Raw genomic sequence first — 144179 nt, 5'->3', positions numbered from 1 at the left:
TGTGAATAGATATCAATCCAACTCAAGACAAGAGCACTAGACTGCTGTAAAGAACATACTAAAATACCCACTTCTAATTTGACCTATATTGATAGAAAGTCTACACTTGAATACATCTTTATGTTTGGATCTTATATAGTAAGAAAACTATTCCATGACAAAGGCCAAGCACATTGCCATAAGTGAAACTTTCAAGGAAGCAATATGGAAGAAGAAATTCGTTTAAGTTCTATGGGAGATTGTTGGTAGAGGAGACATTTATAAATGGGGGCAAAACTAGAAAGTTACACATAACCTAGACTTAATTATGATATTGCACTAAGTAGTGGACTGGGTTGCCTTTGATGTGCCAACCAGTGAGATTCATCATGGGGTAGCAAAGGTGAATAGGGGTTTCCAATTAATAAAATCATGTCTTCGCTTTGGTTTATTCCTCCTTTTTCATAAGTGTAGCTCTCGAGGCCCTAGGGGAAAGGATCCAAAAGGGGTTTAACTCCTATTTGGAAAGGGAATCTTTGACCCAACGTCAGTTGTCAGGAGGACACTACTAGGGGTTCGCCATGTGTCACGTGAGATCTCCCTAGGATGAAGTATTATTTCGTCTAAGGATTCTCATGATGCACGTGCACTACTTCATTTTGTGGGCCCCCTATGTTGCCATGGCATGGATGACATCAAAGCTAATCTGATGTGTTAAACTAATTGCTCCATCATCGGCTGGTTGTTTCATCGCGAGTAGTTTTGCCTTGTTGTAGACGCACGATGATTCTTAAGTGCATCGCAGGTCTGTGACAAGTTATGGGCTCATTGCAAATTCGTGAATGCTTCTATGTCATCATGGGTGTTTTTGTGGTTTTGATTTGATACCTTTATTGCAACCATAGGCGTAGTGAACCAACCACATGTATTCACATCTGGGCATGTTGGGGCAATTTGGAAAATTACTTGAATAGGTGATCATAGTGATAGGATTAACACTTTTGTCAGACAAAGTGAATATCAAGCTTTGCACTCTCTCTGATGGAAACCTAAATACATTTATATATTATTATATTATTATTTTATGAAAAATGTTTGCAAAATGTTTTAATCCTAAGGGATCCATCTGGGTAAAGAGTGTAATATTGTATCTTGTAATTTGGGGAGAGGTCATTCCTATAGGCAATGGTCTGATGATTATAGGCTGAGAGGTTAAGTATAAGAGACCATTACAACGATGATTACTTGATGGGCTTTATCTCATATAAATCCATTATCCTTGGGTCTTCATGGGGTGGGTAAATCCAATGATCATTTTCATGTAAATCTTGGGTCCAGACTTGGCCCATGCTGATTGGCTCAAGGGTTCATTGCCCTGAGCTGTGAATTCGGTCTAACCTTTTTCAGAAGTGGGGCCAAACCCTCATGGACTTGTGTGAGACACTTGTGGGTTCCCATGCCATACAATATCATGCCCAGAGTGAGCATGAAACACTTAGGAACATGAGCCATTAAAGAAAATGTGACAAACGCCCATTACTAATGAGATTAGTTAAGTTGTCACATATAATTTGGGTCGAAACTAGGCATGGTTCTAGGTATGGAGCACATGTTCTCTTAAGAGGACAATGCTTACCTATTAAAAGAGTCTAGATCCAAATTAGATTTGGATAATCACCTAATTAGATTATGAGATTGCTTCATATAAAGGGGTTAAGAGGAAGAGGGTAAACAGAACTTGTTCTGTTCACTCTCTTGCTCTCTCATCTTCTTTCTTCTCTCCCAGAAACCCTACCACGACTTAGCCATTGCAATAACTAAATTTTATTAGTTTTTTCTACCGTGTTTTTGCAAGAAAAACGTTGGAGAAATCAGTCTCACAAATCAAGTCAATCCAATCGTGGATTCTATATCAGGTACAATTAGTTTTAATTTTAGTTTCAAATTTAGTTGATTCAATGCAAGATCGATCCAGAAATTTCAGATTTCAAAATCCAGTTCCCGAGTTGGGTTAGAAAATTTTTGAAATTCGGCCAGCCAATAAACTTGGTTCGATTGTCCATATTTTGGATTCTAACCCATCCAACAATGATGAATATTGTCTTGTTGGTAAAAATGCAAAGTTAAACTCCAATAGTTTAGACAATAATATTGAAAGGAAAATTGTCTAAAATTCACCATAAACTTTATGCATTTCTCTTAAACTCACCATAACTTTTCATAACATCTAGGGAATCCATGTAAGTAATTTGATGTTAAACAGACTAACAGGTTGTTAATAGATTACCACTTTACCCTTAGTTGTATTCTAACTTAACCCTCTGTCTCAATCTCTACGCCTCTGCCCTTTTCTATCTCCATTTCTCTACCTCAATCTTTTCATCTTTGGTTCTACTCCGATAAGCACAAGTGTCATTCCCAGCCATGTATTCATATTTGTAGCGGCCACCACTGTCAATTTTTGCTAATGAGTTGTAGATGAAGTTTTTTGTTGTCATCGTCGAAGTTGCTTTCTCAATCAATAGAAACATTGCCATGAATTTGAGCAAAGGAAGCATCACCAGAGTTGCAAATGAAGTTTGCTACTGTCTTCACTGAAGTCGCTTTCTCAATCGATGGAAACACCACCTTGAATATTTTGCAAAGGAAAACATTGCCGGAGTTGTAGATCAAGTTTGCTGCACCATCAACTTCGGTGACTCGTGGATGGTAAGTGGTAGGGTTGCTTAACTCGGTTACAGTAGAAGTAGAAATTTGAAAACTGAAGTCCCGACGTGCACAACACAACAAACTACATACCAATTGTTCAAACTTCAAAGTTCAAACATCATTGACCGTATCAATTAAAAAAAATCTTTGTAGAAAAGTTTATACAAAAAGCATCTGGTCTATGGTCATTACTCATTACATATATTCTTTCCTAAATTATTTGTTAATTACTCTTCACCTCTTCTTGTTGTTGTTACCCTAATTCCTAATCCTAGTCCTTCCTTATGCATGTAGTAGAGATTAAGAAGCAAGAGCTACACTTGATGAACTACCATTCTATTTCATTAGATTCAATTAAAACACAAAATCCAGTAAGGCACAAAAAGAAGATGACTGAGTGGTTGCAATCACCATGGACTTTGATCGGTGGTCGGTTAATCCTAGTACTTCCTTATGTATGTAGTAGAGATTGAGAAGCAAGAGCTACACTTGATGGACTACCATTCTATTCCATTAGATTCAATTAAAACACAAAATCCAGTAAGGCACAAAAAGAAGATGACTGAGTGGTTGCAATCACCATGGACTTTGATCGGTGGTCGGTTAAGTCGCTGAAGGTCCGAAGAGGACAGTAGGGAAGAGAGAAGATGAGGGGAATAATGGTTATAGAGGATGGTGGAAAAAGAGCAAAGAAGGGAGTGTGAGAGAGGGAGAGACAAAGTGAGAGAGATCCCCTCTAAGAAACCCTAAGGTCAAGGTTATATGGTCGTACCTGACATGAGAGAGAGTTGCTCTCCTTTTATAAATGGGATCCTAAGGCTATTAGGAGAAAATCCCAAAGAGACATTTCTCTATTAGGAAATGATATCTTTATCATCATGTCAGCTATTAAGCAAATCCATTAAGGTTTCACCATGTGTCTAACGAGACTCTCTAGGGATAGAGTTTTCTTTCCCTAAGGATTCTCGCATAGCATGAGTCGCCTACACCCCTTCATGGGTTCTCTCGCAACCACATGTCGGGACTTTCGATCGGCTAATGTGTTTGAATGTCTCTGTAAGATATCTTTGGAGTATTTAGTCACGGCTTGCCACGATTGTGCAAAATGCAAGTTGCCTGTGAACATATATTATCGGCTTTAGCTTTGTTAATCGTTCGCCACAGTGTGAGCTGCTATTCTATGCTCATTGTAGGATGTTGGTAATGTATAGAGTTGTGATATCATTCTGTACCCATCGCTGTTCTCTGGGCCTACCCACCATTTGTTATAGCATGGTCTACCATGTCATGTCCATCACAAGGCACTAGTAGCGTGTTTGGTTTGTCTCAAATGGGTGATGTCATTTTATGTCCATCACAAGTCTCAGGTGACACTCGTTCATGACTGGTCCCAGGATGCATTTTGTGCCCATCACAAGTCCTAAATGGCTCTTTGTGCTCATCACAAGTGTGTAAGCATTATATCATTTTGATAAAGTGTCTTTGTGCCATTATAGAGGTATCCTAGTTGGGATTTCTCCGTATGGTTTTCTTTTAACACTGGTTTTATCTTTCATGTGACCAGATATGGCAAGAATATTCATATTCCAAGTGACCCTAGCCGTGCTTTTATGTAGTTTTCATGAGGCATTCAGTCTCAGATGCACTCCATCCACTTCTAGCATGCACAGAGCACCAAATAAGATGGAGCAATAATCAAAATCCAAGCAAAGATTAGGCCAATGTACAAATGAAAATGTTGTCCCTCAAACAAATTTTAAAATCTCAATAAAAGGAAAGCCAATAGCTTCGAGATCAATTATCAAGTACAACAACAAAATTATTATGGATAAATTCCTCTAGTGTTTGGGAGAATGTATCAGAGTTTCAACGGTTGGTCCTACCAGTTACATCAACAGCCTCTTTGTTTCCGTCCTTCAAATCATTTTCATTTTACGCAAAGTTCTTGAAGTCGGAGAAGTGTGGTGACCGCGTTGTATGAACCCATGGGTTCACGGGATGTGTGAACCCGCCAATCACAAATGGCCACGTTGTCCGAGCGAGTAAAAGGTAACAAAAAATAAAAACAAAAAAACCAAATTTCCCTCCCTCCATTTTTTTTCATTCTCCTCCACCGAACTTAGCACAGCAGCATCCACCGACGCCCTCACTCCACATTAGCATATGTAAATGTAGAAGCCATCGAGCCTGAGAATGGACGTTGGATGATATGCCTCTCGCCGCCAGTGGCTTCTGCGTTCACGAATGCTGGTATGGAGTGAGGGCGTCCGTGAATGCTGTCGTGCTAGGATCAACGAAGGAGAATGAAAAAACTGAAGGGAGGGAGTTCAAAATGAGGACAGGTGAACTCTAGTTTTTGTCTTTTTGTGTTGACGACCAAAGTCTCGTTAACATTACCCTTTACTTGCCTCGACGACGTGGCCGTTTCTGGTTGGTGAGTTCACGCATCCGGCGGACTCGTAGAGTTGGCACCGGTACCGATGTTGTATCTTGAATTTCTTGGGGATAAAAAACTTCCTCGTCTTAAAGCTCCAAATTTTCCTACATTCTCTGTAAATCAAGGTGTTACAATGGTGGATTTTGACCTTATAACGGTGTTTTTTTTTTTACATTTTTGTAATTTTTGCAACTTTTACATTTTGCCTTTTCTATAATTTTTTACAATGTTCTATTAGCTTCTGCATTTAAGCATCTTCTCCAAAATTTTCCATTTTCTTATTTTGATTGAAATATATATTTTTTGAAATTTTTTATCATTTGATGTGTTTTATGCATTTTTTTGTCATTGAATGTATTTTCTATGATTTTAACTTTTTTGGTTATACATATTATATTTTAATCATTCTGTATTTTTTTGGCATTAGCTGAAATATATAGTTTTTATTTTTATCATTTTTATGTATTTTATGCAATTTTCCTGAAATTTCTAGCAATTTTCCTATATTTTGTGCAACTTTTTTTTATTTTTTTACAATTTCTCTTTTATACTTTAATTTATTTTTTATTATTTCCTAAGTTTTTTTTTTTTGCAATTTTTAATGTTTTACACTATATGTACAAGGTAGTTGGGCACTTAAGGGCATTTTCATAAAAATATGTTTAATAAGGTTAACTAGCCATTCAGGGCAGTTTGGTCATGAAAATTGCATTTATGCTCGTGTGTACAATTTTTGTCGATGAACACTAAAATTATGTTTGGTTTGAAGGAAAGAGTAGAGAAATGAAGGGAAAGGCAAAGAAACATTTACAAACTTTGTATAGGTTTTCATATTTTTCCCTTCCTTTCCCTACAGTTTCCTTCTAACCAAACAATACCTATAGTGCTTTAAGGGATGGTGAGTTTTGGAAAACAAAAGCTTAGTGACATGGGGTTATGATCTTATGAAAAGTCATGATGAATTCAAGAGAAATGTTGAAAAATCATGGTGCCATTCAAGGGCAGTTTTATCATGAAAATTGCATTTATTTTGATGTGGACAACTTCGACCAGTGAATACTAACAATGATCTAACGAATGGTAAATTTTAAGAAACAAAAGCTCAATGACATTGGGGTTCCCTTAATACTATGAAAAGTTATGATGAATTGAAGAGAAATGCTGAAAAGTCATGGTCAATTTTGGACAATTTCATCTATGAGATTTGAATTAGATAGACTAAGAGTTATAAGACGTGAAGATGAAAATGGTTTAAGCGGCATCAATGAAAACAAACACCAAAAGAGGAATTGGGATTTATTCCTCATCAAACACACCTCACACCGACCTCACAGCCACATACGACCTTCCATAGGAAACATCTTCCCATAAATAATAAATGCAAATATGGAAAATGTTACTAGTGTGTGGCTAAGATATATTGTAAGGTCGGTGTGAGGAGAAGATCCGGACTCCCAAAAGAGAGACAAAAACATCTACCTACGTATTCTTTTCGTTTTTTATTCAGGATTGATTTGATAAAAAAAATAAGATTTCCCCCAGTCCATCCAACATTAGCATATGCTGTAAACGTCACCGAATTTCAATGGAAGAAACTTCATACTTTCTTGCTTTATGCCCAAGGTAAATTGAGAGAATTTGGATATCCTTTTCGTAATTTCATCTTTCTTATGGTGGAGCCCAGATCTACATCCAGATGGGAGAATGGTGATTTTAAACGTTTATGTAACGGCTGTATGTGAATAAAAAGCCATTTTTATATAAAGCACGTGCTTACCTGCGAGTGACATTCATCTGGGATCTCGTTGGGATGGGGAATCTCGATAGATTCCAATCCCAAGGTAAGTAACTCGTGCTTATGAGAGCACATGCTTTTCTGACTCTTCCAATTAAGAAAGCGAAATATTTTTTTGTGTAACGTGCAGAAGGATTGAAATTTATAGCCGTTGGTAATGCAACGGCTATTTTCTTTTGATTGAACTGGGATATAGCGTCTTGGGTTTCTCTGTTGTCCTCAAATCGAAAGATACCTCATACAACAACAATCTACTCTCGCGGCTGAAGCAAACTCTCTTCCAAAGTTTTGTTGATTCCAAGTTTCAACTGAGATAGAGAGAAAATAGAGCAAGATGAACGATTTGATGACCAAATCCTTTCTCAGCTATGTGGATTTGAAGAAAGAAGCCATGAAAGATCTGGAAGCCGGCAACCTCGACATGGAGATGGCAGCGACGGCGACCCAAAATCAAATAGACCATAACCTCGCCCAGTTCTTGGAAGAGGCCGAGATGGTGAAGAAGGAGATCGGTTTCATCAGAGACGTCCTTGGTCGGCTGCAGCAAGCCAACGAAGAGAGCAAGTGCCTCCACAAGCCGGAGGCCCTTAAAGCCCTACGCATCCGGACCAACGCCGATATCGTGACCGTGCTTAAGAAGGCGAGGAGCATAAAGTCTCAGCTCGAGGACATGGACCGCGCCAACGCTGCCAATAGGAGGCTCTCTGGCTACAGAGAAGGGACGCCGGTGGACCGCACAAGGACTTCGGTCACCAACGGGCTGCGGAAGAAGCTGAAGGAGCTGATGATGGACTTCCAGGAGCTGAGGCAGCGGATGATGGCGGAGTATAAGGAGACGGTGGGCCGCCGGTATTTCACGGTAACAGGGGAGTACCCGGAGGAAGAGGTGATAGAGAAGATTATATCAAGTGACGGAGGAACGGGAGGGGAGGAGCTGCTGCAGAGGGCGGTGCAGGAGCACGGGAGGGGGAAGGTTCTTGAGACGGTCTTGGAGATACAAGACAGGCACGACGCGGCGAAGGAGATTGAGAAGAGCCTGCTTGAGCTGCACCAGGTGTTCCTGGACATGGCGGTGATGGTGGAAGCTCAGGGGGAGCAGATGGACGACATCCAACACCATGTCATGAATGCTGCTGAGTATGTGAAGGGCGGGACGCGCGACCTCAGGACTGCCAAGAACTATCAGAAGAGCAGCAGGAAGTGGATGTGTGTGGGGTTGATTCTGCTCCTTATTCTCATCCTATTGGTCGCCATCCCCATCGCCACCAGTTTCAGTCATTCCTAAAAGGCTAAAAAAGAATCTTTATTTTTAAGGCTGTTCTTTCTATTGATTTGTTTATTTTTGTTTTTCTTTTTGGGATGGGGGAGGGGGAGGCGTTTCTCCTGTTCCTTCATCCATTCTGACCCCTGTGTATGAGCGTCAACTGTCCTTCTCTATCTTTTGTTTGTGAAGTGAATTACCAAATTCGCTTTAAGTTCTGTCTCTTCCAGATCAACCAAGGAAAATTGAAAGTTTATCAACCTAGAACACCTACAAAAAAAAAAAAAAAAACGAAGTCTTGCGGCTATAATCAGCTGAACACAGTTCGGCTAATAAGAAAAAGAAACCAAAGAAGCATGTTCAGTGATCAATGATTCAATGTGGACCTGATTTCTGGAATGCAAACCGTGAGAATTTGAAATTCGGGTACCTGTGATTTTTGGAGTGCAAACCTGACAATTTGAAATTGGGGTACCGACATCTCTCTGTAAGAGGTCAAATCTGGCCAGAGTGTATTTATCCAGTCCGATATCCCCATTTGCTATACCTTGCCTTCACGATCAATTTGATCAATTTGAACTAAACTAACCCCTTAAAACCACGTTGGACATTTTTATCTCTGTTTGCTTGAATCAGATGCAAATTCAGTTTTTCATTGCATTCTTATCCAATCAAAACCTTGCACTTTGTGTCTCAGTTTTGCTTCCATTTGAAGATGCAAATTTGAATCGTTTCTCTTCATATAAAGCGGGGCCACTTTATTTCTATTTTTTTTTTTTTTATTTCTTGGGGTGTTTTGGAAATAAGAAAGCTACAGGACCTGTTCCCGATGGCCCAACCCTGCCGTGGTTCCGGCTTAGACATATTATTATGCTCGGGCTTGGGCCCTATTATCTAAGCCCGACTCAATTTCGGGTCGGGCTTGGGATTTCACATTAAAGCCCCAGCCCATGAAAAATATAATAATATACATATCCTAAATTTCTAACCCTAACTTCTTTCGTTCGATAGTCTCCCCCCTATTTTTTTGTTCGAACCTGGAAGAACTTGGAAGGTTTCTTCAGCAACCGGCGGTAACTGGTATCATCTTATTCTACAAGCAGCAATTGGAGAGCGGCAGACGGTATCATCTCTCCAGCAAGGTCCCATACTCCCAATCTCTGATTTTCCCATTCTCCCATACTCGGGCATGAGTACATTATGTTGATAACATGTGAAAGCCCAGTTTGGCCCATGAACAAGTCTACTTCCTATGTTTGATTTGTTGGATGGGATGGGAAAAATGTGGGATAATGGATCCCAATTTTGGGATGTCTAATCCCATCATTTTGGTGAGAAACAATTGGGAATTGAGGGGTAAACTTTTTTAAAATTAAGAGTTAATATTAGACCCTTGACCCATTAATAAATTATTAATCATTTAATAACATACTAATAAAATAATTAAATTATAAGTAAATAGTAAAAATGTTATATTAATTAAAAATAATTTAATAACTAATTAATATTTCAAAAAATATTAAAATTGTTATGTAAGTCATAAAATAATAATAATAAAATACAAACTAATAAAAACCAACTCATAATAGTTCAACAAGGATGGTGTCTCAAAAAAATTGTTACAAGTAGCAGTTAAAGAGTTAAAAACAAAAGAGACTAAGGTGGTGTTTGGAACCGTGAGCGTTTATTGAATAAACAGTCATATAGGCGCCACTTCATCATTTCCCCATTTTGTGGATCTGTATTTATAGAGAATTGCAAAAGCAAGCATTGATTTATGTGCATGCCTACCGTTAGGGGAAACTTCATTTTAATGATTCCTCCAATGGCGCCTAATTGTTAATAAACAGATCATTATTGTTTTTCTTGGTTTTACATACAAATAAAATACAAACCTTTAGCGAATAAACCACGCAGGTTCCAAACACATACTAAATTACAACTACAAAACACAAACTAAATTACAACTAATATGAAATAGTCTTGAAGTTCTCTACGATGTAAAGGTTTCTGTACTTTTTCCTTCAAACCAAATACAGCCTAAGCAGACCTCCTAATTCATTTCCCTTTTCCTTTTTTGTCATTCCTTTTTGAAGAACGTAGAGCTCAAAGATTTCATTGTTAATCATTTCTATAGAGTCAGCATTCGGCAATTCATTTTCTTTAATGGCATCCATATGGATCTCTAAATTGTTGAATCTTACATCTAACCCCCCTATTACTCTATCATGCATGGCATAGAGACTCATATTGAGAAAGAGCTGAGATATCGAGAAATATCATTAGATGGTTGGCTGTTGGGACGAAGATGGGATGCTTCTGAAATCAGGATTCCTGTTGCCAGATGCTCTCGACCATGTTGACTTTGATTCCAAAGGTGATGGATCCATTCCTTAGTTGAAGACTTGTTTCTCTTCTTAGAGGTTTCTCTTTCCTCTCCAGGATGCCTTAAGAAAGGAGAATTTACATCTGTACCCCACAGCAGTGTCTCAAACGCTCTACAGCATATTCCAATTATGTATTGAAAATATTTTTCATTGACAATTTTGAGAGATATTCTCAATGCACGCATGTGCATGTGGTGCGCATGATGTAATCTCAATAAAGGAATGAACTACTTGTTTCAGAATTGCTAGGTTTATGGACACTATCGAATGAGTTGTTGAAATTAACCTAGTCTAGGCATGGCTTTATGAAGTTTATAGCTTGTGATGAAGTGGTTGATTACTTTGAATTTATCGGCTGATTGCTTTAACCAATAGTTGACGAAAATTTTGGAAATCGACCATGCGTGAATACTTCAAACATTTGAGAACAATATTTTTAATTCATCATCACAATGGCTTTGAAGGATTCCTTGAGGGCAATGCTTTGTGAGCTATGATCAAAACAACTGTGATGACGATTAACAAAGCCTGTTATCTGCTTGAGTTTGGGTCCCTGCTTGTCTTCTGAAACCCATTTAACAGTTGGGTCCTTAGGATTTCTTCTGAAAATAACAGGTGTATGCAACATGATCCATCTTACAACAATAAGTGCAAGTTGGTTTTATTTATCTCAAGGTTAAGGCCTTTACAAACTTTGTTTTATGAAATCCATTATTTTTGGTGATAGGAGTAGCCTATGCCTTTTATATGAGTTCGCATCCCCATCCCACCGTGCCTCGCCCATACAACGTGCAACTGTTCAGTTGCATGCGGTGGGACGTATCTGCGTGCGGGGCTAATGGAAGGATGTTAGCCCCACCCGTTAGCCTCAAAATGATCTCAAAAGGGCAAACTGCGGGCTTCTCCCATATTCCCACCCCTGAACCGCAAATCGGAGGCTCTGACCCCGTTTTAGCCTGAGCTCAGATCTCCGCCCCCATCTCCGACACCGGCGATTGCTCCGGTCACCGGGCGAGTTATAACCCTCGTTTCATTAAACCTTCCCTGGATCTCTTCCTGAATATTGGAAGCTTGGGAGTCATCGAAAAGCAAAAAGGAGCCATCCAAGATTGCAAGGAATTGCACCAAATTACAATGAGTTCTCTACAGAAATCCTTGTCCCGGATTCTTTCTGGTGACACCCGAAAACTATCCGACGCTAGAGCATTCCTCAGTGCGTCTCTCACCAACAAAAACACTTGTTTGGAAGGCCTTGATTCTGCGACGGGTCCTCTCAAGTCAGTTATAGTCCAGTCCATGCCAGTGTCTATAGACACATTAGTAATTCACTTTCAATGTTGCCGAAGCAGGAGCTCAAAAAGAAACGGAAGGTTCTAACCGTCGTCTCATGGGTTTTCCGGCGTGCAACTGCACAAGTGTCAGTCGCACGTTGTGTGAGGCGAGGCGCGGTAGAGCGGAGATGCGAACTCGTTTTATATCTTGTCTCGGCCTGTCTTCCTAAAGATTGTTCTAACCTTTTATGTATAATGGAAGACTTTTTGACATTTCTAGGAGGGTCCCTATGACTTTTTTATTTTATGAATTCGATTTTTGCGGCTATGGGACCATGTGATGCCTGAGATTTGTAATATAGTAAATATATAAAATTAAGTTGTAGTCGTAATTAAATTAATCTAAGATTAACATTTTAGTTGTAATTAAATTAATCTAAGCCACAGTTTGAGATTTAAGACTTTAGGTTAGGTTTTGATTAATTCCCAACTTGACTCAACCCCCATGTTGTACTTTTAAGAGCAATGCAACATTCATAATTAGATTGAATCAATGTGATCTGTATAAACCCATGCATAATATATTATTTTTGGGTTTTAAACTATTTTTATATAAAAATTATTAATATTGAAGCCAAAGGAGCTATGGGTGATGAGATACCTCCATAGTGTAGCCTAATGAACTAAATAATAAATAAAAGATCTCGGACTAAATTTTGATAGTATATTAATAGTTTTTAAGGCTGTCTGGCCTAACCTGGTTCACACCCCACGTGTAATAATATTTGTTTGGGCCAAGGAGAAGGACATGCTTGCCCATGTTAATTGTAAAACTATTATTTTATTAAATTAAAATTTTTATTTAATTTCAGTTTATTAATATATATATATATATATATATATGCTTATATATTAATATAAAAATTATTATCTAAATATATATATGTATATAACTTTCAGGTCGAGCTTAGGGTTTGCTTAGCTTAAGCCCTACATGCTAGGACTATCAATGAACTCCAAAGTTCAATACCCGATTTGACTTTGAATTCGACTATCCTAAATTTGGATGTTATAACTTGCATTTGATCAATAATTGGATTAGATGTAGATTTAACCCCATCTGATCCAATTAAAATCTGGGTTCAATAAAAATTATTATTTTATGTACACATAGAGATATTATGTATGATTATATAAATTTTATAATAGATGAATTTAATATTTTATAATTATATACATTTATTATACATATATACCTTAAAAGTGATTAGTTTTTTTTTAAATATTTTTAAACTTTTTGTCATTCTAACACAATAAGATGCGTGCATATTAAATTCGAATATGATCTAAAATCCGACATAATAAAATGGATGCAAATGCATATCTAGAGATTTCATAATTGAATGTAGATTCACATGTAGTTGGATCCAATTTGAATATGATTGATTTATATCCCTATTGCCCATATTATGTGTGGGTTTTGTGCATATTTAAGCTAGAACTAGCTTAGAAAAAAAAAATGTAGTTTCTTAAGCTTATAAATTTGTATTCTAATAAGGTTGGGCTATGTTATAAATAATCATCCCTAAGTAGAAGGTTTATTTTATTTCTTCTAATAAATTTTTTACTTTCTAACATTAATTTTAACGGCAAATCTCTTAAACTACCCCTATTGTTCACAAAATTGATAAACTGTATCCTTACTGCATATATATTGTCTTAAGCTACCATTAAGTTTTCATTGTCATTCATTTTCCGTCACACTCCGTTCACATGTGACATCACGTGAGTGGTAATTATTATAAAATTTCTAAAATACCCTTATTGTTCACTGTCACTGTTGGAAGTTGCAACAGTGGCAGAACTCCCTGGAACTGTTGCAACTCGAAGAGGGCATCGGCACCCCCTTCCCCTCTTCGTTCTCCCTATTTTCTTCTTCTTCCTCTACCCCCTCCCAAATCTACAAATTCCAACCATTTTCTTGATTGAAAGAGATCTAGCTTTGCATTTTCTCCAATGTTTTGAACTTCTTTTTGAGCTATTGAACATGTGAATTAGGGCTTTTCATGTTAAATTTGTTAGACAGTTTTGTATGCCCTTAGCTTCAATCAAAATCGATGTACTTTATGAGTTTATTGTAAATGAATAAAAGTACATATGATTCATGTTCCCTTGGTATGTTTCTGTTTAATACCCTTAAACTGGACACTTATTGAGACTCGTGTTAGTTTAGAATGTTCACAGCCAGTGGGTCAGTCTGGGGAGACCTATCTTGACAAGGCTGACACTGTGGTGCCACCAAATCGGTTGGGGTGGCTTGTCTCAGCTACCGGGTGAGACCCTAGGCACATACAGTGTGGAATTAATTGAATCTTTGAATTGGACCAGATTTCCAGTATTGCCCTGGACCTTGGAGATTGATGGGCAAAACTAGAAAGTTACACCCGACCCCTAAACTCGATTATGATACTGCACTAGGTGTCGGATCGGTCTGTTTTTGATGTACCAATCAGTGAGATCCTTAGCGGGGGTCAAAACCTGGGTATGTTGGACAATCCGAGAATTCATCTGAGTGGGTGATCATAGTGACAGGATCAGCCCCTTTGTCAGACAAAAGTAATGATCGGGGATGCACTCTCACTGTTGGAAACCAAGACTGCCGGCAGCTGATTTCAACCGTTGAGATTTGTTTTGCAAAATATATTTTATATGAGATATAAAAGTATATACATTATGGTTTCTAAAATGTTTGCAAAAAGGTTTTAATTCCCGGGATCCATATAAGTAGAGAGTGCAACACTGTTCCTTGCAGCCAAGGGAGAGGTCCTCTCTTGTCGGGCAGTGTATGATCATTAAGGGCTGAGAGGTTAAGTGTAAGACCATTGAGGATAATACCTGATGGACTAATCTTGCATCTGCCCACAGTCCCTGGGTGTTACAAGGTGGCTTGGCCCAGGGACCACTTAGGGTAAGTGTTGGGCCCATAGAGCTCATTCGATGGGTTTCAGTGGGTGCACTGTCTTTAACAGTGTATTCGACCAGGCCTTGTAACAAAGGCTGGGCCGAACCCATGTGGTTGATGTGTAGATCAATGCTTGGGTCTCACGCCATACAAGGAAGCCCAACTGGGCAGCAGTTAGGAAGATTAAGTGAGCACATAAGCTTGATGGGCCTAAAGCCCATTTCGAATTGGGCTATTTGTTTAGTTAATTAAAGGGGCGAATTCTGAGATGGATTAGCAGATAGGATAGGGTCTTAATCCTATCCACTCAGAGAGTCCAGATCTGAATGTGATTTAGATCTAGAAACCTCCTAATGGGATTAGGATAGAGCTAATCTAATCTGCAGATAAGATAAGGGTTTATCCTTATCACTAGAAGAGAAGGCTGATCCAAATATGATTTGGATAAGCACCTCCTGATGGGATTAGAAGCTGATCTTTTAATTTAACAAAAAGAAGGAAGGGGGCGGCAGCCTATAGATAGACCAACAAGAGATACATCAGATCCCTTTTTAGTGCTGAAATCAAGAAGAGAGAATTCTACACCCTGCGAATACTCTCTTGCCGCCTCCCTGTTCTTGCCGCCCTGTTTGCCAGTTCGATCTCCAGTTGTGGGAGAAGTCAAAATTGGATCTTGACATCAGTTCTTTGAGAAAGGATTGAAAAGGAAGTTGTGCTCACGTACCATTCTACTGATTCTTGTGAAGGACAGAGTTCTTGGGGAAGAACACTACTGATTCTGCTCCATCCTGCACTGCGTCATCTTCAGTGGGAGCAGTCTTTGGATCATTCCTTGGGCGTGAACACCTTCGTTGGGAGATATTACTTCTCCGTATCAGGTATTATTCTCTCCCATTCCTTTTGGTTCAGATCTGGTTCAGTTTAAGGTTCAAGATTGATCCTTGAAAATATGATTTTCTAAATAGGGAATGTGATTCCCAGTTGAAGGGAGAGAAAAATTTTTGAAATTTGCCCCTTATTCTGCAATCTTTGGGCGTCCATGGGATGGATCTCTCATCCCTTCAAAATTAATATATTTTTCTTACTTCTCATCTATATATAAAATATACAATATGTAGTTTTACTTACTTTTTGTTGTTTTAGTTATCTATTTATGGGTCTTGCAATGCCTCTACTTTTATTTAGAATTTTCTTTCATTTACTTCATTTTAGGATTTTTATGGCTTCTCTGTATGCATTCTGATTCTCTTGATTGCATGGTTTCAGCCCAAAGGCAGACAAGGTCCAGAAGATGGGAAGATTCTTGAACCCCTTAATGGCGTTTCTATTGTTGTGCTCCTGGGTAGCCATAGCAAAAGCATATTACCTCAAATATAAAGACCCTCAACAGCCACTGAATGTTTGGGTCGAGGATCTTTTGAGCAGGATGACTTTAGAGGAGAAAATCAAGCAGATGACGCAGATTGAGTAAAGCATTGCTTCTGCCAAAGTGATGAAGAACTACTTGATTGGTAAAACACCGATAATCTACTTTTGCCATTAATGAAACCAAAATATTTTGAAGTAATCCGTGCTCTGTTTGGGTTAGGAAGTGTACTAAGTGGTGGAGGGAGTGTGCTAGTCTAGTTTTGTTTGATGCTAGAACTAGTTAGATTTAGTAGCTAGATTAGAACCGAAGCCACAATATTCGATGCGTTAAGGGGCGTCACCATTGAAACCTAACCAACCCATCTACAGTAGACTAGCCTCAGCTAGGGGTTTTTCATCAGTTGGGTTTTATTTTGAAAATTTAATGAATAGTGAAGGGCAAATTCAATATTTTATTTTTTCCATTAGTGTTTATCGGCATGTCAATTGTTAGAAAACTTAAGGGTAGCTTAACACAATATGTAAACAATAAGGGTACAGTTTGTCAATTTTGTGAACATTAGGAGTAGTTTAAGAGATTTACCCTAATTTTAATTATCATATTAATATTAGTTGTTTTTAAATAGAATTGAAATGTATTTTAATTTTTAACTTATAAATTACTAATTTTTAATAATTACCAAAAAAATGCTAAAATTTAATATTTTTATTAACTTTAGTAATTTTTTTATTAATTTTAGTTATTAGGTTCCAAATTATAATTTGCTAACATCAATTAACTTTTTAAATCTTAAACTTTACTCTTGGTGGAGGGGTTGCTACTGTAAATTTTATTAAACCATAGAAAAAAGAGACCTATAAAGGGGAACATAAAAACTTTACCCCTCTAAAAAGCTATACAAGAATAAAAGGTCTAAAGCTCCTTCTTCATGAACATGGTAACGAATAAAAGGAATACTTGTATCATCATCCCCTTGTTTCTTACAAATAGACAAAAGGAGATCCTCTAAATAATTATAGGTTGTCTTTTTAGTTCCTGGATCTCATTATTCCAATGGCACAATACCCAAGGGCAACTACATAAATCTTTACAAATGTCAAGTAGAACTTTAAAGTCAGCCTCGACTTGGAATTTAGTAAACCCCATTGCAGCCATCAAATTAAAATTAAATAGAATTTGAATATAAAAAAAATAAATGGAATTTTAGATGAGAGTAAAGTGATATTTGTTTACAAGCTAGGTTGGGCCAGCACTAATTTTGAAATTTGTGGGCCTGATGTGGATTTGACCAAACTAAAATGATCACCCGTAAGAAAATTGCTTTTGGGGTTATTAGATTAATGAGGATAGGAGAGAGGACAAAATACAAAAGGAAAAGGGGAATGTGTAAATGAATTTTAAGGAATTTAATGGTGTAATTAAGAGGAGAGAAAATTAGTGGAGTTGATTATTGGAGTAAAGTTAACAGAATGATTAATGAGAAGAGATAATCAAAGGAGTTAATGAGAAAGTGGAGAGAGAGTAAATGTGGCCAGATGGAAATCTTTAAAGGCTTTAAGTTGATTTGCTATTTGAGTAATTTTGTTCAGTTTTAAAAATAAAAATTCAAAAACCACAAAATAGATAAACGGTAGGGGTGCAAGAGAGTCGCATTGAGAGATAGAGAGAGATTGGATGGCATTTTGGCACTTCTAAGAATGTCCTCCTTGTATACTCTTAGAGTGAGACATTCCTTAGTGGTTTCTTGAAAGGATGCTTTGTCATTATCTATTCTTAATTCTTCAAATTCACCTATCATAGATGAAAATTGAGGAATTAAGAGTATTGTTTTCACCCTTCAATTCATGGGTCATTTCGGTTTGGTTTCATGGCGGAACTTGGAACCTACCCTATAGAGGGTCAATTCTGGCATTGTCAGTTTTGGGGTCAGTTCCAGGGTCTTCTCGTTGAACTGTTCTTTCTTTACCCTCCCCCATAAAAAAAAATGAAATGTTCTTTAAAAACTTGATTTTTAATAAAATATAATATATAATTTAAAACTCATATTATCTTTATCCATTAAATTGAGTAATTTAATATATAGATTATTATAATATATTATATATGGTTCTAAAGTTATCATTAAAATTGAAATTTTATAAATATTACTTTTTATTTACTTATTATATACATTCAAATATTTAAATGAAAACAAATGATCAAATCACTTAAATAACTTAATGGTCAAATTAAGGCCCATTCATGGGATCAATTTGAATAAGATAAATTCCACTGACTTTAAAACCGGCCTAGGCGGGGGTCAATTTGGGTAGATAGCTATACCCTACTTTTGTTGTAAGACAGTGAATATATATTTAAAAGTAAAAAAATAAAACCTCACTAGTATGCATGATGGAACTCACAGTAAATGACAAAACGAATGCCTTGGCATAATAAAGTATCACATAAATGAAACTTGGTTGATTCAGCCTCGCAAAGTCATGGCTAAGCTACTTTGTCAATGCCTCGAAAAGTCAAGGTATCCCAATCTCCTGAGTTCCTCGTGAAGTCATGTTAGTGAAATCTTGCGAGTTTCCTCGCGATGCCATGTTAATCTAACCTTGTGAGTTGCCTCGCAAAGTCACAACATCTTAACCTCACAAGTTACTTTGCAAAGCCATGATGATCTCGCCTTGCAAGAACAAGCTATTCTACCCTCACGAAGTTGTACCTACTTCATCGGCTCCGCGAGGCACTCAAAATCAAATGTATGTATATGTCCTATGAGGCAAGTTAAACATCAAATAGAAAGTTAGGGAGTTAAAATGAAAGTACGGTGGGTAGGGGTGATCATTTCACCCCGGCCTGGCCCGGCATGGAAATTTTGGGTTTGGGCCTGGGTTTTGTGTTCAGGTTCAGCCTGGGCCCGAGCCCATATCAAGCCCACAAATTTTAGGGTTAGGCTTGGGCTTAATACTTCAAACCCGTTTTGGGTTTGGCCCAGCCTGCATATATTTAAACTTATACATTTTGTATATATATATATATATATATATATATATATATATATTTATAAATATTATAACATGACGCATATAATTTATATTATATGTAATATTTTATATTATATATATATATATATAAAATAAAAGTTTATATGCATGTTATGTCATTTAATATAAAATATTATAGATATATAATGTTTTATATATGAAAGACATTGGCCCAGAATGAGGCCCGGCCCGTGTAGACTTGGGCTAGGGCTTATGTTACAGGCCCGGAACCCCATGATCACCCTTAACAGTGGGAGTCATGTTGAGGGTGTTAAATGCGTGATCGACGCCTCAAGGAAACCACAACTGGTTGTACCTAAGTGTTGTACTAATACACATTACCCTTGAGAAGACCAAAGATCCTTCTCTAACAACATTGTGATCTTTTTGTTTTCTGAAACCATGGTTTTTAAAAACGAACCAGAAATAGAATCGGTCAGGGCCCTGACCGGTTTCCGGTTAAGTGATTCAATCGTTCGGGTTGAACGGTTTGACTCGTGATGTCATGAATAAATTAAAAAAAATACATTTATAAATAATAAAAAATAGCATAAAATTAAATTAAAAACAGAAAAATTACAAAAAATATATATATAGAAATATAAATCTATCTAAATAAAAAACAATACAGTACCAAACACACACAAAAAGATACACTTTTTGTTTTATATTTACTCTTTTAGTTTAATTGAATCGGATTTTAACAGGATATTCCAATACATAAACAAATCAAATTTGAATCTATATTTTACATCTCCTTCAGATATAGGATTGATTTCAGACCTCCGAGATTTTTGTTGGATCAGTTTCAGATAATGCCCCTATCCAAATTTGATCCATCAATTTGCAGCACTAAAACGGTAAAACCAAGTTCTGAGATTATCAGAAGTCACGTACAAAAATTAGAAAGAGCACTTTCAGCCTTATCAATAACAAAGATACATTTTAGTAAACAAAAAAAAAAGAAAAAAATTACAAAGATACATGATATTTGCCTTGCAAGTTTTTATAAATGATAATTAACAAAAGGCGAGTCCAAATTAAAAAAACATTAATAACTGTGATGGTCCTGACGCTGAAGATCTAATTTCATAATCACAGTACTGTGAAAATATCTTGAAGAAAAGAAACCAAGGTAATAGTAACCAATTGATTCCACAACCAAGATAATTTCAGAAACTCTACCTTGAGTAGATATAGAATGCCGCTACAAGCCTGCAAGTGCTGCTCCAACTTGCAGACAGTGGGCTTGGTCGCCAATGCCCAATGCCGAGTGCTAAGTGCTGCTGCAAACTTGCTAGACAGCCACTACAAGCTCGTCGTCCACTGCTGCAAGTGCTGGCTGCCACAACTCTTACTACTACCTACAAGTATTGGCCGCCGCAATTCTAAATACTGTGAACTCACCATCGCCGGTCACCGTCGGTTAGTGTGTATCGCCACTGGACGCTGGAGTGCTGGCCGCCGCAGGTGGTCAGTAGGGTGTGAGGGTTGAGAGGAGGGAACTCAGGAAGGGTTAGAACTTCTAACCCTAAAGTTAAAGGGAGTAAGGGATTCCTTCAAACTAGGTTGGGGATATAGAGGTATTTTATTTTTTGTTTCTTTTTATTTAAAACATTGAAAACAAAAATACTAACCTGCAAACCACTGCTCGGGTTGAACGGTTTAGCGGTCCGACCGCTCGGGTCAGTGGTTTTCTGACCTTTTCAACAGTTTTTAGAAATTTTTGATTTTTAGAAAAACTGAACCCAGGGGGCTGACCAGTTACCGGTTCTTCTGGTCCGACCATCAGGTCTGTTCCGATTTTGAAAATCATGTTTGAAACAACATTGTGATCTTGAGGGACTTATGTCCTGAAGGGCGTAATAAATGAGATTTGTCTTTGGGTGTAACGTGAATTGAGGAATATTCTGGAATTTTGGCTTTATGCACATAGTGTTGCTCCCTTCTATAAACTAGTAAAAGTGCATGCGCGTTGCACATGGCAATATCAAATGATGATGATGATAATAGTCAGCAACCAAATGACTTTACTCGTAGGATCATTAACCTATTTAACTAGGAAAATAAACTATGATTAAGACATTAATTCATTATTTTTTTTCTTTTATTTTAGCCATTTTTATATTTACTAAGAATTATTCTTATTTTTCAAACATATTCTTGATGGTAGAAGACGTAGAGTGGGTTTTAACATTTGATGGCAGTAGTACCAACTCCTCCATAGGAGTCGGAGTCACATTGACTTCGCCTGTCAGACAAACTAGAGACCTGGAAGTAACCTACGAGCATTAGAACAGGGCCAAGAATAGAAATGCCGATGCCCTAGCCGCCTTAGGATCTAAGATACAACCAAGTGATAAACCAATCACCACAACAATTCAAATGTAGTGCGAGCCATCAACAGAAAGATTGGGGCACTGGGTTGCGACAAAGGATGATGTCAAGGAAGATGATTGGAGATATGGCACAATAGAAAAATTAAGTAACCCACGAAAACAATGCAAGATAGCAAGATACTTTTGAGGTTCCAACTGTCGAACCGAATACTATATCATAGAATGCCAAATGGAGTATGGGCAAGGTGCCTAGGACCCAAGGAAGCAATAGTAGTATTGAAAGATAGCCATGAAGCCTATTGTAGAGACATAACAAAGACATTGTACCAGAGGTTACAGAGGTTGGGGTACTATTGGCCAAAGATGAAGGCAGATTCAGCTAAGATGCAAAATGATTGTGAGAAGTGGGTACCAGAGGTAGATAAGAATGAATGTCTGATGGTAGGCGATGTGGGTTGGAGAGGCATGTATATAAACTACATCCAAAATGGTATTACACTAGTCGACCCAATGTTACAAAGAAAAATTTTGACCAAGGTTAAAAGATTTTACTTGCAAGATGGAGTGCTCTATAGGAAGTCCCACACAGGGAAGCCTCTGTGCTGCCTAGCTGGTGAGGGAGTGGAAGAAGCGTTAAATGTAGCCCATAGCTCCGAACTAGCCCTACGCCAAGGACAGATGGCCTTGCACAGCCATATCCTACACTTAGGATTCTATTGGCCAACCATGTTAAAAGGCACCCAAAAACATGTGCGCAGGTGTCGCACATGCCAAGTACATGGCCAGCGAATACACCGACCAACCAATGACCTCCACCTTGTTATGACACCATGGCCTTTCCATACTATGGGTAGACTTGATAAGTAAGATAGACTCGTCCTCTAGAGGGTATTGCTTCATCATTGTGGCCACTGATTATTTCACAAAATGGGCAAAGGTCATACCATTAAGGAGGATCTGCGCAAAAATGTAGTGAATTTTTTTAGGCACACATAGTCCACAGGTTTAGGGTCCCGATGAGGATAGTCATGGATAACGAGTTATCTATCAAGAATCAAGAAGTCCGAGATTTATTGGGTAGTACGAAGCACGACTAGGAACATCAACAACTTACTACCCTCAAGGGAATAGGCAGGCAGAGGTAACTAACAAAACCTTGTTGAGACACTCTGGGCTTTTTGCACAATGATTAGGAATAGTATACAGGAAACTCCATATTCTTTAGTCTACGACCAAGAAGCAATCTTACCAATAAAAATACTAATGGTGTGTACTAGAGTAACTTATGTGATGGGAAAGCATTTTCAGATAGACGATATGAAATAGTTGCTTAGTAACAAACTAGAGTGTATAGAAGAAGGCAGAGAGAAATCACTACAAAGCAAATAAAATACAAACAACTCATGGCCTCTAAATTTAACAAACTAGTAAAGCCTCGCAAGTTCAAAGAAGGGGACAAAGTGCTGAAGATGGCACTTCCTAACTAGGTCGGACTGTATATCATCAAAGAAGCACACCCGATTAGATATTATGTATTAAAAGACATAAACACAAATGAACAAGATGAGATTGTGAATGGGCATAGGCTGAAATTGTACAATGAATAATACGTATATTTGATATGTATAGGAGACTCATTTTTTTATCCCAAACGTATGAGCCTATTATGTTTCCTTTAGAAATTATTTAATTCTTGTCTGCTAATTATGCAATTTGACTGTAAATTATATTGATTTACTAACCATGCTCTGTGATTATACGACTAGTGCAATGACATATTCCCTGGCAACCTCAGAAAGGCCTTGGAAACCCCGAGTAAGATGACATATTCCTTGGCAACCCAAGAAGGCCTTGGCAAACCCAAGTGTGATAACATATTCCCTAGAAACCCCATGAAGGCCTTGGCAACCCCAAGTGTGATGACATATTCCCTAGCAACCCCAAGTGCGATGACATATCCCTTGGTAACACCAAGAAGGCCTTGGCAATCTCAAGAGCGATGACATAATCCATGGCAACCCCAAGTGCGATGACATATTCCATAGCAACCCCAAGTGCAATTATATATTCCCTAGCAACTCCGAGAAGGCCTTGGCAGACCTATGAGTGATTTTGCATACCATGGAACCCCTAGGAGTAACAGTACATGACCTGGCAACCCTAAGAAGGCCTTGGAAAACCCCAAGTGCGATGACACACCCTAGCCACCCCAGAAAGGCCCTAGCAGCCCCATGAGCGATCTTACACCCAAACACTCCCATGAGCAGCAGTACATAGCCTAGCATATCTAGGAGAGCCTTGGAAACCTCGAGTATGATAACATACCTTGGTAACCCCATGGTAGACCTGACACCCCAAGAGCGACTTTATATACCCTGATATCCATAGGAAATGATTCTACTTGATTGGGTACCCCCAAAAGAGTCTTGGTAACCCAAAGCGCTAGCTCATAACCAGGCAATCTAGGAAGATCCCATATAACCCCAAGTGTGGACTAAAGAAACCTTGATAATTCTAAGAGATTCACATCAAACCGAAGCTATGGATTCTTAATCATAGTCCTATATAACCTCAGATATAATTAGACAGCCTTATTTTAATCGCAGTTGGAAACAAAATATAGATCGAAAAGCTTGCTATGATAAGTACATGCATACCAGTAAGACACTACACTTGACACTACCATAACAAAGTAGGCAGTCTTTTCTATCACTTAATTAGTCCTTCAACAACTAATCAAGCAACTATGTATCCAGCATAAAACTTCACTATAGTTTGTGATACCTTCGCATGTCACAATTGATACCTCACAAAATCCTATACGTTATACGAAAACTTTTCAAGCATCTCTGAATCATATGGTTATTAACAGCACTGAGTGGTCATTTTGGCATGCCAATGACCTCAGACTCACAATCCCGGCACATACATATATCAACAAAAAGGAATCCATGCCAGGCAAATCATTAGTCAGAAATAAATGACCAAAATAAGCCAATGGGGGGCTTATGCCACAACGTAAGCCCATGATCACTTTGACATGGAGCTTACTAAGCCGAACACAGGCTTACTATGGAACCTAACACTCAGTGTAGAAATCACGCAATGATCCACGCATTATCAAGAACTTACCACGCATAACTCACATAAAACGAGACTATGACAAAATCACAATAAAAGGGGCAATAACAAAGATACATTAACAAGATAACATAACAAGCTCATAAGAGAAATGATTTCCATTAATAATTAACATTTACAAAGCAATACAAAACAAAACACAAATATCCTATTCCTCAAACCACTCTTTCCTCATTAAAGTTATCTTCTCCAAACTTTCCTATTGTGCCTGAACTTCCATAATCTCCTTATTCTCTTCTCGAAGTTGTGACAATGCCTTCTGATGTCGAGCAGCCTCATCAAGTAGAGTCACCACCTTCTCTTCAATCTTGGAGATATACACCTCAATGACCTTCAAACGCTTACGGAGGTCATCTAAAGCTGGCGCAGTTAATGGGCTAGACTCCTTATACCTGACCTTCCAAAAAATATGGGCCATGTGGATTACACAATCTTGAATCATTTCAAAACCCATCATGGCAAAAGATACTCAAGTCTTCAGCCAACGCGTGAAAAGAGACCATGACAGCGTGTCGACTGACTAAGACATCACATAGTTCATGAAACCGACCATAGTATTCAGAGAAGCGCTCATGACCACGAGAGGAAACTTGGTAGCATGAAGACAACCCTTTTGAATAATTAGAAACACCGTCTGCAACACTATGAGAAACAATATACTGCTCTTGCCTACAGACACCTTTTACGACAACGGGGTCTGACACAACAAAGCCAATAGACACCATGTCTTCCCTCTAATAATGGTCCATCAAATCCTGTTGCACCACTACGAGCTCCATGGAAATATCTAGATCGTCACTCAAAGGGGCAAACACACCATCCTCTGTAGAATGGACATTCGTATCTGGCCCTTTTTCAACGTCACCCTCTTCGATCACTGCCAGAGACCCATGAGATAATTGAACTTCCCCCCATGCCGAATCAAAAGGAATAAAGCCCTAGTCTAATACTTCAAGAGGTCCAGGGGGTCTGATAACAGGGGCATCATCAAACTCAACACCCTCCTGTGGTGGACCAATCGAAGACTCAGGCACCTCAATCGGGCATTACTTCAAATTGCCACCACTGCCAACCACACCCTCCCCTATAGTTTCAAGGAAGATAGCCCCCAACTCTGTAGCCCAACGTTGGATAAGGGGCATGATAGGAACAAGGGACAGAGTTGAACGACACATGAAAAGAACAAAAGTTTGAAACAAACAAAGACACATAACGATCATGTACCAATAAAATGTGCATACCTCAACATTGCTAACACAACCATCGGCTAACTGCAGACCTATGAAACCGAGATGGTCGTCATTTGCTTCCACCCTTTTCAAAATGAAATACTGCAAACAACCAAACATGACTAGACATACAATCAATAAACAACAAACAACATATGAACCGTACAATAAATGCTTACTAGCCTAGAAGTCTTTGACTCTTTTCTCTGAATACAAGGAGTTATTTTCTTAACCCGCCGACCTGCGATGGGAACTACAACAACAACGGTCGACAGCACAATAACCCTTGATTGCACCAACTCCACATCGGTCCTCTACTCCATTTTAGGTGAAGGTTCAATACCCCTCTATACAGCCTCTTCGTAGACACGCTCGACTGATTGGCTCCTTGCGATACCGTCGCTATTGGTATCTCGTACCTCAACATGAGAGGTTTCCACATCCAACACTACCATAGAGCCATTGGTGGGCCATACTACCGATGGAAAATAAGAGCGGGCCAACCTCGCTTCTTATTTACAATGGGGCGGCTGCTCTTCCCTTCCTCAACTACAAGTTGCTTACCCTTAGAATCAGTACCCAAGTGACATTGCCTTTCTGTAGCATCCTATGCCACTAACGCGCCTTGGGAGCCACGAACCTCAAAAGAGACTCCTTCACCTTGTTCAACGACATGACCTGGTGGAGGGGCCATCATATGTCGAGGGCGGGGCTCTATCACCATAAACATCTGTAGGCCAACAAAAAGCGAACACAGGTAGCCCAAGCGAATGTAACTACACACCTCTATACACTCGTGGTGGCGCTGCCAGAAGACATCCTCTCTACTTGATTACAAAAACTAGGAACCCATGCTATTATAGCCAAACTAGTGAAGGAGACGATCAGGCTGATATGTTGTCACTTGTGCCTCCCCGTCACGATTTAGGTAAGCAACCACACCAGGCCACAAAATTAACTGCACAGCTTGAACAATGGGGTTATCAGCATCCACTGCACATTATTGATCACCGCCCTCGGGAATGCTAACTCCAACGCAGAAAGGCATGGCATGGCGGACAGGGTGAGTATACGGATGAGGAATAAAACTGTCTTGAGAAGTAGGCTTCAACTCTATCTCACCAATGCTAAACCACTTCTCTCTCTTAGCGTTGAGCCACCGCTTTCCATGACAAATGTCAAGTGACACATCCTCATAATCATCACCCTCCAATGTAGCCATACTAATGGGTAGTTGTGACAGTCACCGATGAGTGATGCTTAGCTGGAAGTGCTCGCAAAGAAACATGAAGAGAAAAATGGGTAAACACATAAGAGTGACGCTTACAACTTGGGTCCATGATTTAATGAATAACATCATCTATTTGTTTGTACAAATACCCAAGAAACATCGAAGCCAATAGAAGTTGATGGCCACTGGCTTCCAAAATCACAGAAAGAACCAGGACAATATGAATTTCACCCCTAGAGCCCTTAGATTCACCGTTAAACTTATCTGATACCAATCTAGTGGCCCTGATCAACACCCATTTACACCTTAACAATTAGATCAGACACAACCATCAAATCCAAGACCTTCCAAAACACATACCCATAAAATTTCAACTCAAGATTCCCCCATTTACCCCCTCATTAAACAAAGATTCCATTTCAACCTCTCTCGCTACCCTAAAACACTCAGTACCCAGATTCCCTTCATCTTAGCACATCTGAACTGATGAAATTGTGCCATCAAGCTCCAGATATATCAAAACACCTGCCCATGAACTTTCAACCCCAGATTCCCCCAATTACACTTCCATCAAACCAAGATTCCATTTTGTAACATCCCATTGACCCAAGTTTCTTATGATCTTGACCCTCCAAGACTAATCAGACTTCGCCATCAGACCCCGGACATCTCCAAATACCCACCTGTAAATTTTTAGCCCAAAACACCTTTTTTTGCCACTTGATCACACAAAGATTCTATTTTGAGCTCCTAAATTAACTGAATTACGCCCCTTTCCATATCTGCCCAATCCCCTGGCCTAGTTGGGCCAATCTGACCCCACCACCAATCAACTTGTAATGTCCAAAAATGCACCTATGAAAATTCAGCCAAAAATACACTCATTTACCCATCCATCTAAAAAGATTGTATTTCAGCCAATCTTGCTAGCTCACTCATACAAAATACACTCATTGACCCCTTTTCCCCAAAATTATTAAATTACCCCCCTAAATTTCCCTAAAATTATGAAATTACCCTTAACCTTACCTATAAATAAATGTCCAACTCTTTAATTCGGGGCAATTGACTACACCCTCTTCCCCCTCTTGACTGAATAGAGCGGCGACAAGGAAGAGAAGAGGTGGATCTGAACCCATCTTCGGCTTCTATTGACTCACAATATCTCTTATCTCCCACTCTCTTTCTCTCTCTCTCATGGTTTTCTTCTCCTTCTTTCTTCTTCTTCCTCTTCTTCTTCCGCCGAATCCATTCTAAGAAACCAATGGCACTGTTCATATCCTTCTTCATCCGAACCCAAAAGTACAACGACGACGGTAAGGAAAACCTCCCCTACCACTGAATCTTCCTCCTTTTCTCTCTCTTCCTTCATCTATATCTGTATTGAAAATACTGTCCATTGCCTTCCGGCGAAAAGCAGTGGCGAACAAATTCCCCTCCAATTGCCCCTTCTCACTCTATAAAACTCCCTCTCTCCTTCTCAGTCTATAAATCTCCCTCTCCCCTTTTCTCTCTGTAAAACCCCCTTTATAGAAATTTCATAAGGGCTGACAACTTAAACGATGTCATAGGAAAATGAAAAGAATGATTTCCAGCCACCCGCCAATGTACAACCAAAAAATACTGATTGTTACACAATTACGCTATTGTCCCTAAGGAAAAGGTGGGACTCTTGGAAACCAAATTTAAAACAATGCCACATCACCATAACACATAGCGGCCAACCCAATCAGAGAACCACAAATCCCGAAATACATGCGATCCACTAAGCAAGAATGCGAATTAATAGTTACACATGAAGCACGACGAAGAACACGCTACCAACAACTCTTCATCAAAATATAGCATTATGAGAAGAGGAAAAGAGAAGCCACCCTCTAACAGATCCCCCCCCAGAAACCAAACCACACATAACCCATTTGGGAACCGAGCTACCTCACCAATACACAGGGGGGCTAAAACTACCACCCCAGATACATAAGTGCTCACAACGTTTCCCGATAGAAAGCACTTCTGCCAAAAGATGAGGGGCTGAGAACTAAACTATAGCAAAAAATGTCTTAAATGCTTCCTATCGAGAAACAGGGGAATACACAAAACTCAATTTCAACAATCATGAACTCCAAATAACGGACCTCAAGAACCAGAATAACTAGGAGTGCGCACACAATGCCAAAACCCAAAGACGAGCCCAAAAGTAGTTTTCCCCCGCACATTGGCCATGATAATCCAAACAATACTAGAATGCATCAACCATAGGAATACTTATTGATAAGAATATTCTTGCCAATATGGAGGGGGGTTAATCCACCAAATCAAAACATATCACCACAATGTACCATTCCCACAAAACGGGAATGCTTACACAACCCAACCAAGTGAGTACATGAACTTGGCGATAGCATAACAAATAGGGATGGATTCGAACCGATCCAAGCCGAATAGTATGAGGCTCGGGCTCGATTCGAGCTAGAACCTTGAGCTCGAGCTCAGCTTGAGTCAAAAAGTTGTAACCTCGAGCTCTGCTCGGCTCAAGCTCGATTTGAGAAAAAATATTTTATAAAAATAAAAATTATATATAAAAAATATTTTTTATTTAATATTTAAAATATAAATTATAATAATTAGTTATTATTATATATAAAAATAAAAATATTATTTTTTATAATTATATATATATAAGGTAAGGAATATGATAGTACCCCCCTAAATTAGCGAGGTGTCATAGAGCGGCTTAAGATTCTAAGGTAAGGAATATGGCGGTGCCCCCCATTGTCACTGCTAAAGGGCCACTGCCAAACGTCAACATCGATGAGATTGCTGCGTGTGCATGGAGAAAAGGAAATGTTTGGCATTCATCCCCTAAGGGCAAATTCTTTGGACCTGAAGAAGTTATAAATATATTTTAATTAATACTTGAGTATTCTTTTTTGTAGGCTTTTGTGAATATACACTTTTATCCAATGCTGTAACTAAAGCTCAAGTGTCAATTCTTCATATTTTTGTTAAACTTTTTTCTGAATATTTTTTATCCAATTATTTCTAAAGTGAAAAAAGCATGGTGGGTAATTTATTTTTTATCCAATTAAATTGCTTTATCATTATGTTTTGTTTATAGTTTCTTCTTTTATTTGCATTGATTCAACAACTTTATGTGGAATCACTTTGGCTGTTCGGGAAAAACAGCCTGGGGTGTTTTGGGAGTGTTTTCACATGACAGGTTAGCAATTTCAGGTCTTTAATTATTTGTCTAAAACAGCCAAAGTTTTTTCACTTTGTGTTGCTAGCATACCGGAGCTGTTGCATGACAAATTGTAATCGTTGTTGTCATTTAACTTGACTTATTTTCATCGTCATGGACGTCTTAATCATGGTTTTCAAAAATCGGATGGTCGGATTGGAAAAATTGAAAATCGGTTATTATTTTTTTCTCAAAATTGGATTTTTGTTAAAAAAATATTGATTTGATTAGCAAATCATTGATTCGGACGATTAAACCATTTGAATCGTTCAACAATTTTGACCAAGACTTTTAAACATTGATTCGGTTTGAACGATTGAACCGTTTGACCCAAAAACCGGATCCCTTACCGGTTCATTGTCCAATTCGATTTTAAAAACCTTGATCTTAATACCTCTCTTACAACTATCTTAAAAGGATTTACTATTATAATAATATATCATATAGTAAAATACAGTTTCATTAACAACTTTTTTGTTCCATTTACAATACAATTAATAAAAATGGATAACCACGAGAGCAAAAATGGACATTGGGATGTATATCCGGCCACAACAATCTGATACCAGATTTTGGAACTCAAGTATCCAGTCAGATTAGGATTCTTGAAAACAACCAAATCTAAAACCACTATATAAGAAGTTGAAGATTTATGAAAGTCTATTATGTTTCCGACATTTTTCATGCTAGCATTTTACCATCGCGCACGAGGAATCAAAACGTTTCAATTATTTGTTTACTTTGTTTGTGTATAAAAACAGTCCAAGATTACTGATGGCTGGTTAAATATTCTGTTATTGACCTTTTGCTTGGTTAGCATTCTTTTAATGACCTTTCCATCATAAAACATGAGCTTTGATCCAACCATTATTAATAATTGGGTGGACAACTTTACCAATATGACAAAAAAAAAAAACAGATTCTCTACTTTTTGAAAAAGCATATTAAATTCTTTAACTTGATAATAATACATGATTTAATAATACAAAAATAACCATGTGCTAATTTATAAGTTTAAATTTTAGCAAAAGACTTATATGTTCAAAATGATAATAATAATAATAGTAGTAGTGTTTAAACCATTTTTTACTACTATCCATGTTCTTTTTGGTCTACCCCGGACTCTTCTATCCCCTTTCAATTATTGTTAGTTATTCATAGTTTAATAAATAATAATAAATCATTAATTAAAATAACAAAATCCACTTAAGCTAATATCATTACTAAGAACTCCTTTGGGAAGGCTGTTACATTGGTTTATTAAGTTGCATTGATTGAGTTACTTAGGAGGAATTCCCTAAGAAAAAATTAATTTGTAAAAGAAATCATAGTTTTATGACTAACATGGCCAAGTCTGTCTGTCCCGGGTCTAAACAAATATTATTATGCTTAGGGTATGGGCTGAGTTGGGCCAAACAATCTTAAAAACTGTTAATACATTATCAAAATTTTGCTCAAGATATTTTACTTTTTTAGTTCATTGATCTAAACAATGGGGGTAGCCCATCCCCTATAGCTTCTTTAGCAACAATATTAATAAATTTTATCTAAAAATAGTTAAAAGCAAAAAGTAATGCATGCATATGTTGTACTCAGTTTGGTTCAATCCAATTACAAATGTCACATTGCTCTTAGATGGTGAAACTTGGGCAAGTTGGGTCAGGTTGAGGGTCAACTCAAGCTCAACCTTAAGTCTTAAGCCTCGATATCGGGCTTAGATTAATTTAATTAAGACTATAACCTAATTTTATATATTTACTAATATATAAGTATTTTAAATATTTAAGTAATATTTATAACAAATTGTAACATTTAATCATTAATAAGATAAAATATATAAAATAGAACACTAACAAATAATATGAAAAATAGTCATTTTATTAAATAATTAGCAATTTTATTAAAAAAATAATGTAATTAATTTGAATGACTAAACTATTAAATTATTTTTATAATAAATTAGTAAAATAAAGATTACTTGTTTTAAACAACATTGCATCTTTTATAATAGTTATTAGTTTCTGTTATTTTATTTTCCCTTGACAAATCCTCTCCATTGCATGGGTCCCACTAGTGTGATATATAAATGTGGTGGTCTCCTTGAAGTCGAAGAAAGGCTTAGAGTTTTTAGGCAAAAAGAGTAGGCTATAAGGATCTGTTGACAGAGTTGTGTTCCTTTTATGATCCATTGTTTCTCTTTTTTATAAGGAGAGATCCCAAGGTCTTGAGGGGAAAGAGCCAAAAGGGGTTTGATTCCTATTTCGAAAGGGGATCTTCAATTCGGTGTTAGTTGACAAAGGGGCACTACTAGGGGTTTGTCATGTATCTCATGAGATCTTTCTAAGACGAAATTTCCTTTCATATGAGGATTCTCATACTACACGTATGTTACTTCCCTTTGCGGGTCTCCTGTAGTGACGTGGTGCGGGTGACATAAGAGATAATTTGACCTGTTTTTGTTTGGACCTTCTAGATGTCTTATTACATGCGATTTTGGTTTGATGGTACATGTTTTCATCCATCACAAGACTGTGATGGCTTTGAGTGCATCGCAGTTTTGTGACGAGTTATGGACTCGTTGCAGACCTACGCCAACTTGTGTTTTGCCAATGGTGTTTCTGTGTGTAGGTGTGATACATTCATTACAATCACAATCAATATAGACAACATGTAATTATAATAAGAAGACTATCGAATTTATTCTTGGTATGAAATGAGGTTAAAATCTGTTATTGGTATGAAAAGCATGGATGACAAAATAACACTACATCATAAGTATCGCATAATCTTAACACCACTAAATTTTCTCAAAGTAGGGGGTTGACTTATACTTTCCTACCTCCCAATCAGATGGCATCTATGGCTGAAATGAGAAGAACAAAGAATTGCATATAAGCTCTCAAAAGTTTTGGAATAAAACTTGTAGATTAGGGTTGGGGAAGACAGAAAGGTTAAGAAAGAGAGAGGGGGAACGTGAAGTTTTAGAAAATGATATAAAAAATTATATAAATAATGAAAGAAATATTTTTAGTAAATTATTGCACATGGGAAGAACGCCACACGTTTAAAGAACAAGTGGCAAGACTACAGCAGATTCCGACTCTCATATGATGATTGATGAGTGATAAAAGGCATTAAAAAAGAGCAGACGAACAATAAAAGAAAGACGGTTGCTCCGCATTTTAAGCTCATGTAAGATGGAGGACGGTTTGTGCACTATTGCCACTCTTGCTAGAAATCACTTCGATGCAGTTTTGGATATTAAAACTTATAAATTGGGCTTTACCGCAAGACGGAAGCCCATAATTTAGTTGTGAATTTCTCAAATTTTCTTATCCCAATAAGTCCCGTCCATGCGCGATGAACCTGAGGAATATCATTCAAAGACTGTGAGCTCAAAGAGGATTGTTTACAAACATATTTATCAAGAAGAAGCAAATCAGGGTACAGATCCTAAGTCTTCCGGTGAAAGTTGTAAGTTACCTTCCTCGTTTGCGTTTATTTGGTATGGTGATTTGTGGGGACGTCCTACCCCCGTCTTGTGTAATAAAAAAAGACCGCTACTCCGCTGCAGAAGCCCAGCTCTGTTACTGGTTACCGCGAAGCAGGATATCCCCATATGGACGTAGAAACACCACCTCCATGCCCAAAGGAGCCTCCGAAAATCCACCGCCTCGACCAGTCGGTCGTCAACAGGATTGCCGCCGGGGAGGTCATTCAACGCCCCGTCTCCGCCGTCAAGGAGCTAGTAGAGAATAGCCTCGATGCTTCTGCCACCTCCATCAGTGTCGTTGTTAAGGACGGAGGTCTCAAGTTCATCCAAGTCTCCGATGACGGCCATGGAATCCGGGTAAGAAAACGCGATAAGCCTACATTTTCTCTGTTCCAATGGAAACGACAGAAGCACATAGAGATAGGTGGAAAGATTCTGGGTTTAGGTTCTTCTTTCTTCGTTTAGTTCTTTCTGTGAGTTTTGAGTTTTTTCTCATTTTATTTGATTCATTGTTTCCTTAGTATGAAGACTTGCCAATACTCTGCGAAAGGCACACCACGTCGAAGCTATCGGCATTCGAGGACTTAGAGACTATAAAATCAATGGGATTTAGGGGAGAGGCATTGGCCAGCATGACGTATGTTGGCCATGTTACAGTGACGACGATAACAGAAGGCCAGTTGCATGGTTACAGGTGCGTGTTTAATGGAAAAGAAACTCAAACTAGTTTGTTTGGTACTCAATGTCGGGTTAACTAGTGATGAACAAGCTGGATGCTGGAACTATTTTACTTTTTTTTTCTTTGTTAATTGGTTATTTTGATTATTTAGGCTTTTGAGTGCTATTTAGGGTATCTTATAGAGATGGTTCCATGGAGCATGAACCTAAAGCTTGTGCTGCTGTTAAAGGGACTCAGATAATGGTAAGACGATCGGGCTGTACTGTACCAGATACCCCCAAATATAAAACTAAAGTCTGAAGTTTTTATGTGCGTAATATTTGCTTTAATTTCTCTATTTGATTAGTTTTTTTCGCTTTCAGATTGAGAATCTATTCTATAACATGAGCGCTAGGAGGAAAACGTTGCAGAATTCTGCAGATGATTATTCGAAGATAGTAGATTTGATAAGCCGGTTTGCAATTCATCACATAAATGTTGGCTTTTCTTGCAGAAAGGTTGGTATCTGAGCTTTGATCCATCCCTTAGTCATTTAGTTGTATTTTTTTTATAGAAAAATGAAATTTATTGAAAAAATGAAGTACATTGATGGAAAGGTGTTAAGGAAACACCTTAAAGCAAATAAAAACCATGTAACAGAACAATATTTGGCATTTCAATTGTTTCTCGAAACCTGTCTCCAAACTCTGATCTAGAAGTCTGAGCATAATCTGGAAGGACCAGCATTCAGTCTATAATCTTTTTACCAATGCTAGCCACAACCCTTTCAATCATCCAACATTTGTCTTCAAACATCCTTCTGCTTTTCTTCCAAATTCACCAATAAACTGCAAAAGTACAAATGAAGTACAACTCTAGAAGATTTTGGATTTCTTACTTCCCTGAATCTTTGGCTACATAGAGAAAATTTCTTCTGGTGACAACGGCTGAAAACATCTCACTCGTAAAAGAGAAGAACAAAACCTCCAAATAAAATCAACCACCCTTAATGATGCAAAAAATGTCTTACATCCTTCTCTTCTCTAAGACGCATGAGACACATGCTTGCTAAGTTAATTCCTCTGCTCTTTAAATAATCTGCTATCAAAATATTGTCAATCGTTTACTGGCTAAGCAAAACTTCTCAAACAAATGCTTGTCAGGGGCAAATGTCTCTGTATAATCAATTCCATAAGTTTGAGAGATATCCTTGGCTATCAATTTCGCTTTGTACCTTTCTACCGACCATGAGCCCAATGTTTAACAGAGGATACCTAGTTACACCCTACAGGTTCTTTACCTTCAGGAAGGTCAACCAACCCCCAAGTGTTGTTCTTGTGAAGAGCATTGATTTCCTCCAGCATAGCATTCTTCCACTCAAGAGTTTTTAGATCCTTTGCAACAAATTTAGGGATAGAAACACTAGAAATAGTAGATAAGAAAGTACAATAAAAAGGAAACAGGTTTTTACAAATAATGAAATGGCTGATGGGGTGCTTAGTAGTGTATGAATGGGCGCCTTTATGAATGGCAATGGGAACATCAAGGTCATAGTTAGGATTACAAAGAGAGATAACACCTGGCTCAATGGGACATGCACTACTCTTCAGGCTTGCCTCTTGAGAGTCCACTGGTTCAGGTGGTGCGGTCTTAGGCAAATCTGTATATGGTGATGTGAGTTGGCCCTTTTGGCAATGAGGATGTGAACAAGATTACATGTACTGAACAGGGGAACAAGTGGTAGCATGATGAGGAGGTGCAAGAGATTTAGATGTCAGAGTTTCAAAAATAGGAAGAGGAAGCTGAACTTGTCTCTTCTCAAGGTTACTATTCTTCCCCTGAGGAGAGGTATTAAAGAAAGGTTGAGACACAACAAAGGGCACATCCATTGATATGTAGACACACTAGGAAGAGGGATCATAACATTTTTTTTTTTGATTGGAAACAGAATAATCAAAAGGTACAACAAGAGGTTGTGGATATAAACAAGAAAATATCATTATAGCCCATCCACCCATTTAAGTTACATCAAAGCCCAGAGTTTGCCAATACATCAGCCAAGGTATTAGCTGACCTTTGTACCCACTAGATTTTTGTTTGTAATTATAATTACTTTGAAAAATATTTAAACCATCTAATTTCGTTCTTGAAACACCATGCTACCTAGCTTATGACCACCATAGAATAGCCTTTAATAATCAATCTTTCAGCATCCATCTCCTTGACTTTTTGTAACTTCAAAACTTGCTGCCAATATCTCTGCCCTTATTGAATCTCCTTCTCCTATGAGACCTGAATACAGTGCTAGGATACTTCTGTTCTCATCCCTTATTGCACCTTCAATACCCAAGGGCCTAGGATTACCCCTACTCCCGTCAACGTTCAGCTTCCGCCACCTCCTACAGTCCTACTTGGGGATGCCTATTCCTTTATGACTTTTGACTTTATAGAGGATGAAACCGTAACTCTCCCCACTGTCTAAGTATATCATCAAGGGTGTAATGAGAAAACAAATCCAATGTCCTCACCCATTGTGTGACAAACTCTTAGTGCAATAGTTTCAACTACTGCTCTTGTGCACTTCCACATGACTTACCTCTTTTCTTTGAACATCGTAGTAGTGAAGCTGGGGCATCAAACAACCTATACAAACTAAAAGGAGGATCCAACCTGCAACCACAAAGAGCTGGAAACCAATTCCAAATAGAATAGGGAGATTAGTAGGTGATATGGTGTCTCACCATTCAATTTGCACATGATACACCGGTTAGGAGATAATTGCCAGCTGGGTCAATTTCTTTTTGCAACATGTCACAAGTTTGATACTTCCATGGAAAACTTCCCAACATTGATTTTGGGAGGTGTAGGAGTATACCAAACCTCCTTCACAGGAAAGGACCCAAGCAGGGGGAGACCTTGACCAACATCAAAAGAAGAGCTACAAGGAAAACTTCCAAAAGAGTTAGAAACCCAATTGGGTGTGTTTTCAGAAATGAGGAGGGTGTGGCAATTGGTCTCTTTTTGAGGCCAATTGGAATGGGTGATTCTCTCAGAGCTGAGTTTCAGCTGTTATCGAAGGAACTCAAAGGGCAATCGAACTGAACATCACCAAATTGGTCATAGAGGGTGACTCTAAATTGGTAGTGGATTAGCTGAAAAATGATACTGCTAATTTACAGCAATGAGAAGAGGAAATTCAATTGGTTAACTAAGAATATTGAGGTGAAGAGATGAGTTGGGTTAAAAGAAGTGCTAATTCCTTTGCTGATGGGTTAGCTAAACAAGGGGCAACTAGGGACTTTTTATTCTGGGCTATCTTGTAAATTTTTCTCTTGTTTTCTTGTCTGAATAGGTGAGATAAGAGAGTTTATCTCCCTTTTATTGTGCCCTTGTACCATTTCTCTCTAATCTTAATGAAACATGTGAGTTATTGATAAAAATAAAGGGAAAAACAAGATGGTGTGGAAAAGATAGTGGTAACTGGAGTCCAAGTAGGCAAATTGCTGGGGGTCTCCATGTTAGGTGGGGAAGAGTTTGTGAGAGAAATGTTTTGGGAATTGGAAATGAAATATCCTATGTGTGAGGAAAGCTCTGATGGAGAGTCTTGAGAATTGGGAGGGTGCATATAGGGTCGAATTTCAAATCAAAGATGTGGGGGGTGAGTTTTTTTTGGGTTTGGAGTTTATCATGGGTATTGGTATATTGGTTTTAATTTATTAAGGGTTGGGGATGAAATTTGTACTCTAAAGGGGTCTTGGAAGTTTTTGAGATAAAAGGTAAAGTATTTCAATAACAGAAGACTGAAAAAAGATCCAGCCTTGCCCACTGAGGAACTGAGCAAGGAAAAGCTTTGTACAACTCAGAAAAACCAAAAAAGAACATCATACAAAAAGATTTCTATTACCAAAAGGTAAAGGTGTCTTGGAAGTTTCTTTGTTACGAGTGTTGAGCTTTTTCTTTCTGTCGTGGCCTCATGGGTGATATCTTATCACCCTACTTGTAACCTTTTTTCTCTTTGATAAAATTTTTCTTTTTTATTTTTATTACCAAAAAAATAAAAGCACTCCTAACAACATTATGGAAATTGATTTCTATTTAATGCCTCATTTTGACCATTCTTTCCATTTCTTGTTTTTCTTTTTAATTTTTCCCTACTTAGCATGGTGCTGCCAGACCTGATGTTCACACAGTTGCTACATCCTCAAGAATTGATGCGATCAGATCTGTTTACGGAGTTGTGGTTGCTCGTGACCTAATGAGCATAACTGCTGCAGAGAATGACCCATCTAGACCAGTGTTTGAGATGAATGGGTTTATCTCCAATTCAAATTACAGTGCGAAGAAGATAACTATGGTTCTTTTTATCAATGGTTAGTTTATCTGGATGATTTTACAAATCAACATTTTTCTCTATTCTGTTGATCTTTATCTGTTGTACTTTGGTTGCAATGTACTGGGTGCATATGAATGTTGAATTTGAATGATTCATTTGTTCGTTCTCTCCATGTCTGTTTTTCTCATTTTGTGTTTATGTGTGTGAGGGGGGGGGGGTTAGTCCACTTCCTTTTATATATAGCAATAGTTATATACATCTTTAATATAAGAATATTATTTGTTCCATCTTTAATATTATTTGTGTTGCTGATCAAAAGAGAGAGAGAGAGAGAGAGAGAGAGAGAGAGAGAGAGAGAGAGAGAGTTTGGGGCAATCAAGAAGTGAGACCCCTGTCTCTTCCATTGTTATATATAGCTATGTGGAGATTTACAAATAAAACCTTGATTAGTAGAGGATTCATCATCACCATTATCATCATCCATGCCTAATCCCTTATCCCAACTATATGGGGTTGGCTACATGAATCCTGTTTCATCCATCTGTTCTATTTAGAACCATATCCACTGTTAAATTATTAGTGCTTAAATCATTTCTTACTATTTCTACCCATGTCCTTTTTGGTCTACCCGAACTCTTTTGGCCCCTTCCTCATTAGTAGAGGATTTAGAAGAGAAAATTAAATTACTGCCCTTGATAAGTGATGACAAATGAGACAACTTTTCAACAGTCCCCCTCAAATGTCCTTGGTAGAAGATAGGAACATAATGTTTATAGCAATGTGGGGCTGCATGGACCAAGCCAAGACATCACCACAAGATTTTCTTTCTGCCACTTAAGGTGGTATAGAGGATCATCTAACTGGGCTTTTTTTTTCTCCCTCACAGTGAGGTACCCTAGCTTCCCTTCTCCACCAATATTGTAATTTTAGTGATTGTGACCGCTCAGAAAAATTGTTTCCATCAAGTTTAGCTGTAGTGATTTGGAAATGTAGGCTATCAATAGACTCTATAGAGAACCTTGAGGCATTCTTTAAGACTTGAACTTGGAACAATAAGCCATCAAGCCAAAAATAGGGCAAAATTAGCACTGGGACTAGAGGACAGCACCAAGAACAATCACCAAATCACCAACCAGTTAAAGACAACACTCATTCATAAAAAAAAAGCCAGTTAGGGACAACACAATGAAGTCACCATCTGATGTGTATAGAGGTGTACAGAGACTATGGATTTGACATCCGGAAAGTTGGGAAGATGGAAGAGAGAATGAGGGTGCTGAATGCAAGTCTGGTAGGGAGGTTCATAGGTTTGGATTTGGATATGGAGAAGGTTGAGGCATGGGCGAGTCTTGAATGGGGAAAAGTGAAGGTAATGGGTGTCAGAAAGTTGAATGGAGGATTGTTCCTATTCATGTTTCACAACAGAGAAATGGTGGGAAGGATTTTGAAGTTAGAATCATCGGTGGAAAGGGTGTTCGAATGTTTGATCTCTGACTTGGATGGTGATTTCTGGAAACAGGTGCGTTAAGTAATTTTTTTTTTTTTTTTTGGAGAGAAGGTAAAGTAAAGATTTGTATTAAAGTATGCTGTAGACACAAAGTACAAGCGTTAACAGATCAACCATGTACAGCCAGGAACTGAACTATACATCAGGATTCAGAAAAAGATTCCCAAAAATTTCAATGAAGAAACATCAAAAAACAAGATTCAAAAAAAGAAAAAAACTGATCAGCTTATCTGATTAACCAAAAAGAATGTTGTTTTCAAAATACTGGTTGCGTGGAATTCTTCTAAACAGATCTGTAGCTGAAAGCCAGGAATGGGTTGAAGCCATGATCTGATGCACCACCTTGTCCAAAGCCCAGCTTTCTTTCTCAAAAATCCTTCTATTTCTCTCCTTCCACAGTCTTCAGCAAAATGGCGTGGGAGATTGTGCTCCACAAAAGCTTCCCTTTTTAATTTAAACCCAACAGGTGCATTAAGCAATGGAAGAAGGGTGGTGTGGATTGACGTAATCGGGATCCCACTTCCTGCCTGGAGCATACTCATGTTCAAACTGATTGGTGATTGTTGTGGGAAGTTGATATGGCAGGATTGCTGGTTGAGGTGGAAGAAATCTCAATCATTCTGAACAGTTTAGAGTTGCAGTCTGCTTGGGAAAGATATGAGTTAAGATTAGTGGTAGAAGGTGAGGACGGAACATTTCTGAGTTCGTTAAAGGCAAGTAAGTGTAGAGAATTTGACTTGGATTCAAAGGAGGAAGAGTTGGTGTGCAAGAACCAGAAAAACAGAGCAAAGGAAGGGGAGTTGAAGGGTCAGATGCAAGAAGAAGATGAAGGTGAGGTGGAGGCTTGAAGGGCAAAAATGGAATTTTAGGGGGGAGCGAGGGAGTCAAAGATGGAAGACATGGGGGGGGGGGAGAAGGTGGGGGTAAAGTAAAAAGACTTAAGCGATGAACATAGACCGAAGGGGCTGGGGGTTTTTAAATGGAGGGGCATAGTTGGGAAAAAATTGAAATAATTGGGTAGTTTGAGAAATTCAAAGAAAAGGTCAGCATCAGTTTGGAGAAAGAATTCGAAGAGCCCAAGAGAGGAATAGGTTTGGGTGGTTACAAGGTTTGAGAAGGACAAGGAGTATTTGAAGGTGCTGAGAGAGGGGAGAAGAGTTGGGGAGCTTGAATGCTTGATAGAGACAGCATGGCAGGATCAAACTGAGTCTCAAGAAAAGGCAATAGAGGATCGGATTGCTAGAGAACAGAGGCAACCTAACAAAGTGAGAGCTTTGAAAGGTGGTGAGATTGTGAGAATTCAGTGATGGTGCAGAACCAGACTACTCAGCAAGCGGTAGGTGGCATTTCTGATTCTTCAGAGAAGCTGATAGAGAGGGATCGAAGAACAAGGGAAGAAGAAAAGGGAAATGCTCTAAAGGAGGGGTCTGATGCTGATCTGTTCAATGAAGAGGTAAGTACATCTGGCTCATACATATATATTGCCTTGGATGAGCAAAGGGAGGAAAGTGCAGAGGTGAATAAGAGGGTAGTGGAAGAAGAGGAGAGGGGAGAAGGTGGGAAGAGAAATTTTTCGTTTGAAGCTGAAGGCAGTGGTGCACAAAAGAGGGTTTATAACAGGAAAAGGAGGTGTTCGGACTGGTGAAGCTAGTGTGAAGGGGGGGAAGGGTGAGAGTAGGGTAGGAGAACTTGGAGGGAGAGATAGTTTAGAAACTGATTTCAGTCATATATTTTCTTTCCTTTTCTTGTCTTTTGGGGGCACCTTTTTATGTTGTACCATATGCACAATATATTCTTTTTATTTTTTCTTGTGAGAAGGACATAATGGTCCTTTCTCAGCTACATACAGAATATATATATATATATATAGGGCTGAACCCCTATTTCTGTTATAGGAAAGGAAGAAAAGAAAAGGTGGAAGAAGAACTATTAGATTGAGGTTTGATTCTTGGGTTTGTAAGGGAGATTGAATGACTATTAGATTGACTTACCTGCATCGGTTTGGGGTCTTTTTGGAAGCTGTTCTGATTAGAACAAGTTTTCCCTTTTTCTTTTTCTGGAAAATTGCATTCAGCCTTACAGTTTCTCTTCCTTCTCTCGACTGCATCTATCACCTTGAAACTTTAGATCTGAAGTTGCCCAGGTCAGTTTTTATCATATACATTTTTTTTTTCTGAATCAGATTGGATTTGAGGGGTGTTCTTCCCTCTTCTTTGTTCGACAGTCCTATGAATTTACCTTATTTGGACTTTCACCTGTTATCGCTCTTGTTCTGGCTGTTCTCTTGATTGGGTTTTGATCCCTTCAGTGTTGTGTGCTGATCTATTTCATCTCTATTATCAAGTGTAGACCTGTATTGGTAAAGTGGTTGCCTAGTTTTCTTATTTTTCTTTGGATTCTCTTGAATCTTTCTGCTGAAATGGTGTAAGACAATGGATTTATACAAGTACATGGACCTGACTGACTCGACATAGACCCGAGGTAGACTGGACTGGTTCAAGTCAATTACACAATCAAGCAAAGCTATTTGCACTAGTTTAAATAGTTTGCTAGAATGGCATGCACATTAATTAGGCATAAGGGTAAAATTGGCAAAGAAAAAAATAAAGAAGATTCTGAAAATGGAGCTTCAAGTCACTATGAATAGGGCCCGGTACCCATATGAGGACCCATTAATAACACATGGGTTAAACCCATTAAGGGGAGAGGGGGCCCATCCCTTCCCTTTTTCTCTATCATTTCCACCGACTTCACTCTCTCCATGTTCAGAACCACCAACTTCACCACTGCTATCTTCCTCTAGATCAATAGAGAGTAAGACCATCTTCATCCTTTTGGTTGTCTTACAAATGGCTTTGGAGAAAAGAGACATTTTGCTTGTGAAGTTCGATAGAACTAATTATGCATTTTGGAAGTTCCACTTTCAATTCTTGTTGAAGGAAATGGTCTTTGGGGGTAAGTCACCTCCTCACAACCAGAAATTGATATTTATATAAAATACATAAAGGACAGATTTGTTCTCAAGATACAAAATAATGTACAAAAAAGGTACAAGAAAAAAGAATATAGTGTACACGGAGTATAATATAAACATACTTCCAAGATACATAAGAAGTAAAAAGACAAAATTAACCCTCTTTACACTCCCCCCTCAAACTGATGCTGAGGAATGCACATTAATTTGTCCATGAAATAGGTGTGCTGTGCTCTCGACGTAGCTTTAGCAAGAAGAGTTGCAATCAAAAGTCTAGAAGTGACATGGGGGAGAGGGATATGACCCACAAGGTGGAGATCCCTAATAAAGCGACAATCAACTTCAACGGTGTTTAATATGAAGGTCATGTAAAATAGCCTTGAGCCAAATAATCTCATTGCAGACAGAGGACATGGCCCTCTGTTCTCCTTTAGTGGAAGATTTAGAAACAGTAGATTGCTTTTTACACTTCCAAGATATGCAAGAATAGCCTAGAAGTACACACCAACCAGTAGTAGATTTTTGAGTGTCTAGGCAACCAGCGTAATCAGCATCTGCATAGGCAGAAAGATGGAGATTCGATGATGATGAAAAGAGTAGGCCATGAGATAAGGTCCTTTTGACATATCTAATGATATGGTAAACAATTGACAAGTGTAATTGTCGAGGAGAAGACACAGACTGTTATGGGCCCGCGAATAGGATCTCGTCACGGGTCGGTCCACTGAGAAAACCTCCTGTTTTCCCTTGTTCCTCCCTTTCCTTGAAGAACCTATCTTGCCTCCCTAAAAGGTGATTTGTTCAAGAGATCACCAACTCTCCTTTGCTCTCTTTCTTGACTGAAATTTTCGATGCCTTTATTGAATAATATCAGCTCCTTAAATAGGAGATTACAAGAGATAAGAGTCCTACTTTTAGGAAGACTCCTTGCTAATTAGGAAGAATCCCTACTAATCTATCCTACTGAACTGATAAGATCAGATACGACTGAACTGATAAGATAAGAACACTGAATAGATAAGACTCCTACTAATCCCTGCTACTGAAAGCAGATAAGGTAAGAATACTGAATAGATACGATAGGATGAGAACACTAAATTGCTGCTGCTGAGAACACTAAATTACTGCTGCTGCTGCTGGCGCCCACATCACAGGCCGACTTACAACCTGCACAACATATGATATATCCGGGTGTGCCATTGTGAGATAAATCAAGCTGCCCACTAACTAATGACAGAGGGTAGGGTCTTCAAGGAGAGTACCATCATCCTCATTGAGTTTCAAATTGATTTCCAAGGGAGTGTCAACCAACTTAGAATTAGTGAGATCAGCCATCTTAACAAGGTCAGCTGCATACTTATGTTGGTTAGCAAAGTAACCATGAGAGTTATGTGACACCTCCAAACCCAAAAACTAAGTTAAATGACCCAAGTCCTTCATCTTAAAGGATTCATTCAATAGTCTCTTCAAATCAACAATCCCTTTTTGATCATCTCCTGTAGTGATAATATCAACATATAACAGAAGCGTAGTCATTCCTTGAGGCCAGTGTAAAAAAAATAGAGAATAACCTAAGGGGCTTTGAATAAATCCAGAATTAGTGATGATAGACTCAAATCACTCAAACCATGCTCTAGGAGCCCCCCATTCAAAGATCTCTTGAGGCGACGTACAAGATGGGGGTTGTTGCGATACCCTAAAGAAGGCTTCATATACATAATTTCCTACGAAGAAAAACATCACATCCATTTGATGAATCTTCCAATGTTTAATTGCAGAGGTAGCAAAAAATAATTGACAGTATTCCTCTTTCCCATTAGTGCAAATATCTCATCATAATCTATCATGTACTCTTGCTTATAGCCTTGATCAACAAGACTAGATTTATATTGGTCAAGGCTCCCATCTAATTTCAGCTTTGCAGATTAAATCCATCTGCCACCAATAACAAAAGCATTGGGAAGGCGAGGCTAGGCGACAGGGGGGTGCCTAATTGCCTAGGTGGTGGATTTTTTTTAAGTAAAAACATGTATCCTAGGGTTGTTCCCTAGGTTCCATAATCATATTTCCTTAATAAATATCCATAAATTTCATAAGAAAAGCATAAACTTCATGTTAAAGTATAGAAAGAAAAGACAAGGTGGAAGAAGAAGAAGAAGAAAAGATTAGTATATAAAAACACAAAATTAGTAAAGAAAAAGAAGAAAATGTGTTGATTGGACAACATTTTATGTTCTTTCTTACTTATTGGTTCAGGTTTTGAAGCCTTTGAGGGTTCAATATAGCATTTAGCAATGTTTGTGTTTATTAAACGCTAACAAATAAGAAAATAAAAAAAAGAAATTAGTATATAAACACACAAAATGAATATTTTAGTTTAAAAATGTCTATTTTATAATTATAACCTAAAAAAATTAAGAATATAAAAGTTTATTATAACACGCTATAGAAAACTGCTTGGCAATTAGGTGAGGCGAGACTCCCAGGGCACCTTGTCGCCTAGGTGTCGCCTTGACAACTATGATTGGGAGGAAGTGAAACAATCTCCCAAGTGTCATTTTGTAGAAGGGCCTGAGGTTTAATGTCCATGGCATCTTTTCAATGGGGAATAATGACAACTTGTTGGTAAGACTTAGGAATATCTGTAGAAGATAGCATAGTAGAAAATAATGTTTTTAAACTGTTGTTGACCCGGACAATCGGACCGTTTGGCCTGGAAATCGTTCAAGCAACCGGTTTTGTTTCACCCTTAACCTGTTCTTGGGCCAAAAACCTTTGGTTTGGTCAAAGAACCATTGACCCGGGTGGTCGAACCTTCAACCCGTTTGACCCGAACAATGGTTCGTAGTTTAACAAGAGGCATAGGTGATTGAGATATGAGGGCTAGAGAGAGAGAAATCAGATATGAGATCTCAGTTCTCAGATCTTAGATCATAGAGATCCGATGTTGGGTTTCTGTTGCTGCAGCCGCTGCCACCGTCGCCGTCGCCATCTCTATCGTCATTGTCTTTGCTGATGAACATTAGATGCTTCTTCTCTTCCTTCTTCCCTCCTTCCTTCCTTCTTTTCTTTCCTTTCCTTTTTTTTTTCCTTTTTGCCAACAACACCACATATGTAAAAGAGTAATGGATCTGAACCATTCGACTCAGATGCTCGAACCGCTGACTCGGAAACCAATGGCCACAACGATTCCATTTCCAGGTCAGTTTTTAAAACCTTTGTAGGAAAGTAGCTATGGTTTGAAGGAAAAGTATAATGTTTAGGAGGTCAAGAAATTCTTGTTGAATGACACAAAATAGAGACAAATGATGAAGTCTTAGGTGGAGGGATAGGAGAACTTACAAGAGCTGATGGTACAGATGGAGGAGGATGTATAGAGGCTGGAGAGATTGGGCACTTTTGGAAGAAGATCTGAAGAAGCTTCGAAAGAGATGTAAAGGCTTTTGAGGAATCAGTGGAATCAAATCTGTGTAACAAAGATACAGAAGGACCGGGTAGTTTAACAATATGTTCATAGAAAGAGATTCTCAAGGAAAGTAACATTGCAAGATATTGGAATACGATGAGCTTTGGGATCATATAAAAAAATCCCTTATGGTCAGGATTACAACCCACAAAAGCACACAAGGCAGCTTGAGAAGTTAACTTAGTGCATTCTTGTGGGGGGAGGTGAACAAAACAAACACAACAGAAAATACGAAGCATGGAAAATTCTGAAGTACAATAAAAAAGAGAATGGAAGGGAGAAGAATTACCTAGAACCAATGAGTGAAGAAGATCTATCAAATACATAGCAGTGCTGGCCACCTCCTCCCAAAACCAAACAGGAACATGGTAATCTTGCAATTGTCAACACTCTTGGCTGAATAGAGAAAAGAACAAGAATAATCTTAGAGGTGTCAAGAATAAAAATGACCCCTACCTCAAAGAGTCTCTTATATATTAAAAGATATGTACAATTACAAGAATGCCCATATAGGGCTGAAAGAGAAAAGAAGAACAAGATGTATAAGTAATATACAACAGGGACTATACTAATAGGATACATCAAGTTACAAAGTCTCCACAGTCTCCCTCAAACTGATGCCTAGACATAAGCATCAGTTTGTCTATAAGAAAGAGATGTCGAACTCTAGTCATAGCTTTGGTGAAGATATCAGCAATTTGCATGTCCGAGGTTGCATGAGGAAGCGATATAGACCCAATAGTGAAAAGATCTCGGATAAAGTGGTAGTCCACCTCGATGTGCTTGGTCCTCTCGTGGAAGATAGGGTTAGTTGCAATCTTGATAGCACTCGTATTGTCTGTATAGAGAGGAATAGGAGTAGGAAGCTGAATGCCAATATCCATAAAGAGAGATCGTAACCAAACAATTTCATTACAAACGGAAGACATGGCCCTACACTCTACGAGTGTCTGGACAACCAACCCAATCCACATTAGCATATGCTCTCAATTGAATAGGAGAGGAGGAGGAGAAGAACAATCTTTAAGAAGTTGTGCTTCTAATATATCGAATGATGCAATGAACAACAATCATATGAGGCTGACGAGGAGCAGAAACAAATTGACTAACAACCTGAACAGCATGAGAAATATCAGGCCGAGTCATAGTGAGATAAATGAGGGACCCCACAAGCTGGCGATACAAGGCAGCATTGGGAAGTAATGGACCTTTAGATTTAGATAACTTAAGATTTAGCTCCATAGGTGTATCTGTTAGACAGTTTTATATGCCCTTAGCTTCAATCAAATTGATGTACTTTATGAGTTTATTGTAAATGAATAAAAGTGCATATTTGATTCATGTTCCCTTGGTATGCTTCTGTGTAATACCCTTAAACTGGACACTTAATGAGACTCGTGTTAGTTTAGAATGTTCACAGCCAGTGGGTTGGTCTGGGGAGACCTATCCTGACAAGGCTAACACTGTGGTGCCACCAAGTCGGTTGGGGTGGCTTGTCTCAGCTACCGGGGTGAGACCCTAGGCACATACAATGTGGGATTAATTGAATCTTTGAACTGGACCAGATTTCCAGTATTGCCTTGGACCTTGGAGATTGATGGGCAAAACTGGAAAGTTACAGCTGACCCCTAGACTCGATTATGATACTGCACTAGGTGTCGGATTGGGCTGTCTTTGATATACCAATCAGTGAGATCCTTAGCGGGGGTCAAAACCTGGGTATGTTGGGATAGTCTGAGAATTCATCTGAGTGGGTGATCATAGTGACAGGATCAACCCCTTTGTCGGACAAAGGTAATGATCGGGGATGCACTCTCACTGATGGAAACCAAGACTGCCGGCAGCCGATTTCAATCGTTGAGATTTGTTTTGCAAAATATATTTTATATGAGATATAAAAAGTATATATATATATATATTATGGTTTTTGAAATGTTTGCAAAGGGTTTTAATTCCCGGGATCCATACTTGAGAGAGTGCAACACTGTTCCTTGCAGCCGAGGGAGAGGTCCTCTCTTGTCGGGCAGTGTATGATCATTAAGGGCTGAGAGGTTAAGTGTAAGGCCTTTGAGGATAATACCTGATGGGCTAATCTTGCATCTGCCCACAGTCCCTGGGTGTTACAAGGTGGCTTGGCCCAGGGACCACTTAGGGTAAGTGTTGGGCCCATAGAGCCCATCTGATGGGTTTCAGGGGGTGCACTGTCCATAACAGTGTATTCGGCCAGGCCTTGTAACAAAGGCTGGGCTGAACCCATGTGGCTGATGTGTAGATCAATGTTTGGGTCCCACGCCATACAAGGAAGTCCAACTGGGCAGTAGTTTGGAAGGCTTAATGAATACATAACCCTAAATGGGCCTTAAGCCCATTTCGAATTGGGCTAATTTGATTAGTCATTAAGGGGCGAATTCTGAGATAAGATCAGCTGATAGGATTGGGCCCACACCCTATCCACTCAGAGAGTCCAAGATCTAAATGAGATTTAGATTTGGAAACTTCCTAATTAGATTAGGAGCTGGCTGATCTAATCTGCAGATAAGATAAGGATTATCCCTTATCTTAAAGGGACTTCTAATGCAGATATGATTTGGGTTAGCAACTCCTAATGGGATTAGGAGCTGATCCCTTTAAGTCTATAAAAGGAAGAGGGGGTGGCAGCCTTTAGACATCCAGACACACAATCACCAACAACAGTCTTGTCTTCAGAGCTGAGATCACAGAGGAGAGAATTCTGCACCCTGCAAATTCTCTCTAGCCGCCTCCTTCCTGCAGCCGCCGCCTATAGCAGTTCGATCTCCATTGCTTGGGAGAAATCAAGATCAGATCTTGATTCCAATCTTTTGGAGAAAAGATTGGTAGGAGTTGTATTCACTAGCCGCCCAGGTGATTCATGGGAAGAATCAAGTTCTTAGGAAGGACACTGCTGATTCTGCTCCACCCTGCACTGCGCCATCTTCAGTGGGAGCAGATTTTGGTTTCTATCTTGGGCGTGAACACCTCCGTTGAGAGATATTATTTCTCTGTATTAGGTATTATCTCTCCTCCTTTTGGTTCAGATCTGGTTCAGTTTATGGTTCAAGAATGATCCTTGAAAATATGATTTTCTAAATAGGGAATTCGATTCCCAGTTGAAGGGAAAGAAAAACTTTTGAAATTCGCCTCCCCTTTATTCTGCAATCTTGGGCATCCATATGATGGTTTCCTATCCCTTCAGTATCAACATGCTTTTTGTCATTAAGACTAACAAGTTTAACAAGGTCAGAGGCATACTTTTGCTAACAAACAAAATACCCTCGATCACTATGATGTACTTCCAGTCCCAGGAAATAGGTGAGAGGGCCTAAGTCCTTCATGTTAAAGGAATTATGAAGTAATAGTTTCAATTCACGAATGCTCTCAGCATCATTCCCAGTCAACAACATGTCATCAACATATAGTAGGAGAATGATAATACATGAGGCTATCGCCTAACAAAGAGAGAGTGATCAGAAGAACTCTGGCTATATCCAACAAGAACTACAACATCACGAAAGCGTTCAAACCATGCTTGGGGAGCTTGTTTTAGACCATATACATATTTTTTGAGGCGACATACTAAAAAAGGATCACTGCAATATCCAGGAGGAGGCTTCATGTAGACCGTCTCCTTCAACTGACCATGAAGAAAGGCATTCTTCACATCAAGTTGACATATGGTCCAAGATTGAGCGACACACTGCTAAAAGAACACGGATTGTGGTGATCTTTGCAAAAGGAGCAAAGATTTCTTCAAGTTGATACCATACTCCTGACTATATCCCTGGGCAACTAAATGTGCCTTGTATCGATCAAGAGATCCATAAGATTTCAACTTGATGTTGTAAACCCAACGACTCCCGACAGTGGATGCATCTGGAGGAGCAGAAACAAGATCCCAAGTGTCATTCTCACGTAAAGCATGAATCTCTGCATCCATGGCTTCCTTCCAATGAGGGCTACTATTAGCTTCTTGGTAGGAGCGAGGAACATCTGTGGAGGATAGGATAACAGACAAAGAGCTATGGTTTAAAGGAAAACCATAGCGGTCATGAGGTCTAGATATATGAGTAGAACGATGAAGAGGAACGGAAGTATGAAGAGTGCTTGAAGTAGAGGTATCACTTACAGGAGCAGTGGTAAGATGATGATCTGAACCGGGAGGTAGGAAAGTCGCAGGTGCAGGGGCTGGAGCATGTAACTGCTTGCGAGAGAAGACGAGAAGGTCCTTCTCAGCAGAAGGAGGTGTAGCATCCTGTTAATCAAATTTTGGCAAAACAGAAACATATTGTGCAGGCAGTCTAGCAATTCCAGCAAAAAAGGAAATGTGCTCAAGGAAAACAACATTACGTGATATACGAATACGATGAATAGAGGGATCATAACAAAGGAATCCTCTATGGTCAGGACTGTAATCCACAAAGGCACATATGACAGACTGTGCAGACAATTTAGAGCATTCACGAGAGGGAAGATGAACAAAGCACACACATCCAAAAACATGAAGCATAGATAAATTTGGAGAACAACCAAACAACTTCTGAAGGGAGACATAGTACCAAGAACAGAGGAAGGAATATGGTTGATCAAAAACACATCTGTACTAGCTACTTCTACCCAAAAGGAAGGTGGAGTATGAGACTCCTGCAATAATGTTCTCACAACACTAAGGATATGTCCATTCTTGCGCTCAACCACACCATTCTGCTGAGGGGTATTTGGACAACTTTGTTGCACTTGTATTCTATGATTCTTCAAATAGGATAAAAAATCTCCGTCAGTGTATTCTCCCCCTGAATCCGAACAGAGAATACACACTCGTGATTGAAATCGAACCCGTATCATAACATGAAACAACTTTAATGTTGGGATCACCTCAGACTTGTGGCGAAGAAAGTATATCCATGTGTACCTGGTACAGTCGTCAATAAATGACACAAAATATTTGTATGCAAGCTGAGAAGTGATAGATGAAGTCCAGACATCACTATGTATAAGGTCGAAGGGAGAGGTAGCATGCTTAGATATGTGAGGAAATGGTAAGGTACGACTCTTACTTAAGCCACGGGAAACACAAGATGTATCAAAGATGTGCAAGAAAGGAACTTTATTCTTAATAAGGCCTGAATCAAACAAAAATTTTAATTTTTCAGCATGTAAATGACCCAAACGTTTATGCCGTAAGTCCCAAACATTATTTCTATGACTCATAAAGGAACTAGAAGTGGAGGAACTGAAATAAGCTGATGATGCTGCTGTTTGAGACTTCCCAAACATTATTTCTACCACCTCTTTTTGTATATCCTCCCATGAGTCCACCACTACCTCTCCTATCTGACTTCTCTAAATGAGGTTCCTCCTATTCCTTGCACTTGCAAAACCCTGAAAATATGCTACTGATAAAAAAAGTCTGAAATATACTGTGTTCTTATCTCCCTCCTCCACCTCTCTTCAGCCCACTCCAAAAATTTGGTTCTTGCAATCAGACATTTCAAATCTGAAAATTTTCACTCCATTTACAGCTACAAACTTTCTTAAAAAAATTGGTTTATGTTCTGACATTCTTAGAGTCAAAGCTTCTTGAACCACCTCCCCCACATACTCCACCCAATTTCCTAAGAATAAGAACCTGTCCATCCTTCCAAGGATAGCTGGAAACTGACCATTCAACCAGGTGAATTTCCCACCACTTCAAGGCTGCAGATTTGTTGCTCATTTTGGAAAGAGCTTGTTTTGACTTTTCTAAGCCTGAGAAGTGGGTTTGGTTTCTATATCCTAACCGTCTTTTCATGTGTTCCTCTTTCTCTAGTTCTTTTTGCCTTTTCTTCACAAGCTCAACCTTTTCCTTTTAAAGAAGTGTGATGCAGACATATCCCTCCTAAAATAAATGCCTTTTGTTGGGAAGCTTATTATGGGAAGATGGAACACATTGGACAATCTGCAAAGAAAGTCTTTTTATTTGTGTTTCCCTTAATTAGTGCAATCTTTGCAAGACATTTTCTTTCCAGTTACCTTTTCCTCGTGTTTCCCCTAATTATTATGCGATATCTCTCTTTCTGCTTTTCTCTATTTAAGACTTGTTCCACTGAAGCATCTAGAAAAACGAGTATTGTTTACATGTTGAAAATCTGAGATTATTGGGCCATTATATACTTTTCATTTAATGATATGAAAATCCTTATTCCTTGCCTGGTTGTTTGTCTACTTAGGTCAATCTTGACTTTATAAAAAATGATTCAAGTTCCTTTCTTTGTTCTTTGTTATATCAGACAGATTGGTCGAGTGCACTTCTTTGAAGAGGGCCATTGAAGTTGTTTACACTGCAACCTTGCCAAAATCATCGAAGCCTTTCATATACATGTCTATTGTGTTGCCGCCTGAACATGTGGATGTGAACATACACCCAACAAAAAAAGAGGTACAAGTGCTTTGGATAAAATGTTTTTGAGAAAAAAAAACAAGTTTCTTGTGGGTAAATTGGATTTGATTCCTAGTAACAAAATAGACTAGATAATTATTGATGAAAATACTTCTTGTCCTTATCTCCAATATGGATAACTTAGGAAAATTTGAAGGAGAAATAGATGAAATGAATTATTTGGTTGACGAGCATGAGATCCCGTCTACCCCTCCCAATTCAATGGATAGCCAGGACCACCATTGGTTAATGGCACTATATGGAAGATATTACCAAGTGCTATCAACCTCACTTGACCAATAATTGTCTTCTTGACATAAGGATGTCAAAAAGTCCAGATTATATGAGGCCTTTACTAAATTCTAACGATTCCATTGACCTATGTGCCAATCCAATGGCTATGATTTTAATGTTGCATTTTGTTGTCAAGAAGATGGAACAAAGGATCAGAAAATTAATGTGGTTTGCCTTAGTAAATTCTTGTATTTTCAAGTCCCCAATGCATTGTTCTTCAGCTAGCCTACCATCATCTTAGAATCTTCTTCCATCATTATATTCATTATTTTCTTTCTTGGAGAGAGAGAAGAGAGAGAAAAGAGAGAGGAGAGGAGATGAGAAGAAGAGAGCGAAAAAAGTTTGGGAGTCAAAAAGTATTGCTGGCGGTGCCTAGCTTCTTATTTATAATGATATATAACATAATAATAAATGGGAAATTACATTTATACCCCTGGTGGCACACCCTAATAATAAACTATATAAAAGAAGAAAAGAACAAGTTGACAACATCCTAGGACGACAACACACTAACAACAAAGATGAAATAATAACACTAACAACACTCCCCCTCAAGTTGGGCTGAATATGTCTATCATGCTCAACTTGTCACACAACTCATTATGTCGTGAGTATGGAAGGCCCTTTGTGAGGACATCAGCTAGTTGCTCCTTGGAGTTGACATAAGGAGTACAAATTTCTCCCTTTTCCAATTTTTCCCTTATGAAGTGTTTGTCCACTTCAATGTGCTTGGTCCTCTCGTGCAGGACAGGATTGCTGGCAATTCTTATGGCTGCCTTGTTGTCACACTAGATAGACGTAGGATTATGAACAATAACTCTAAGTTCCCCTAGAAGATTTTTTGGTCAAAGTACTTCAGCCACCCCATGTGCCATAGCCCTATACTCCGCTTCAGCACTTGACCTTGCTACCACACTTTGTTTTTTGCTTCTCCATGTCACTAGATTTCCTCTCAGAAGTGTGCAATATCTACTTGTGGACTTTCTGTCATCCACAACACCTGCCCAGATACCAGGCCTGTTCCTGGATACTTTTTCAAATACATAAGAATCCTCTCTGCTGCCTCCATGTATGGTTTATTAGAGGAATGCATGAATTGGCTCAAAACCCCAACTTAATAAGCAATGTCTTGATGGGTCATGCACAAATAAAGCAACCTTCCTACTAAACTTTGGAACTGTTTCACATATTTAAGAGGTTCACCATCATAGTCACCCAATTTATGGTCAACATCCATTGGAGTATCTGTTGGCTTTGCACCTAACTTGCTTGTGTCTTGTAACAAATCAAGGGTGTAGTTCCTTTGTGAAATGAATATGGCCTTTTTGAGTGGGCAAGTCCAATTCCAAGAAAGTACTTGACCCAGATCTTTCACTTCAAATTGAGATGCTAGGAAATGTTTCAACTTTTGTATTTTTGAGCTCCAATTTCTTGTAATGATGATATCATCCACATATACTATCAACACAACAACCTGTTCCTGACATCTCTTCACAAAGAGAGTGTGATCGGACTGACATTGCTTGAATCCTACTTGTTGGACTGCCATATGAAACTTATTGAACCAAGTCCTAGGAGATTGTTTTAAACCATAAAGAGACTTTCTCAACTTGCACACCTTATTTTCACTTCCCTTGGCACAAAATCCTTGGGGTTGAACTATATACACCTCCTCCTCTAGGTCACCATTTAAAAAGGCATTCTTTATATCTAGTTGATGCAATTCCCAGTCAAGGTTAGCAGCCAATGATAGAAGAACTTGAATTGAGTTCATCTTAGCTACTAGAGCAAACATTTCATCATAGTAAACCACATAGACTTGAGTGTACCCTTTTGCTACTAATCTTGCTTTGTACCTTTCAACTGTCCTGTTTGCCTTGGGTCTTTCCCCCTTGGAAGATCCACCAACCTCTAAGTCTGATTTATATGGAGGGTTTGGTAGTGCATGACTTGACTCCCTTTCTTTAAGCAATAGGAATATCAAGGTCATCCACAACCAAAATGGGAGTTGGGGTATCAGTAGGTGCACTAGGGCCTAGTTCATTTGGACTTACCTCTTGGGAGTCTGAAGGTGTTGGTTGCTCAATGTTTGGTGGCTCCACATATTTATCACATTGCTGATCTCTACGACGCTTACGTTGGAAAACACAAAAGGGAGCATGGTTCGAAATAGAAGGAAGAGAGACTTGATGGACCTGGACTTGCTTCTCCTCTTCTACGCTACTCTTCCCCTGAGGAGAAGTAGGGAAGAACGATTCGGACTCAAATAAGGAAACATCCATAGAGACAAAAACTTATGACTAATGGGATCGATGCACAGGTAACCCTTTTAAGAGAAGGGATACCCCAGAATGATACATGGAATAGACTGAGGGTCTAACTTACCACGAGACGGAGACAAATCATGGACAAAGGCACGGCAACCAAACACTCTCATGGGAATGGAAAATAAAGGAGACTGGGAGAACAACTAATGAGGGGCCATGTAGTTCAACACTCTAGAGTTCATGCAATTGATGACATAAGCAACTGCAAATATAACATCCATCCAAAATGTTTTTGGTATATTCATGTGTAACATCATCCCTTATGCTACCTCAAGGAGGTATTTGTTCTTTCTTTTTGCAACACCATTTTGTTGTGGTGTTCTTGCACATGAGCTACTGTGAATAGATCCATGAGAGGCAAAGAACTCATTGAGCTCACAATGGAAATATTTCTTTGCATTATCGGATTGAAAGATTTAGATTTCAACATGAAACTGTGTAAACACCATCCTCTAGAAGTCTTTCACAATCTTTGGAACTTTGTCTCTGCTACGCATGGGAAATACCCATGTATAGCAGGAGAAATCATCAATCAATGTGATAAAGTACTTATACCCGTCCTCAGATGTTATAGTAGTAGGCCCCCATACATCGGAGTACACAATATGGAAAGGAAAACTTGATCTTTTATTACTTGAATGAAATTTCGTTCTATATTGTTTTTTTTTTTGACAATTGAAATAATTTTATCAATCAGCAATAGACAATAGTACAAAGTCCCCAAGGAAAGGCACGAGTTGCAACCTCTCCGGGCTAGTTAAGTACAGATTTCCAAATTAATAACAACTTACAAAGAAGCACAAAAAAGATCTTCCCTAGAATTAGCAGACCTACTAACCCATTTTACCTCAACTCTCATATTGTTGGTTAACCACTTTACTTTTTTGATGAGATCTTTGTAGCCCCAAATGGTGGTATCCAAGTTTAGGAGCCACCTTCTTACCACCTGAGAGTCCCCTTCAACTAGGAGATGCTCCACCCTAAGCTGGTTGGCGATCTGAATTCCTTGTACTGCAGCAAGGATTTTTGCCCTCGTGGAATCCCCCATTCCCACTAGTTCTGAGAATAGGGAAATTATGTTGCTGTCCTTATTTCTCAGGATACCCTCTATACTTGAAGGCCCAGGGTTGCCTTGGTTGCTTCCATCAAAGTTCAGCTTGATGACACCTTCCAAAAGCGGAACCCATTTTGATAGAATTCTATCATTCTTTGTTGAAGTGTTAGCTATTACTAGCCAATTCCTCCACAAGTCATCAAAGGAGAAGTCATCAAAGATATCCACTGTTTTCAGCCAATGGATTGCTCTTGTTAGGATACAATCCTTCATTTCATCTAACCCTCTTTCCTTGTCTAAGAAAGTTCTTGCATTCCTTTCTTCCCAAAGAGTCCACAAAGTGGCTACCCTGACACATTTCCACATGACCTTACCTCTTCTAGTGTGCCAAACAAAAGATAGATGGGTTGAATAACAAGCTTAAATCAGAAGGCATAGACCACCTACCTCAAAATAAACAAAGGCTCCACCTCCATATAGTTGTAGCAAAGGAACAGGAGATCAACAAATAGAAACAATCATCATTCTCGGCCTTACACAAGGAACACCAATTTGGGGAAAGACGAAGCAAGGGTCTCTTTTTCTGTAAGTTTTCCAAAGTATTGATTTTCCCAATGGAAGGCTTCCCAGCAGAATACAACAATTTTTGGGGGAATAGGTCACGCCTAGGCTTCTTTGACAGGGAATCCTTTGGAAATGGGGTTAGAATTGAGGGATTTTAGAAAAGAAGAGCAAGTAAAATGGATTCTAGTAAATGAATTAGCTCAATAACACAACTCAACTCACCATCCCTTAACCCTCTACGAAACCCAAAGTCCTAGTTTAAAGATAAGGGGTTTAACGGGCTCGGGAGAAAAGTTGCAACTGGCTCATGTTTGTGAAGGGAAAGGGAATAGAGCGAGAGGAAACAATCTTTGAGGGGTTGAATAACTACCCAAATATCCTCCCAGAACAGAATAGCATTACCAAAACAAGCATCATACTTGATGAATCTGAGGAAGTGAGGGAGAATACCATGTATAGCATCATACCTCATGTTTGTTCTACATTGTTTACTCGACTAACAAGTACGACATTGGAAATCTGACATTAAACATGACTTAAATAAAAAAGGAAACAAAAACTTCACTATTTCAAATGAAACATGACCCAACCGAGTATTCACAAAAAAAAAAAATTGACTCTTATTTGACTGACTATTTAACTTTGAGGATGACACCGAGAGACCAACCTTGTTGTCAAGAATGTAGAGACCATCGAGTAAGCTTCCTCTACCAATCATCTTCCTAGAAGTTAGATCCTGAAAAACATATGAATCAGGAAAAAAAGTACACTACAGTTTAAAGAGCTTGTGATACTACTAATGGAAAGCACATTGATAGGAAGTTGAGGAACATGTAACACATTATTCAGGTTAAGGCCATGGGGAAGGGATATTGATCCCTAGCCTGCAATGGAGGAGAACGATCCATCTGCAAGATTCACTTTACCCCTTCCTGGCAAAAAGGCTATAAGTCTAAAAAAGATTTGGCTTATCGGTCATGTGGTTAGTCCCCTGAGTCAATGATCCAAGGGGAATCAATGGTAGTGGTGACATGGACGGTAGAGGCCGCATTACCTGATGTAGACGCAAATGAAGTAGGAGTACCAGTAATTGAACTGTCCATCTATCACAAAGCCCTTCTTGGAGTCACTTTTCTTTCCTATATTGTTACCACCCATTGCAGCCAATGCCACCTATTGCTCCCCCACACTTTGCCTACTTTCCTCAGATTAGACCAGGGCATACACCTCTTGAGCTGAAGGCAACTCTTTATTGCCTAAAATTTGGACTCTAAAAGGTTCATATACGGGGTTTAGCTCCAACAAGAAGGCAAAAACCCGTTGTTGAGAAAGTAGCTTCTTATAGGCCTTAACATCATCATCATGTTTCCATTCTATAGCCTAATAGTGGTTCAAGTCCAATTCCTATACTGAAGTAAGGGATGTGTAATAAGTTTACAAACTTCGGTCCCCCTGCTTACAGGTTGAGGATTCAACTTGTAATTGGTAAATCTTGGCATAATGTCTTTGTTCAGAATAAGTGGTTTTAGCCTGTTCCCATATTTCATTAGCAGTATTTGCCCACATAAAGTTATTCTTCACACTAGGTTCCATGGTTGCAAGAAGCCAGGACTGTTAGACATTGTGTGCCCTTAGCTCCAATCAGAATGATGTACATTATGACATTTAATGTAAATGAATAAAGTACATATTTGATTCATGTTATTATGGTGTGTTTCTGCGTAATACTCTTAAATTGGACACATATGAGACTCGTGTTAGTTTAGAATCTTCACAGCCGTTGGATAGATCTGGGGAGATTTATTTTGCTAAGGTTGACACTGATGTGCCGCCAAGTTGGTTGGGGTGGCTTGTCTCAGCTGGTAGGGTGAGACTTGAGGTACATGCAGTGTGGGTTTTCTTGAAACTCTGAACCAGACCAAAATTCCAATATTGCCCTAGACCTTGGAGATAGATGGGCAAAACTGGAATGTTACACCTGACCCTTAGAATCAATTATGATACTACACTAGGTGTCGGATTGGGTTGTCTTTGATATGCCAATCAGTGAGATCCTTAGAGGGGATAAAAACCTGAGTATGTTGGGACAGTTTAAGAATTCATCTGAGTGGGTGATCATAGTGACAGTATCAACCCCTTTGTCGGGCAAAGTGAATGATCGGGGATGCACTCTCTCTGATGGAAACCTAAATTGCCGGCAGTTGATTTCAACCATTGAAATTTGTTTTTGTAAAATATATTTATATAAAGATATACATATATATTATGGTTTCAAAATATTTGCAAAATGTTTTAATTCCCGAGATCCATGTGAGTAGAGAGTGAAACATTGTACCTTGCAGCCGAGGGAGAGGTTCTCTCTTGTCGGGCAGTGTTTGATCATTATGGGCTGAGAAGTTAAGTGTAAGACCATTGAAGGTAATACCTGATGGGCTAATCTTGCATCTGCCCACAGTCCTTGGGTTTTTATAAGGTGGCTTAACCCAATGACCATTTAGTGTAAATGTTGGGCCCAATAGGAGCCCATGGTGGACTTAGGGGTTCACTGTCTCCTACAATGAATTCGGCCATGCCTTGTAACAGAGGCTGGGCTGAACCCATGTGGCTGATGTATAGATCAATGTTTGGGTCCCACGCCATACAAAGATACCCAACTGGGCAGTAGATTAAGAGGTTAAGTGAGCACATAGACTTAATGGGCCTAAAGCCCAATTTGAACTAGCTTAATAAGATTAATTAAATGGGGTCGGTTCTGGGATTTGGATCAACAGATAGGATAAAGGGTTATCCCTATCCACTTAAAGAGTACAGATCCAAATAAAAGATTTGGATCAGGAAACTCCTAATTTGATTAGGAGGCTGATCTTTATCTACAGATAAGATAAGGGATTATCCTTCTCTTAAAGAAAGTCCAGATCCAAATATAAGATTTGGATTAGGAAACTCCTAATAGGATTAGGAGAATCTCTCTTTAAGGCTATAAATAAGAGAGTAGGGCGAACCTCCAATGACATCTCATAGTCTGCTGAATCGAGAGAGAGACAACATAGTGTGATTGTACTTGTCTTCTGCTCTTGTTCTTTCCTGCTCTTGCCGCCCTACCCGGTTCGATCTCCACTAGTGGGAGTGATGAAAAACGGTTTTTGGTATTGCCTTTTGCTAGAAGAGGCAATCTGAAGTCATGCTCACCAACCCTCCATTATATTCTTGCTGAAGAATTCGGTTCTTGCTGATTCTGCTTCACCTCACACCGTGTCATCTTTAGTGGAAGCAGTCTTTGGTCTTCTCCTTGGGCGTGAACACCTTTTATTGGGGGTTTACTATTACTCCATATCAGGTATATCCCTCTACTCCCTTTTGGTTTCAGATCTGGTCCGGTTTGGTTTCAAGATTGGTCCTTGAAAATGCAGTTTTCTAAAATAGGGAATGCGATTCCCACATGGGAGAGAAATTTTTGAAATTTCGCCCAACCTTTTTGGAGGGTTCGACCATTCATATGATGGATCTCTCATCCCTCCAATGGTGTCAGAGCTAGGTTCAAATCTTGAACCAAATTAAACCAGATCTGGATCTCCACAAATGGGCAGAAGGCGTTCTACCCGATTTGTGCAGTTAACGTTTTCTGGAAAATTTGTTCCCAGTTTTGGGCGATTGATCTGAAATTAAATCTTTATAAATCTGATTTATATTTATATTGTTGTATGTATTTTTCTTGATTTTTGGGTTCGTATGGTGGAGATCGAATTCTTTAATGGTGCAAGAAATTTGTGCACCTGATGTTCTATTCATTCTTGGTCTGTAATTAATATTTTTTTTTAATTTTTGCTTGTGAATTGTAGAAATTGAATGTTTATGCCTTATAGAAAGTAGAAACTTGAAGTGAATAATAGAAATTATAATTTGTGAATTTTAACTAATACTCTTTTTTTTTTTTAATTTAATTAGGTTCTGCAATTTGATATTTTGGTCATTTCTTTGATTCCTATTTCATCAAGAACCTAGAATGTCTAGAAAGGATTTTTCTTGGGAATATGTTAAAGAAGACGAGGGAAAAAATATTATATTTATTGTGCATTTTGTAGTAAATTGTGCATAGGAGGCATAAATCGATTGAAACATCATTTGGTTAGTACCAAACATGGAATGAATGAGTGCAAACAATGCTCTGAAGAGGTAAAATTAAGATGTCAAAATGCACTTACCAAATTTGAAGTGGAGGAAAAAAGTCTGATTTTGTGGCTAGTGTTGGGAGGTTTAATCGTACACCTATGACTTCTCAACATGGGAGTTGTATTGCTCTTAATCCTAGATTTGAGGAGTCTATTATGGGAAGTAGAAGTGAAAGCCATAGTGGAAGTGGGACTTTAGTCATTCCACAATCATTTTCACCACGACTAGTAGGCCCAATGGGCCAATTTGTTTCACTTGAGCCACGCCAACAGACTTTAAATTCACAATGGAAAAAAGATAAAAAAAAGATGTTGATAGGGCTATTGGAAGATGTTTTTATGCCAATGCATTATCTTTTAATTTAGCAAATAGTCCTTATTTCAAGAGTGTGTGAAGCAATTGCAAATTTCGGTCCAGGTTATAAGCCTTCATCCATGCATGATCTTCGCATTTGGATCTTGAAAGAAGTGGAGAATATAGATAAATTGATATAGGAGTATAGACAATCATGGAAATACTATGGTTGCACGATTATATCTGGTGGATGAACTGATGGAAAAAAATGTCCATTATCAATTTTTTTGTTAATAGTCCAAGTGGGACAATGCTTTCGAAATCTATTGATGCATCCGTTTCAATTAAAGATGGTGAACTTCTTTTTAAATATCTTGATGATGTTGTTGAAGAGGTAATAGAGGATAATGTGGTTCAAGTAATCACAGACAATCAATTCAAGTTATCTTTTTGCTGGAAAAAAGTTGATGGAAAATATGACAAAATTGTATTGGACTCTTTGTGCTGCACATTGTTTAGATCTAATGCTAGAGTCCATTGGGAAACAAGGCATTTGATTTAATGCTAGACCAAAATTTATTTACCGCCAAGGATGGGTTTTAAACTTGATGAGGAGTTTCACAAAAAAGAGGGGATCAAGTGATGGTGGCAACAAGGCATTTGATTGTAGAAATCAAAAGGCTCAAGCTACTGAATCTCAAAGTAAGTATAATTAGTGTATATTGATTCTATTCTTCTAGTGTTGAACTAAATTTGATTGATGAGGATGAAAAGATGATGAAATAGGGAGAAATGAACCATATGGTGTGGATGCAACTCTTGAAGGAGACGATAATGCCTTTGTTGTTCCAGAAGAAGATGATTTAGAGTCTTTTGATTGAGTTTCAATCCTTAGAGTTTTGTTTTTTTGTGATCTATGTTGCATACTTGAATCAAAAATTGTATTTCACATTTTCACTATGTTATATTGTTAGTTGGAGTTGAAAACTTGAGATTTAGAACTCAAATATTGATTGAAATTAAGTCATTTTAGTGTTATATATGTTTTTATGCTTAAAATATAACACTAAAATGACTTAATTTCAATCAATATTTGAGTTCTAAAAACATATATAACACTAAAATGACATAATTTCAATCAATATTTGAGTTCTAAATCTCAAGTTTTCAACTCCAACTAACAATATAACATAGTGAAAATGTGAAATACAATTTTTGATTCAAGTATGCAACATAGATCACAAAAAAACAAAACTCTATGGACTGGATCCTTCATTTCATATAAATTAGACATCGAGGGTCTTACTTCAGAATCAACTTCTCTTAACAATGCCACTTGAGGCCAAAATCTACTATCAAACATTATATTTTGTTTTGCCTTGACACCCTCAGGATGCTTACTCCAATGGCTCCCATTCCACTTTTCAGAAGCAAACATTGATTGAAGAGGTTGCTTTTGTTTATAAATGCTCTGCAATGTCAAGTAAGCAATGACAAACCAAGTAATTGCTGGACGTAAAAACTCTCGGTTTTTTGTGAAACTCCTCATCAAGTTTAAAACCTATCTGTGGCGGTAAATAAATTTTGTGACCTGCTTTGCCTTCTCAATTGTTTCATTAAAAAATTTCGTCTTCCCAATGGACTCTTAACATTATATCAATACAATGTGCAGCACAAGGAGTGCAATACAAATTTGTCCTATTTTCCATCAACTTTTTTCCAGCAAGCAGATAACTTGAATGATTATCTATGATTAATTGAACTACATTATCCTCTCTTACTTCTTCAACAACATCATCAAAATTTTTAAAAAGAAGCTCACCATCTTTAATTGAAACAGATGCATCAATAGATTTCAAAAGCATTGTCCCACTTGGACTATTAATAAGAAAATTGATAATGGACCTATTTTTTCCATCAGTCCATCCATCAGATATAATCGTGCAACCATAGTCCTTCCATGATTTTCTATATTCCATCAATTTATTATATTCTCTACTTCTTTCAAGATCCTAGTGCGAAGATCATGCATGGATGAAGGCTTATAACCTGGACTGAAATTTGCAATTGCCTCACACATACTCTTGTAATAAGGACTATTTGCTAAATTAAAAGATAATGCATTGGCATAAAAACATCTTCCAATAGCCCTATCAACATCTTTTTTTTATCTTTTTTCCATTGTGAATTTAAAGTCTGTTGGCGTGGCTCAAGTGAAACAAATTGGCCCATTGGGCCTACTAGTCGTGGTGAAAATGATTGTGGAATGACTAAAGTCCCACTTCCACTATGGCTTTCACTTCTACTTCCCATAATAGACTCCTCAAATCTAGGATTAAGAGCAATACAACTCCCATGTTGAGAAGTCATAGGTGTACGATTAAACCTCCCAACACTAGCCACAAAATTAGACTTTTTTCCTCCACTTCAAATTCGGTAAGTGCATTTTGACATCTTAATTTTACCTCTTCAGGGCATTGTTTGCACTCACTCATTCCATGTGTGGTACCAGCCAATTGATGTTTTAATCGGTTTATGCCTCCTATGCACAATTTACTACAAAATGCACAATAAATATAACATTTTTTCCCTCGTCTTCTTTAACATATTCCCAAGCAAAATCCTTTCTAGACAATCTTGGTTCTTGATGAAATAGGGATCAAAGAAATGACCAAAATATCAAATTGCAGAACCTAATTAAATTAAAAAAACAGTATTAGTTAAAATTCACAAATTATAATTTCTATCACTCACTTCAAGTTTCTACTTTCTATAAGGCATAAGCATTCAATTTCTACAATTCACAAGCAAAATCAATAAATCATTCATCAAATTCAAAAGAAGCAAAATCAATAAATCAGCTTGAAGTCTGAGCTCTGAAGAGTTGAATTGATGAAGCTACAGCCAGCAGTTGGGTCTTGGTCTATTCGGTCCATTAAATGTGTTAAAAAAAAAGGAAAAGCATAGGAAGAACAGATTACATAACATGGTTGTGTGGCATTTTATTCATGCAGCTCTGTTCAAGATCAAGGCTGAAACAGAACTACTAAAATCAAGAAAAAAAGAAACAAATAAACAAAGAGAAAAAAGAAATGAAGAACAGTACTACTAACTTTGAAGCTTATTGATAAAAAAAAAACCGTTGCAGCTTTTGATGGTTGAACTGTTGAAATTCACTTCAGAAGACTGGCAGTTTGCCGTTTCACCTGTCACAGGTTCACAGCCACCCAGGTTGGTCGGTTGGTCCAGCAGCTCCAACTTCTCTTCGATTGCAGTTGAAAATAAAAAAGAATAAAAGAAAAATAAGACCACCATATCTGAGAAATTGTAGGTTGCTCAAAGAAGAAGAAGAAGAAGTTGCAGGTTGCAAAGTGCGAAAGAAGAAAGAAGAAGAAGAAGAAAGGAAAAGAAAAAAAAACACATACAAGATCAGATTGCTCGAAGTTGCAGGTTGAAACTGAGTAGAGATTAGAGACTTGTTCTTTGCACTTTGCAGGTTTCACAGAGTTTAGAGTTCTCTCTTTCGAGCCCTAAAGTTTGGGTTAGAAAATAATCGAAAGAGGGATATTTCCCCCTCGTTACACTTAAAAACTGATTGTATACAATGGGGGCCATGATAAATAATCATGGCCCCACTAATTAGAACATAAAAAACCTAAAACAATTAATCTGTTAAATGTTTAAAAATGCCACACGTGGGAGGCATAAGTCTCTTTCCAAAGGTGTGCCAGAGGCATACACCTCCCTAGAAGTGTACGCCTCAGTACATGAGGCGTATGCCTCAATAGTGGGTGCTTCTGTCATGTGTCTCCGGGCGTTTTGGGAGTGCCTTGCCTGGAGGTGCGCCTCCAGGCGTACGCCTCTTACGCCTTTTAAAACACTGCTAAGCAGTACCACAAGGGGTAAAGATGGCTAGAAATTTGAATATTAACAAATTTCTTATTGAAGGGGATTTTGAGATTGTGGTGGGGTGGCTGAAAATCCCAAGTACTGTAAGATGGACTTCCAGGGAGGCTATCAAGAGGTTTAAATGGCAGTCTACCAATGACTTATCGAAAGAAAACAAAGACTCTCCCAATATGGAAATCAGGATTTAGTGGAAAAGGAGGTAGGTAAATGGGTTAGCAAATTTCTTGGCTAAACTAGGGTGAATAGGTATCAGTTATTTTGGGTCCATTTGTAATTTTTTTTTTTGTTTTATCTCTGCAGCTGCATCTTGTACCTCAGATTGGGATGCTTCAAATGTAGTAGTTGTATATTTGCCTTTGATCTTTTAATAAATTTTCATTACTTATTTTAGAGAACACTGATGTGGGCCCCACAGCTACGGTCCCACTGTGTTCGTAGGGTAGAAGATGTTCTAGTCTGCCTAGGGTTAGCTATTGGTCATTTAGTTGTTTCAGTTGTTATTTATTTCAGTCTTTGTTTTCTCTATTTGTTATGTAAAGACTAAGGGCAGATCTGTCCTTTCCATGTAATGGGCATAACCTATAAATATTAATTAAAGTGGCGGCGGCAGAACATTAAGCTTCTGCTCCTCCTTTCAACCCTTGTGTTCTACTGCTTCTCCTCCCTCTTTCTCTTCTCTCCTCTTCCTCTCTTCTTATCTTCGATCCTGAGATTCATTAGGGTTCAAGACTGATAACAGTCCTAAACTTCTAGTTGGTATCAGAGCCAAGTTCTCTCATGTGAGTCTAGTCCAGCCGACCACATGAGAACCATCTAAGGCTGGAAGCTGAGAAAGCATAGTTCGTTGACTGGTTCTTGGAGATCTCTAGAGGATTAGTAGCTATTTGAAGAAGTGTCACAGTTGTAGCAAGTTGGTGATCAGGAAGAATCAGAGAAGGCTAGGGTTCGGGTAACCTTGGTAGGCAGCGAACTGCATTCTACTGTAAGTTTTTACTTTCTGAGAGAAGTAACATCAGAAAAGATAGGTTGGACGTATCCAGTAAGGGTGACCGAACTTCTCAAGGGCTAACCCTAGTATTAGGCCGAAACTTGTGATCTTATTCCTGCGGCAAACCCTAGAATTCTCCTCAACATTGATCAGTTTTAGGGTTTCATATTAACCCTAATACAAACCTTATCCGTACGGCTCTTAGGACTGATTAAAACCTCGAATTGGCTTCAGCATATCAGATTGCTCTTCAAACTGTGTTTCAGTCTTCTTTTGGGGTTTCGAACACTTTTGAAGGGGTGAAAACAGTTCGGACTGTTGTTGTTGTGTGTGGTTATTGATTTCAGATCAGTCTTATATATATTTCATGCACATCTATCGTGAGTACAGATTGGTTCTTTACTGATTTTGTGACTGTTGTTGGGAGTTCTAGTGCTGGTTTTGACTGTAGTAACCATAATCTTTGATACTTCTGATTCTTGACTGAAATGGAGTTTAAGAATCAGGCAGAAAACAGTTTTGGGAACAACAGTTATGGTGGTGGTTCTGAGACAGGTTTTCAGATTACAACCGTAAAGTTTGATGGATCAAACTACTTGGAATGGGCCCAACCAGCCATGATGGCTATTGGGGGAAGGGGCAAAGTAGAGTATCTCTTGGGAGATGTAGCAGAACCTTCCAAGGGAGACCCTATGTATACCAAGCGGGTCCAAGAAAACTACTTGGTTATGACATGGCTCTGTAATTCAATGCAGCCCCATATCAGCCGAAATTACTTATGGGCAAAGACAGCCAAGGAGATATGGAATGTGATGAAAGAGACTTACTCCCAACCCCTTAATGTTGCCAGAGCATATGAGTTGAAATGTGAGGTGAATGCCCTTAAACAAGGAGAGAAACCGGTGTCAGTCTATTTCTCTAACCTGCACTCCCTGTGGCATGAGATTGATCACTTAGAGACTCTTGAGTGGGAGAGTCCCAAAGATGCTCAGATACATAGAAAGCACATTGAGACAAACAGAGTGTTTGAGTTTCTGGCAGGACTGAATTCAGAATATGATATTGTGAGGCAGCAGATCTTGACCAGAGATAGTGTGACCCTCTCTTAGGCATACTCCTTAGTGCACAACGAAGAGACCAGGAGGAAAGTCATGATGCAACCTCAGCCGCTTACACCTGCCTTGGTATCTGTCAAACCCAAAACAAAGGGTGATTCAGAGAGGGACAGAAAGAAGGAAGATAAAAGGGATGTGGTGTGTGAGCATTGCAAGAAACCTAAACACACAAAAGAAACATGTTGGAAGTTGCATCCACATTTGGTCCTGGCAAAGTTGAAAAATAAAAGGAGTAATGCTCATGTGGCTACGACTACCGATTCAACATCCTCATCTGGCATGAGAGGCACACCATTAGAGACCTTAGCTGCAGTCCGGGCAGCTCTAATACAATTGGAGAAGGAAGTTGGCAGTTCAGCTCAGTTACCGCAGTCATCATCAGCTCCGGCTACATCGGCCTTTGCACACTCAGGTACTCGAGCCTTAGCCTACCATGCCTCCGCTCCAGGTACTACTGAACCGTGTTGGGTAATAGATTCAGGTGCATCTGACCATATGACCAGCTTGCCCTCTTTGTTTACTACTTATCACTTATCTTCTGGTAGGGATAAAGTATCTATAGCTGATGGCTCTCTTGTCCCTATTTCTGGCAAGGGCGACATCAAACTGTCAGATACTATATCTTTGTCCTCTGTCTTGCATGTTCCTAAATTGGATACTAACCTCCTTTTCGTCAGTAGCATTACCAAACATTTGAACTGCTCAGTAACTTTCTTTCCTGACCAATGTGTTTTTCAGGACATGGAGACGAAGAAGGTGATTGGGATTGGCTGTGAGACGAATGGGATCTATCTGCTCGGGGAGAGTTCTCTTCGGGAAGAGTCAGTGGATAAGAAGTTACTTGTTTCTCAACTTGTGAGTCCGGTTATGTTGTGGCATAACCGATTGGGTCATTTATCTTTTCGGTCCTTGAAGAGTCAGTTTCCTACTTTGTTTGAGTCTGTTGAGTCATCTCAATTGAAGTGTGAAAGTTGTGAGTTGGCTAAACATTGTCGAAACTCTTATTTATTGAGTAATAAAATGAGTAATAGTTCTTTTGATATTGTGCATACTGATGTTTGGGGGCCATATCACATTCCTTCTATGAGGGGGTACAGGTATTTTTTGCTATTTGTTGATGACCACACCCGGTTTTCATGGGTTTATATTATGCGATCACGAGATGAAGTGCCTGTCCTGACCCAAAACATCCACCAAATGATCCTAACACAATTTGATGCCAGGATAAAAGTGCTTAGATCTGATAATGCAAAGAAATACTTTGCTAAGCCATTGGCATCGTACCTCCTTAATCATGGGGTTATCCACCAAAGCACGTGTCCTCATACACCTCAGCAGAATGGGGTTGCAGAGAGGAAGAATAGGCACATCTTGGAGGTGGCTAGAAGTATTATGTTTACCTCCAACGTCCCTATTCGCTTCTGGGGTGATGCTATCCTTACGGCGGTATATCTTATTAATCGGATTCCTTCTCGGGTTCTTGATATGAAACCTCCTTTTTCCCTTCTATACTTCAATGAGAAGTTGTTCACTATTCCCCTCAAGACATTTGGTTGTACCTGTTTTGTTCAGCTTCTTGGTCCCAATCACTCCAAGTTTCAACCCAAGGCCTCCAAATGCATCTTTCTTGGTTATGCACAAACTCAAAAGGGTTATTGTTGTTATGCCTGTCTCAGGGAAGAAGTTTGTATCCATGGATGTCACTTTCTTTGAGGAGACACCCTACTATTCTCGGGTCTCTCCTTAGGGGGAGAGTAGTGAGCGTGGAGATTTGGGTCTTTTTCTTCAGGGGGAGGTGGAGTGCAGTGAGGACAGGGTTAATACCTTTGGGGCTGTTCCTTTACCTATTCCAGTTGATGATGAGGGTTGTAGTAGCGAGGGTGGTCAAAGGGATCGGGAGTTGAGAGTCTATCACAGGCAATGCAGGCAGATTTATCCTGGTCATCAGCAGTCCCAGCCGGCTACTACGGCTCAAAGTCTAGATATTACAGTCCTAGGGCCCACAGAGACTCCTTCCATTGTTGCTACCTCACCCTCTGCAGATGATCTTGACCTTCCCATTGCCCTCCGTAAAGGAAAACGGCATTGCACCACATCTACGGCCCACTGCATCTCCCAGTTTTTGTCCTATGATCGCCTATCTCCCTCCTACAGGTCCTATCTCACCTCCGTTGCTGATGTCCCTATTCCGAGAATAGTGCAAGAAGCCCTATCAGTCCCGGAGTGGAGAGGTGCAATGCAAGTTGAAATGGATGCCCTGTTGAAAAATAATACCTGGGAGCTAGTTAACTTGCCCAAAGGAAAGAAACCAGTTGGATGCAGGTGGGTATTTACTGTGAAGCACAATGCGGATGGTTCCATTGAGAGGTACAAAGCTCGGCTAGTTGCAAAAGGTTTCACTCAGACTTATGGTATAGACTACTTGGAGACATTTGCCCCGGTAGCCAAGATGACCACCATTCGGGTTTTATTATCTCTTGCAGCAAGCTACACTTGGCCTTTGTACCAAATGGATGTTAAGAATGCCTTCCTGAATGGGGATTTGCAGGAAGAGGTTTACATGCAGTTGCCTCCTGGATTCTATGATACAGAGGCAGGTAAGAAGGTCTGCCGGCTCCATAAGGCATTGTATGGTTTGAAGCAGTCACCTAGAGCTTGGTTCGACAGATTCAGATTAGCCCTTGGGAAGTTCGGTTATGTACAAGCCCAATCAGATCATACACTGTTCAACAAGAGGGTGGAGTCGTCACTGACACTACTTGTAGTTTATGTTGATGATATTGTGGTGACAGGAAATGACAACCATGAGATTGAGTCCCTCAAACAGCTCCTTCATCAAGAGTTTGAGGTGAAAGATCTGGGTACACTATGGTATTTTTTGGGTATTGAGGTTGCTAGATCTAAACAGGGGATATTTGTCTCTCAGAGGAAATATGTTTTAGATCTCTTGGCTGAAACTGGAAAGCTAGGTGTCAAACCTGCAGATACACCCATTGAATAGAACCACAGGATTAGTGCAGAGAGTGGGGAGCTGCTTGAAGACAAAGTTATGTTCCAACAGTTAGTGGGAAAGCTCCTATATCTATGCCTCACCCGACCAGATATCAGTTATGCCGTTAGTGTTGTCAGTCAGTACATGCATTCTCCTAGAACCACGCACCTTCTAGCAGCAGAAAGAATACTAGCAAACTTGAAGAGATGCCCGAGTAGAGGTATACTGTTCAAGAACAATGACCACATGAAGGTGGAAGTCTATAGGGATGCCGATTGGGTTGGGAGTGTTGATGACAGAAGGTCTACCTCTGGATATTGTGCTCTTGTGGGAGGTAACCTGGTTTCTTGGCGGAGTAAGAAACAAAGTGTTGTCTCTCGATCCAGTGCTGAAGCTGAGTACAGGTCAATGGCTAATGGAGTGGCTGAAATTCTTTGGCTGAGATCACTACTTGAGGAGTTGGGTGTTGAGTATGAGAAGCCCCTGATGCTGTATTGTGATAATCAAGCGACTATTAATATAGCACACAACTTCAATACAGGACTAAACATATTGAAGTTGATCGACACTTTGTACGAGAGAGGGTCTCATCACAAGAAGTATGTCTCCCATTCATCACCTCCAATATGCAACTGGCAGATATCCTCACTAAAGCTGTATCCCGGAAGAAGCTAGAGGCAGATCTATCCAAGTTGGGAATGATAAACATTTATTCCCAACTTGAGGGGGAGTGTAGAGAACACTGATGTGGGCCCCACAGCTATGGTCCCACTGTGTTCGTAGGGTAGAAGATGTTCCAGTCTGCCTAGGGTTAGCTATTGGTCATTTAGTTGTTTCAGTTGTTATTTATTTCAGTCTTTGTTTTCTCTATTTGTTATGTAAAGACTAAGGGCAGATCTGTCCTTTCCATGTAATGGGCATAACCTATAAATATTAATTAAAGTGGCGGCGGCAGAACATTAAGCTATCAGTCTTTGTTTTCTCTATTTGTTATTTATTTCGCCTACCTCTAGAAGTTGGAAGGGGTGGTAAGGGATGAAAGAGGAAACATTCTAGCATTCTGGTAAGTTTGTTAGAGCAGTGGATGTCTCTCAAAGTAGAATGCTGGCTGTTTTCTAAGGCCTAAAATTGGTAGCACATTGGCACAACAGCATTGAAGGGATGTTGGGAATGTGGGAGATTGCGAAGTGGCTATATCATGGCTCGATAGTGGGGAGGAACCACCTTGGAGGTTCAGAACTACGGTTAAGGAAGCCAAATCTTGTTGGATTTGTGTTTTGGAGGGAAGATCCGAAATACATGAATCTTCTCTCCTTCTCTTGTGTCCAAGTTTTTGTCTTTATCCCTTGTCCTAGCCTCTTGAAGCATGTAAATGTTGAAGGGATAGGAAATCCATCACATGGACGCCCAAGATTGCGGAATAAAGGGGGTGAATTTCAAAAATTTTTCTTTCCCTTCAACTGGGAATCGAATTCCCTATTTAGAAAATCTTATTTTCAAGGATCATTCTTGAACCATAAACTGAACCAGATTTTAGCCAAAAGGAGGAGAGAGAGATAATACCTGATACAGAGAAATAATATCTCCAAATTTGAGGTGTTCACGCCCAAGGTAGAAACCAAAATCTGCTCCCACTGAAAATGGCGCAATGTAAGGTGGAGCAGAATAGCAGTGTCCTTCCTAAGAACTTGTTTCTTCCCATGAATCACCTGGACGGCTTGTGAATACAACTCCTACTAATCTTTTCTCCAAAAGATTGGAATCAAGATCCAATCTTGATTTCTCCCAAGCAATGGAGATCGAACTGCTATAGGCGGCGGCTGCAGGAAGGAGGCGGCTACAGAGTATTTGTAGGGTGCAGAATTCTCTTTTCTGTGATCTCAGCTCTGAAGACAAGACTGTTGTTGGTGAGTCTGTTGGATGTATAAAGGCTGCCGCCCCCTCTTCCTTTTATAGACTTAAAGGGATCAGCTCCTAATCCCATTAGGAGTTGCTAACCCAAATCATATCTGCATTAGAAGTCCCTTTAAGATAAGGGATAATCCTTATCTTATCTACAGATTAGATCAGCCAGCTCCTAATCTAATTAGGAAGTTTCCAAATCTTAATCTCATTTAGATCTTGGACTCTCTGAGTGGATAGGGTGTGGGCCCACACCTATCAGCTGATCTTATCTCAGAATTTGCCCCTTAAAGACTAATCAAATTAGCCCAGTTCGAAATGGGCTTAAGGCCCATTTAGGGTTATGTATTCATTAAGCCTTCCAAACTGCTGCCCAATTGGGCTTCCTTGTATGGCGTGGGACCCAAACATTGATCTACACATCAGCCACACGGGTTCAGCCCAGCCTTTGTTACAAGGCCTGGCTGAATACACTGTTATGGACAGTGCATCCCCTGAAACCCATCATATGGGCTCTATGGACCCAACACTTACCCTAAGTGGTCCCTGGGCCAAGCCACCTTGTAACACCCAGGGACTGTGGGCAGATGCAAGATTAGCCCATCAGGTATTATCCTCAATGGTCTTATACTTAACCTCTCAGCCCATAATCCCGACAAGAGAGGACCTCTCCCTCGGTTGCAAGGAACAATGTTGCACTCTCTCAAGTATGGATCCCGGGAATTAAAACCTTTTGCAAATCATCTCGAAATCATAATTTATATACTTTTTATATCTCATATAAAATATATTTTGCAAAAACAAATTTCAACGATTGAAATCGGTTGCCGGCAGTCTTGGTTTCCATCAGTGAGAGTGCATCCCCGATCATTACCTTTGTCCGACAAAGGGGCTGATCCTATCACTATGATCACCCACTCAGATGAATTCTCAGACTATCCCAACATACCTAGGTTTTGACCCCCGATAAGGATCTCACTGATTGGTACATCAAAGACAACCCAATCCGACACCTAGTGCAATATCATAATCGAGTCTAGGGGTCGGGTGTAACTTTCCAGTTTTGCCCATCAATCTCCAAGGTCCAGGGCAATACTGGAAATCTGGTCCAGTTGAAAGATTCAAATAATCCTACACTGTATATGCCTAGGGTCTCACCCCGGTAGCTGAGACAAGCCACCCCAACCGACTTGGTGGCACCATAGTGTCAGCCTTGTCAGGATAGGTCTCCCCAGACCGACCCACTGGCTGTGAACATTCTAAACTAACATGAGTCTCATTAAGTGTCCAGTTTAAGGGTGTTACACAGAAACATATTAAGGGAACATGAATCAAATATGCACTTTTGTTCATTTACAATAAATTCATAAAGTACATCATTTTGATTGAAGCTAAGGGCATACAAAACTGTCTAACAAATGTACCTTGTCCCACATTGCTTGGGAAAAGAGGTGGAATTCAGCATACAAGATAAGTTGTTATCCCTATGAGTAGGGTCCCATAGGAGGATGATACATTATACATTGTGTTACATGTTTGTAGGGGGTTGGGGGTGCTTTTCACACATGCATGTGCTAAGCCGGGCCGGGCCAGGGCATGGGTGTGGGTGTATACATGCACCACACCATATCCCTTTTAAATGATTCTTATTTAAAGTCCGACTAACCATTACTTTATCGTCTTCTTTGTTTTCTATTCTATTTAAATGGGTTTTTGGTCTGAACATTTTGTCATCTTCTTTGTATCTCTACAAACGGGTGGCTTACACATTGTTCAGGAGAGACACATCTCTTTGTAAGGTCACTTCTGTGTCAATTAAGGTGGTTGAAAACTCTATGGATAGAGTGTTGGTCAACTCAGTGGCAGACACTGCTAATTTGAGCATCTTCGTTTAGTGGTTCGCGGAGGACTGGTAAGCAAGTGCACGTTGTTAGATAGTTATGCCCTTAGCTCCAATCAAATTGATGTACTTATTGACATTTATTGTAAATGAATAAAGTGCATAATTGATTCATGTTATTTTGGTGTGCTTCTGTGTAATACCCTTAAACTAAACACTTAAGAGACTCGTGTTAGTTTAGAATCTTCACAGCCGTTGGATAGATCTGGGGAGATTTATCCTGTTAAGGCTGACACTAATATGCCGCCAAGTGGGTTAGGGTGGTTTGTCTCAGCTGCCAGGGTGAGGCCTGAGGTACATGTAATGTGGGTTTTCTTGAAACCCCGAACCAGACTAAATTCCAGTATTGCCCTAGACATTGGAGACAGATGGGAAAAATTGGAATGTTACACCTAACCCCTAGTCTTGATTATGGTATTGCACTAGGTGTCGAATTGGGCTATCTTTGATATGCTAATTAGTGAAATCCTTAATCGGGTCAAAACCTGGGTATGTTGGGGCTACCCGAGAATTCACCTGAGTGGGTGATAGGATCAGCCCCTTTGTCAGACAAAGTGAATGATCGAGGAATACACTCTCTCTGATGGAAACCTAAACTGTCGGCAATTGATTTCAAAGTGTTGAGATTTGTTTTGCAAAATATATTTATATAGAGATGTACATATATATTATGGTTTCACAAAATGTTTGGAAAATGTTTTAATTCCCAGGATCCATGTGAGAAGAGAGTGCAACATTGTACTTTGCAGCCGAGGGAGAGGTCCTCTCTTGTCGGCAGTGTTTGATTATTATGGGTTGAGAGGTTAAGTGTATGACCATTGAGGATTATACTTGATGGGCTAATCTTGCATCTGCCCATAGTCCTTGGGCCTTCGTAAGGTGGCTAGACCCAATGACCATTTAGTGTAAATGTTGGGCCCATTAAGAGCCCATACTGATGGACTCAGGGGTTCACTGTGTTCTACAGTGAATTCGGCCAGGCCTTGTAACAAAGGATGGGCTGAACCCATGTGGTTGATGTGTAGATCAATGCTAGGGTCTCACACCATACAAAGAGAGCCAAACTAGCCAACATTTAAAGGGTAAAGTGAGTAGTGTGACTTTTTCGAACTGGGCTTAAGTGCTTTAATTAAATGGGTGGATTTGGGTTTATAATCTGATTAGGATTAGCAGTTGGATAAGATAAGTCTTATCCACTTGAGAGTCCAAATCCAAATATCAGATTTGGATCAAGAAACTCATTCCTAATTGGATTAGGAAGCTGATCCAAGGAAGGTTATAAATAAGGGGGCAAATTCTACAGAAAGATCACTTCTTTTTTGCAATCTTGTTCTCCCTCTGCTCTTGCCGCCCTATCCAGTTTGATCTCCACCTCTTGGAGTGATCAAGAACTGTTCTTGATATTGTTTCTTTGTGAAGACAATCTGATGTCGTGCTCACACAACCCTACACGATTCTTGTTGAAGAATCATAGGTCCTTGCTGATCCTGCATCAACATTTGCTGTGTCATCTTCAGTGGAGGTGGATTTGGTAACCTCTTTGGGCGTGAACACCTACGTTGGAAGGGGCTTTTTGCATGGATTCCGTATTAGGTATTCCTCTCCCTAATCTTGGTTTCAGATTTGGTCCGATTTTTTTCAAGAATGAACATTGAAAATGCAGTTTTCTAAATTAGTGAATAGGATTTCTAGAAGGGAGAAAGAATTTTTTGAAATTTCACCCAACCTCTTTGCAAGGTTCGGCCATTCATATGATGGACCTCCCTTCCCTTCACACGTCTACTAGAGGCCTATGGGTTGTTTCATTTTGGAAACCGATTTGCAGAGGCCTGGTTGCACTGTAGGGGACAAATGCAATTTTAAGGAGAATGACTAGGTGGCACGACTCAGCCCATTCCATAATCCTACAAAGTTTCATTTCTCATTTGTAGTTAACAGTCAACTTTAGATTGTTGTTTGGCACATCAGACGTCAGGCTTTTCAGTGTTTTGCACTTACTATGGGTTTGGAAGGCACAAAAATGATAAGTTGCATTCTCCCTTTATTACTATATTTCTAACAAATCTTTTGGAAGAAGCCCGAATTGCTCATTCAGGTTGATTCCTTATTGGTCAATACAATGGCTGATAGCTTTCACCAGCCTTCTATTGCTCTGATATGTATCTTGAGATTCAGATCAAGAGAAGAATAATTAAAAAGATAGGAGAATAAAGGTGGGGGAGAAAGATAGAATGTACTCTCCTGTTTGGTGGGGACTTTTAGTTGAACACCTCCCCTCCTCAGGCATGTACTTACAATTATCGCATGATATGTTAATTTACAGAACTGCCCTTACTAAAGTAATATGGTGAAAAAAACAAAATAGCTCTTTTTAAACAAATTAAGGACAATAATACCTCTATCCACTGAAGGGATGATAGATCCATCACATGGACGCCCAAATCTTGCGGAATAGGGTGGGCGAATTTCAAAAATTTCTCTCCCTTCAATTGGGAATCGCATTTCCTATTTTAGAAAAATCATATTTTTCAAGGATCAATCTTGAACCATAAACCGAACCAGATTTGAAACGAAACAGTAGGAGAGGGATATACCTGATACAAAGAAATAATATCTCTCAATGGTGGTGTTCACGCCCAAAGAAGATCACCAAAGACTGCTCCCTTTGAAGATGACACAGTGGATGGAGGAGCAGAATTAGCAGGGTCCGTCCCACGAACCAAATTCTTCAGCAAGAATCCAATGGAGGCAGTGAGCACAACTTCCTATCAGCCTTTCAGCAAAGACTGATGCCAAGATCCAATCTTGACCGCTCCTACATGGTTGGAGAACGAACTGGCAGTATGGCGGCGGCAGGAAGGGATCACAGGGAGAAGGCGCAGTCACACTGTGTATTCTTCTCTCTGTAATTCGAGATCTGATATCTTTGAAATTTCTGGGATGCCTTGGATGGTTCGCCCCCTCCTGCTTTTATAGGTTTAAAGAGATCAGCTCCTGATCCTAGCAGGAGTTTCCTAATTCAGATCATTATTTGAATTTGGACTCTCTTTAAATGATAAGGATAAGACCCTTATCTTATCTATAGATTAGATCATCTTTCTCCTGATCTTATCAGGAGGTTTCCAGATCTGAATTCAGATCTGGTCTCTTTGAGTGGATAGGGTAGGACTTTATCCTATCTGCTGATTTAATCCCAAATCCGCCCCATCTATTTAACTAATCAAATTAGGCCAGTTCGAAATGGGCTTTAGGCCCAATAAGTCTATGTGCTCAAAACTGCTTCCAAACTACTACACAGTTGGGCTTCTTTGTATGGCGTGGGACCCAAGCATTGATCTACACATCAGCCACATGGGTTCGGCCCAGTCTTTGTTACAAAGCCTGGCCAAATACACTGTTGTGGACAGTGCACCCCCTGAAACCGATCACATGGGCCTCTATTGGACCCAACACTTACATTAAGTGGTCCCTGGGCCAAGCCACCTTATAAAAACCCAGGGACTGTGGGCAGATGCAAGATTAACCCATCAGGCATTACCCTTAGTGGCCTTACACTTAACCTCTCAGCCCATAATGATCAAACACTGCCTGACAAGAGAGGACCTCTCCCTCGGCCTTGCACTCTCTACTTGTACGGATCCCGGGAATTAAAACCTTTTGCAAACATTTTAGAAACCGTAATATATATACTTTTATATCTCATATATTTTGCAAAACAAATCTCAATGATTGAAATCGGTTGTCGGTAGTCTTGGTTTCCATCAGAGAGAGTGCATCCCTGATCATTACCTTTGTCCGACAAAGGGACTGATCCTGTCCCAACATACCTAGGTTTTGACCCCCGCTAAGGATCTCACTGATTGGTACATCAAAGACAGTCCAATTCGACACCTAGTGTAGTATCATAATCGAGTTTAGGGGTCAGGTGTAACTTTCCAATTTTGCCCATTAATCTCCAAGGTCCAGGGCAATACTGGAAATCTGGTCCGTTTCAAAGATTTAATTAATCCTACACTGCATGTGCCTTGGGTCTCACCTTGGCGGCTGAGACAGGCCACCCCAACCGACTTGGTGGCACATCAGTGTCAGCCTTATCAGGATAGGTCTCCCCAGACCGACCCATTGGCTGTGAACATTCTAAACTAACACGAGTCTCATTAAGTGTCCAGTTTAAGGGTATAACACAGAAACAATCCACAAGAACATGAATCAAATATGCACTTTATTCATTTATAATAAATGTCAAAAGTATATTATTCTGATTGAAGCTAAGGGCATACAAAGACTGTCTAACATCCACACCTATACATACCATATTCTAGTACTTCTCACCTTGGTTTATTTATTCCCATTCTTCTTGAAACCCTTGGGGTCTGTTTAGTAGAAATTGGTGAAGGCAAGGTTGGGGTGAGAGTTTTTTTTTTTTTTTTCTCTTCTACCATCTAGTGTTTAGTTGTTTATAATAAATATATGAGAATTTATTTTCTATTTTTTGGTAGCTGAGAAATTTAGATGGATAATATAGCTTGGTCCATCTTGTGCTCATCAGTTGGTAATTCTGCCTAATGTACAGTTGTACACATGGTAGTTGCACCCTTTCTAGCAGCTGATGTAGTGGAATTTAGGAGCCATATGCCATGTCAGATTCTTCAAATGAGCATTTGTGAAGGTCATGTTCACTGTTTTCAAAACTGACTTGGAGTTTGAGCGAGTTTTCCCTATGGATAGTCATTGGCTCAACCTTCTTGGTCAAATGGGTCAACCCATGCCATTAAAGCAATAAAAATTCAGAACATAATATAAAGTCCGGTTACTTAGCAAACGGGTCAATTGTTCAACTGTTTGGGTCAACTGGTTATCAAACAAATCATTGTTTTCTATGCAATCTAGTTGGTAATAGGTTAACTGAGTCCAGAGTAGTAATCTGGTCATCAAGTCATCAATCTGACTGTCTGCTCACTTTTCATTTTCTCACTGGGGTTGCACTGTTTTAGTGAGACTATCCCCCCCATTTTGAGATTTGAAATATTTCCCCTCTCCTGGCACAAAACAAGCACTGCAAAATGGCATCTATTTGTGATATTTTCCTTTTTACTCATCCATTTCTTGGCAACCAAATAGACCTATGCTCTTATATTTTATCATTAAAACTCATAAGCAAATATAATGTGTAGGCATATTAATAATTTTACCATAAAATGCTTCTCTTGTGATTTTTATTACCAAGGTGGGTACCTCGCTGCCTAAAGAGGTGTCTTATTTATATAAGACATGGCATTCAAGTAAGCAACTGACCAAACACACATTATCAGTGATGCCTTGACGATTATGGTTGATATGCTTACTCATCACATATTTTTATCTTTTAGCACATATGACAACACAAAGAAAAAAGAATAAAGGATTTGACATTGGATTTGCTTTTTAGAAAGAGTTCTAGTTTAAATTATTGATTTTCAAAACTCCTCCTTGGAAATTTCTAATTCCTGATTGATTTTGTACTGTCAAGAAAAGAAGAATTATTGGGAATGTTTTATAAATTTTGGGGATATTGTGGATCCTTTTTGGTAAATCTTTGGGCTTCTTTCAGCCTTCCAAATCCTGTTATATTTTTTGCAGGTTAGCCTTCTGTATCAGGAAAGCATCATTGAGAACATACAGGCTGCAGTTGAATTGAAGTTGAGGAATTCAGATACTGTGAGGACATTCCACACACATTCCACACATCCCTCTACATCTGCTCCTCTTGGTGCAAGGAGGGATAACCAAATTAATTCCTCAGATCCTGGTAAGAAACCATATCTAGTTCCCTTTCTGCAGAATTTTATACCTGTATAGTCATGTAAACAGTCACATGTATGCTATTTGGTAGGAATCCTCTTTTATTTCACCAACATTTCTTTTATGTTTTTCTATCTTCCTGTAGTGTCAAAATCCCAGAAAGTCCCTGTGCATAAAGTTGTGCGAACAGATACTCTGGATCCTATGGGAAGATTGCATGCCTACTTGCCTGCCAAGCCTCCTAGACAACAAGGAGGGAATTCTTGCTTAACTGCTGTGCGGTGTGCTCACATTCTGAATCTAGTCTAAATTAATTGATTTTAGTTGATTATTATATGTTAATTTCATATCGTAAAGGTTAAAAGAATTCTGTTGTCTTTTAAAAACAAAAATTTACTGTCTCAAGAAAGCCTTCATAGTTTCATTAAACCATGCTTTTCTTGAAGGAAGGTTGGGATCCATCATATGGATGGCCGAACCATGCTAGATGGTTGGGTGAAATTTCAAAAAATTTCTCAACCTTCTAGGAATTGAATTCCCTGCAATTCGAAAAACTGCATTTTTCTAGGATCGATCTTATACTAAAATGGACCAAATTTGAAACCAAATAAAGAGGGAGATGTATATTTGATATGGATACCACAAGTGTAGATCCCAAGGTGGAAGTTCACGCCCAAATCATAAAAATATATTTTGCAAAAACCAAACACTGCCGGCATTTTAGGTTTCCATCAGAGAGAGTGTAAACCCTATTGTTCACTTTGTCCGATAAAGGGACCGATCCTATCTCTATGATCACCCACTCAGATAAATTCTCAGACTACCCCAACATACCTAGGTTTTGACCCTCAAAGGATCTCACTGATTGGTATATCAAAGACAACCCAATCCTACACCTAGTATAGTACTATAATCAAGTTTACAGGTTATGTGTAACTTTCCAGATTTGCCCATCTATCTCCAAAGTCCAGGGCATAACTGAAAAATGGTCCAGGTTCAGTGTTTTAACCACACACTACATGTGCTTTCGGGTCTCACCCTAGTAGTTGAGACAAGCTGCCCCAACTTCTTTGGTAGCACATCAGTGTTAGACTTGGCAGGATAAATTCCCCAAGTCCATCAAACAGCTGAGAACATTCTAAACTAACGTGAGTCTCATAAGTGTCTAGTTTAAGGGGTAAATTCACGGTAACATACCAATATTAACATGAAGCAATAATGTACTTTTATTCATTTATAATAAATGTATCTATACATCAATTTGATTGAAACTAAGGGCATATACCGTCTAACATTTTTTTGAGCAGACTACATTAGTGGTTGAATAGTCTTGGCACTACACATTTCTTTGAGCAGACCAAATTGCTATATGATTCATGAGAAGCTTGAAAAATTAGACTGGAATTCAAGAATCAAAGTTTTCATATGTGGGAAACCATTTCTGTTAAACCATCTAACATTTCCAATTTTTTATCATGCTTTATAGTCTCAATTTCCTTCAATGTTGCCAACTCAGTCCTATCTTCCTTAGAAAGAACATTGCGAGTAAAAATTGTTGGATAGGATTTTTTGCAATTCCAAGTCAATGGAGGACAAGTTTGAGTTCATAAGAAACGGGCATGAAAAATGATCTTTGAATTCCTTGAACTTACTCAGTGGTTGGTTATTATGTGGTGTACTGACAAAATTTCACTGCTTAATTTGATGTAGAATGAACTGCTCTGGTACCAAGCTGATGCTGGATAGGTAGAAAACTTCCATTTGAGGCTTATCCCCCATTTTGAGGGTTGATTTAGGTGCTGAGAAGGCTGATCCAGAAGATAGACACCATTAACTTTACATCCTGTTTAAATGATCTTTCTTCAATGCTCAGGCCCTAAAAAGCAAAATGGTTTGAAAAGAAAGTTATGCAATAATTTAAAGTTCTAGTGAGAGAACTAATAGATGTCATGCTGGAGATCATGAAGAATGGAACTAAGAGAAACTCCATCACTTAGTTGGACTTTACCCAACTTGATGTTGGGGTATGAGATCTACCAAAGCATGACTTGTAGGAAACAAAGTGAGAAGTCATACCAGTCGTATCGTTAGAGGCGCTTGAATCAATTATCCAAGGTCTAGGAGTAAAAGCATGAAACTAACAAATATTACCTGACTTTGCAAATGCAGTGGGAGCACCAGGACTCAAAGAGGTACAAGTACAAGCTCCATTGTTCTCAAGCTGAGTTGGCAGCAACAGAACTAGAGGATTATGTCTCTGATTCTGTAGCAGCAGTACCATTACCCCTCTTCCTGTTCTCAAATCAGTCTTGCTTTAAATGAGGATAGAGTTTCCAGCAACGTTCTTCGGTGTGCTTGGTCTTGCAATAATCACAGATTACCTCCTATGTCTTCTTAGCAAATGCAGTGGGAGCAATAGGACTCGAAGAGGTACAAGTACAAGCTCCATTGTTCTCAAGCTGAATTGACAGCAACAGAATAAGAAGATTATGTCTCTGATGCTGTAGCAACATTAGCATTAACCTTCTTCCTGTTCCTGAATCAGTCTTGCTTTAAATGAGGATAGAGTTTCACGATACAATCTTTGGTGTGCTTGGTGTTACAATAATCACAGATTACCTCCTATGCCTTCTTAGCAAGAATGACCTTGCCTCTAGTATCTGTCTTAAATCTAAAAGTAGCAGGAGCTGAATGATCTTCAACAATGGTGGGACCCATAGCTTATAACATTATTCCCCCTAAACCAATGGATAAGCTATAGGAAGACTAAGGACACTGTCACTCAGAATATGTGTAGTAAAATCAAATTTTGGAATAAGTGCAGCCAAGACTATAAATACTCGGTTTTTCTCAATGTCTCGCGAATACTAATCATCATCTATGAGGTCCCTCCATTCAAGAGCCTTCAAGTGGTCCATCTCCTCCCATAGCATCTAATGAAGTGAATTACATGCTCACAAACCTTTCCCTGTGTCACCACGGCTAGCCTCCCCTTGATAAATCTTGATGGTGTTACTACTCTGAGAATAGGTAGCATCATAGTTTTCAAGGCACCAAGGCGAGGTGACAGGGGGGCACCTTGTCGCCTACTTTCTTTAATAACTATCCTAGGGTAGTTCCCTAGGTTCCATAACCAACATTCTTTAATAACTATCCATAATTTTCATAAGAAAATTATAAACTTCATGTTTAAGTCTGGAAAATCAACATATTTATGAGAAGAAAAAGAAGAAAGGAAAGAAAATTCAAAAATATATAGGGGCTGAACCCCTATTTTTGTTATAGGAAAAGAAGAAAAAAAAAGGTGGAAGAAGAAGAAGATGTGGAATAAGAAATGTGTTGATTAGACAAAATATAAAATTTTTCCCTTAACTATTGGTCCAGATTTTGAAGTCATTGAGGGTTCAATACAGCAGTTAGCAATGTTTGTGTTGATTAAACCCTAGCAAATAAGAAAATAAAAAGAAATTAGTTTATAAACACAAAAAATTAATATTTTTCTTTAATAATGTCTATTTTATAATTATAATCTCAAAACAACAACAATATAAAAGTATTTTATTATACAATATGCAAAACTGCTTGGCAACTGGGTGAGGCGAGCCTCCAAGGGCACCTTGTTGCATAGGCGTCGCCTTGACTACTATGGGTAGCATTAAACCTATCCCAAATATTCTCCGCGGTAGACAAGAACATGTAATTTCATGCAATATAATACTGAATTGAACAAATCAACCATGACATTGAAGGGATGAGAGATCCATCTCATGGACGCCCAAAGATTGCGGAATAAGGGGGCGAATTTCAAAAATTTTTCTCTCCCTTCAACTGGGAATCACATTCCCTATTTAGAAAATCATATTTTCAAGGATCATTCTTGAACCTTAAACTGAAGCAGATCTGAACCAAAAGGAATGGGAGAGAATTATACCTGATACGGAGAAGTAATATCTCCTAACGAAGGTGTTCACGCCCAAGGAAGGATCCAAAGACTACTCCCACTGAAGATGGCGCAGTGCAGGATGGAGCAGAATCAGCAATGTTCTTCCCCAAGAACTCTGTCCTTCGCAAGAATCAGTAGAATGGTACGTGAGCACAGCTTCCTTTTCAATCATTTCTCAAAGAACTGATGTCAAGATCCAATCTTGACTTCTCCCACAACTGGAGATCGAACTGGCAAACAGGGCGGCAAGAACAGGGAGGCGGCAAGAGAGTATTCGCAGGGTGCAGAATTCTCTCTTCTTTTGTTTCAGCACTAAAGAGGATCTGATGTATATCTCCTAAAGGCTGCCGCCCCCTCCTTCTTTTGTTAACTTAAAAGATCAGCTTCTAATCCCATTAGGAGGTGCTTATCCAAATCATATTTGGATCAGCCTTCTCTTCTAGTGATAAGGATAAACCCTTATCTTATCTGCAGATTAGATTAGCTTTCTCCTAATCCCATTAGGAGGTTTCTAGATCTGAATCACATTCAGATCTGGACTCTCTGAGTGGATAGGATTAAGACCCTATCCTATCTGCTAATCCATCTCAGAATTCACCCCTTTAATTAACTAAATAAATAGCCCAGTTCAAAATGGGCTTTAGGCCCATTAAGCTTATGTGCTCACTTAACCTTCCTAACTGCTGCCCAGTTGGGCTTCCTTGTATGGCGTGGGACCCAAGCATTGTTCTACACATCAACCACATGGGTTCGGCCCAGCCTTTGTTACAAGGCCTGGTCGAATACACTGTTAAAGACATTGCACCCCCTGAAACCCATCGAATGGGCTCTATGGGTCCAACACTTACCCTAAGTGGTATCTGGGCCAAGCCACCTTGTAACACCCAAGGACTGTGGGCAGATGCAAAATTAGCCCATCAGGTATTATCCTCAATGGTCTTACACTTAACCTCTCAGCCCTTAATGATCATACACTGCCCGACAAGAGAGGACCTCTCCCTCGGCTGCAAGTAACAGTGTTGCACTCTCTACTTATATGGATCCCGGGAATTAAAACCTTTTTGCAAACATTTTAGAAACCATAATATATATACTTTTATATCTCATATAAAATACTTTGCAAAACAAATCTCAACGGTTGAAATCGGCTGCCGGCAGTCTTGGTTTCCAACAGTGAGAGTGCATCCCCGATCATTACCTTTGTCCGACAAAGGGGCTGATCCTATCACTATGATCACCCACTCAGATGAATTCTCAGATTGTCCCAACATACCCAGGTTTTGACCCCGCTAAGGATCTCACTGATTGGTACATCAAAGACAGCCCGATCCGACACCTAATGCAGTATCATAATCGAGTCTAGGGGTCGGGTGTAACTTTCCAGTTTTGCCCATCAATCTCCAAGGTCCAGGGCAATACTGGAAATCTGGTCCAGTTCAAAGATTCAATTAATCCCACACTGTATGTGCCTAGGGTCTCACCCCGGTAGCTGAGACAAGCCACCCCAACCGACTTGGTGGCACCACAGTGTCAGCCTTGTCAGGATAGGTCTCCCCAGACCGACCCACTGGCTGTGAACATTCTAAACTAACACGAGTCTCAATAAGTGTCCAGTTTAAGGGTATTACACAGAAACATACCAAGGAAACATGAATCAAATATGTACTTTTATTCATTTACAATAAACTCATAAAGCACATCAATTTTGATTGAAACTAAGGGCATACAAAACTGTCTAACAGACATGACCATTAAATTTTACTACTCGCATCAAGGATATGCTAGATCATCAACCTTAGGTCTAGTTTGCTTCCCATTATGGTACCCTAACCTTCTATATGCTCCAGTAGATAGTTTCACCAAATATGTGAAGGGAAAAACCGGAGATCAAGAAGGATAATAGAGTTTCATTGAGTGATAATTGAAGCAACAAGATATCTCTTTGTAAACCTTGTCTCTAGGCCCCTGCATTGATTATTAATCAAGGTTCTTTGTTTAGCCCAATTAACCCAAAATAAACAGAATCATGCCTATTAAAAGAGTTTCCACAAGTGCAGAATCCTCCAATGGTATTTACCACCGAATTGCTTCAGTTGTCACAATCAAAACTTCTTGAATCAATCTCTACAAACAATTGCAGTTTCAAAAGCTTGTATGTGTTGTAGACTTGGAGTATCTTTTCTCTAGTGTGTTTTTCACTTCTCAAAGAAATGTTCTATATTCTCTTAGTTGAAATCTTAGTTAGATCAATAGGATGACTTCCAGATGTTTTCTCTTTTAGACCTCAAACCCTAGCTTCAAATATATAACCTAAAGATCAAGCTTTAACCCTAGAATCAAGGGGGCTGAGATCAATGCCATTTGGACAGCATGGGACCCAGAGGGTTTCCAAACAACTTGACAAAATAACCTGATTTGAAATCAGCTGAAGTGCAATTTCTACTCGAAGTAGGAGAGGATATAGGGCTTCCATGTTAAGTCCAAAATATTTTGGAGTTATATTCTATTGGGTTCCTGCCAACTCAAGGGCTACTTTGAGGGAGCCTGCCCTTCAACCAAAAGAAAAGAAGAAAAGAGGTAATTGAGAGGTAAATGTCAGAACTATGATGAAGAGTAACTGATTGAAGATACTCTACATCTTTGTAACTAATTAGGCTGATGTAACCTCTTATTGTAGAAATATCTTATGTCATGAATTGCTTGTGACTATGGTAAGCCACCGATTTCTCATCCTTTGTCGGCCTTTTGGTTGGATCAAGCCAAATATCCACTACCGCTCTAGTAGTGATTTAAAAAGCGTGCCTAGGCGCACTAGTGAGGCGCATTTCAGGGTAGGTGCCTCACCTAGGTCCTAGGCGCAACCCTTTCAAGAGGCACATGCCCGGTGCGCCTTGTGCCTCAGCCCAGTCGTGCGCTTTTTGAAACTTCGCTTGCTCACTGAAGCTTTGAGAGCCCCCTATTTGGTAATGTTGTTCATTCATTCGTCCTAATAAAATGTCTTCTTAAAAAGCAATTAAAACTATAAATTCATTATTTTTTTGTGTGAGAACTAAGAATTTAAGACCTAACGTGGACTTATTTGGGCTTGCCTCGAGGGGTGTGGTACAAAAGCGGCTCATAGAATTAGGAACGTAATATGTTTTACATCACATTAGCTACTTGAAGTAATGCAATTGAGAAAAAAAGAGATTGTGGGTCTTATGTGCTTGAAAATGTTTTATATATTTGATTTTATTTTTAAATTCTCATTTGAATATGCTTTACATGTTATATTTATGTATTTTAATATTAGATAATAGGTTTTTTAAAACATTTATTTTAAAATTAAAGTTTATATTTTTATTAATATTATTTTTAATAATTTTTTTTTTATTTTTGCATTTTATTTTTGAATTTTTTTTGGCATTTTTTTTTAATTTTTAGCCTTTTTTTTTATTTTTGCACCTTGCTTTAAAAGGCGCGTGCCTTGCACCTCAGGTGCAAATTGACCCCTGCGCCTTGCGCTTTTAAAACACTGCACTCTAGATGGATCATGTAGACTATGGGTTGGGTCATTTGGGCCCTAATAGCCCTCCTTTGTTTGAGTTCAACCTTGTTATGAAGGTTGAAGTGAGGAAATTGATGATTCAGCACCTCACATGGTTTCCATGTGGCATCTTCAGCAACCAAGGCTTACTTGTACAATGTTCTTACTGGTGCAGACCCAATGAAAGTCTATGATTTTAGAGGGCTTGACTTGAAACTCTCTAGAGTTGAAGAATTGAGGCAAGGTGAGTCTAGCAATGGCTTGTTTGCTCAATTCTTTCTTTATAAGTGATATGTTGGGTGTAGTTTAGAGGAAGGGGGAAGATTGAATTTGTATGCAACCGGTCTAATGTGCTTAAGGATACAGAATGGGCAAAAGAACCTGGCAAAGAACTTTTGCCATGAGCACTGGGAAAAAGTGGTTTGTTGGTATGATTGAAGCTTCTGATTAACATAAGTACTGATCTGATATTTAACCAACTGATGTTTCTGGTTGTAATGGATTCCATCTTCCGTTGAGCTCAAATCAAGTTGGCTTTTAGCAGCTTCAGCACTTTGTCCCGATTAATGAGGTGCTCATCTACTAAGGCTACTGCTATGAGTCTGACTTGTATGTTGAAATGGAGGCGGGTTATGACCGTAGAGGGCCTTGTAGAGTGTTGTTGATGTTGAGGTGTCGGGGGTCGATTGCAGTACCCATGGTACATGTGATTGTATCGTCTCTTTGGGTCAGCGAAATGGCATATAATGTGAGTTGGGAGATTTAAATGTTTTAAAACGCTAGAACATGATGTGACAAGACCCCTGTCAAAAAGTCAGACCAATGGAACAATGGAAGGGACAATAAATATTGTCCACCAAACAGAATCCCCAAATCAATCTTCCACATCCCTAAAGTACCACAAAACAAGATTGAGAGACAAATATAGTGTAGGAAAAACATTATTGATCACTACACAGTGCTTCAAATGACATGATACCACTTCTGGTCTCCCCCAATAAGTCAAAAGAACTTATATTTGGCAGCCAACTCTGTTAAGAAACTGCTGATCATTTTCCACATGAAAATGCCTAAAAATATCAAATCACCACCAACCCCTTCAAGATTTACACCAAGATTCATTTTAAATCAAGCTCTATTGGGAGAGGGGCTCATTTTCTTCTTGGTCTAACAAGCCAAATGAACTTCTGACATTGGTCACCTGCGATGTTGTTGTCAGCAGTCAGCAGGCCCTTGGACACTAAAAATAAGTTGCTGTAGTTTCAACAATAAAAAACCAGAAACTTAAGAGGCTGACTAGAGGAGAAAAGAACAATGCTGAAGGGATGGGAGATCCATCATATGGATGGCCGAACCCTGCAAGAAGGTTGGGCGAAATTTCAAAAATTTCTTTACTCCCATGCTGGAATTGTATTTCCAATTTAGAAAACTGCATTTTCAAGGTTCGTTATTGTAACCAAACCAGACCAAATCTCAAATCAAGATTAGGGAGAGGTATACCTGATACGGAATCTACGCAAAATTGCTCCTCCCAACGAAGGTGTTCATGCCCAAAGAGTGTACTGAGTCCTCCCTCCACTGAAGATGACACAACTTAGGATGATTCAGGATCAACAGGTAGTTCTTCACCAAGAACCTTTGATTCTTCAGTAAGAATCGAATGGGGTAGTGAACACAACTTCAGAATTGTTTCTTCTAACAAGAAACAATATCAATATCAAATCTTGATCAGATTCAAGAAATGGAGATCGAACAGGGTAGGGCGGCAAGAGCAGGGAGAAAAAGAACTGAAGGTAGAAATAGTCAAATTGAGTTGTCTTTTGTGTGGTTGTGTGTATTTATCAGATCTACCCTGCACTTTATTTATAGCCTTAAAGAGGTGATCTCCTAATCTGATTAGGAGTTCTCGATCCAAATCTTTATTTGGATCTGAACTCTTTAAGTGATAAGGATAATCCCTTATCTTATCTATAGATCAAGATTAGCTTTTCCTAATCAAATTAGGAGTTCCCTGATCCAAGTCTCTATTTGGATCTGGACTCTTTAAGTGGATAAGAGTTATCCTCTTATGCTTATCTACTGATTCATACTTAGATTCGCCCTTATTTAATTAATCCAATTAACCAGTTCGAAATGGGCTTTAGGCCCATTAAGCTTTCATGCTCACTTCCTTTTAATGCTAGTTAGCTTGACTCTCTTTCTATGGCGTGTGACCCTATCATTGATCTACACATCAACCACATTAGTTCAGCTTAACCTTTGTTACAAGGCCTAGCCGAATTCACTGTTGAATACAATGAACCCCTAAGTCCATCACCATGGGCTCTTAACGGGCCCAACATTTACGCTAAATGGTCCTTGGGTTCAGCCATCTTATGAAGGCCCAAGGACTGTGGGTAGATGCAAGACTAGCCCATCAAGTATAACCCTGAATGGTCTTACACTTAACCTCTCAGCCCATAATGATCAAACACTACCCGATAAGAGAGGACCTCTCCCTCGGTTGCAAGGTACAATGCTGCACTCTCTACTCACATGGATCCCGGGAATTAAAATCTTTTGCAAACAATTTGTGACAACATAATATATATCTCTATATAAATATATTTTGCAAAACCAAATTTCAAACACATTTGAAATTCATTGCCGATAGTTTAGGTTTCCATCCGGGAGAGTGCATTTCCTCGATCATTCACTTTGTCTAACAAAGGGGCTGATCCTGTTACCGTGATCACCCACTCAGATGAATTTTCGGACTGTCCCAACATACCCATGTTTTGACCCCCTCTATGGATCTCATTGATTGGCACATCAAGGATAACCCAATCCGACACCTAGTGCAATACCATAATTGAGTCTAGGGGCCAGGTGTAACATTCCAGTTTTGCCCATCTGTCTCTAAGGTCCAGGACAACTTTGGAATTTGGTTTGGTTCAGGGTTTCAAGAAAACCCACACTGCTTGTACCTCAAGTCTCACCCTGGCAGTTGAGACAAGCCACCTCAACCAACTTGGTAGCACATCAGTGTCAGCCTTGGTAGGATAAATCTCCCAAGATCTATCCAACGACTGTGAAGATTCTAAATTAACACGAGTCTCATGTGTCCAGTTTAAGGTATTACACAAAAAAACACCACAATAACATGAATCAAATATGTACTTTATTCATTTACAATAAATGTCATAATGTACATCATTCCCTGTGATTTTCTTGGACATCCTACAAACTTGCAAAGAAAAATTAATCGCAGATTGCAGAATCGATATCTGCAAAATCGCAGATCTCTAAACTTCTTTCTACGAAATTTTCTCGTTTGTTGCGCACTTCAGCACTCTCCAGATGAAATAAAATAGAAAAAACCTAATTTTTCTATTATTACATCACATTGAATTCCTATACAATGTCTAAAAAAAAAAAAATTATTTACAGACCAAATCTTATAGAAAAGAAATAGCAGGGTGCGCTAATCTTTGCACCGAAAAGATTCGATCTCCATCACACGCGCAGCCCAAGAATTCAAGAAACATTCACAGGACAATTCTATAAATATAACCGAATAATTACGATTTATTTTCCAGATCCTTCGCCCATAATCTGGGAACCAATTCCCAGAAAAAATGCTAACTGCGCAAATCGGGTAGAATGCCTTCTGCCCATTTGCGCAGATCCATATCTGATCTAATATGGTTCAAGACTTGAACCTAGCTCTGATACCACTGAGGGAATGTGAGATTCATCATATGAATGGCCAAACCCTATAGGAAGGTTCGACGAAATTTAAAAAATTTCTTTACTCCCATCCGGGAATCGTATTCCCAATTTAGAAAACTGCATTTTCAATGTTCGTTCTTGTAACCAAACTAGACCAAATCTGAAACCAAGATTAGGGAGAGGTATACCTGATACGGAATCCACACAAAATTGCTCCTCCTAACGCAAGTGTTCATGCTCAAAGAGTACTAAATCCTCCCTCCACTGAAGATGACACAACTTACGATGAGGCAGGATCAACAGGTAGTTCTTCACCAAGAACCGTTGATTCTTCAGCAAGAATCGAATGGGGTAGTGAGCACAGCTTCAGAATTGTTTCTTCTAACAAGAAACAATATCAAGATCAAATCTTGATCAGATCCAAGAAATGGAGATCGAACAGGGTAGGGCAGCAAGAGTAGGGAGAAAAAGAACTGAAGGCAGAAACAGTCAAACTGAGTTGTTATGTGCATTTTTCAGATCCGCTCTGCTCTCTATTTATAGACTTGAAGAGATGATCACCTAATCTGATTAGGAGTTTCCTGATCAAAATCTTTATTTGGATCTGAACTCTTTAAGTGATAAGGATAATCCCTTATCTTATTTGTTGGACAAGATTATCTTTTCCTAATCAAATTCAGAGTTCCCAGATCCAAATCTCTATTTGGATCTGGACTCTTTAAGTGGATAAGAGTTATCCTCTTATCCTTATCTTCTGATCCATACCTAGATTCATCCCTATTTAATTAATCCAATTAACCAGTTCAAAATGGGCTTTAGGCCCATTAAGCTTTCATGCTCACTTCCTTTTAATGCTGGCTAGCTTGACTCTCTTTGTATGGCGTGGGGCCCTATCATTGATCTACACATCAGTCACATGGGTTCAGCCTAGCCTCTATTACAAGGCCTGGCCGAATTCATTGTTGAATACAGAGAAACCTTGAGTTCATCATAATGGGCTCTTAACGGGCCCAACATTTACACTAAATGGTCCTTGGGTCCAACCATCTTATGAAGGCCCAAGGACTGTGGGCAAATGCATGATTAGCCCATTAGGTATAACCCTGAATGGTCTTACACTTAACCTCTCAGCCCATAATGATCAAACACTACCCGACAAAAGAGGACATCTCCCTTGGCTACAAGGTACAGCGTTGCACTCTCTACTCACATGGATCTTGGGAATTAAAACCTTTTGCAAACAATTTGTGGAAACATGATATATAAGTATATCTCCATATAAATATATTTTGCAAAACCAAATTTCAAACACATTTGAAATCCACTATTGGCGGTTTAGGTTTTCATCAAAGAGAGTGCATTTCCCCAGTCATTCACTTTGTCTGACAAAGGGGTTGATCCAATCGCTATGATCACCCACTCAGATGAATTCTCGGACTGTCCCAACATACCCAGGTTTTGACCCCCTCTAAGGATCTCACTGATTGGCACATCAAAGATAGCCCAATCCAACACATAGTGCAGTACCATAATCGAGTCTAGGGGTCAGGTGTAACATTACAGTTCTGCCCATTTGTCTCCAAGGATCTAGGGCAACACTGGAATTTGGTCCGGTTCAGGGTTTCAAGAAAACCCTCACTATACCTCATGTCTCACCCTGACAGCTTAGACAAGCCGCCCCAACCAACTTGGCAGCACATCAGTGTCAGCCCTGGCAGGATAAATCTCCCTAGATCTATCCAACGGCTATGAAGATTCTAAACTAACACAAGTCTCATATGTGTCCAGTTTAAGGGTATTACCCAGAAGCACACCACAATAACATGAATCAAATATGTACTTTATTCATTTACAATAAATGTCATAATGTACATCATGTTGATTGGAGCTAAGGGCATACACTATCTAACAAATGCTTGATTGACTCGATCACCCCTAAACCTCTCAACACTCTTTAATCTTTGTTTACAGATGTGCTGTGAGACGAAGAAGGAATCCAAAGGAAAGTGCAGATCTTACTAGCATTCAGGAGCTTCTGAGTGAAATTGATTCTAATTGTCACTCTGGTATGTTGTGCCATATAGTTCTTCTTGTATTTTTTATTATTTCCATTTCTTCCTGTATTTTGTTTTTCTTGTGTTTTTTATCATGTTTAATCAAACTGCTTCTTCGTTTCTACTATGCTAGGATCAAACTGTTCTTTATGTCATTTGTTCTATCTGCTTATTATAGGTCTGCTGGACATTGTGAAGCATTGTACATTTATTGGAATGGCAGATGATCTTTTTGCATTACTTCAATACAATACCCACTTATATCTTGTTAATGTGGTGAATTTGAGGTAATAATATTGTATTTCTCCATTTTATGAACTAGAATAAATTCTGAAAATTTATTTGATTATGTCATCAACCATATAAAAAAGGCCATTACCCAATATTGGTCCCAGCTATCTTTGGTCTTGGAAGGGGTAGACTGGGTACGGTTCTAAAGTATATCACATTTTTTTGCACAAAGTAGCCACTCTCAGACTCAAACATATGCATCTTCACAGTCAAGCTTTGCTGTCCTCTGACATACTTAAACTGCCAATTTTAGTATATGAGAGTCATGTTGATAAATAAGTAAAATGTTGCTTGCAGGTTTGACCTTTTATAGTTAATTCATCCTTAGTAAGACTGATCGTTCCATAGGAATCAATAATAATTGATATATTTTGTTCTTTCATGAACTTGGGTTGTGAATAATCTTTTTTCCAGTGATATTTGGTTCTTTAACTAGGATGAGTCTTGAAAGCAGTAGCTCATAGCCTGTCTATCAAAAAAGAAAATTTGACCCTAGCTATTGCTTGTCATGTGAGATTCTCATGATTGCCAATCTTGTTCTCTCTATCTTTTTCCTTCTTTATTGCTGTTCAGTTATCATCCTTTGTTGATAAATGATAGGAACACTCTTTCAACTATAAGTTCTCTCTGCTGTCCATGATTTGCAGCAAAGAACTTATGTATCAGCAAGTTCTACGTCGATTTGCCCATTTCAATGCTATTCAACTAAGTGAGCCTGCTCCACTACCAGAGCTAATAATGATGGCACTGAAGGAGGATGTAGACCCAGAATGTAGCGAGAATGATGATCTAAAAGAGAAAATTGCTGAAGTAACTTTTTATCCCTCTGTAGATTGCTTTGTTTGACTGAATGCATATTTTTATTAGTTATCCCATTATCATTATCATCATATCACCATTGCTGCTGTTGTTATTGATTAAAACTTATTTCCCACTCCCTAGTTGTGGGGTTGGATTTCCATGTTACTTGAACTTATTCCCATTTTCAATGAAGTGTTACTTGAATTGATCTGCTTTGTCATGATGTGCAAGTTCATTTTCTAATGGCCTTGAACATCTGTTTAGAATTTGTCTCCTTCAATTGTATTACTGGTGGACCTGTTCATGGACCAGGCTCGGGCTTGGATTTTGCAAAATTTGAATGGGCCTGGCCTGGAGCCCGAGCCTGAAATAGTATAAAGTTAGGCCTGAAGCCTGGTTTGTCAGCAAGTCTAATTACTGATATTGCCCCTGGGTAATATTTTTCTTGTTGGAGTTAGAGCAAGTCTCTTGAGGTGGAAAAGAGTACAAAATTGACAACTTTCTTGCAAGCCTAGTTAGTTCTTTATTGTCCTTTTTCTGTAATTTCTGCTGGCATTGTCTTTATGTTTTATTTTTCTTTTATCAGATGAACACTGAACTGCTCAAGCAAAAAGCTGAAATGCTAGATGAATATTTCAGCATTCACATTGATCAAAAAGGGGATTTGTCTAGGCTTCCTGTCATACTTGATCAGTACACACCTGATATGGATCATGTACCGGAATTTGTATTGTGTTTGGGCAATGATGTAAGTCTTAATAGCATTTTCTCTATTTTGACCAATATTACGTTGTTTATTATTGGCAAAGAATTGTGATAACTGATGATTGTTCAGTATGCATATCTTAAGGCTACCGAAGTAAGTCTTTGGAGGAACTGGATAAAGTGGAATAGTATTTTAGGCCCTGCAAAAGGATGAAAAGATGTCAACATAAAATTTGTGGGGGGTTGCTTTATTGTGTTGCTTACATGCATGTGAGTTTGTATTTTATCAGTTGTCTCAAATTTGGAAACAATGTTCTTAGCTTTTTTTGTTTTTTTGAGAGAAAGGTAAAGTATAATTAACATTAGAAAAGGGGAAGAACCCCAAGATGCAAAAGCTTTTCTGTGAGAAGCTGTACAAAGATTATGAACTAGCAAATGTTCTCAAAAGTCACTTCTTTAGAAGCACCTATCACTTTAACCCAAAGGAAAGGTGAACCCAAAATTCTCCTCCAGATTTTGTCCTCTTATGAGAACTTACTGCTGAATATCCTTTGATTCTTTTCCCTCGATTTATTCTCGATCACTGCTACTGGTAAAGACAGTGTGAAAATAGATACCATAAAGATAAAAGTTGCACATTGGGTAAAGGTAGTGGGAAACTTTCGACTTCTCAGTGAATGATATATTAAGAACTTGGGTGGAAGTGATAATTGGTAGTCTTCTAAACAAAAAGACAGGGTGATCATGGGGTGGAAACCTCAAGCATTTAATTTGGTGGAACTGAATTTTGATGGGAGTTCTATGGGAAATCTGGGGTTGGCAGGGTACGGGGTGTATTCAGAGACTCGTTAGGCAGGGTTGTGGCTTTGTACTCAGTACCTATTTGAGTTGGAGATTCGCTGAACGCTGAGTTGATGACCTTGCTGCAAGGACAAGGGCTTAGAAAGCAATTTGGTTTCCAGCAATTGGAGGTAGAAGGGGACTTGAAATTGGTCACCTCTTGAACAAAATGCAACTGTTATCTACCTTGGATCTTCAGACATGCCTTCAGGATCATTGAAAGATTGCAAATCTGATGGCAGATACATAATTAATAAAATTTTCTTTATTGATAAAAAAGAATTTACATATTTTCCTGCCCACTCTGGACAGATCATTACGAAGCCACCATCTGAGAATTTTTAAGTGTGTCCTTGGGAGCATTGCCCATCATTTCTGCTGATAAAATCTTACACCAAATCTCCCAAGCTTTGAGGCAGTGAAGAAACAGATGATCCACTGTCTCTAAAGAGACATCATGAAACACCAAGCTCCTCTCCCCAATTGATAGGCCTCTTCTAACCAAATTTTCTCAAGTGAGACATTTCCCCCTCCTATAGTCCATAACATGAAGAATATTGGAGAGGGGATGGGAGGATCCCACACAACTTTGACAGGGAATGAGTCATCTCTAGAAGCATGTAATCATCGATAGAGTTGGAAATTAAAAATTAATTAATCTTGATAAACCAAGATTAATTGGAGAGGGGATGGGAGGATCCCACACAACTTTGACAGGGAAGAGTCACCTCTAGAAGCATGTAATCATTAAGTGTATCGTCGATACGATACACTTAATATGGGGCATATCTTATCTGAAAGATTCTACTGGATCCTTTGTTATTTTTTATGCAGCGGAAATTAAAAATTAATTAATCTTGATAAACCAAGATCTCTCCCATGGTGATTCACGTAACCCTATTTACAAACAAAATTGATAAACCCTATTTACTGAAGCAGAACTTTTAGGAAAACTGATTCTAGCTGCAGTCTCACAACCGTTTGGCCTCCAAGATTGATCCACGTGAAGCAAACAACAGACAGAGATTCCAATCCCTTCTAGTAGATCACAATCTAGGTGTGTGTGTGTGTGTGTGTGTGTGTGTGTGAGAGGGAGAGAGAGAGAGAGAGAGAGAGAGAGAGAGAGAGAGGGTAGCTCAAGGTTGTGTTAGGAACCTGTTATGAAGTAGAGTTTAAGAGAAAGAGTGAATTCTGTAGTCCTTGGGATGCCCCCTTCTATATCTTATATAGTTTTCACTCCTTTTCTAATTTGGAAAGGACTTATCCAATAAATCCTCCTAATTGCACACCCTCTCCATAAATTGTCTGTGTTTTGCCCCTAAAATGTGTGTGACCTCTTAGGTTCAATGCTATTAGGCACTGGCAAATGATGTCAAACTCCTTCAGCATCCTAGATAAAACTCCTAGCTGGATTGAATTAAAATTCTTTTAATTCTCCCTTAAATGTGAATAATCAACCATTATTCATAGTGGTTCTACAAACCATGTGTGGCACCTAGCAATATGTCACGGCTATCTTAACAGCTTGAATTTAGCAATTTGAACCTTTCCATCTCTAGTTGCCAACTTGCCATATGGTCGAATCCTTCTATCATACAATATCCTGAGAGAGAAAAGGGTCATGGTGAATGTGTCAAACCCTACTAGCTTAGTCATATGCCCCATTGAATTGATGATGACTCATATGATCACACTTGGAACTCTTTCCATTTACCATATTGCCTTAGCCAAGTACTTCTTGAGTCTCATCAACTTCAGTCGCATAGGACATTCTTTCTCATTGAGAATGATAGATTCCATGTTGTGAATTCACATACCTCTCCATGCATAAGACACTATAGCCAACATGTGCATGCTTAAATCCCTTAGTTAGGGGATCGATATTTGCACCATCAAACTATAATGCCCCATATACAAGACATCCATGATACCTTAGGTATGTGGGTATTTGTATGGCTAAGATGAGTTACTGACTAATGATTCCATGTAAACTGTTCTATTATGGTCATGTTCAGCAAACCTGTTCTTGACAGGCACCCGCATATCTATCTGCTTTAGTGACTCTACACAAGTGACTTGAGATTCATCACCCCATAAGGCAAGCATAATATGTGCCAGTCTATACAGACTGTCGAAAGCTTGTATTTTCCTAAGTATAGTAACACAGGGGTACTATTGTACCTTTACCCCTTTTATTTTTTAGTTGCTGTCACCCTAGTACATATAACAAAATAGTTGGCGCCGCCAGCATGCTTTTGACTCTCAATCTTTTCTCCTCTCTTCTGCTCTCTCTCTTCTCTTCTCTTCTCTTCCATCACTGCACTGATAACATGGTATCAGAGTGGGACTGTTAGATCCGAAAGAAGAGATCAAGCACAGCTTCCCTGTCTTCTCCATTCGCCAGATCCAGATCGGACTAAATACCCTCTCTCCCCTCTCCTTTTTTTTATTTTTTCTGGTCGTGTGACAGAACAGAACCTGTAATTGGTTCAGACTGTTAATGTGAGGCGAGCAGTCCCTTGTCTTTCCTTTTTTGTGGGGTTGGCTGATCCTTGTAAAACTGTAGGTCATGTGGACCTTTTGTGTGCTGCAACAGCAGCTTTTATGGTGAACTGGAGGTCAGAAAGTGACCTGTACTTGCTGTGACAGATTTTGTGTGCTGCAACGGCAGCTTCTATGGTGAACTGGAGGTCAGAAAGTGACCTGTACTTGCTGTAATTGCCTTCCTGTTGATATGTGGGTCAAAGGATGACCTGTTAGTTCTGTTACAGCACCTGTGTTTTACAGAAAAGAGGTGTTTTCTGAAGAAAAAAGGGGTTCTCCTTGGTACCCTGTGTTAGGATTTTTTTTTAAGGCTGTGTACCCTGTTGGAAAGTAGAATATTGACTCTCTGATTGATTCTCCATAATTTTAGGTCCATCAGTTTAGGAAACATACATAAGTTAGTTTCCTAGAATCATGGGATATTAATTGGAGAATTCCACTGATATAGAAATTAGTTTTCTAGGAAAAGTTAGTTTCCTATTTTATCGCCCTGTTAGTTAGCTCTGTAATTCTATATAAAGCTGTGTATATGCTCCTTCCAAGACAATACAATCAATTCATTTTTTCTCTCAAATTCTCTCATGGTATCAGAGCTGGTCACGACCTAATCTACACATAGTATTTCTTCAGTCATCTCTGCTGCTGCTGGTTCAAGAACTCTCTAACAGTATTTGGGAGGTTTTTGAGTGTCCTTGATTCTTCTTCGAGATCGGCTACAGATCTGAACTCTACATTTTTTTCTTCTGGACTGCTGCGCCATCGGATTCATCCATTTTCTTGGATCTCTTTGTAGAGACATCGGATCAGTTTGAAATCTTAGATCTGGTGTTTCCCAGATCAGATTTACTGAATCCCTTTGGTTTGGTTTGGATCAGTTTTGATTTTGAGAGGTTTCGATCCACTCTTCAGTTTGGCGGAGCATTACAGTTACCTTTTTTTGGACATTGGCTGAAAGATTCTTTAGGCCTTTATTGCCAACCCTTACTAAATTTTTCAGACCTTCATTGTCTGTTTTTCTCTCTTTCTTGAAGCCCGTCCAATATGTCAGAAGCCACCGTATCAAATACCACTGCACAATCGGAAGAAGTCTCCTCCCATCAAGCATCTGGCGACCTGCAAAACATTCAGGCAGCATATAGGTTGAACGGGAAAAATTATTTGAAGTGATCTTAGTTTGTTCGAACATATTTAAAGGGAAAAGGAAAGCTTAGCCATCTCTTAGGGACGGGACCGAAGGAAGGAGATCCAAGATTTGATGCATGATGCATGGGACGAAGCCGACTCCATGATCATGTCATGGTTATGGAATTCAAGTCGTAGCTAGATCAAGTGCGGAGGCAGAATTAAGGGCAATGGCTCAGGGAGTATGTGAATTACTATGGCTCAAGATAATTTTGGAAGACCTAAAGATCAGATGGGAAGGTCCAATGAGATTATTCTACGACAACGAGTCAGCTATTAACATTGCTCACAATCCCGACCAACATGGCAAGACAAAGCACATTGAGATAGATAGGCATTTCATAAAGGAAAAGCTAGATAGCGGATTAATTTGCACTCCATTCGTCTCAACGAATGGTCAATTGGCAGATGTGTTGACAAAAGGGCTTTGCAGTGTGGCATTCCAAGGATTTATCTCCAAGCTGGGAATGAAAGATGCATATTCACCAGCTTGAGGGGAATGTTGGAAAGTAGAAGATTGACTCTCTGATTGATTCTCCATAATTTTAGGTCCATCAGTTTAGGAAAAATACATAAGTTAGTTTCCTAGAATCATGGGATATTAATTGGAGAATCCCACTGATATAGAAATTAGTTTTCTAGGAAAAGTTAGTTTCCTATTTTATAGCCCTGTAAGTTAGCTCTGTAATTCTATATAAAGTTGTGTATATGCCCCTTCCAAGACAATACAATCAATTCATTTTTTCTCTTGAATTCTCTCAGATTATGATACAACACTAGGTGTCGGATTGGGCCGTCTTTGATATGCCAATCAGTGAGATCCTTAGAGGGGGTCAAAACGTGTGTATGTTGGGACAGTCCAAGAATTCATCTGAGTGGATGATCATAGTGACAGGATTAGCCCATTTGTCAGACAAAGTGAACGATTGGGGATGCTCTCTCTCTGATGGAAACCTAAACTGCCGGCAGTTGATTTTAACCGTTGAAATTTGTTTTTGCAAAATATGTTTATATAGATATATACATATATATACTATGGTTTCAAAATGTTTGCAAAAGGTTTTAATTCCTGGGATCCATGTGAGTAGAGAGTGCAACACTGCACTTTGTAGCCGAGGGAGAGGTCTTCTCTTGTCAGGCAGTGTTTGATCATTATGGGCTGAGAGGTTAAGTGTATAACCATTGAGGATTATACCAGATGGGCTAATCTAGCATCTGCTCATAGTCCTTGGGCCTTCATAAGATGGCTAGACCCAAGGACCATTTAGTGTAAATGTTGGGCCCATTAAGAGCCCATAGTGATGGACTCAGGGGTTCACTGTATTCAATAGTGAATTCGGCCAGGCCTTGTAACAGAGGCTGGGCTGAACCAACGTGGTTGATGTCTAGATCAATAATAGGGTCCCACACATACAAAGAGAGCCAAGCTAGCCAACATTGAAGAGGAAGTGAGCCTGAACGCTTAATGGGCCTAAAAGCCCATTTCGAACTGGGTTAATTAGATTAATTAAATAGGGGCGGATCTGGGATTTGGATCAGCAGATAAGATAAGGGATTATCCTTAAACACTTAAAGAGTCCAGATCCAAATAAAGATTTGGGTCAAAGCAACTCCTAATTTGATTAGGAAGGCTAATCTTTATTTGTAGATAAGATAAGAGATTATCCTTACCACTTAAAGAGTCCAGATCCAAATAAAAGATTTGGATTAGGAAACACCTACAGTTTGGCGTAATTCGGGCCCTTAAGCTTATTGTCGTCCAACAGTTTGGCGAATTGTCTGTTTGCTATTTCTAATAAAAGGCAAAGCAGATATTAGTCCACAACCTGATTTGATTCATGTTATCTACATAGATAAGGCTTTTAATCTATGTTCCATTTTCATATGTTCATCTCTGAGATTTCCCTCCTATCTCAGTGATAGAGACTGCGAAATATGTCTCTGGAAATGTGGGAAGCCACATAGGGTGCATGGAGCCAACTGTTTCAACTACATAACCCCACCACCTTCTATGAAGGATCACATCCACTCATCTCATGAGATTTCCCTTTGGCCTCTGTCAGACAAGGTTCATTTCCATTTTAGGTTAAACCTTTCTATCCAATGAGTGCTTACCCATCATATTTGGGAACACCAAGGTACCGTGAGAGAGTCTTCCATTCTAGGATAGGCCCCTCCCACATCGGTCTATGGCGCCCTATCATCTTATGAAACAATCCAACAGGTCCAACAACAAATGGATAGCCCAATTTTATGGTGCATTTCTTCATTACTGAAGGACCTATCTTCATGTTAATGATGGAACGAAATATTACGCCCTAGTTTTATTTAGATCAAAATAAAGTAGCTCCCACTAGCTTTCTCAAAGCCAGATTTAAATGGGCCCTAAACGGCTAGGGTTCCCTCTTGGGGAGGAAGTTTATGTGGGGCCCACCAAACGGGGAGATCATCCAATGATCTTATGGATACCATGGCAATGATGTGCATTCAGCCATGGTGTGCAAAAGAGCCACTATCGAAATAATCATGGGCCAAATGCTTATGGTCCATGTACGTAGCACATCACACATCCATACATCACATGCATGAAATAAATTGATCCAATCAATTAAAATATCCGTAAAATCCTTAATTAATGGGATTAAATCAGTATCAACCCAATAGAGCCCATAATGCTATCATATAACATTATCTAGGTACATGGGCTGTACTGCAAAAAGCAGTTTGGCCCATGTAGCCAAATTAGGGTCAATTCAGTTTTATCATATTAAATTTAGGTTTTACAGAGGTGGGCCGAGTTAAAACTTGAAGTGGGCCATCAACCCTCTGGCCTAAACTGAATAAGGGTTAAAAAAGCCAACCTCATCGAACCAACAATTCGGTCCAACCTGTTTGGACCAAATCTAGTGTAAATCAACCCAAGTTTTGGTGCCCAGTTCAAGATTTAATTCAAGAATAATGATCTGAAAATAAATTAATTCAAGATAATCAGATTACCAGGAAACTAAAACAAAGGTCTGTGTTGTGATTTTTCTTGGATATCCTGCAAACCTGCAAAGAACAGTTAATCGTAGATTGCAGAATCGATATCTACAAAATCATAGATCGTAGAACTTGTTTCTGTGAAATCTTCCTCTCTTCTGTTGTGCGCTCCAACAATCTCCAGATGGAAATAAAATAGAAAAACCTAATTTTTCTATTATTACATCACATCAAATTCCTATACAATTTGTCTAAAAAAAAGAATTATTTACAGACCAGAATTGAATAGAAAAGAAATCGTAGGGTGTGCCATTCTTGGCACCATAAAGATTCGATCTCCACATGTACAACCCAAAAATTCAAGAAACATTCATAAAACAATTCTATAAATATCAGAGAATAATAAAGATTTATTTTTCAGAACATCTGCCCATAATCTGAGAACCAATTCCCAAAAAAAACGCTAACTGCACAAATCGGGTAGAATGCCTTCTGCCCATTTGTGCAGATTCAGATCTGTTCTAATTTGGTTCAAGACTTGAACTTGGCTCTGATACCACTGAAGGGATGGGAGATCCATCATATGGATGGCCGAACCCTACAGGAAGGTTGGGCGAAATTTCAAAAAAATTATTTACTCCCATCCGGGAATCCTATTCCCAATTTAGAAAACTGCATTTTCAAGTTCGTTCTTGTAACCAAACCGGACCAAATCTGAAACCAAATTAATTGAGGGATATACCTAATACGGAATCCACGCAAGAATGCTCCTCCCAACGTAGGTGTTCACGCCCAAAGAGTACCAAATCCTCCCTCCGCTGAAGATGACACAGCTTAGGATGAGACAAGATCAGCAGGTAGTTCTTCACCAAGAACTAGTGATTCAGCAAGAATCGAATGGGACAATGAGCACAACTTCCAAATTGTTTCTTCTAGCAAGAAACAATATCAAGATCGAATCTTGATCAAATCCAAGAACTAGAGATCGAACAAGGTAGGGCGGCAAGAGCAGGAAAAAAAAAGAGCAGAAGGCAAGATCAGTCTAACTGAGTTGTCTTCTCTCTGTATTGAGTGAGTGTGTTTTGACAGATCGTCCTACTCTCTTATTTATAGCCTTAAAGATTCATTAGGTGTTTCCTAATCAAAATCTTTTATTTGGATCTGGACTCTTTAAGTGGTAAGGATAATCTCTTATCTTATCTACAAATAAAGATTAGCCTTCCTAATCAAATTAGGAGTTGCTTTGACCCAAATCTTTATTTGGATCTGGACTCTTTAAGTGTTTAAGGATAATCCCTTATCTTATCTACTGATCCAAATCCCAGATCCGCCCCTATTTAATTAATCTAATTAACCCAGTTCGAAATGGGCTTTTAGGCCCATTAAGCGTTCAGGCTCACTTCCTCTTCAATGTTGGCTAGCTTGGCTCTCTTTGTATGGTGTGGGACCCTATTATTGATCTAGACATCAACCACGTTGGTTTAGCCCAGCCTCTGTTACAAGGCCTGGCCGAATTCACTGCTGAGTACAGTGAACCCCTGAGTCCATCACTATAGGCTTTTAATGGGCCCAACATTTGCACTAAATGGTCCTTGGGTCCAGCCATCTTATGAAGGCCCAAGGACTGTGGGCAGATGCTAGATTAGCCCATCAGTTATAATTCTCAATGGTCTTACACTTAACCTCTCAGCCCATAATGATCAAACACTGCCCGACAAGAGAAGACATCTCCCTCGACTACAAGGTGCGGTGCTGCACTCTCTACTCACATAGATCCTGGGAATTAAAACCTTTTGCAAACATTTTGAAACCATAATATATATATATATATATATATATTTGCAAACATTTTGAAACCATAATATATATATATATATATATATATATAAAATATATTTTGCAAAAACAAATTTCAACGGTTGAAATCAACTGCCGGCAGTTTAGGTTTCCATCAGAGAAAGTGCATCCTTGATCATTCACTTTGTTCGACAAAGGGGCTGATGCTGTCACCATGATCACCCACTTAGATGAATTCTTGGGTTGTCCCAACATACCCAAGTTTTGACCCCCTCTAAGGATCTCACTGATTGGCATATCAAAGGCATCCCAATCCGACACCTAGTGCAATATCATAATCAAGTTTAGGGGTCAGGTGTAACATTCCAGTTTTGCCCATTTATCTCCAAGGTCCAGGGCAATATTGGAATTTTGGTTTGGTTCAGGATTTCAAGAAAACCCACACTGCATGTACCTCAGGTTTCGCCCTACCAGTTGAGACAAGCCACCCCAACCAACTTGGCGGTACATCAGTGTCAGCCTTGGCAGGATAAATCTCCCCAGATCAATCCAACGGCTATGAAGATTCTAAACTAACACGAATCTCATATGTGTCCAGTTTAAGGGTATTACACAGAGACACCACAATAACTTGAATCAAATATGTACTTTATTCATTTACAATAAATGTCATAATGTACATCATGCTGATTGGAGCTAAGGGCATACACTATCTAACAATTGGATGTACACTTTTTGTATCTTGAGGACAGAATAGTCCTTCTATCTTTTAATATAAAAGGTCATCTTTCTGGGTGTGGGGTCAGTTAGACACACCTGATCTGCTTTTTCTCTTCTTCTGTTTTGCTCGACCTAACTCTGACATGGTATTAGGGAAGGTCATGACCTGATCTGTTTTCCTTGTTTTTGAACTGCATATTGGTGTGAACACTCCATTATGTCTGAGCTTGCTTCTCCATCTGCTCATGGAACTTTTCTTGGTTTGTTTTGATCAGCCCTAATATGCTAAACATTGAAGCTACACAACCGGTGAAGATGATTCTTTGGTTTCTCTCTCCAGTTGCTGTATTCTTTGAAGTTCCTTGCTGCTTGTGCCCAGGCTTGCTACATCAACTGGTTTCTACTGTGCTTGGAATTGAAACCTGCCACTGTCCTCTTGTTAGTCTCTTTCCAATCTGTTGTAGGAGCTTGCTTATTAAATCGGTTTCCAAGAAGATTTTGTTTCTTCTCTTGGATCAGTTACTCTTTTTGGTTCCTCAGCTGTCTAATTGGTCTTAAAAATCAAGTTTAGCATCCCCCGATCTCCTATTATCTCAACCTTTATTAGTTGATTGTTACTATTAATAGTCAACCAGTATTCGTTGTATTCTATCTTTCTTTTTCCTGTACTATCATCACTGGGGGCCTTTTCATCTTTCCCAATAGATGATTTTATTTTAAAGTGGGGTGAGACATATTCAGAAAAAAGGTTCTGATTTATAAAAATTGGGTGACATTGGAAAAGGGCTTCGTTAATCTTAACTTTTACGGTAGCAGCATGAAGAATCTGAGGCCTTCAAGACTGGAAGGAGTTTTTTAGAAGTGACTAGCACAAAGGTAGATCTGTAGATAAATTATGTAAATTACATGCCAGTTGCAAACTCAGTGTCTTGTTGGAGTTGTATGGAAAAAGAAAGTATTAAGGTCAGCAGCAGTAACCTCAGGGGAAAGGTTGAAAACCTACATGAAGAAGAAATCATTGCTTGGTTTGCATGGAGAAGATATCATTACTTGGTATGGATCTACTGATTTCTATCTTAGTTGGCTTTACCTACATTCTCTAAACTGGAATGTAGAACGTGGCTGGATAAAAGCATGTAACAAGAAAGAGAATGTCACAAATGTGCTCATTATGCAGACTGACCTTTGGTGATCTATATGTTCTCAAGATAAGCCTATAGTGGAGAAATGTCAATGTTGAGACAGCTAGAACCAAAGACAAATATGAGAAAATAGAACCCAATCTGTCCTAGACAAGTTGTTCAACAATCTGGGTGAAAGAGTCCAAGTTGCATATAGGTCCAAGAATTCGAGGAAACTCTATATGGAACCTTAAGGCTCAAGGCTGATGGACCCGTTAGAGCAGAAAAACAGTACGGACCATCAGTTATGCCTGTAAACATTAGAGGGGAATCATACAAAACACTTCCAAGAACAGGGAAGCCAAATGATCAATTTTAAATTGCTACCATTCATTAAGAATATTGTTTCCGTTATTGTAAGCTTATAGAAGAGTTCTTTATTCAAATCTTAAAAAGAGAGTTGGTCGATTTGTAGAACCATTTTCAAGTTAGAAAACAAAAATAATCAGTTATGCCTATAAATGTAAAGATGGGAATTTTACAAAACTTCAAGAACAGGGAATGATCAATTTGAAATCTTAAAAAGATCTACCTAAACCCATTGGTCTGCTACCCAAAAAGATATTAATTCCTGCCGAGATTTTGATTAATTGTCTATGTAACATGAAATTTTGATTCCATGTACTCGATTCTACAAAATGGAATGAAGAGCTAAAACTCTACCCACTCTGAAACAGATGATAAAGTAAATAATAAATATAATAGAATAATATAAAGTGAACAAATGCTAAAATCAAACTGCTAACCATGACACAAATAAATAGGAAAAAGAAAAGATCTGAAAATGAAGCACAAACCATGATTGGTTGACTGTTGGGGAATTTCCTAATCAATGTGACCAACCACGACTGCACTCCATTATCTATCTAACTTCAGAACAAAAGAAAATAAAATGGACCTTCCTAGATTTACTTTTGGTCAATAGCCAGAACAGGTGGGTTTGACTTGGTTTGAGTCCTCAAACAAGGATGGAAAATTACTAGGAGCACAATGACAGGAAGAGAGCAGACAGTGGACAACTGGTTTGGTTTTGAAAATGGAATAGAGAATAATGGATTGTATGAGTGTGAGCTTCAAGCTTCTGGTTCAGTGCTGCAACCAGGCGGTGAGAGGAAAAGTTTGGTCATGCTATAATCTGGGGTTCAAGCTTTGGAAGACCGTAACAGGGAGTGAACTGAGGTCTAGTCAAGATCCTGGGATAGGGACCCAATTTGATGATGGTAGGGATTTAGGGTGATAAGATAGAGAACGAGGGATGTACAGGGATGGAATAGAAAGGAGGAAGCTTAATCTTCATTTGGTAATGACAATGCTCTCAATGAGTAGGACAGGTGCTTAGTGTTCAGACGACTTAAGTAAAATGGGACTTGGCCAAAATGATGTAAACACTTGCCTTGCAAATTATTCTGGCACATGGATGCAGATAATCCATGTTTAATGGAGAGAAATACCAAGATAGAAGAAAAGGAGCTAGAGAGAGAGAGAGAGACAGAGCGTGTGTGTGTGTGTGTGTGTGTGTGAGAGAGAGAGAGAGAGAGGTCAAATGGCATGCAGTAGCACCACACTCACAAAATTTTCGAATGGAGGTAATAACAAATTTAAAGGGTAATTATTGGAAATAAAATTCGATCATCGATGAAAGACCAAAAACAGAGCATAAAACTCTTTCTTTTTTAATGTGGTTAATGGATGAAGGTCACATTGTTGTAATTTTCTTACATCCAATTGGAGTAGGGGATGGTTGCAGAGTTTGTGGCCATTATACAGTGAATATAGCTGGCTAGAGGCTTGAACATAAGTAGATTAATCATTGAATGGATGAGTAGAAGTCAATTTGTTGGGGCTCAATTGTTAGATGAATGTATGTCAAAAGTAATGGAGACAGGTAGTAATGTTTAGCTCCTCTAAAAGGTGCATGTAAAGTTTGTAGATATTTACTGTTTATTAGTAATAAAGCTGTTGGTTGGCAGTCAAAAGAAATGACCATTTATTTATACGTTTGTATTTCCTTTTGAACATGTATTTGCGTATTAATGATTGGATAACAACTTTTGCAGGTGGATTGGGAAGAAGAAAAGAATTGCTTTCGAACAATTTCAGCTGCTTTAGGAAATTTCTATGCTATGCATTCTCCTCTTTTGCCGAACCCTGGTGAGAATTTGCAATTTTATAAGAAGGAAAAACAGTTGGGGACTAGGGAAGACAAAAGAGATGGCTACAAAAGCTTAGGTATTTTTTTTCTTATATTTGTGGTGCCAAATTTTACACATACATTTAGTATGGGTTGCTGAAAGGAGTGACATTTTTCCTTGATTTTGTTATCCTCTTTTATATGCTGGTAATTAATATTTCTTTTATATATATATATATATGGTTTCCAGATTAAAATTTTGATGGTAGAAGTAGCATACAAAGAGCATTTGATAGGTGAAATTAACCCCATGATGAAAGGGAAAAGAAAATTCAGTCATATGATCCTGCTCCACCTCAACAGCTGTATGATCATTAAAGCTTCAGCAACCAGACTTAGGACCTAATAGAAACAGATACAATTACCATAGTACCCATCATTGCCCATAGCAAAGAATAATAAAGAATAAATTAGCGATGACAATAACCAATATACCAGCAACTATCAGACTATGTTACAGAAGCTGTAAATGGAGGAAATAAATAATAAAACAAATCTGAAATGATCTATTAACACTCTCCCTCAAGTTGGGTATAGATGTTAAGCCTACTCAACTTGCTTAAATCCATATCAGCAAGCTGCATATCTGAAGTGGCATTAGAAGTAGAACTTATTCTTAATTAATGCTGCATTCGGCATTCCTTATTTAAAGGACTTGTCCCCTTTTTGCTGTTAAAAACTCAGTGTTCATAGGGGCATTTTAACTGCAAAAAGGAGATAAGTCCTTAAAATAAGGAATGCCAAATGCAGCCCAAGTCAACCCAATTTTGCAGGTACCAACCAAGACTAGGTATAGTCCTCTAAAAAATTGATTACTGTCATCTTTATAGTCCTCTAAGAAAATGATCATAGACATTTAATTGTTTAAGAAAAATATCTTGGATGAAATTCCCATCTCACTACTACCAACCAAGACTTGATTATATTAAATCAACATCCACTAGCAGTCTTGGTAGTATTTTTTTTTTAATCAATGAAGAAAAAATTTATTAAGCATCGAAAAGGAATTACATCAAGGTGGAACATGGAAAGATGACCACCACAAGAAACTTTAGATTTTCACCCAAAAAAATTGTTGTCTTATATTCCCTTGTTTAGCCAATGTATCTGCCATCCCATTTGCTGTTTTTCTAACCCATCTAAATGTGACATTCATCCCTCTTGCTAGTGATTCAATTTCACGGACTGTATGCCTGTAAACCCATGGGATTTGGGTACTATTCCTAGTCCATGAGATAACTACTTGAGAATCCCCTTCCACTTTCAAGTTAAGAAACCCAAACTGCTTAGGGAATTTAAAGCCCTGAAGAAGATTGTACAACTCTGCTGTCACTGCATCACCATTGGTTATGGGACCTGAATATAAAGCAAGCGCCTTCGCTTCTAAGTCTCGAAAGACCCCTCCCATCCCAGCAATAGCCTGATTGCCTATGTAGCTAGCATCAAAGTTGAGTTTTACACAATTGGCTTCTGGTTGTCTCCATTCCATCACTTTCCCATACTTAAGTGGGGGCACAAGAGTCATTTTGTTAAGTAAAATAGAAAGCTAAATACATCCTGGCTGACTGGAGAGACTTGATTTTTCTCTCCTGTTCGAACCAGATTTCTCTCCTCACTCTTCTTCTTTCTTCCCTCTCTATTCTCTTTTCTCTTTCTCTCTTCTTTATCTTTTCTTCTCTGAATAATCTGAAACCAATAGGTATACAGATCTGAACTTTATCATGGTATCAGAGCTTGATTAGATTGGTTCAGATCTGTACAGTTTCTGCACACCCTAGTGGAGTATTTTGCAGATTTCTCTTAGGGTTTTTGGAGTTTGACAAAAAGGCTGAAAAGGAGTGGTCATTTTCTTCTTCTGGAGGTTTTAATGCCTCCGGTTGAGTGTGGGTGTGGCTGTTTCAGGTGGCTGGTAGGAAACCCTCTAATGGACCGAAGAGGGTTGCTGCAGTAATCTCGTGGTCTGTGTTCAGACGTGTAGTTCAGATAGGTGGCCGAAGTTATGTGGAGTGCTGGTGTGATATCCTTGTGTGTGGTGGTTTCTTGTAAGGTGCCGAAAGAAGAAGACGGTGGTAACTACCATTGCTGAAATTTGTGATAGTGGATGTTTCGGCAATGGTCAGCCGTAAGTGTGGAATAATGGTGATTGTTCAACCACAAGAGTGTGGTGTGGTGGCTGTTGGTGAGTTAGGGTAACATATTAGTGTGAGAGAAGGAAAAAAAATTTCTTTGGCAACTATGGGAGACAGTAGTGAACACAAATCTACTATGATTCCTCTTGACTACATGAATGTGCAAATGACCTCCATCAAATTGAATGGAGAAAATTATGTACCTTGGGCCATATCTATTGAAGTATTTCTCAGAGCTAAGAAGAAAGTGAAACATGTGAGAAAAACTCCTAGTTGAATCCGAAGAGTACAGTGATTGGGAACAAGAAGATGCATAGATTATGACTTGGTTATGGAACAACATGGAGCCCAAGATTAGTGTGAACTTCATGTTCTTAGACACAACCAAGGATATTTGGGATCATGCAAAGAAGCTTTACTCAAGGCAGGACAATACCACTAGGATATACCCGATCTATCAAGAGTATTTTAATCTGTAGCTGGGTAATCAGAGTCTTGAGGAATACTATGTTAGTCTAAGGAACTTGAGGAATGAGTTGAATGACGAGTCCTTTTTCTTCTTTGGATTGTGAGTCATGCCAGTATGGGAAACATCATCGGGTTTCCTTTAGTCTTAGAGTCGAGTGTCATATGTCGAGTCCTTTTTCTTTGTTCCATTCGGACATTTGGGGTCCAAATAAAATAGTGTCTCACAATGGGTACTGTTGAGTGGGCCGACTTGTGTTTAGTTTATTTTCTTTCTAAATTAAGATGTTGTTGGGCCTTGGGCCCATTAGTTTTTTATTTTTTAAAGAGCTTTAATTATTTAGTTTGAGTTGTCGCCCTACTAAGGGCATCTTTGTAATATCTCATATTTAAGTTAATTATAAATAGAATGAGGGGTTGGCGGCTAGGGTTATGATACACAATCCTAGTTGACCTTCTTCTCCTTTTCTTCCTCTCCTCTGTCTATTGCTGAAATCTACAACTTTCTCCTCTTCCTTTCACAAGAAGCTTGGCCGAATCAACACATAAGGCTTTCTACTTGGTATCAGAGCAGGTTGAAGGTTCTTGAAGTGATTCTCTCATGCAGCCCTAGATCGACCGACTGCATGGAGATTTAAGAGGCTGATCAAAGCTCTCAGGTAAGCCCATTTTTTGGATTTTCTTGATGGATCTATATGCCTTGTAGCTGGTCTAGGGTTTCTCATCAGAATCAGGAAAAACTATAGAAAGGGGAAGAGTCCTGTTTTTGTTGGACTCTTCAATTTTGACCTAGGTAGTGGCGCCCTATTTTTTTAGGGTTCTTTGGAGTTTTTTATAAGGGGTGATTCAAGTCCCACGTGGTTTGGAGGCTTCTAGAGAGGGCGGTTGCTTTTTCTCTCTCTTCTCCCATCCCACAGAAAATGATTCTTTCGTGGAGAGAAAGTTCAGGACACCAAAGAAGTGTCGTTGGTTCAAGAAGTTTTGTTTGTTTTTGCTGCATTTTCTATTTGTTTTCTATATCGTTCTGAGAAGCATGGAGGGACACAGAGTTGAATATAAGCCTGGGAATGAAATGAGACCTGTGGGAGGAGGTGCTGGAGACCCCTTCGGAGCTGGAACCATTACTACAGTTAGGTTGGATGGTACAAACTACTTGGAATGGTCCCAATCTGCAAAGATGGCCATTGGGGCTCGTGGAAAATTGGGGTATATTACTGGTGAAGAGGTGAAACCTGAAACTGGCAACTCCCGGTGGGTGCGGGAAAATTATATGGTGATGACATGGCTGTATAATTCCATGTTGCCACATATAAGTAAAAATTTTTTATGGGCAAATACTGCTAAGCAGATATGGGATGGGGTTGCAAAAACCTATTCACAGAAGGAGAATGTTGCTAGGGCTCATCCACTAAGAAATCAGATTATTGCTACTAGGTAGGGAGATAGATCTGCTGCAGCTTATTTTTCAGTCCTTAAGACCCTGTGGCAGGAGATTAACCATCTAGAGACCTTTGCTTGGGAAGCCACAGTTGAAAAACAGCCCACTTGATGTATGGAACTGTTTGAGATTAGATGCAAACCAGAAAATGAACAAACAAGAGAGGAAGAGAAGAGAGAGCTGGCGGCAATGAGTGTTAGAGAGTAAGAGGTTCGAACATAACCACTCTCTAACACTCTAAACATCTTATTAATAAGTTAATCTTTGACAAATTACAGAGAGGCCCTTGAGTGAGCAGGAATATACAAAAAACAGAATATTACAGAGTATGGGCCCAGAATAAGGCCCACAACAGAGAGAAACATAACATAACATGAAATGACAGTCTATGGGCCATTCGGCCCATCTTCTCTACACTCCCCCTCAAGCTGAGCATAGATGTAAATCATGCCCAGCTTGCCAGTGTCATGTTGAAGCCTTGCCTTGGAAATGCCCTTGGTGAGAAAATCTGCCAGTTGTCCTTCAGAAGTAATGAATGGAAGACACACTTCACCGGAGGAGACTCTTTCACGAATAAAGTGTCTATCAACCTCAATATGTTTGGTTCTATCATGTTGTACCGGGTTGTGAGCAATGTTGATGGCAGCCTGATTATCACAGTACAACATCATGGGTTTGTCATGATCTACCCCAAGTTCTTCCATTAAGGACCTTAGCCACAATAATTCCGAGACTCCATGTGCCATGGCTCTATATTCTACTTCTGCGGAGGATCGAGCCACAACTGTTTGTTTCTTACTCCTCCAAGAGACAACATTACCAGCCACCAGACTGCAATACCCTGAAGTAGATCTTCTATCATCAATATTTCCAGCCCAATCAGCATCAGTATAGGCTTCAAGTTTCAGATGACCATGTTTGGCAAATAGAATTCCTTTTCCTGGAGAGCCTTTCAGATAGCACAAAATCCGTTCTGCTGCTGCCATATGGGTATCTCTAGGAGCATGCATGAACTGGCTAATGCAACTGACAGCATACACGATATCTGGCCTAGTCATGTACAGGTACAAAAGCTTCCCAAGAAGTCTCTGAAAAACCCCTTTGTCTTCCAACAAAGTTCCATCCGAAGTTGAAAGTTTGTGACTCATATCAATAGGAGTTGCAGCTGGTCTTGCACCCAATTTTCCAGTTTCAGACAACAAATCAAGGACATATTTCCTTTGGGAAATAAGAATCCCATCTCTGGATCTGGCAACTTCTATGCCAAGGAAATATCTCAACTCCCCCAGATCCTTAATCTCAAATTCTGTACGGAGGAAAGACTTAAGGCCCAGAATGCCAGAGGCATCATCACCAGTCACTATAATGTCATCAACATACACAATGAGATACACTGCTAGAGACCCACTTTTCTTCACAAAAAGAGTATGATCTGACTGTGTCTGAACATAGCCGAATTTAACAAGTGCAGCTCTAAATCTCTCAAACCAGGCTCTAAGAGATTGTTTGAGGCCATAAAGAGATTTCTTCAGTTTACATACCTTTCCTTGCATATCTTTCCCATACATTCCTGGAGGAAGACACATGTTGACCTCCTCATGTAAGTCACCATTCAGAAATGCATTCTTTACATCTAACTGATAGAGAGGCCAATCAAAGTGAGCTGCCAGAGATAAAAGAACCCTCACAGATGTCATCTTAGCAACAGGGGCAAAAGTCTCCAGATAGTCAATCCCATATGTCTGTGTGTAGCCCTTTGCAACAAGTCTGGCCTTGTACCTCTCAATAGTCCCATCTGCCCTGTATTTAATGGTAAAAACCCACTTGCATCCAACTGGATCCTTCCCTTCAGGCAAATCCACCACCTCCCAAGTACCATTTTCATGTAGAGCGTCCATTTCAGCCTGCATGGCATCTCTCCATTCTGGAATCCCAAGAGCTTCTGATACAGACCTAGGAATGGGGTTAGAAGCAACTGAAGAGAGGTAGGCACAATATGAAGGGGAAAGTAGGTCATAAGAAAGGTGTTTGGAAATGCAGTGTGCAGTACACTTCCACTTTCCTTTCCTAACAGCAATGGGGACATCAAGATCTGGGAAGGGGGATTCCAAGGGAGCTGAAGCAATACCTATTATCTCATCTGTGATTGGGAGGGTATGAGCCTCATCTGTTGTAAGGGAAACCACTTGCTCATTCCTGGATCTCTGCCTTTGATACACTTTGGGATTATGGGTAGGACGAGGAGGTAAAGAAATAGGAGCACTACGACAAGAGGAATGAAGTGGCTGATCCTCCTTTGATTCATTGTGAGGATACAGATTTGTCAAGAGACTGAACTGGGACAGAAAGGGGAAGAGCAAAAACTTGTGACAGACTCTCCCCCTGTTGACAATGTCCTTCCTGAGAGGAACCATAAAAAGGAGAAAGTTCATCAAAGGTAACATCCATAGAGACATGTCTGGTGCCAGTCTTTGGATCAAAACAACAATAACCGTTTTGTGTGGGGGAGTAACCGAGGAAGATGCATTTGTGGGCTTTTGGTTCAAACTTGTGTCTCTGCACACTTGGAATGTGAACATAACAGGTACAACCAAACACACGAAGAGGAATTGGGAAGAGATCCTTATTTGGATGAAGAAGACTGAAGGGGGATTTAAACCCTAAAACCCTGGATGGCATACGATTTATGAGATAGGTAGCAGTAAGTACAGCATCACCCCAAAATCTTGTGGGAACATGTGAGGCAAATAAAAGGCTCCTTGCAACTTCAACAATATGTCTATTTTTTCTCTCAGCAACTCCATTTTGTTCAGGGGTTCTAACACAGGAGCTTTGGTGAATAACCCCCATGTCAGAGAGATACAAGGATAAGATCTTCTCAAAATACTCTTTTGCATTGTCAGATCTGAAAACCTTAATTCTGGTACCAAATTGAGTCAAAACAAGCTCATGAAATTGCCTCACAAGTCTTGGGACTTCATCTCGGGATTTCATTAAGTATATCCAAGTGAATCTAGAAAAGTCATCAATGAACAGGATAAAGTATTTGTAGCCCCCCATAGAGGATAAGTGGTAAGGCCCCCACACATCAGAGTGTACAATATGAAAAAGAAAAGAGGATCTTTTATTGCTCACAGGGTAAGTTTTTCTACAATGCTTTGACAACTGACATGACTCACAATTGAGACTGGACACACTAACTCCCTTAAACAGTTTGGGAAGCAAATGACTTAAAGCAGAAAAAGGTAAATGACCCAACCGACAATGACTCAACATAATTTGACTGACTGACTCTGAAGAAGTAGAACCAAAAGCAGCATTCTTGGGATGATCAAAGCATTGGCCAGGGGTGTCGAGCAAGTATATTCCATTCGCTTCATGGCCACTCCCAATCACCTTCCGAGACTTCAGGTCCTGAAACACACAGTGAGAAGGGAAAAAGGTTACACAACAATTCAATGACTTGGTCAAGCTACTTACAGATAACAAGTTGGTATTTAACTTAGGTACATGAAGAGTGGAAGATAAAAGTAAAGAGTCTGTAGGCTTGACAGTTCCCTTGCCAGAAATGGGGGCAAGAGAACCATCAGCTAAGGTGATTTTGTCACGACCAGGAAGCAAATCATATGACACAAACAAAGTGGAAAGGTTGGTCATGTGATCAGAAGCACCTGAGTCAATGATCCAAGGGGTCTTGGGATTACCTGAGGTAGATGCATGGTTAGCAGAAGCCCTTATACCTGAGTGAGCAAATGCAGAGGTGGCTAGACTTCTAGAAGGGTTGGATGATGAAGTTACACCTTCAAGCTGGCTGATCATCCTTCGGAACTTCTCATAATCAGCTTTCATGGCTGCCAATTGTGCACTTGCAGACTCAAACTTTGTATCTGTACTTGTGGCTGTATGTGCACTTCCTGTCTTTCTACTGTCATTCTTCTTCTGGAATCGGATAGGGACAAGACTGGGATGCAATTTCCAGCACTTGTCCTTAGTGTGTTTCGGCTTCTTGCAATATTCACACACCACCTCCTTCTTTCCTGTGCCACTGGGGGCTTCTGTAACCCCTTTGGGTTTGATTCCCATATTTGCAAAATGATCATTGATACTGACCCCTTGAACCTGCACTTGCCTCCTGCTTTCTTCACTGCTGACCAAAGCATATGCTTGAGACAATGAAACATCTTCCTTGGACAAGATGTTTTGCTTTGTAATGTCATATTCAGAATTCAGCCCTGTCAAGAACTCAAAGACCCTATTCCTTTCAACCAATTTCCTATATGTTTCAGCATCCTTAGGGGTATCCCATGTCACGGCCTCTATCAAATCAATCTCTTGCCATATAGATTTTAGGGCTGAGAAGTATGCTGCATGTGACTTCTCCCCCTGTCTTAAATTCTTCACATCACTTCTCAGTTTGTAAGCTCTGGCAACATTCAACTTCTGGGAGTAAGTTTCTGCAACACTATCCCAGATTTCTTTAGCCAAGTTCATCCACAGATAATGCTGACTAATCTGTGGCTGCATTGAGTTCACAAGCCACCCTGTGTAGTTTTCTTGTACCCATCTCTCATAAGATGGATCATCCTCTGGAGGAGCTTTCTTGCTCCCAGAAATAAAACCCCATTTTCCTTTGCTACAAATGTGGATTTTCACTGATTGTGACCAAGCCAAGTAGTTGGTCCCATCAAGCTTAACTGTAGTTACAGCCAGCATAGAATCAGTTGGGGTTCCCAAAATCTGTCCATATTCAGCAGCATTCTTGTTTTCAAGGCTTGAGAAATCCATCATGTAAAGGCTCCAATTAGGATTTTTAATAGGTTTCTCAAGGTACTGGGGTCTTGATGAGTTTAGTTTGAGCTGAATAGGCAACAACAACTAGCTCACAGAATCAGTTCAGACTTGATAACTGTGACAGTCCAGTTCGGTGGTAGTTTTTTTCTTTACTGTTTCACCCTTTAAAGGACACCCAACAAACCTCCAATCACAAGGTATTTCAGGTTCTCAACAGCCGTTGTCCCAAAGAGAAGAAAACAGGGCCACAGTCCTTAAGAGACCTTTCGTCGAACACTCAGTGTGCAGTAGTTAACAGCCTACTGTTAACTAGAAGAAACCACTTCAAGGTGTTCAGTATAGGTCCAAGAAGAGGCTGGGATGAAGATGAGACTAGGCCACTTAGTTTTAGATCAGTTTCAGCAGCTCGGCAGTCCAATAATCAGCCGAATAGCACTTCCAAAACAACCCAGAAAAACAGTCCAGCAACAGTGGGCCGAATGTATGTGGGCTTTGAATGCTTTAATAGTCCTCCCAAACAACAAAAAATAACTCAGCAAAGGACTGAGAAAGGACTTACAGCAAGAGAGTCTCTGGTTTGAACTATAAACCAGGCCAAACACTTGTTCTCTGAGATAACTTCAAAAGTCCTTTTCTCTGATTTCAAATCAGGCCAAACAACTTGCTCTCTGATTCTTCCTGGTCACCGAACCCTTCTCCAAGTGTATAGAAACTTGGGCACCCTCCAATGACCTCCAAGAACCAGGCGGATGACTGTAAACTTTCGGCCCTAGAACCTTCTCATGTAGTTGGCTGAACTAGAACCACATGAGGGACACGCCAAGCAATGGCCTGCTCTGATACCAAGTTGAAAAACAGCCCACTTGATGTATGGAACTGTTTGAGATTAGATGCAAACCAGAAAATGAACAAACAAGAGAGGAAGAGAAGAGAGAGCTGGCGGCAATGAGTGTTAGAGAGTAAGAGGTTCGAACATAACCACTCTCTAACACTCTAAACATCTTATTAATAAGTTAATCTTTGACAAATTACAGAGAGGCCCTTGAGTGAGCAGGAATATACAAAAAACAGAATATTACAGAGTATGGGCCCGGAATAAGGCCCACAACAGAGAGAAACATAACATAACATGAAATGACAGTCTATGGGCCATTCGGCCCATCTTCTCTACAGCCACCAAGGATGCAACTACCTATCAAAGGCACTTAGAGAAGTATAGGGTGTTCGAATTCCTTGCTGGCCTTAACCCTGAGTATGACATTGCACGACAGCATATTCTTTCCAGGGACAATGCCACTCTCTCCCAAGCATATGCATTTATGTCAGGAGAGGAGTGCAGGAGGGATGTAATGATGAATAATCTCATGTCTGATCAGTCCGCTATGGTAAGTGTTGTGGAATCTAAACAGAATGGCAATGAGAACAAGAAGGAAGACAAAAGGGACTTAGTCTGTGACTACTGTAATAAACCAATGCATACAAGAGATACTTGTTGGAAGCTTCACCCACACCTTGTGCCGATAAGATTGAAGAATAAAAAAGGAAATGCACACATGGCTGTTACTGGTGACACTCTAGCCCCCCCTACTACAGCTGCCTAGGAGTCCGTTGCATCTGTTATAGTAAGGGCCGAGTTTGAGAGGTTTGGGTTACTTCTGAATCAGAGGGATACAACTAGTTCCAATTCAACCTCAACCGGACAACAAGGTACAGGTAGCACAGGTGGAGCTCACTCTACCTCCCTTGCCCATACAGGTAGTCCACATGCCACTGCAAATTATGTTTCTGCTTCAGGTAAGGAGAGTTCTCCTTGGATTATAGACTTTGGAGCCTCAGAGCACATTACCCATTGCTCCACCATTTTCTCCTCTTACCAGCTCAGTTCTGGTAGAGATAGGGTCTCCACAACTGATGGATCCCATGTTTCTATTGCTGGGAAGGGATCTGTCAGGATTAATGATTCCATTTGTTTACCCTCTATCCTCCATGTTCCTAGATTGAGCACCAACTTGTTATCTGTTAGTAATTTGACTAAGAATCTGAACTGCGTAGTAATTTTTTCTCCTGGACGTTGTATTTTGCAGGATCTGGATTCAAAGAGGACGATTGGGAGTGATCGTGAAGTGAATGGAATCTACCTCATGGATACTCTTCCAATTCACCAAAGTCATCATGTTTGCAAGGGCAGTGAGTCAAAACCTGTGGATCGGATTATACTTTGGCATAATCGTTTGGGCCATTTGTCTTTTTCTTCTTTAAGTTCTTTGTTTCCAAAGTTGTTTGAGCCTGTGAGTCTGTCAAGGTTGAAGTGTAAAGGTTGTGAACTTGGAAAGCATTGTTGACACTCTTTTAAACCGAGTAATAAAAGATGTTATTCTCCTTTTTATGTTATTCATTCGGATGTGTGGGGCCCTTATCATGTTCCCTTTATGGGCGGCTATCGCTATTTTCTTTTGTTTGTGGATGATTTCTCTCAATATTCCTGGATTTACTTGATGAAATCACGCGATGAGGTACCATCCTTGGTGAGGCAATTCCACCAGATGGTATTAACAAAGTTTGGAACTAGAATCAAGATGTTCAGATCTAACAATGCTAGGGAATATTTTGAGAGACATCTTGCCTCATATCTGTTGGAGCATGGTGTTGTCAATCAGAGTAGTTGCTCCTACAGTCCACAACAGAATGGTGTTGCAGAGAGAAAGAATAGACACATTGTTGAGACGGCAAGAAGCATGATGAACAGGGTGCCCTCTCGTATATCTGGATTCAACACTCCATTCAGCCTTCTTTTTCCTCAAGGGGAGATGTTTCACATTCCTCTAAGAGTGTTTGGGTGTGTCTGCTTTACGCATATTCTTGGTCCTTACCGTTCGAAGCTTGATCCCAAGGCAAAGAAATGTGTCTTCCTTGGATATTCAGAGAATCAGAAAGGGTGCCGCTGCTATGATCCAGTCTCTGAGAACCAGTTTGTTACTATGGACATTACCTTTTTTGAATCCACATACTTCTTCTCAAGGAATCTTTCTCAGGGGGAGTGTTTTGGGGAAGTAAGTCAGTAGTCTATCCCTTTCTCAGTTACAGTTCCTGTGTCTACTACTGTGCTTGACAACCATCCGATGTCACCTACCTTGTCACCCCCTTTGCGTTCCGTCTCACAGTATTGCTCACGGCAGAGACTTCATAAGGAAGTTGATTCCACTACAGCAGAACTCACACCACTTCCTGTTGATCCCTTGGAGACTCCAGAATCGGCTGATACAGATCCAAGTATTCCTCTTGATCCCACTAACACTGTTACAGATAACCTTGATCTCTCTATTGCTCTTAGAAAGTGGAAGAGGAAGTGCACTGCTCATTGCATATCACAACACTTATCCTACAGTGGACTTTCTCCTTCCTACCGTGCTTTTCTCTCTTCTCTTGATTCTATGTCTATACCCAAGGGTGTTAGTGAGGCTCTCTCCAAACCTGAGTGGAAGACAGCTATGCAGGAAGAGATGGAGGCTTTGATTAAGAATCAGACATGGGAGATTGTGGACCTACCAGAAGGCAAGGAGACAGTTGGATGCAGATGGGTTTACATAGTAAAGTATAAGGCAGATGGAAGCATAGAGAGGTACAAGGCAAGACTTGTTGCAAAAGGATACACACAGACCTATGGCATTGATTATCTAGAGACTTTTGCACCAGTTGCAAAGATGACCTCTGTTCAGATACTCTTTTCTCTTGTTGCCTCATACTCTTGGCCTTTGTTTCAGCTAGATGTGAAGAATGCTTTCCTAAATGGAGATCTACAAGAAGAGATGTATATGGATCTTCCAACTGGTTTCTATTATAATGCTGAAAAGGGAAAGGTATGCAAGCTGAAGAAGTCACTATATGGCTTGAAACAGTCTCCTAGAGCATGGTTCGACAGATTCAGAAAGGCCCTGATTGTTTTTGGCTACACTCAAACTCAATCTGATCACACCTTGTTTGTGAAGCGCAAGGGATCCTTGGTGTCAATCCTAATTGTTTATGTGGATGATATTGTTGTCACTGGGAATGATCTGAGTGAGATTGATAGTCTGAAGAGGAACCTGCATAAGGAATTTGAGATTAAAGACCTTGGAGAACTGAGATACTTCTTAGGCATTGAAGTTGCAAGATCGAAACATTGAATTTTTCTCTCTCAAAGGAAGTATGTCTTGGACCTTCTCCAAGAAATAGGGAAAGTTGGAACAAAGGCAGCTAGCACCCCCATTGATCAGAACCATAGAATCAGTGCATCAAAAGGTGAACCAGTAAAAGACCTTGGGAGGTACCAAAGACTTGTGGGTCGGCTACTATAATTGTGTATGACAAGACCGGACATCTCCTATGCAGTAAGTGTAGTGAGTCAATACATGCATGTTCCACGAGACCAGCACTGGAAGACAGTTGACAAGATCCTTGCTTATCTGAAGGGACATCCAAGTAGAGGCATATTGTTTACTGATCATGGACAGCTGAAGCTAGAGACCTATACAGATGCGGACTGGGCAGGATGCCTCGATGACAGAAGATCAACTTCAGGAGTGTGCACCCTAGTTGGGGTTAACCTAGTCTCATGGAAGAGTAAAAAACAAACAGTTGTGGCAAGATCAAGTGCAGAAGCCGAATATAGGGCCATGGCACATGGAGTTTCAGAACTTCTCTGGATCCGTTCTCTGTTAGAAGAAATCGGTGTTCAGGCAGAAGAACCCCTGATGCTATACTGCGATAACCAGGCAGCAATTAATATTGCCCATAATCCAGTCCAGCATGACCAAACTAAGCACATTGAAGTAGATAGACGTTTTATCAGAGAAAGGGTAACTTCTGGAGAAGTTTGTCTTCAATACATTTCTTCTGATCTGCAGCTTGTTGATGTCTTCACAAAAGGCGTTGCAAAGAATAAGTTGGAGCATGATCTACGCAAGTTGGGGATGTGTGACATCTACTCCCAACTTGAGGGGGAGTGTTGAGTGGGCCGACTTGTGTTTAGTTTATTTTCTTTTAAATTAAGATGTTGTTGGGCCTTGGGACCATTAGTGGCGCCCTATTTTTTTAGGGTTCCTCTGGGTTTTTTGTAAGGGGTGATTCAAGTTCCATGTGGTTTGCAGGTCTCTAGAGACGGCGGTTGCTTCTTCTCTCTCTTCTCCCCATTCCATCGAAAAGGAATCTTTCGTGAGAAGAAAGTCCAGGACACGAAAGGAGTGTCATTGGTTCCAGAAGGTATTTTGTTTATTCTTGTTGCATTTTTTAGCTGTTTTCTGTACCTCTTTGAGACACATGGAGGGACACAGAATTGAATATAAGTCCGGGAATGAAATGAGACCAGTGGGAGGAGGTGCTGGAGACCCCTTCGGAGCCGGAACCATTACTACAGTTAGGTTGGATGGTACAAATTACTTGGAATGGTCCTAATCTGCAAAGATGGCCATTGGGGCTTGTGGAAAATTGGGGTATATTACTAGTGAAGAGGTAAAACCCGAAACTGGCAACTCCCGGTGGGTGCAAGAAAATTATATGGTAATGACATGGTTGTGTAATTCTATGTTGCCACATATAAGTAAAAACTTTTTATGGGCAAACACTGCTAAGGAGATAAGGGATGGAGTTGCAAAGACCTATTCACAGAAGGAGAATGTTTTTAGGGCTTATCAACTAAGAAATCAGATTATTGCTACTAGACAGGGAGATAGATCTGTTGCAGCTTATTTTTCAGTCCTTAAGACCTTGTGGTAGGAGATTGACCATCTAGAGACCTTTGCTTGGGAAACCACCAAGGATGCAGCTACCTATCAAAGACACTTAAAGAAGTATAGGGTGTTCGAATTCCTTGCTGGCCTTAACCCTAAGTATGACATTGCACAACAACATCTTCTTTCCAGGGACAGTGTCACTCTCTCCCAAGCATATGCATTCGTGTCAAGAGAGGAGTGCAGGAGGGAGGTAATGATTGAAGGGATAGGAAATCCATCACATGGACGCCCAAAGATTGCGGAATAAGGGGGGCGAATTTCAAAAATTTTTCTCTCCCTTCAACTGGGAATCGAATTCCCTATTTAGAAAATCATATTTTCAATGATCATTCTTGAACCATAAACTGAACCAGATCTGAACCAGAAGGAGTAGGGAAATATAATACCTGATACAAAGAAGTAGTATCTCCCAATGGAGGTGTTCACGCCCAAGGAAGGATCCAAAATCTGCTCCCACTGAAGATGGCGCAATGCAGGGTGGAGTAGAATCAACAGTGTTCTTCCAAAAGAACTTGACCCTTCTCAAGAATCACCTGGACGGCTTGTGAATACAACTCCCACCAATCTTTTCTCCAAAAGATTGGAATCAAGATCCAATTTTGATTTCTCCGAAGAACTGGAGATCGAACTGCTGTAGGCAGTGGCTACAGGAAGGAGGCGGCAAGAGAGTATTTGCAGGGTGCAGATTCTCTCTTCTGTGATTTCAGCTCTGAAGACAAGACTATCTGTTGCTTGCTTGTGATGTCTAAAGGCTGCCGCCCCCCTCTTCCTTTTATAGACTTAAAGGGATCAGCTCCTAATCCCATTTGGAGTTGCTAACCCAAATCATATTTGGATTAGAAGTCCCTTTAAGTGATAAGGGATAACCCTTATCTTATCTGCAGATTAGATCAATCATCTCCTAATCTAATTAGGAAGTTTCCAGATCTAAATCTTATTTAGATCTCGGACCCTCTAAGTGGATAGGGTGTGGGCCCAATCCTATCAGCTGATCCATCTCAGAATTCGCCCCTTAAGTGACTAATCAAATTAGCCCAGTTCGAAATGGGCTTAAGGCCCATTTAAGGTTATGTATTCATTTAGCCTTCCAAACTGCTGCCCAGTTGGGCTTCCTTGTATGGCGTGGGACCCAAACATTGATCTACACATCAGCCACATGGGTTCAGCCCAGCCTCTGTTACAAGGCCTGGCCGAATACACTATTATGGACAGTGCACCCCCTGAAACCCATCAGATGGGCTCTATGGGCCCAACACTTACCCTAAGTGGTCCCTGGGCCAAGCCACCTTGTAACACCCAAGGACTGTGGCCAGATGCAAGATTAGCCCATCAGGTATTATCATCAACGGTCTTACACTTAACCTCTCAGCCCATAATGATCATACACTGCCCGACAAGAGAGGACCTCTCCCTCGGCTGCAAGGAACAGTGTTGCACTCTCTCTTCTATGGATCCCGGGAATTAAAACCTTTTGGAAATCATTTCAAAACCATAATTTATATACTTTTATATCTCATATAAAATATATTTTGCAAAACAAATCTCAACGATTGAAATCGGCTGCCGGCAGTCTTGGTTTCCATCAGTGAGAGTGCATCCCCGATCATTACCTTTGTCCGACAAAGGGGCTGATCCTGTCATTATGATCACCCACTCAGATGAATTCTCAAACTGTCCCAACATACCCAGGTTTTGACCCCCGCTAAGGATCTCACTGATTGGTACATCAAAGACAGCCCAATCCAACACCTAGTGTAGTATCATAATCGAGTCTAGGTGTCGGGTGTAACTTTCCAGTTTTGCCCATCAATCTCCAAGGTCCAGGGCAATACTGGAAATCTGGTCTAGTTCAAAGATTCAATTAATCCTACACTGTATGTGCCTAGGGTCTCACCCCGGTAGCTGAGACAAGTCACCCCAACCGACTTGGTGGCACCACAGTGTCAGCCTTGTCAGGATGGGTCTCCCCAGACCGACCCACTGGCTGTGAACATTCTAAACAAACACGAGTCTCATTAAGTGTCCAGTTTAAGGGTATTACACAGAAACATACCAAGGGAACATGAATCAAATTTGCACTTTTATTCATTTACAAAAAACTCATAAAGTACATCATCTTGATTGAAGCTAAGGGCATACAAAACTGTCTAACACATATGGCAGTTACTGGTGACACTACGGCCCCCCCTACTATAGCTGCCTTGGAGTCTGTTGCAGCTGCTGCAGTAAGCGCCGAGCTTGAGATGTTTGGGTTACTTCCAAATCAGAGGGATACAACTAGTTCCAATTTAGCCGCAATCGGACAACAAGGTACAGGTAGCACAGGTGGAATTCACTCTACCTTCCTTGCCCACACAGGTAGTCCACATGTCACTGCAAACTATGTTTCTGCTTCAGGTAAGGAGAGATCTCCTTGGATTATAGACTCTGGAGCCTCAGAGCACATGACCCATTGCTCCACCATTTTCTCCTCTTACCAGCTCAGTTTTGGCAGAGATAGGGTCTCCACGGCTGATGGATCCCATGTTTCTATTGCTGGGAAGGGATCTGTCAAGATTAATGATTCCATTTGTTTACCATCTGTCCTCCATGTTCCTAGATTGAGCACCAACTTGTTATCTGTTAGTAGTTTGACTAACATGTTCCTAGATTGACCCATTGCTCCACCATTGACTAAGAATCTGAACTGTTCAGTAATTTTTTCTCCTGGACGTTGTATTTTGCAGGATCTGGATTCAAAGAGGACGATTGGGAGTGGTCGTGAAGTGAATGGAATCTACCTCTTGGATACTCTTCTAATTCACCAAAGTCATCATGTTTGCAAGGACAGTGAGTCAAAACTTGTGGATCAGATTATACTTTGGCATAATCGTCTGGGCCATTTGTCTTTTTCTTCTTTATGTTCTTTGTTTCCAAAACTATTTGAGTCTGTGAGTCTATCAAGGTTGAAGTGTGAAGGTTGTGAACTTGGAAAGCATTGTTGACACTCTTTTAAACCGAGTAATAAAAGATGTTCTCCTTTTGATGTTATTCATTCGGATGTGTGGGGCCCTTATCATGTTCCCCTCTATGGGTGACTGTCGCTATTTTCTCCTGTTAGTGGATGATTTCTCTCGATATTCCTGCATTTACTTGATGAAATCACGTGATGAGGTACCATCCTTGGTGAGGCAATTCCATCAGATGGTATTAACACAGTTTGGAACTAGAATCAAGATGTTCAGATCTGACAATGCTAGGGAATATTTTGAGAGACTTCTTGCCTCATATCTGTTGGAATATGGTGTTGTCCATCAGAGTAGTTGCTCCTATAGTCCACAACAGAATGGTGTTGCAGAGAGAAAGAATAGACACATTGTTGAGACGATAAGAAGCATGATGATCACAGCGACAGTTCCGGTTCGTTTTTGGGGTGTTGCTGTTCTCACAGCAGTATATCTGATTAACAGGATGCCTTCTCGTATACTTGGATTCAGCACTCCATTCAGCCTTCTTTTTCCTTAGGGGGAGATGTTTCATATTCCTCTAAGGGTGTTTGGGTGTGTCTGCTTTGCGCATATTCTTGGTCCTTACCGTTTGAAGCTTGACCCCAAGGCAAAGAAATGTGTCTTCCTTGGATATGCAGAGAATCAGAAAGTGTACCGCTGTTATGATCTAGTCTCTGGGAACCGGTTTGTTACTATGGACATCACCTTTTTCGAATCTACATACTTCTCAAGGAATCCTTCTCAGGGGGAGTCTTTTGGGGAAGTAAGTCAGCAGTCTATCCCTTTCCCAGTTACAATTCCTGTGTCTACTACTGTGCTTGACAACCATCCAATGTCACCTACCTTGCCACCCCCTTTGCGTTTCGTCTCACAGTATTACTCATAGCAGAGACTTCATAAGGAGGTTGATTCCACTACAGCAGAACTCACACCACTTCTTGTCGATCCCTTGGAGACTCTAGATTTGGCTGATACAGATCCAAGTATTCCTCTTGATCCCTCTACTATTTCAGTTCCCATTGGTCCCACTAACACTGTTATAGATAACCTTGATCTCCCTATTGCTCTTAGAAAAGGGAAGAGGAAGTGCACTGCTCATTGCATATCACAATACTTATCCTACAGCGGACTTTCTCCTTCCTACCGTGCTTTTCTCTCTTCTCTTGATTCCGTGTCTATACCTAAGGGTGTTAGTGAGGCTCTCTCCAAACCTGAGTGGAAGGCAGCTATGCAAGAAGAGATGAAGGCTTTGATTAAGAATCAAGCATGGGAGATTGTGGATCTACCAGAAGGCAAGGAGACAATTGGATGCAGATGGGTTTACACAGTAAAGTATAAGGCAAATGGAAGCATAGAGAGGTACAAGGCAAGACTTGTTGCAAAAGGATACACACAAACCTATGGCATTGATTATCTAGAGACTTTTGCATCAGTTGCAAAGATGACCTCTGTTCGGATACTCCTTTCTCTTGCTGCCTCATACTCTTGGCCTTTGTTTCAACTGGATGTGAAGAATGCTTTCCTAAATGGGGATCTGCAAGAAGTGGTGTATATGGATCTTCCAGCTGGTTTTTATGATAATGCTAAAGAGGGAAATGTATGCAAGCTGAAGAAGTCACTATATGGCTTGAAACAATCCCCTAGAGCATGGTTCGACAGATTCAGAAAGGCCCTGATTGTTTTTGGCTACACTCAAACTCAATCTGATCACACCTTGTTTGTGAAGCGCAGGGGATCCTTGGTGTCAATTCTAATTGTTTATGTGGATGATATTGTTGTTACTGGGAATGATCTGAGTGAGATTGATAGTCTGAAGAGGAACCTGCATAAGGAATTTGAGATTAAGGACCTTGGAGAACTGAGATACTTCTTAGGCATTGAAGTTGCAAGATTGAAACATGGAATTTTTCTCTCTCAAAGGAAGTATGTCTTGGACCTTCTCCAAGAAACAGGGAAAGTTGGAACAAAGGCAGCTAGCACCCCCATTGATCAGAACCATAGAATCAGTGCATCAGAAGATGAACCAGTAAAGGACCTTGGGAGGTACCAAAGACTTGTGAGTCGGCTACTATACATGACAAGACCAGACATCTCCTATGCAGTAAGTGTAGTGAGCCAATACATGCATGCTCCACGAGACCAGCACTGGAAGGCAGTTGACAAGATCCTTGCTTATCTGAAGGGACATCCAAGCAGAGGCATATTGTTTACTGATCATGGACAGCTCAAGCTAGAGACCTATACAGATGCGGACTGGGCAGGATGCCTCGATGACAGAAGATCAACTTCAGGAGTGTGCACCCTAGTTGGGGGCAACCTATTCTCATGGAAGAGTAAAAAACAAACAGTTGTGGCAAGATCAAGTGCAGAAGCCGAATATAGGGCCATGGCACATGGAGTTTCAGAACTTCTCTGGATCCGTTCTCTATTGGAAGAAATCGGTGTTCAGGAAGAAGAACCTATGATACTATACTGCGATAACCAGGAAACAATTAATATTGCTCATAATCCAGTCCAGCATGACCGAACTAAGCACATTGAAGTAGATAGACATTTTATCAGAGAAAGGGTAACTTCTGGAGAAGTTTGTCTTCCATACATTTCCTCTGATCTGCAGTTTGCTGATGTCCTCACAAAAGGCGTTGCAAAGAATAAGCTGGAGCATGATCTACGCAAGTTGGGGATGTATGACATCTACTCCCAACTTGAGGGGGAGTGTTGAGTGGGCCGACTTGTGTTTAGTTTATTTCCTTTTAAATTAAGATGTTGTTGGGCATTGGGCCCATTAGTTTTTATTTTTAAAAGAGCTGTATTTACTTAGTTTGAGTTGGCCGAAATCCCCAACTTTCTTCTCTTTTCTTCCCTTTCCTCTGTCTCTTGTTGAAATCCCCAACTTTCTACTCTTCCTTTCACAAGAAGCTTGGCCGAAATCAGCACATAAGGCTTTCTACTATAGGATGGTTGGACTCAAGAATCATTTAATGTAAATGTTAGGCCCAATAAGAGCCCATACTGATGGACTCAGGGGTTCACTGTGCTTGATAGTGAATTCGGCTAAGCCTTTTCACAGAGGTTGGGCCGAACCCATATGGGCTTATGTAGGGTCATTGTTGGGGTCCCACGCCATACAAAGAGAACCAAATGGGCCAGAAACTACCTAGGGATGTGAGCCACTTTTTTAATGGGCCTAAAGTCCATGATTAATAAGATTAATCATATGGTCACATGACAACTTAAGCAATCATGTGACTTGGGTGAATACGGATATGGATAAGGGTTTGGATCAGCGATTAGGATAAGAGGATAAGTCTTATCCACTTAGAGAGTCCAAATCCAAATAAAGATTTGGATTAGGAGCCTCCTAATTCGATTAGGAGTGATGATCCTTAAGGCTTATAAAAGGAGAGGGCAAATTGTTCCAGTTTCATACTCTGATCTCAGTTCTCTTTCTCTGCTCTTGCCGTTCCAGATATCCCAATTCGATTTCCAATTCTTGGACTGATAAAGATCAGTTCTAACTTCTGATTTTCGCAAGAAAATATCAGAACCAATTCGTGCTCACCTCCCTTGCTTGATCCAAGCTATTGGATCACAGTTTTGCTGAAAACTGTGTTGCTGAACCGGCTTCAATTCAAGCTACACCATCTTCAGTGGAAGCTGGTTTTGGAAACCCTCTTTTGGGCGTGAACTACCTACCACATTGGGAGCTACATTTGTGGAATCTGTATCAGGTATACTTCTCCCTTTCTTTTGGCTTCAGATTTGGTCCGATTTCAGTTCAAGAACGGTCCTTGAAAAAGTAGTTTTTCTATAACTGGGAATGCGATTCTCGGAAAGGTGAAAGAAAAATTTTTGAAATTTTGCTCAGCCATCTTGTTTGGCCATCCATATGATGGATTTCCCCTTCCTTTACTGTGACCTCACAACTTTTCTCTTTCTGAAGATTTTCATCAGGTAGGAAGGCACAGGTGATTCCAGCATTCAAAGTCGATTGGCTTGGATCCAGATCTGCAAACGCAACAAGACAGGAAGGCAGAAAATCAGTAACACTAAGAGGAGTACCCAGATGACTAGAAGCAGGGGGAATTAAGAGGGGATAAGGGGTTAGAATCTCCTTATTCCAATCTTTCACAAGCTTTCCTTTCATCAGGAACTTTTTTCTGGCTTCCCTCTTGAGAAAAACCCATGATAGCTGAAGGGATGAGAGATCCATCATATGGATGGCCGAACCTTGCAGTGAGGTTGGGCGAAATTTCAAAAATTTCTCCCTCCCATGTGGGAATCACATTCCCTATTTTAGAAAACTGCATTTTCAAGGATCAATCTTGAAACCAAACCGGACCAGATCTGAAACCAAAAAGGAGTAGAGTGATATACCTGATACGGAGTAATAGTAAACCCCCAATGAAGGTGTTCACGCCCAAGGAGAAGACCAAAGACTGCTTCCACCGAAAATGACACGATGTGAAGTAGAATTAGCAAGACGATTCTTCAGCAAGAACCAAATTCTTCAACAAGAATATGATGGAGGGCTAGTGAGCACGACTTCAGATCGCCTCTTCTAGCAAAAGGCAATATCAAGAACCGTTCTTGATCTCTCCCTCTGGTGGAGATCGAACTGGGTAGGGCGGCAAGAGCAGGAAAGAACAAGAGCAGAAGACAGAAGCAGTCGAACTGTATATTGTCTTCTCTCTTAATTCAGCAGACTAGGAGTTGAGATTGGAGGTTCGCCATGCTCTCCTATTTATAGCCTTAAAGAGAGGTTCTCCTAATCCTATTAGGAGTTTCCTAATCCAAATTTTATATCTGGATCTAGATTCTCTTTAAGAGATAAGGATAATCCCTTATCTTATCTACAGATAAATATCAACCTTCCTAATCAAATTAGGAGTTTCCTGATCCAAATCTTTTTTTGGATCTAGACTGTTTGAGTGGATAGGGATAATCCCTTATCCTATCAGCTAATCCAAATCCTAAAACCGCCCCTTATTTAATTTATCTTATTAAGCTAGTTCGAATGGGCTTTAGGCCCATTAAGTCTATGTGCTCACTTAACCTCTTAACCTGCAGCCCAGTTGGCTATGCTTGTATGGCGTGGGACCCAAACATTGATCTACACATCAGCCACATGGGTTCAGCCTAGCCTTTGTTACAAGGCCTGGCCGAATTCACTGTAGGAGACAGTGAAATATCGAAGGCAGCCCAATCTGACACCTAGTAAAATATCATAATCGAGTCTAGGGGTCAGGTGTAACATTCCAGTTTTGCCCATCTATCTCCAATGTCCAGGGCAATACTGGAATTTTGGTCCAGTTCAGGGTTTCAAGAAAACCCACATTGCATGTACCTCAGGTCTCACCTTGGCAGCTAAGACAAGTCACCCCAACCAACTTGGCGGCACATCAGTGTCAGCCTTGGCAAGATAAATCTCCCCAGATCTATCCAACGGTTATGAAGATTCTAAGCTGACATGAGTCTCATATGTGTCCAGTTTAAGGGTATTACGCAGAAACACACCATGATAGAATGAATCAAATATGTACTTTATTCATTTACATTAAATGTCATAATGTACATCATTCTGATAGGAGCTAAGGGCATACGCTGTTTAACAATAGCATCCATAATCTGTTCCTCATGAGCTTCCTCATTAAAAACACGGATCTTCCAATTTTCCCCTGCCCATGATCCTGTATTTGAACTTGCATTGGTCGCAGAGTAATGCTCTTCAGGTAGAAGTGTTTCCAACCTATAGGAAGGAGAGGTCTCTTGTCCGTCTGCAGCCACCACCTCCACTGTTTTTCCGAATCCTGATCGTCAAATAATAATTCGGTTCCCAAGTTGTCTTCTTCCATGATTTTACAAGCTTTAGTGGAGTCTATGCTATCAATACTAGAAGGCTGGTTGACTTCTTCTTCTTCCCCAACATCAAGACCTTCCAAGTCCTCCCAATCACTATTGTCATCCCAATCATCCTTATTTTCCCTGAAGTACCTTGGATTTGGCTTGTCCAGTGTCGTGGGGTTTTCTAAGTGTACCTGCCTCCAAGTGAGCCATGGAATCCTAGAAAGATTTCTTCGGTTTCCTGTACCAACATCTAAGTGCAGGCCTTTTTGATTCTGAATCTTCTTCACTTCGACAGGAGAGGAAAATGGGTTAAGTGGGGATGATGATAGAGCTTTGTTAGTTTCTCCTAACCCCACAGGAGAGGTCACGTGGTTACTTAAGTAGTCACGCGTAGGGTCAATTCTGGTCCACCCATAAGACAATGTTTGTTTACCGGCTCAGATTTACTTTGAGAATTTTCTGGTTCAATCTGCTGCAATGACTCTTCATCTTTCCCCTGGTTTTCCCGCCTTAAGTATTTTCCTTACCAAGGGCATTAGTTGGTTCTGACACCACCTCTGCATAGGATTTAAATTTGGTGCTTCGATCCTCCGTCAACGGTTCTGCTTGCTTGCTATTTTTGGGGGGGCCTGTGACCGCTCTTTTTCTTTCCATGCCTGTTGAGCTTCAGCTCCAAACAACTGTTTGTCCGTTTCACCCACTAACTGACCTCCTTGCAAGCTTTTCCATGCCACCTCATCGTCCTCAACCTCTGCTCCCTCCCACAGTTTTGAATCCATTTCAATGGCCAACCAGGCTCTGTGGACCTTTCCTTCTACTGATACCTCTACCATACAAGGGATGTTCTCATACTTTGCCCCCAATAATTTCAGTGAGACAGCTCGAAGATTTGAAGTGTTTACCTTTGTCTCTCCCCTAATTGGTGCATCCTTTGCAGGTCCCATGGTGAAGAATGCTACCATTTACTAAACTCTTGTTCTTTCACTGCAGAGTTGTGGGGGTGGCTCTTTGGGTGCAGGTGGAACAGGCCAGCTGAAGTAAGAGGGAGATTAATGTGGAGGTGTGCAAGAGCAGCGTTGATTTAGTCTGTTTGGGAAGAGAGAAATGCTAGAGTGGTTCAAGTGAAAGAGAGAAATCTACAAGAATAGGAATGCATCTTGAATAGGGCTGTCCAGTGGTTGAAATTCTCTGAGATGTTCCATCATTTCTCCTTTAATGATTTTGGAGAAATTTGGTTGCAATGGCAAGTAGCTCTTCCCAAAAGGGTAGAGTAAGTGTAAGCCAGGCACTTCCTCCTGTAGGTGTTTTGAAGCTGAATTTTGATGGAAGTAGGCAAGGCAATCCAGGTCTTGGATTGGGAGGGGTTATAAGGGATTAGGCTGGAAATATGGTACTTCTTTACTCGGGCATCCTAGAATTTGGGGATTCCACTAGGGCAGAGTTGTTAGCTGCAATTCAAGGTGTTCAGTTTGCTACAGAATCCAGAGTCTGCATGTGTTGTTGTAAGAATGAAACCAAGAGGTTCAAGTGGTTAACAAGGGGTCTGATTGTAAGAGTACAATGGATTGGGAGATCAGACAATGCTATGGCTGACTGTCTAGCCAAGCAAGGGGTAGCCAGGGATCATTTGTTTTGGGCACAGTCGTAGTTTGCTGTTGCCTTGGTGAATACACAGCTCACGCCTCTCCAAGAATACTTGTATGAATTTCTTTCTTTTTATATTAGTATAATGAACTACTTTATTTATCAAAAAAAAAATAATGAGAGAAAAAATCTATTGGACAATCTATCTCCTCATTTGTATTTTTAATATAGCAGTACTATTACTAGAATGCTCTCAGACAAATAAAATGGCTGATATATACAAATGCAAAAGATGAGAAACTATTCAATCATGGCCCAGAGCCTGAAACAATGATCCCCTTTATTATGGTGAAAGTAATGCTATACTCCACAACATTGTGTGTGTGTGTGTGTGTGTGTGTGTGTGAGAGAGAGAGAGAGAGGGGGTGGGGGATTGCAGCAGCACTGAATATCCATGTTTTTTATCTTTATTCTACTCCTACCTTCAGTTTGTTCACCTGTTTCTTGTTTTTGTGTGCCCTAGGAATGAAATAGAAGATGCAATCTTAGCATTTGTAGTATGATATGGCAATTTTGAACACATTTTTTGAGAAGGATGAACACTTAATAACACTTGAAAGTAGATCAAACATAAGTCAAAATAGATTTTTTTCCTTACTAAAAAACAAAATAAATTGAATGGATGATGTGTAAGGTGTAAGACTTGCAAAGTTATTCTAGAAAAAATCTTAACTACACAACATAGAGTAGTGATGGTAGATGTGTGCATTAGGAAACAAAAGAGAAATAGAGAAGAAAATGGGTGTCCAAGAATTTGGTGGAAAAACCTAAAAGGACAAATTCTAGCTGAATTTATAGATTGATAGTAAAAGGAAAATGGAATTTAGATGGAAAAACCAATCATATGTGGCTTGAAATGACAAACTGCATAAAAAAAAAAAGTAGCAAAGGATATTTTAGGAAAATCAAAAGAGAAATGGAAAAGTGCTAAAGAAACTTGGTCATGGAATGAAAAGGTTCAAAATGTAATTAGTTTAAAATGAAAATGTTACAGAGAATAGCAAAAGACTAGGAATGGAAAAAAATAGGAAAATATAAATCATAAGAAAGGAAGCTTAAAAGACAGTAAGTGAAGTTAAAGTTAGAGAATATGAAGAGCTTTATCAGAAATTAGGCATTAAAGAGGGAGAAAAAGGAATTTGTAAACGATCAATGATGAGAGAAAGGAAAAAAGGGAGATTTAAACCATGTTAGGTGCATTAAGGAGGAGGATCAAATTGTTTTGGTTAAATGAACAACACATAAAGGATGCTAATAGAGGAAAGATTAGCAATACTAATACTGTTAAAAGTGACTTGTACTTTGGAAAATTAGAACTATTAAAGTTAAAGAGGCGCCTAATAAGATGAAGAAGGGAAAGGCATTGGAACCTAATGGGATTCCAATATAAGTGTGGCAAGGTAGGTTTATAATGGCTAACTAATCTTTTTAAAAAGATAATAGATGAAAAGAAAATTTCCCATGAATGGAGAAAGAGTAGTATGGTACTTATATTTAAGAACAAAGTTATAGTAACTATCGGGGGGATTGAACTCATAAGATACACTATGAAACTTTCGGAGAAAATTTGAGCAAAGATTGTGACAGGAAATAAGTATATTAGAGAACCAATTTGGGGTTATGCTAGGGAGATCAACCATGGGAGCTATCTTCCTTTTACAATGGTAGAAAAGTTTAGAGAGAAAAAGAAAGATCGTCATATGATTTTGATTGATCCAGAGAAAACATGTGATAGAGTTCCTGGGGAGAGAATATGATGGTTCTTGTGAAAGAAAGGGGTTCCAAATAGGTATATCGACCTAATTAAAGATATGCATGAGGATGCAACAACCAATGAGAAGTTGAGAGCACGTGTGGGGGATATCAGATTTTACAGTAAGAATGGGTATTCACCAAGGTTCAACACTTAACCCTTGTTTATTTGCACTAATCATAGATGAATCAACAAAACTTAATCAGGAGGAGAAACCATGGGTGCACATTGTTTGCTGATGACATTGTTTTGATTGATAAAATTAATGAATTATCAAATGCAAAATTAAGTTTATGGACAAATACCTCTAAAAAGCGGTAGGAGAGGAGCTTGTGGAGCTACTTGAATGAAAAAAGAACTTTCAAGAGGTTGACTCAGGATATGACAGTGAGACTACAGTGGGTAAAGAGGTGTGTCAATTCCTTTGCAGATGCACTAGCCAAACAAGGGATGGGAAAGAATCAGTTGTTCTGGGCTATTTTGTTATATTTCTTTCTCCCTGGGGGAGTTAAGAGAGTTTATCTCCCCTAGTATATTACTTTTCTTTCATCTTTTAGTAATGAAATAATTCTGTTATTGATAAAAAAAATAAGTATCCTTAAAACAGAATATATGATATGTAAGTTTAATAATAATAGGAGTGCAAACCATGGTACACTTAGGAGTGGAGACCAAGATGTGAACTTTTCTGGTACCTTGGTTTGATAATTCATAAGGGAGAGACTAAGGAAGATGCCACCCATAGAATTAGTGCAAGTGGGCAAAATAGAGGAATGCATCTAGAGTTTTATGTGATAGGTGAATTGTACTAGATTAAAAGGAACCCATAAGAAGAAGTGATTCATTGCAAGTTGAAGAGGCTAGAAGGGCTAGGGGTAGACCAAAACGGACATGGGTCGACATAAGAAGAAATGACCTAAGTGCATATTAGCAATTGATATGGTATTAAACAGAATAGAATGGTGAAACAGGATTCATGTAACCAACCCTATATATTTGGGATAATTATGAATGATGATGATGATATTTTAACAATTGTATGTTGATTGACCCGCAATGTTGTATGCCGCAAATTGCCCTAAGGAATATGAGAATGAGTTTATAAACTGTGAACTCTAGTCTCAAATTGGAGGAAAATTTTTCTTGGCTTTTATTTACACATTCTTATGTGGAAAATGAAGATTCAAAATCCAACAGCCTCTATAATGTGTTATATGCCAAATATTTCAAACCGCAATCTTTGAATTTGAGTGTGTTTTTTGTGCATTTGAACTCTAAATTCTTGGCATTGTGATTTGAAATGGTGATGTTATCCTTACCATGGTCCTGGTGACTAAAGTCCTAATATCATGAGTAATACTTCCAGCCAATCTCAACCTCCTTTCCTTCTTTCATAGTGAACATTAAATATTTATTCTTTTTGACTATTTGGTGTCTAAACTTGGATTATTTTCACCTTATGTATTTGTCAATGGTTTTGCAGAGGATGACAGTGCCATGGAAAATGAGATTGATGAGGAATTGATCTCGGAGGCAGCGACTTCATGGGCCCAGCGCGAATGGAACATCCAACATGTATTATTCCCGTCAATGAGACTTTTCTTGAAGCCACCTAATTCAATGGCTACAAATGGAACTTTTGTCCAGGTTCTTCCTTTTTACCCTCATGCACCACAATGTCCATAACCATCTAAGTTGGTCTTTTCTTGATGGCTATCCTAGATTTTTTATTAATATTTGCAACTGGAAGGTAAAGCTTATGATTATGAATATTTGCAACTGGACTTTTGCAGGTGACTTCAATGGAGAAACTTTATAAGATTTTTGAAAGATGTTAAACTAGGGTTGTTGGTTGCTCATTTTGGTTTTTTGATTCCCTAAGGCCCCTGAAGATTCGCATTTGGATGGAATACAAAACTCTGTATATGATATGCCTGTCGAAAATGTCCGATAACTATCAAAAAATGTGTTTCGAAAGACATCCAGAGAGTTGAAGTTTTTTTTTTTTTAGTTTTTTTATCAGTAGAAACTTTAAAGACACTGGACTATTGTTTGATTGATAAGCTAGTCTTTGGACCGTCACAACAATGTTTGAACATTTGAAGAACAAAATACTTGTACAAATTCTACCCAAAAATACTTGTATAAAATGCTAGATTGGAAGCCAAGTATCAGCGCACAATATATGTAGTTTAAATTTCAATTCTACTCTTCACAAGTTTGGAAGCAAGGCTCAAAATATTGGGAATTCGTGACCCGAAAAAAATGTCAGTCAAATGATATGACTCTGGAAGTCGTGACCCGAAAAAAATCTTTTTTTCCTTCCAACTAGTGAAGATCTTGTAGCCTCGGAGGTTATGAAAGGCTATCTTGATCTAAATCTATCCAAAATCTAAATACATTTTTTTAATAACATCTTTAATATTCTTTGCATTTTTCATTTCTATGATTCTTGCGCCTGATTTTATATCACATAAATAAAAGGGAGAATGACAGTTCAGCCCAGGGTCGGAATTTTTAGGCCAAAGTACAGTTGGGGTGAGTGCCAGCTCAGAATTGATGCCAATTCACAGGCAGGCATTGGTGTGTAGAGTGGGGGTTTTTGACATTTTGAATGTTTATAGCTCTGTAGTGGAAATCAGAAATATGCATTGGGTCTGGCCGTATTTCTCCATAAATAAAATGTATTGCCTCTATTAAAATGAAATAGTATGCTAAAGATGCCTATAATGGGATACGATAGATAGATAGATAGGTTTATAATTGGGTATTGGGTACTGGGTACCTTAAGGTCAAAACTCAAACCCGTCCTAAATTCCCGTGAAATTGTTATTGAATCATCTAGATGAAGGAATGATGTATCAACACATCTTATATTATATAAATACTTCAAGTTCGGCTCGCTGAAATAGTGTTAGGCTCGAGCTTGAGCTCAAACTAGAGACTTGAACTCAAGCTCGGCTCGGTTCAAAAGTTCGCAAGTTTGAATTCGAGTCAACTGCAAGTCAAACTTTTTCTAAAAAGCAAAAATTATACATATAAAAATATTTTTTTATTTTACATACAAAAATTAAAAATTATAAAAATCATTTATTATATATGTATGTATGTATTAATGTATATATATAATAAAATTATTTATTTATTATACTAGGCTCAATTAAGCTCGCGAGTCTCACAAGCTGAGCTTCATTAGGCTTGAGCTCGGCTCAAATTTTAATTTAAATCGAGCCAAGCCAAGCTCAAATAGCTCGTAAGAAACTTGGCTCATGGGCACCCCTTACATGCATATAAAACACACATATAGTTTATATGAAGTGTGAAAACTTAGGAAACATAAAAAAAATGATAGAATTAAAATTTTCGTGTATAATTTAATTCTCAGAAAAACTATACAATTATTTTCAAATATATATATAATGGTTGACATCCACTAAGAAGACTGTCTGAAAGTGAAAACCAATATACCATTTAGTTTATAAACACAGTTGCAGTGACGTACAGCTTCAACTTTCAAGGATTGATGCAATAGGTGATCTGCCTCTTTGAGTTTTGTCTCTTTTTTTTTTTTATTCTTGGGGTATTTATTGGGTTGGCGGGAGATTCCAAATTCAGGGGATGGCGTGCGTAAGGGTGTGAGCAAATACATCTGGAAAACTAATAAAAAATCCAAAGGGGACTGAACTCTAAAGACCGTCTGGTTAGCTTGTTGAAGAATGAACCTTCTGATATAAGACAATCATCACTCGATCCCCTTTAAAGGGTGGTGCATGCTGAGGATTGCATTTTCTCCTGGCCCACTCCTTTGTGTTCCACATCCAAAAGCTTTCCTTTTATTACATAAACGGTGAGTGGATTTTTTTGTTTGTGGGGTTTTATGCTATCTACATAATTTTCTACCTCCTTATGGATCGTTTTGTGAAAAATTGCCATCATCATCCTTAATAAGTGGCACTAGCATTTTTTAGGTTAATGGCATTACAATGTAATCAAGGATTAAAATATCAATATGTCTGATACCCTCAAGTGGGTGTCGGTGTGTATTGATATTGCTGATACTCCTTTTTTTTAATTTGTTTTTATTTATATGTATGCAAGGATCCTATCCATCAGTTTGAAGTTTTGAAATTTAAAAGAAAAAACCTATGTATCAATATATCCAAGTATTTGGGTACACCAATACCAATACAATATGTCCCATATCGGGCATATCGTATTGTCAATCCTTGAATATAATAGGGATTGCTAACGGGGGATATTCATTTGATTGTAACCACTAACTGTCTACAAAGTTGAAGAATTCAATCTTCCATAGAATCAACCAATATGTCCACATAGCAATGGATATTCCCTTCCATAACTGGTAAAATATTAACCAACCAAGTGGGGGGAATATGGCTCAAAGTATCAATACCCATCATACCATATTATATGATACATTTTAGGTTTTACAGTCACTTCTAGATGCAAGTATTTAAGGGGTTTGAATGGTTTTAAGCATTGGAACCCATCTTTAAACATATTTTCTCAAATGGTTGAATTGAAAAAATGAAACAGAAAATGTGTATCCATGGTTTTATCTGCTCGATGCTTAAAAATTAAATATCGAGTGTGTTGATACTTTGAAACATGTTGGGGAATTATATTGGTTTCATGAACTTTGCAGCTAGTAGTTTCTCTATCGAGTGTGTTGACCTTCGTTAATCCTTGCTTACGTATCACTACCTGTCTAAGCATCTCAAAATAGGTCCATGAAAAAACGTTCTTGTATTCTTTTTAGGAGCGTGATTAAATGATATCTTTCTTGCTTCAAGGAGAGTGGCACTAATTTGTATGGGATTAGACGATTCTCGTTCCTCAACTAGGTCAACTATGGCTAATTCCTATTATAGCTTTGACCCCAACTAGGTCTGTGTTGAATGTATTTCTATTTTTCACAACTAGGTCTGTGTTAGGATCCTCAGGGCCTACCTCTTCCTCTTGTAGATGTATGATGATCACCTAGACCATGAGAGCACAGAACGTGCTAAATCAATACCACATGAATGATTGCGATGAATTCATAATTCAGTACACATCTATGATGAGCTTGAAACCCGCAAAGACATGCAATAAGCTCATGACCCGAAATGAATTGCGATGAGCTCAAGACCCGTGCAAACTTGTGATGAGCTTAAAGTCATCGCACAACCGCAATGAGCTCAAGCTCATCGCAGGTTGGAAATGAATAAAAGAAGCACATGCGTCACTAATAATGCACGTGGTGGGATGCCTCATAGGATTAGAGAAGACGTGCGAGATAAGTAGTGACGTCATCCATGCCGCATCAATTTAAAAGACTTGCGAAAGGAAGTAGCACACATGTATTATGAAAATCCTTAGACGAAAGGAAAGATCATCATTGAGATATCTCATAAGACACTTGGCGAAACCCTGACAGTTTTCCATGACAACTGACACTAAATCCAAGATTCCCTTTCTTAATGGGAATCAAACACTTTTGGCTCCTTCCTTTTGGGATCTCAGGATCTCTCCCTATAAATAGGGGTCCAACTCATAATGAGATCATCATTCTATCACTTCATTCACCCTAGCAATCAGCTTACCTCCAGCTCTTGGCTTTCCTTTGTCCTTCAAGGAGACCCCTGCACGTAGCCTTACCTCCCTACTCACATTAGAATCTCTGGTTATTTCTTGATCACAGAGGATGGCCGCCCGCAAGATTAGCCTCTCCCCTATCCCCGAAGAGTAGATCAATGAATAGGAAAACGTCAACCTAGAGACCGAAGATCAGGTTGGCCCAAAATCAACTAAACAAGTCAAAATTGAGATACTCTCCAACAAAGTGTACAAGTTTGAGTCTCATTTCAACCGAATGGAGCAAATGCAAAATGAAATGATGAGCACCTTACAACTACTCCTCCAACGGTCGTCTGGGACCAAACGATCCCCTTTCACTTCAGTCGTCCCCTTCGATCCATTCCTACCTATCAACAGTTTGCTAACTAGAACCCTGTCATCCTTGAGCAGCCTCCTAGAACCGGCCCTGTGCCCACACAAACTAACCTCCCCATTGTTGAACACCCCAAGCCACTCCACAGACCAACCTGGCAACAGAAGCACCACTCAGTCACAATGAACTGAAAGAGTATGTTTAGGGGTTGATGGTGGAGAACCAAAACAGAACCCAAGCCTCACTCATTCTCCAGAAACCTTACTTTGACCGAATCCTATACAAACCATACCCCACCGGCTACGTCCTTCCTCAGTAGTGGCCACAATATAATGGGCAAAAAGGAAGCCTACAAGAACACGTGAACAAGTTCGAGGATGTCCTAGATCATTTGCTTTAGATGGAGATCTGAAGGTTAGCTCCTGTTACTTTTACTTTCTTTGCTCCGAAGTCCCTGACCACTGTCAAGCCCAATACTAGTGCCACGTACTCAGCTTTGTTGTGTGAAAAAGGGAACTGCAACTTGAAAGAATGGGTTGAGGTATCTCCGACAAGCGAAGTCAGTGTGGCTCCAGCTTCGGCGGAGGTGTTTGTACTACTTCCGTCCAAGGTCAAGGTCCACTCTCCATATTCTACTACTGCAATGATTGGTATTGGCTTCTGAATTTTTTTACTAAAATACCCCTTCTCTTGAATTTGGTTCACCTCCATTGTAAGGGTAGAAAATGTAATTAAAGCAATACTATTAAATACATTCAATTATCTCTCATTAAGCCTCACATTTAAGTCATTAAATAAATCACATCCTCTCTCTTTGAGTCCAACATTAATACTTTTGTTTCTCAATATTAGATTCTAATAATAAATCTATACACAATAATTATTAATGCAATGAAATTTGATATTTTTAAAATAAACCTAGAAATGAAATCATATTGTTTCATGTAGGTGGTGGGTAAGTAGTTCAACCATTTGGGTCAAATAGATAATTCATTGATGTCATAAATAAATAATAAAAATTTATAAATACAAAAATACAAAAATATAGAAAATAAATAAATTAAAAAAAAATTGGACAACAATTATATTATTATATATTTTTCATATTAAAAAAATAAGTATGATAAGATAGACATAATTTTATTAATATTGGCATTGAATATACAACTTAAAACCGATGGGAAATGAAACAATTTTCCTATCTAGGGGTAGGTTAGTGGTTCAACCTTTCAGGTCAAATAGGTGAACTCATGATGTATAATTAAAAATAAAATTTTAAAATAAAATAATACAAAAAATGCAAAACAATTTTGGGCACATATATTATAGGGGTGAGCATAATTCGATTAAAACCAAACTGAAAATTTTGGTTTGTTTTTTTCAAGGTTTTGGTTAATTCTATTTTCAGAATTAGAAATTCGGTTAACCGAATAAACTAAACCCTTGTATATCATATGCAATATATAATATATAATATTATTTAGATATTAATATATAATATAAAAAATTGCTTTTATGACATATATTATATGTTATAATGTATATAATATAGTATATACATTATTAAAATTTGGTTTTAATCGAAATAACTAAAAGCCAAATCAGAAATTTTGCTTTTTTATTATTCGGTTTTGATTTGGTTTTTAATTTTTAATTTGGTTTTAAAATTTTTCAATTTATTCGGTTCAGTTTTTAACCGAATAAACCGAATGCTCACCCTTACATCTGTAATATTATTTCTTAACTATATAAACAAAAAATAAGTATGATGAATAATAATTATTTTATTAATGATATAAATTAAATGCAAATTTTAAACCAGCCTGAAAATGAAACCATTTTCATATCTAGATGGTAGGTCAACGATCTAATCTTTCAGGTAAAATGGGTCAATCTATGATGTCATAACTAAGTAATAAATATTAAAAAATATAGAATCTCAAAGAAAAATATAAGCTTTGTATAAAGAATTTTGATACAATTCTAATGTTATATATTCATAATATTAAATATGAAAATAAGAATTACTTTTATTAAGGATAAAAATGGAATACAAGATTTAAGTTGAAAATGCAATTAAAATAATACTATTAAGTGCATTCAATTATTACCTCTCATCAAGTCTCACATTTAAGTCATTAAATAAATCACATTCTCTCTCTATCTCTCATTCAATCCAACATGTATACATTTGTTTCTCATCATTAAATTCCACTAATAAATCAATACACAATAGTTATTAATATAATGAAACTTTATATTTTTAAAATAAACCTAGAAATGAAATCATGTTTTTCCATTTAAGTGGTGAGTAAGTAGTTCAACTATTTGGGTCAAATGGATAATGCCATGATGTCAAAAATAAATAATAAAAATTTAGAAATATAAAAATATAGAAA

The 144179-nt window shown here is 39.2% G+C and overlaps 2 protein-coding genes across 3 annotated transcripts; both read left to right on the top strand.

The window, feature by feature from the left end:
- The first annotated feature begins 7107 nt into the window (after positions 1–7107).
- Positions 7108–8395, top strand: SYP111 (syntaxin of plants 111). Its single transcript, XM_088980328.1, has one exon. It carries the CDS (start codon positions 7255–7257, stop codon positions 8203–8205), a length of 951 nt encoding a protein of 316 aa, XP_088836454.1. The 5' UTR covers positions 7108–7254; the 3' UTR covers positions 8206–8395.
- A 25086-nt stretch (positions 8396–33481) lies between these two features.
- Positions 33482–137995, top strand: MLH1 (MUTL-homolog 1). Of its 2 annotated transcripts, none has more exons than XM_088982022.1 (16): positions 33482–33857; positions 33958–34233; positions 34398–34570; positions 34726–34798; positions 34918–35052; positions 38694–38904; positions 53099–53247; positions 80376–80544; positions 80683–80818; positions 93689–93783; positions 93950–94058; positions 94710–94872; positions 95450–95611; positions 108872–109043; positions 137311–137474; positions 137621–137995. In XM_088982022.1, exons 2-16 carry the CDS (start codon positions 34003–34005, stop codon positions 137663–137665), a joined length of 2187 nt encoding a protein of 728 aa, XP_088838148.1. In that variant the 5' UTR covers positions 33482–33857; positions 33958–34002; the 3' UTR covers positions 137666–137995. The 2 variants fall into 2 exon arrangements, with proteins under 2 accessions (XP_088838148.1, XP_088838228.1); XM_088982102.1 differs by having other exon boundaries at positions 33538–33857; positions 34707–34798.
- Positions 137996–144179: the final 6184 nt, after the last annotated feature.

Source organism: Nelumbo lutea, chromosome 1, assembly GCF_056320005.1.
Source record: "Nelumbo lutea isolate HS-2025 chromosome 1, American lotus-T2T, whole genome shotgun sequence".
In the NCBI taxonomy this organism is placed as follows: Eukaryota; Viridiplantae; Streptophyta; class Magnoliopsida; order Proteales; family Nelumbonaceae; genus Nelumbo; species Nelumbo lutea.
Note: the sequence above shows the minus strand (reverse complement) of the source record. Positions and strands in the feature narration are given on the sequence as shown.

Bases quoted from the DNA above. Each gene is read 5' to 3' on its own strand.
- SYP111 (XM_088980328.1), top strand. From the start codon at position 7,255: ATGAACGATTTGATGACCAAATCCTTTCTCAGCTATGTGGATTTGAAG.
- MLH1 (XM_088982022.1), top strand. From the start codon at position 34,003: ATGGACGTAGAAACACCACCTCCATGCCCAAAGGAGCCTCCGAAAATC. The intron at 34,799-34,917 runs GTAAGACGATCG...TTTCGCTTTCAG, and splicing joins TTAAAGGGACTCAGATAATG to ATTGAGAATCTATTCTATAA. The intron at 80,819-93,688 runs GTGTGCTCACAT...CTTTGTTTACAG, and splicing joins TCTTGCTTAACTGCTGTGCG to ATGTGCTGTGAGACGAAGAA.